At 43.1% G+C, this 119,305-nt stretch overlaps 2 protein-coding genes across 5 annotated transcripts; both read left to right on the top strand.

Moving 5' to 3' along the window:
• The first annotated feature begins 470 nt into the window (after positions 1–470).
• Positions 471–24,127, top strand: ZFX (zinc finger protein X-linked). 3 transcript variants are annotated; one of them, XM_077343015.1, is made up of 8 exons: positions 471–983; positions 5,156–5,244; positions 7,276–7,842; positions 14,914–15,063; positions 15,762–15,905; positions 15,987–16,121; positions 17,420–17,560; positions 20,456–24,127. In XM_077343015.1, exons 2-8 carry the CDS (start codon positions 5,184–5,186, stop codon positions 21,640–21,642), a joined length of 2,385 nt encoding a protein of 794 aa, XP_077199130.1. In that variant the 5' UTR covers positions 471–983; positions 5,156–5,183; the 3' UTR covers positions 21,643–24,127. The 3 variants fall into 3 exon arrangements, with proteins under 3 accessions (XP_077199130.1, XP_077199129.1, XP_077199131.1); XM_077343014.1 differs by having other exon boundaries at positions 7,273–7,842; XM_077343016.1 differs by lacking the exon at positions 471–983 and adding an exon at positions 991–1,289.
• Positions 24,128–51,815: 27,688 nt separating this feature from the next.
• Positions 51,816–85,987, top strand: LOC143840056 (organic solute transporter subunit alpha-like). 2 transcript variants are annotated; one of them, XM_077343012.1, is made up of 8 exons: positions 51,816–51,948; positions 60,949–61,100; positions 62,479–62,552; positions 63,428–63,586; positions 67,307–67,418; positions 69,227–69,373; positions 72,200–72,305; positions 83,687–85,987. In XM_077343012.1, exons 1-8 carry the CDS (start codon positions 51,870–51,872, stop codon positions 83,872–83,874), a joined length of 1,017 nt encoding a protein of 338 aa, XP_077199127.1. In that variant the 5' UTR covers positions 51,816–51,869; the 3' UTR covers positions 83,875–85,987. The 2 variants fall into 2 exon arrangements, with proteins under 2 accessions (XP_077199127.1, XP_077199128.1); XM_077343013.1 differs by lacking the exon at positions 51,816–51,948 and adding an exon at positions 53,751–53,886.
• The last annotated feature ends 33,318 nt before the right edge of the window (positions 85,988–119,305 follow it).

The following is a 119,305-nucleotide window of genomic DNA, read 5'->3' as shown; positions in this document are numbered from 1 at the left end:
GCCGAAGGGGTATCTAAAATCTACAACGAATTATATTTGTTAGCTTGCCTTTACTATTTTTTATAAAATAGTCTCTTACCATTACGTCTTAACATGAAGAGCTCCCGCAAGCAACGACATAAGATTGAGTACCAATTTATTTTACCATGGCCAGAATCCCCCTTTAAAAACTTGCCTCGCTGCCTATATTTAAAACACATTTTAATTTATATCAGTCTTCACGGCTAACTTAAGAATAAACGACTGCTCAGGACCAAGGGAATATGCCGATCCATTAGTTTATGGGCAAAGGGAAGTAAGCTTTTAATCAAATACGATTTTCAAAATCATTATTTTATTGAACATTTTCATTATCAAAACCATTAAAACCGTCTCAATATCTCTAGTTTTCATTTTAAATAAAACTGCACAGATTTAAATTCCGCGTTTTTTGGAGGGGGGGGGATAAAAATTTGGGAGGCGGGAGGTGCCCCGAGAAACCCCTGAGGGGAAGCCACCCCAAAATGCCGGGGATTTTCCAGGCCTAAGCAACTCTCCGCTCACCGGCGCCGAGTTGAACAAGTCTGAGCCCGAAGCGGAATTTTACGGCCGAGCTGGAACGGAGGCGGCGGCGGCGGCGGCAGGAGCGGCAGCCGCGGCGGGAGGGGCTGGCAGGGACCCACCGCCCTTCCTCTCCTTTCTCCCGTCCCCGGCCCGGTTCGCTCTCCGCCCGGCGGCTTGTGGCCCGAGGAGCAGGCGGCTCCAGCAAGAGCAGCGCCGGTATCTTCCTTCCGCATTTCCCTGGGTCTCTCTCGGGCAAGTGACGTGACGTACTGACGGCGGCCCGGCCCGGAGAGCTTGGCCGCTTCCACTCAGCTCGGAGCTCGGCCCCTCCCTCCCTCCCCTCCGCTCCCGCCCGCCCGCCCCGCCGCAGCGACACTACCACCGAGCTCGGCCCAGCTACGCGAAGAGAGGCCGCCCCGAGCCCGTCGCCGCCCCGTCCGGTAAGCAGCGCGGGACAGGCCCGAGCTAGGCCTTCACCCCCACGCAGAACCAGGCCTCGGCGCCCGCCGCGATGCAGGCCCCGAGAAGGCCGCAGCTAGGCCGCGCCAGGGCTGCGTCCTGCAGGAGTGGGCCGTAAGGCCGCGTTGAAAGGCCCGGGCACCTGTAGCTCAACTTCGAGGACGGGGCAAGGTGGAGAGCCAACGTGAGGTGCACGGGCGAGAGAGGCCGGGGCCAGGGTGAGGGGCGAACGGGCTAGGCCTGAGTCCGGACGAAAAAGTCTGCGAGGAGGAGACAAGATGGCGGCGGTAAGAGAGGCTGGGGGAGGTTGCCGGCCGCCATCTTGAATTAATCGCTTCTGGCCCCAGACAGTCCCCATAGCGGGCAGGGCGGGGACGGCGCCAGGAGGGGAGGCTCGCCCCTCCCCTCCTTTCCTGGTCTGTGCCCAGTTGTCCTGCTTGGCTCCTCCTGGGCTCGATACACGATAGTCCACCATGTAGTTTCTGCATTGCTGACGCTGTGGCGTGCTCAGCGGCTGAGAGACGCTTTCTGACCTTACCGCTCATCATGCCTTCCGGTCCCGGGCTGTTGATTATGGCTCGTCTCCGCAGAGCAGGAGCTGTGCACAACCCAACCCAGATACCCGGACGCGCGGTGCCAGGTTGAATCCCTCGTGTGCCAGAGTTTGTCAAGATGACTCTTAATGGCGAAGCATAATAGGACTTCATGACGATAATTGGTTGTGGGGCTGGTGTGTGCCAATATCTTCCAGAAAGATCAGGTGCCGATAGGGCATGGACTCTTCTCCAGGACCGAGTTTGCACATCACTAGAACTTGAGTTCAACATCTCCAAGGAAAGGGTTAGTTCGTTTCCCCAGATTTGGCAAACAATTCTCAAATAACTTTCTCCAGGTAATCCACAGTGGAACTTATTCACAGAGACCAGTCAGTGTGTCCTGAGGCTTGCAGCCAGATACTGACACTATCTCATTTTGCGTTCCTGTCATTAACAGGTTTAAGTATATTTGAAACCCCATATTGAAAATTATTTTTGATTAAACATTAACAACTGAAAAGCCAGTGGTTGGGTCCTGTCAGCTTCCGTGCTAAATCTTTTCCAGTTCTCTTCACAAGCAAGGTATTAAATCTATCCCATGGGGGCTTGTTGACGTGAGTCCCATAATATTTGACATAGACATTTTGGGTGATCCAAAGGGGTCATTTATTTTTCTTATGAAAAAGTTGATAGTATTCAGCCAAATTGGTCAGGGAGGAAGGAGTATAACATCATATCATATATATAAATATGTATATATAATATTTTTCACATTTAAAAGGCAATAAAAAAGAACCACTAATATCCAAAACGTATTTAGGTAATATAGTTTCCTATATAGTCTTCTGATAAACATACACCACGTCCATATTGGTCACAGTCAGGCCCTGGAGTTCAGTCCAGTGATTTTGTAGAATGAAATATTTCAGCATCCTAAGGCAAGAAACATTTCAGTTCATTTCTTATTCTTGCTTAAAAGATATGGGGAAATGCACATCTGTTAATGAGAATATTTTTTTATTGTTAGATTTATATCCCACCACTCTCCTATGACTTGTGGCTTACAATAATGAAACTTCATAATTAATTTTGAAAACTCAAGAAACCTTCCAAGATTGGTGGCTGAAAACCTTCTAACTCCTGAGCAGACTAATCTAGGGAATGGGGTTCAAAGATTTAAATGCCTTGCCCGTGAAGGGGCCACATTGATCTTGACTCTGGCCTCAACCCAAGACTTGGCAGAAGAGCTCCGTTTTACAGGTCCTGAGGAACTGTGATAGCTCTGTCAGGGCCCTCCTGAATATTTTGGTAATAGGTGTTAGCATTTCTGTACTCAACAGCAATACCAGAGGAAAACTAAAGCTTTAACTGTTCACAGTCTTTAATCTACAGTTTGCTTACATGGATCTTGTAAAGCAAAACATTCTTAAAGACTTAGCAGATTAAAGTGTCTTTCATGGACAAGATTGTACTTCATCAGATGCATGAAGCATGATTTCAGTTAGGTACAGGAAAAATGTAAATAGTAGAATAAGCAAGGAAATTGAGAGCAAAAGTTAATTTTGTGTTCCTTTAATTGTTGTTTGACCACTTTGTTCACAATCAAGGACATAATTTTCTGGTCACACAATAACTGTTTGCCCATAAGTGATGCCCTTAATTTTTTTCCCTGCCTCTATAACAAGTGCATCAGCTCCACTTTTAATGCTTTGGGTTCTTGGGCAGCTTAATTTTCTGTTATTCTTTCAGCTAGCATATCTTATTTACCTCAAAACACACACACACCCTTTTCATCATCTTTTCTTGCTTGCCTGACAAATTCAGCTCACAACTTAGCTGTGGAAGATTTAAGCCACAGCAAGGATGTTAAAGGATGGATATGATTTTTTTGAAGGCTTAAGGCAGGTAGGTCCTGCTGACACTTGTAGGGTGTACGACTGTTGGTAGAGCTCCAATTCAGAACCTAGCTCTTCTTGGTGCCAATAGTTTTTTGTTGACAAAAGGGCAGTACAGAAGGTCAACAGGCAGTGTGGATAATGGATAGAAGGCTCATGGGTCCCCAAGCCTCCAGGGTAGGTTGGGAGGTCACTTTGGCTCATTCCCGTCTCTCCTAAATAATGCAGATGTTTCACTGGGAGGAGGTAGAAGGTGCTGAATCATCTTTTATTGCAAAGGCCCAAAGGGATAAGAAGGAGCTTAGACGACAAAAGCATGTTCCACAGTCATTATTTTCAAATGACACAATACACTTCTCAGCAACCCTCAGTCAGATCCATTCGCACTTTGTTTGACTCAAACACAACCAGCCATGACCTCCTTGTGCCCAACAAAGGCAGCATGTGACCACATTGGGCATCTCTTCACTGTCAGACCACCTATGGATCAGAGTTGTAGATGAACAACCTCAATGATTAGGAGATCCCCTCAGACAGAGAGGATGGTAAGTCTTTGGAAGAAGTATTCTGTCTCGGTGAAAAGAGTTCAAGGCTTTTTACCCTCATGCAGTTCCTGCTCCTGGTAATGCTGTGAGACGGTTGAAACATGTTAAATGAGAAACATTGTAAAGGATATCTAGACATTATTCTTTGGCCCCTTTCTTCACAATCTTTGTACTAGAGCAGTGGTCCCCAAACTGCGGGCCGGCCCGCGGCTACCTCTCCCCGCCCCCGACCCCCCGCAGTAAAAAACTTCCCAGGCCGCAAGCTTGCGGCCCTGGAAGCTTCTTACTGCGGGAGGGCGGGGAGAGGGAATCAGGGCCGCGCATGCGCACATGCACCATGCGCGGCCGAAAGATCTGGTACTGAGGCTCCCTGGTCTCCAAGAACTAAAACTGGCCTCAACTGATGAGATCAGGGCCCTCTGGGACCTTCAGCAGTTCCAGAAAGCCTGCAAGATAGAACTGTTCCACCAGGCCAATGCTGGCCTCTCCGCAAAACCAGTAAGGCACCAGCCTTAAACTAACTGCCCAGCAGAAATGAAGGTCCCTTTTACAAAACCCTAATAAGGGGATGATTTAATAATTTAATAATGTAACTTAATTTGAAAATTTTGCTTGTAAACTGTTGTCATTAGTATAACTTAATTACACATACAAGCCTGTTGTTACCTGCCCTAAGTCAAATGGGAATGCTATTAAAAACAGTTATTTTGTACTGATATTACAAACAAATAAAAAGCATGTTATTGTTAACAACACCCTTGAAGAGAAATGTTGGGACAGGAGTGTCCTGCCTTTGCACAGCTTTTTTCTTACTGGCTGTACAAGTATGGAGGGGATTTGAATGCATTGCTTCCCCCTCACTTTTTGAGTTGACAGAGGGGGAGAGATTTGGAGTTTGTGAGTTTTGTTTTGGTTTTAAATTGGAAACGTTTTTAACTATCACTGTGAGCTGCTTGAACCAGAAGAAAAAGTTGGAAATATATGTTTAAATAAATAAATAACTTTGCAGTTGAGAGGAAAATGTAGGCCCTCAAGTTATGTTGTTCTTCAATAGTAGGCTCTTCTTTCCTATCAAAGACTTGAACCTTGACAAACTGCTCAATTAAATATAGAGGATACACTTAGATAAACAATACTGATAATTAATTGATAGCTATCTTTGTTTGAATTTCTTTAGACTTTGTGACTGATGAAAGTTAAAGACCATGGATGAAGATGGGCTTGAACTACAGCCACATGATCCACATGCATTTTTTGATCCAACAGGTAGGTCAAAAAACTGACACCCTATAGTGCAGAAGCTAAATTGTTATTATTTTAAACGATTTTATTTAAGAAAGATTAATACAAACAGCTTTACCACTTTCATTATATCACAGAAATATATATATTGATGGTAAAAATATGTTGTCATCCTCTGTAAAGGATTATTTTGGGGATTATTGGGAATTGTATTATATGATGGTTTTAGGACTAGATATTGTTATTTTATTAGATGTTTTATTGTGAACCACCATGAGCCAGCTTGCTAAGAGCACTGTACAGTATTCTTTCCCCTTAGTGAAGTTATATAGAGTTAACCAGCACACAGCTTTAGATACAAAATTTCCACCTAAGATACATGCTTTTCTGCAGATTGCTGTTTGAAGACAAATTACAAAGTGTTGGGGAAAACCATGACGATGGAAACTCTGGACATGACCTGGATCACAAACCCAAAAATCACAGAACAGCCAAAGTCGTGAACCGGGGGACATGCCAGCAGTTGGCATGGTCCTCCAACAACCCATTACCTGATTTCTAGTTGGGAGGCTTGTGATGGGGCTGGGCATGTCTGCTGTGCTGGAGTTGGCACTCAGCCGAGTAGACACGCTAGAGCAGTGTTACCCAACCACCAGGCCGCGTCCCGGTACCAGGCCGTGGAGGCCTCGGTACCGGGCTGTGGCGGGGGGGGGAGGGAGGCGCTGGCACCGGCGCACCAGCAGGCATGCCTCCCCCCCTGCGGTGTGCTCGCGCTGCTCCAGGAGGTGGCTAATTGCTCCCGGTGCAGTGAGTGCTGCGCCGTGGGGGGGGGGGGAGGCATGCCTTTGCATGGTTTGCTTCCTCTTCCCCCCTGGTCCCCACCGGTCCCCAGCCTGAAAAAGGTTGGGGACCACTGCGCTAGAGTACTCATTAGTGAGGAAGTGGGGTGGGAGTGCACTTCTGCATCCCTGGAAACACCAGTAGTGTCGCTTTCCAGTTCTGATAGCCAGTCCTGTCCACCAATGAGGGAACTTCCGTTCTGCTTTATGGAAGCTCAATGGTAAGCCCCACCCTTTTGGAAGGGGGAGGGGAAGTGACCCAGCACATTGGATTGTGCAGGGCGGGCGGACAAATGATCCCTCAGCCCAATAAACAGCTGATCCCATGGTAAGGTTTTTCTCCCAGATTCAGCTTGCACTGTGAAGGAGCAGAGTTGAAATGCCCCCCCCCCCCACAGTCCACCAAACAGCCCATCCTCACATCCTGGCCTGGCTTCTCTGATTGTCCATGCTGGCATTCTCCAACCCTGCTGGGGCCAGAGAACCCTGAACTTGAACCAGAATGTTCCTTACTGTAGTTTAGCGGTCCCCAACCTTTTTCCGGTTGAGGACCGCCTCCAGGTTTGAGGGAGAGCTGCTGGCCCGGCTGCGTACATGCATGTTTTCGCCAGCAGATGGCGCTAACGTGCATGTGCAGAGCAAGGGGTGCTAACGCGCATGCATGGCAGCTCCGCGCAGGCGGCCGCTTCGCTCAGGGCCTGGCAAGCCTCTTGCAGCGGGGGGGGGGGGAAGTGGCAGGCATGGTCGCTGGCGGCCCGGTACCGAGGCCTTCACGGCCCGGTACCGGGCCACATACCAGGGGTTGGCGACCCCTGCTGTAGTTCACCAGAGTTAGGTATAAATCCAGTGATTCTCAATTTCTCTAAAACAGCTCACTTTCATGTCCCCTCCTCCCTTTGCCCCGTACAAAGCAACCAATTTTTTTTTTGTCAGTTCTAGGATCTCTGAACCCTTTTCCCTGTACAAAATAATTGATTGTGGATTAATAATAATAGCAGCACAAACTACCAAGATGGCAGTAAAGTTTATAACTATTCTGAGTGTACTACATGAGATCTAAATACATTGGTTAGATGGGGGGGGGCAGTGGTATTCATGTTTTAATGTTGTGGCACATGCTAAGTAAATTAAAGCTATAGTGTAATTATCAAGGATTTTTGTGAAATGTGGCCAATGTTGATACAGTACTTTTAGTTACTTTCATTTATTTCAGGAGCTGATGGAACACATCTGAATGGAGATGAAATTGTAGTAGAAATACAGGAAACTGTTTATGTGTCAGATGTGGAGGATTCTGACATAACCGTTCATAACTTTGTACCTGATGATCCAGATTCTGTAGTTATCCAAGATGTCGTTGAGGACGTTGTTATTGAAGATGTTCACTGTCCAGATATCATGGAGGATACAGATGTATCTCAAACTGTTATTATACCTGAACCAGTGCTGGACACTGATGTCACTGAAGAAGTGTCTTTAGCACACTGCACTGTTCCTGATGAAGTTTTATCCTCTGAGATCACAGCAACAGCAATGTCAGTACCAGAGCATGTACTTACAAGTGAGTCTGTGCACATACCTGAAGTTGGACACATGGAACATGTAGTTCATGATCAGAATAATGTTGTAGAAGCAGAAATAGTTGCAGATTCTCTGGAAGAAGATGTAGTTTCAGAAGTATTAGTAGCAGACTGTGCCTCTGAAGCTGTAATTGATGCCAGTGGAATACCTGTGGGACATGATGATGACAAGGGCAACTGTGAAGATTATCTCATGATTTCATGTAAGTCTCTGGGTAAAGTATTTTTAAAATGACAGCTTTATTTACAAATGACTGAACTTCTTTGACTTACTTTGTTTTACAGCTTGATCCTATGCATGTTTGTTTAGAAATACGGCCCTCTGAGTTCAGTAGGGTCTGTTCCCAATAAAGAGTGCATATTGGATTGAAGCCACGCAGCTTATTCCTATGCATATTTATTTGGAGATAGGTTCCACTGTGTTCAGTGGGACTCACTTCCCAGTAAATCTGCTTAAAATTGCATCCTTAAGTTTTGGCATTTTAGTGATGCTCAGTGACCAGTTGTACTTTCTGGCAGAAAAGTGGCATCCTTCACCATTCTTAGGAAATAGCATATTATTATGGTTGAAGGTGTCCATTTCTCAAGAACATGAAAGCATCCAGCACAGGGTGGATTTTTTCTAAATAAAATTGATTTAAATCACTAGTCAGTGAGATTCTATTTAAATTGTGGTTTTATGTAAAGGGGCACATTCTTGCTTGGTTTAACCGTAATATATTTCCAATCCATATGATGGTTTCAGTTTTTGAATAATAACCTTTTGGGTTAGTTTTACAGTTATTTCAGAAAATTAATGGTTGTTTGGTTAGTTACATTTAAAATAGATCATTTATGAAATCATTGGGAGATGAACTATCTCCAGTTTAATAGATTAATCACTCATATTTGGACAACTTTTCTGCTGTCCCTTATCGGAAGGAGGAAAATAATCATTAATAAAATTAGATTTTTTAGTTGCTACTCAGTCAAAGGGTCTTGTGGTGACTTACAACATTAAAACCAATAAGTTAAAAAGCCCATAAACACAAATAACAAATATAAAACATTAGTATTAAAATATTTAAGTACTTAGCTATCACAATAACATTATTAAAACAGCTTAAACATGTGGCTACCCTCCAAAGACCAAACTAAACAATACAGCTTTGCATGCTGTACAGAAACGAAATAAGTCTAGCAGGGCACATGTGTCATCTGAGAGTCCATTCCACAGGGTAGGGGACACAACTGAAGAGGCCCTTGCCATGGTGACACATAATTGGGCTACTTTGTGGCCAGGCACCTGCAAGAGGCCCCTGGAAAATGATTGAAGAGAATGCAGGGATTGTAGAGGGAGAGGTGGTCCCATAGGTATGGAGATCCCAGTGTGGTCTAGTGGTTAAGAGTGACAGATTCTCCACTCTTCCGCATGAAGACTTCTGGGTGACCTTGGGCCAATCATAGCTCCCTCAGAACTCTCTCAGCTACACTGACTTCACAAGGTACCTGTTCTGGAGAGAGAAAGGGAAGGAGATTGTAAATCACTTTGAGACTCCTTAAGGTAGAGAAAAGCAGGTATAAAAATCAACATTATTTAACTACAACAATATTATATAGTATACATATTCTTGTATTTGCTTAAACATTGATGAGACGAAACTCAAAGATCTCAAAGACTTCTGGAGTATTATGCTCAGAAAGTTTCACTTTCATTTGTACTGCTTGCCCATCCATCCCTCCTCACAATTAACATCTTCTCCTTATGCAGATCTATTCCACACCATTGAACTTCTTGAAACTTAGCACTTAGGAGGTAAGGGATTGATCTGTCTACATAAATCTGCATATAGGATTGAAGTCTCTTTATATAATTATTTAAAAACATATTTGCTGTTAAGAAGAGGCATATTATCTCTCAGACACAAATTCACAGTTTTGAGAACTGCAAAACCAAGCATCTGTGATGGTGTCTTTATGATAGAAAAATTACCCAAAATAATCTTACAAATTACAGAATTCATTTATATTATTTTAAACTTTGCATCAGTTTAGTCTCATACATAATTAAAAATTAATCCATATTTCAGTATGAAAACCCTTTGGGATATAATGTGTCTTAATCTTAAATACAATATTATCTTTAGGGAGTTTATGCTTTTATTTTTAAAAATCTGGCTTTTAAATTTAAAAAATATTCTTTTTATTAGTATTATATTTTTATTTCTTGACTGTCCCCTTGACAGAGCCAACTCAGGACGGTTTCCAACAGTTTTGTTAAAAACCATACAATAATTCATAAAAACAAACATCAATGTATCAATTAATTTGATGTAAATCGCCCCAGGGCAGTATGTCCAAGAGGGGCGGTATACAACTATAAATAAATAAATATTGAAACCTATTTAAAAGATTAAAACAACCAGGCTAGTTGCTGGCTAAAAATTGTAGTGCTGTGCTGTTAGTAGCTCTTATAGTCCATAATCCAAATCCAGCTTTCAGAGAGGCCATCCAGAGGGGGGCCCAAGTGATATTACTGCTGAATTCATTGGCCCCAACCAAACAACTGGCAGAAGAGCTCTATCTTGCAGGCCCTGTGGAACTGAGTTAGTTCTGATAGGGCTCTTAGCTCTTTTGGGAGCTTGGGTAGGTTGAGGCCAAATGTACCTCTCTTGGGCCAGGGATCACGAACCTGTTAGAATTGACGGAGTGTAGCACCTTTTGGGGGGTATAGTCAGTCAGGCGGTCCCTCAGATATGCTGGGCCCATACTGCGAATGGCCTTGCGGGTTTAAACCACCTTGAACTGGATATGAAATTAAGTTGGAAGCCAGTGCAGTTGCCTCAGTACTGGCTGGATATGGACCCTTCAAGGTATTTGTGTGAGGCTCTGCAACCACATTCTGGACCAATTGTAATTTCTGGATCAGAGTCAAGGGTAGGCCCAGATACAGTGAGTTACAGCAGTATAATCTGGAGGTGACTGTTGCATGTATCACAGGGAAATCAATAAAAATACAAATTACAATAAATCACATAAAAATCTAGATAAAATTCTAAAGTTTGCCTTAAACTAATCACTTCTGCTATCCCACTTCATTCTGGACAAGACATACCAGCAGGCCACATAACAGGTTGGAATAAATATCAGAGATGCCTGGCCTGATGAGGGGGTGCCCATACAACAATAACCCCCCCCAAGGGGGGGTAGGCAGGGGCCCCAGATGGATAGTTGAGTTGTGCCTGGTAGAAGAGCACCATTTTGCAGATCCTCTGGAATTTTGGAAGCTCTGTAAGGGACCACATTTCTGCTGGCAGTTCATTCCACCAGGCTGGGACTAGGGACGAGAAAACCCTGGCTCTAGTCGAGGCCAGGCGTATGCTGGGAATCATTAGCAAGTTGAAGTTTGCTGACCTCAGATCATATACAGAGAGGTGGTCCCTCACCTGAGCTAGAGGGTACATAAATATACTAAATAGAGTGGGAGAGAGGACCTCACCCTGTGTAACTCCATTGATTTTTATCCACCCTGAGTTAGCCAGAAGATTTATTGGTGGACTCCAGGAAACAAGAGGAGGAGGATTGGGCAGGCTAGAGGAGCAGGGAAACTGCACCTGTTCCCTGAAGGCAGAACTACCACAAAAACAAGTATTTATTATATTAACATTGTACATTTGTGTTAAAAACAAATTTTACTTTGAATAATATGTTCCTAAAGTTATTATTAACTCTGACAAAGATCCTGTAGTTTGTTTCTCATTTTGATGCCCAAGTCTTTGAATGTACATTTAAAGAAGAGGTCCATGAACTGTAGCAGCACATTGTTGTGAACTGACCACTGTGTCACATAATGGCTTGGCAATAATATGCTGGCAGTAGCCAACATTGCTAGAAACCATAGCAGTAGAAATCAAAGCTACCTAAAAGTGTAAAAAGTATATGGATGGAATCATTATGATGTGTCTTGAGAGAACTCTTGCAACCTGCAATGTTCCGCAGGGTATGGTCCTCTCCCCCACCTTATTCAACTTCTTCATCTTCTGTCTGGCCCAGCTATTACGGAGTTTTGTGTTGGGGTGCCATCAGTACACTAATGACACCCGGCTATTTCTCTTGATGGACGGCTGCCCCAACTCCCGGAAACCTTTGCCAGATGTCTGAAAGAGGTGATGGTTTGGATCAAGCAAAGTCAACTGAAACTTAAGTCCAACAAGACGGAGTTCCTGTGGTTTGGTAGGACTGGGCCAGAACAGGAAGTAAATTTGCTCTCCCTCAACAGCATGTGACTTAAGATTGCCGCTAGGAATTTGGGTGTGATCCTGGAGTCCTCCTTGTCCATGAAGGCCCAGGTTGCAAGAGTTGCCCAGCTGGCGTTTTTCTGTCTGCAGGCCTGGCTAATAGCATTCTATCTGTACCAAGATCACCTTGCCACAGTTATCCATGCGATAGTCATCTCCACGCTAGACTTCTGTAACTTGCTCTATGTGGGCCTGCCCTTGTCTCTGCTCTGAAAATTACAGCTGGTGCAAAATGCAGCTTCTAGGGTTCTTACTGGAACACTGTGGAGGGCCCATATCCAGCCTGTGCTGAGATAGCCGCATTGGTTACAGGTGATATACCGGATCAGATCCAAGGTATTGATTTTGTCCTTTAAGACCATATGCAGTCTTGGCCCTGTGTACTTGTGGGACCGTCTAACTCCCTATGCCCCATGTATGTTGTTGCGATCAGCAACAGCGAATAGGCTGGAGATTCCCAGACCACAGGAAGTCCACCTGACCTTGACCAGGGCTTCTTCAGCCCTGGACCCAGCCTGGTGGAATGAGTTTCTGGATGAGCTGAGGGCCCTACAAGAGCATTGTTCCACAGGGCTTGTAAAGTAGAGCTCTTCCACCAGGCCTTTGGTTGAGGTTGGGCAGAACAGGGAAGATCTTGCCCCTCCCCGCACTGCCATTTTTGTATCACCCAGGGCATACCAGGTGATGGGGGTAGGGGGGTAAATGGGGATTGGATAGGTGGCAGGGGGGTTATGTTACTGTATTGTTTTTACTTGTATACCACCATGAGCCAGCAGAGCTTGGAACAGCAGTAAACAAATTAATAATAAAATAAACATTAAGCCATTTATACTGCCATGAATTAACTAGGTCAGTACACCACTATATGCAATATTTAGAACTAATATTTCATAACAGGTTTGCAATTGACAAGTTGCATAAGACAAAAACATTAGTCTCATACAGCCTCAAATTCATTAAGAGAAGAACTTGTACACTGGTAAAATTATGAATCTATACAGTGAAGTGTCATACTAGTTGGTTATTTCCTCTTAGCAATATGTAGATTTTTTCATAGCTGGATTCTCATATAGTAATATTTTCTAAATTCTTACTTCAATCTAATTTTTTTTGTTTTGTAAAAAATGCATATTCTGTATAATTTGATGTGACAGGGCACACCAGAGCTTTATGTTCAGTGAATCTTTCCCCATTCATTTTGATTTAAGGTTCCCAAACTAGTTCTACGAGTATTTGGGCCAAGAGGTTAGTGCTTCATTTGGAGTAGTTTAATCCAGCCAATAACTGCCTTTCAAGGGAATGCAAAACCACCTTTTTAAATTATTCATGTGATTTTTAAAATACTCAAGCATATATTTGTCACTTCAATTAAAATTTGTTTTCAGAAAATGTATAGCAATACACTGACACAATAATACAGGGAATGGGGTTGGAATGGACACTGATCTTGCCAAATATGAATGCTACTTCAGCTGTTGTGGCAGCAACAGAGGCGGGTACGACTGCAGATGCAACTTTAGAACAGTTTGAGCCATCTGTGTTTTGCATTTTCCTTCTCCATTACATAAGGCAACTAAAATGGTTTGACATGATTTGTTGGTAACAAATCTTCATTAGCTATTAACAACAGTATTTTAGAGGCCTACAGGTTAATTGTCATTACTGAAGATTTTTGAAAATTTAGCCTGCAATATGTTTGATTCTGCCTGTTCTTGATGCTGGATTCAGGGTTTTCTCCTACTCTAAGCCCTCCCTATTTGCAGCGCTCATTTGCACAAATGGGTACGGAAGTGAGAGCTCTGGGTGTGAGTCCTTAACACACAGCCCATGGGCCATACACTGCCCAGCTAGGAGTTGTTCTTCTGATATTCTCTTTGGTTCTTCACCTGGAAAACTTCTCTCATTTATGCTGGAACCTGGCAGGAGGCTTCTTGGGTAGGAGAATAAGAACATGAAGTCCCAACAAGGAGTCTTTATTTTGATCTTTCCTTCCCCAGACTCCTTGCAAGCTCTCTGTTGTGCTTGCAAATGCAGGAAATTACTCCACTGGATCCCAGAGCCTTGCAAACACAAGCCTCTGTAATGCAATGACCCATCTGTTTGAGTTGTGCCCCCCTTTTGTACATTTTTGTGGAACACAACATAAGCAACTTGCTATTGAAGCCAATACCGAATTACTCCAATCTCATTGATTTCAAAGTAAACGTACAATTAGGAGAGGTTAAGAATAGGCTGAGAAATTTTGCATGATTTCTTCATACCCATCTATTTAGCATGTGAATTTCCCTTATGCCTTCTTTCTTTCTATCTAGTTTGGCTTCATGAACAGTAGATTAGGAATAATTTCTGTTTAAAAATTTGTGCATGTTGCTCAGAGAATTTTCACTTAATTCACTCTTTGTGCAGTCTGACATACTGAATCTCTTTATTCAGTATGATGATTGATCCAGTGCAAATCACAACAAAACACACATTATTAGTGATGGGGTATTAAATCCAGGTGGTGGGGGGGAGGTGTTTTCAACAGTTCACTGTGTCTGATGTAGAACTTGCCTCCCACAGTAAAGCCAGCACAGTTCCATGGAATCATCTGACCCCCAGGGGTGGATTCCCAGGCATATGGTAGGCTACAAATAGAGCTCTACCTGCTGAAGGATCAGATCTAAGTGTAGCCAAAGTTTTGTCAATTTCTGGATTAGCTGTCATTGTCTGCCTTCTAACCTGGCAATACTCTGACCACCACCAATTAAGATGAATATTTGATTTCAGTGAAGCAATGCAGGAGAGCATTTGCATTTTTAATTTGCATTTTTACTTGATTAAAAAACCCTCATTTGTCATCTCTTGTTAGGATAGTTTCTAATATGAAGTATCTTCAGTGTTTAGATTTACTGTATTGTATTGTAATTTTCTGTATTTCAAAGATTAAAATGTTAAACTTCAACTTTAATGCAATCTATGGTGAGTTTACTAGTTTTGTATTGTTGTTTTCTGTAGTGGATGATGCTGTCAAGACAGAAAATGACAGTTCTGGGGAAATAACTATAAAAGCGGAGTCAGAAAGCGATCCTTGTAAAATGGATGGTATTTGTCCAGAGGTCATCAAAGTATATATTTTCAAAGCTGATCCTGGAGAAGATGATTTGGGTAAGGGAATTATATTTTTAGAAAGCAAAGTAAAAGTCTTAATCTTGGGACTGGCAAAAGGAAATCTTTGGGCTAGTTATGGCTGTCTATTGTCTGACAGTTGTTGCCTTCAGAACCTGTTGGCAAGATGGTTTAGAGCAGTGATCCCCAATGTGTCACCTGCTAACTATTTCTAGAAGTCCACCAAGTGTTTTTAGAAAGTTGGTGGGACCTAGTGGGACTCTTGCTCAGCAAGGCTTCTGATTGCCAAAGTGAGATTTGATTGCATGTGCAAATGTTGCTTCGGTAGTAACTACTGCCCCAGCCCAAAGATCTTCACTATGTAACTGAAGGTAAGCTGTGGTAGTCATTGTATAGCTGGCTCCATCTCCTCCATTTTGTGGTTGCACCCCCACTGCTGTGTCAGAATTCCAAAGATCCCTGCAAGCTCAAAATGTCTGGGAAACCCTGGTGGTTATGATACTGCCTTTCTATCTCTCATGTTCTTTTCAAAGTAGCTGTCCAAGAAATCAAATTGTTCGCCTTTCATACTGTCATTTGTTTTATCTCATATGCTTCCAAATACCATATGAGGAACAAAGTATGGATTCAAAGTGTTAGTCTAGGTTCTGGTACTGTTTCTTAGAATTAAAATATAAATCAGTGGAAATGTAGTCGCCCAAAATATTTTGCCTAATGTTTGTTTTTTCTTTTTTTAGGCGGCACAGTCGACATTATGGAAAGTGAATCCGAAAATGACCATGGGGAGGCACTAATTAATCAAAATAGCAGTGTTCGTATTCCAAGGGAAAAAATGGTTTATATGACAGTAAATGATTCTCAGCATGAAGATGAAGATTTAAGTACGTGGCCTTTATTTGGAGGTAGAGATTCGTTTAGAGAGAGGTGATATTTGAATTACATATAGTTTCTTCTTCTCTTAGATGTTGCAGAAATTGCTGATGAGGTCTATATGGAAGTCATTGTAGGAGAGGAGGATGCTGCAGCTGCTCATGAGCAGCAGATTGATGACAGTGAAATTAAAAGCTTTATGCCAATTGCTTGGGCAGCAGCCTATGGTAGGTCACAAATCCAAATTTATGTTGATTCCAGTTGATAGTAAAATGATTTATACAGAATCAGTGAAGTAATACATCACTGAAGATTGAAGAACACTGGCATCTGTGATCCAGAATATATTTGCTTTTAAAAGAACTATTAAAACAAGTCTGGATTTTTCTTGTGTAATGGTTAATGAAGTGTTTGTAATTGCTTCCATCTGGAAATTGCAACTTGAGGATTTTTGGTACCTGATAATATATTTTGGGAGAAACTAATGGTGTCTTTTCTTGGGTGGAGTGTGCTCAGTATTTTCTGCTGCAATTATTATGGTTATATAATCCTAAAATTATCAACATTCTGAAGTGCACTTGTAGTATTGAAAAATAAAACATGGGATCCATTTCTCAAAGACAGATGATATGGGGCCTATTCCTGCAAGGCTGTTCTTTTTTTAAAAAGCAGGTGAATGAGGATAAGGGTAGTCATTGTGTCACTGTTCTCAAAAAAGAAACGGAATCAGGAATTAACTGCTGTAATTTTTGGCACTTATATTTGACTGAGAAGTTGAAGGAATAACATTAAAAACATATTCCTGTAATTTTGACTTTTTACTACTCAGGATCTCTTAGATCTATTCTTTGTGCCCATTCAGTTTGCACCCAGGTTTTTTTTCTCCCTTCCCATAGGATGGCAAAGACTTATATAATCCGTCCTAGCCACAGTGCTGCCAAAGTTATGCACATTTTCCAGTCGTGTCTGATCACACCAGAGGAAGTGGCTTCCATGCCACTGGAGAGCATGTGACTTTCAGGAATGTAGGTTGATAGTGTGGGTCTTTGACACCTTGTAAGTTGTCCTTCTTCCCAGGGTGTGGCAGTTGGCTGGGAAAGACTCATTTATCAAACCCGTTCATATAATTATGATATTCCCACGCATTCAGCAGTGACACTGGATATGGATACTGGATCACACCATACAGTAGTGGCTTCCCTGTTGATGTATGTATGCAAACAAGTAGCTATAAAGAGACTATTTCATGATGTTCCACTGTGCCACTGTGAACTGTTGATCAGTAATTTATGGTAGCATGATGAACTCCATGGGTCTTGGATATGTGTAACAAACAGCTTGCTACCTCCGTAGGTTTGGTGGTTGCTGTGTGGTTACTTTTCATCTCGAATTAAGCCTCATCAGTGGCAGGCTGACATTTGCACTTTCAGTGCTTGATTCTTGTTTTAAAATTGTAATTATGTCAATTCAGAGTTTTGAATATTCCACAGGATACAGATGTTATATACTTTTTAATTATTATTAGGTAATAACACTGATGCAGTTGAAAACCGGAATGGTACAGCAAGTGCCCTCTTGCACATAGATGAATCTCCTGGTCTTGGGAGATTAGCAAAACAAAAACCAAAGAAAAGGCGGAGACTGGAATCTAGACAATACCAAACAGGTAAATGCTCATTTACCCACCTATGTGTGATAATTGTTTCTCATGATAAAAAGATTGGAAATGCATTTTTCCCCTGTAGATTTTTAAAAAATGAGTAAACATTGTGTTGGTGCATTTATATTGCTGTTTTGCTGTATTTAACCTGTGTTGCTTTCACACATTCTGCTTTCTATTGTGCTTTGAAATAATTCCAATTGAGAAGATCCTGGTTTAAAAGGTCAGCTTAGACAGGAAACAACTGCTTTAAAACATTTTTTAATAGTAGGAGTGAAAGAGAAGGAATCATTTTTGCGTATATGAATATTCTTGATACAGGCTGAACCCGAAGCACTTTAATTATACCATTCTAAATACAGTGTTTCAAAAGATGCTTTTTACAGATTGAGCAGAAGTTTGTAATTTTAGAAGCATTTTTAATTGTTTGGATATTTTGACTTGTCAGCTAATTTGATTTGTCAGCTAATAAATTCCTCAGGATGCAATTCATTCATTTGGAAGCAGTGTTGATTCCCATGGCTTTCTATACAGAAATATAAAAGTAATTGGGCACATCACACCAAGGGAACTAAAGCTGCTCTATCTAGCTTAGGGCACGCAAGTAATTTTAAAAAGTCCTGTTGAAGCACCTTGCAAAACTGTACTTGTGCCACATGCAGGCAAGATTTTAGCGATAGGAACATTAATAGTTCAGGTAAATGGCACATGCTTCCACCGTATTAAAATATCACAACATTACGTAGCAATATTCTCTCCCCCACCCCACTGAAAAATTGAAATGCCCAATAAGAAAAGGAATGTAGTCACATAGCCCCATTACACTCAGGAGACAAACAGAGTAACTGTGTGTGTCTGAGCACGCTTTTCTAACATGCACAACAGCTTATCCTACCCCTCAAAAATTATAAATTATCTTGATAGGACTAAATTATTCCGATTACAGTGTATATATAATGTATATATTGTGCTGAAAAAATAGCACTTGTTTTGCAAAGGCTGTGCCAAGGTGTAATGGAAGGCTTTGGAGACTTGAAAAACACTGGCAAATAACCAAATCTTGCTGACTGCATTGAGCAGAAACACATTCTTTAAAACAGTGACTTTTTTATTGTCCAGAAGCCAAGCTATTAGAGGCATAACTTTTATAAGCATAAAGGTATATAAGATGCACGTAACAGTATGTGGATGCAACTCCAGCCCCACCCACGCTCACACTAACGCATCCTGCTCTAGGCAGATCTACCCTCATTATAAACTAGTGTCATAATCAGTACTATACCATTTCTTCCATCACACTCTGACAAAGGGGCAGCAAAGGAAAAGCAAGCATAGGGGAGGCATCTAATGAACCTTTTTTGTTTCATAACTATTGGCCCTGACTGCACATAGGCCCATTATGCACTGGCGGTGGCAGCACTTCGGGGAAAATCCCTGATAATGCTCGCCTCTGCTGCTGCCAGCATGGGCACGTCCCGGCCCAGGGCTACAGAAGGCCTGGGTTAAGCAAACGCGGGAACTTCCGCAGCTTCCTGGGTACGCTGGGGGCTGTCAGGGGCTGAGGCGGGCTGGCGCTGTGCATAATCGCCAGCGCCGGGTCTTTCAGCCGGCCCAGCCCCAACCTGCGGTGTCTCTTCAGGGACACCGCATGCCTCTGCGGGCTCTGTGGGGCCACAGAGCTGGCAGGGGCGACTCCCTGCCCCCACCAGTGCATGTGGAAGGGGCCTGGCCCCCCCACCCCCAGCCCCTCCCCATCTCCCCCCCTCGCCACTTCACTTACCTCAGCTGGCAGCAATCCGGCCCTCCTGGCCCCGGTGTAAAGTGTGCGCGTGCCATGCTGGGGCATCCCAGCATGCCCCGCCCCAAAGGCGTACACAGGGAACAGCGGGGCATCGTGCCCCGCTGCAACGGCACGGCGGCAGCACGGGGTAGCTGCTGCCGTGCATAAAAGGTCATAGTGAGAAGAGGATACATCTGTACATTGTGCTCATATTGCCAGCACAGGCTTGTTATAGGTGTGGTTTTTACCAGATAAATGAGCACTGCTTCCCTGTCAGCTCCAGGCATTGTGCAATGCATATGATGCTTACTTGGAAGGACGGGGTTGTTGGTATGATACTGCATTTTGTTGATGTAGCTCTTTTAACAAACATTGAGTTTTTATTTGATATGTGTTTTATGCTTCCTATATCAGCTGTTACTATATTGCAAGTTAATATAATTCCCTTCTTAATGTCTTTGCTTGAATTACAAGAATAGCTAATAATACTTTAGATTATCTTTCATTTTTATTTTTTGCTTTTCTGATAGTTTGCTTTCTTATATAAAATTTACACGAAGCAGAACAGTACATCCTTTTGCTATCTTTCCTTTTAAAATTCAAATATTTTTGCTATCTTTCCTTTTAAATTCCTTTTAAAATTCAAATATTAGAATTTTTGCACTGGTGGCCATGTTGCATTATTTGGAATATGCATTTTTAAACTGTTATCTAAAATATATCAAAATTAGTAATTCCTTTAAAAGATTGCTTTGAAAGACCATGGTATAACAACTATGTCATGGTGTTCCTTTCTACGTGCATAATTTTATCTAGCTAGCGCTTGATACTATTGAAGTATTGCAGTGCTGGATGACTGGATAATTTTGATTTTATAGGAATAAAGCTAACATATTAATACAGTGAATATAACACAACTGATCTAGCATTGGAAGGGCACAAATGTTAAGGGTATTTAATTCTTACTGATTTCAGTGTATTTCAGTACACTATTAATTTTCCCATAGAAAGGAATGAGATTTTAATGTGCATAACTTGGCTTGTAGTGTGCAAATCAAAAGACATCTGTTGAATTTCTTGGGAACCATGATCATGATTCTCTGTTTGCTTTTATTCTGCAGCAATAATAATTGGGCCTGATGGTCATCCTTTGACAGTCTACCCCTGTATGATTTGTGGGAAGAAGTTTAAATCCAGAGGCTTCTTGAAAAGGCACATGAAAAATCACCCTGAGCACCTTCTTGCCAAGAAAAAATACCGATGCACTGACTGTGATTACACTACAAATAAAAAGTTAAGTTTGCATAACCATCTGGAAAGCCACAAGCTTACCAACAAAACTGAGAAGTTAATTGAATGTGATGAATGTGGGAAAAGTTTCTCGCATGCAGGAGCTTTGTTTACTCACAAAATAATGCACAGGGACAAGGCAGCAAATAAAATGTACAAGTGCAAATTTTGTGAGTATGAGACAGCAGAACAGGGATTATTGAATCGTCATCTCCTAGCTGTACACAGCAAAAACTTTCCTCATATTTGCGTGGAATGTGGCAAAGGATTTCGGCATCCATCAGAGCTCAAGAAACACATGCGAATCCACACTGGTGAAAAACCCTACCAGTGCCAGTACTGCGAGTACAGGTCTGCTGACTCTTCCAACCTGAAAACTCATGTAAAGACTAGACACAGTAAGGAAATGCCTTTCAAATGTGACATTTGTTTTCAGATATTTTCAGATACCAAAGAGCTGCAACAGCACATCATTATGCATCAAGAAAGCAAAACACACCAATGTCTGCACTGTGACCACAAAAGCTCAAACTCAAGTGACTTGAAACGGCACATAATTTCCGTTCACACAAAAGAGTACCCCCATAAGTGTGACATGTGTGACAAAGGTTTTCATAGGCCATCAGAACTGAAAAAGCACGTTGCTGTGCACAAAGGCAAAAAATTGCACCAGTGCAGACATTGTGACTTTAAGATTGCAGATCCGTTTGTGCTAAGCCGCCATATTCTCTCAGTTCACACAAAAGATCTTCCGTTCAGGTGCAAGAGATGCAAGAAGGGGTTCAAACTACAAATAGAACTCAAAAAACACATGAAAACACACAGTGGTAGAAAAGTTTATCAGTGTGAGTACTGTGAGTATAGCACTACAGATGCCTCAGGTTTCAAACGGCATGTTATATCCATTCATACAAAAGACTACCCGCATCGATGTGACTTCTGTAAGAAAGGTTTCCGAAGACCCTCGGAGAAGAACCAACACATTCTGAGGCACCATAAAGATGTTGGTTTGCCATGAGGACTCCTCCAGATGTTATAAATTTGGGGATGATGTATGTAAAATGTTGCTCTCTAGACAGTCGAATTTTAAAGAGGATCACACAAACTACATACTATTCATTTGATTTTAGTGCTGTATACAGATAGGATTATTGCTTCTAGTTGACTTTTATACATTTTGTTCATTAGTGTGTTCTGAATTCTCTTGTTTGTTTAATAAATGAGGAAGGATGGCAACAATAAAGTTGCATTGAATAAAGTAAACTCTGTCTCATACTGAATTTTTCAACCATATCCTCTGAAATATTTACCTTAATGACATGGTTCATAGTGGCAATACTAATTCAGTTTTGTCATGAGTTAACAGGTTTTTAATTTGCTCTTAATAAAGATGTCATAGATATGCATAAAATAATCTGGGAGAAATTAATGTCAAGAGACAGCATTGTATCATAGGACCCATTTCTCATCTCAAGAACTTGTGACATGTTAATATTCATTTGAGTAGTCATGCACCGTAACAGTACCTACTTTCCATTATTTGAGGTTATTTTACATAGTATTTAATATTTCCATAAGGAATTGGTTGCTGGGAGCATTCTTTTTCAGTAGGTGTGAATTTTAAAGGAAAACTTGAGGCACTACTCTCTAAGTATTAATTGTATGCTTCTCTGCCTTTGGTTCTGTATTAAAATGTTTTTGCATTTTGAAACTTGTTACTGACTCGTAGATGGATATTTGTTTCAGTAGTCGAAAGGCTAGATTGCCCAATTGACTGTTGCCAAGTTTATCCTAAATTAAATGCATTTTTACAAGATTCTAGGAAACCTTTTGAAATATTTGGTAAATTACTTTTTAAGCTACTCACCAACAGCCTTGGACAATTTTTAATTATATGCTATTTAAAAGGAGACGTCAGATGGGCAAGTAAAGAATAGAAGCAGATGTGTTTTTATGAAGGCTTTGTTTTCCTGCAGCTTTTCTTATGTTGCCATTATTACTTTTTAAGGAATACAGAATGTTTCTTAACAGAATAATTTGTAAGGAGTGAGCAGTTCTTCAAACCTGTAATTTATCAAGCATTTACCCAGTTCTTGCTATCAGTTATACACTTCTGGAAGAATGCTTCAGTTACCATCTTGAGCTATTGCCTGAAAGCCATTGGGGCAAAGCTGCAGCAGTCTTGTTTCGTGGCATGCAAACAATCCATTAATGTACAGAGTTCAAAAGTTTGACTTTTAATGCACAATTTAATGGATTTCCTCTTTCATGTGGTGTTTTGTATATTTGCATTTTTCATCTCTGCTTTGGTGCACTGGTCAAGTATAATGAAAGTGAGATGCAAGATAACAAAAGTGCAGTTTTCACACCATTACTTCCTCACTTTTCATGTCATAAGAAATATCATTCCCCCAGTAAATCAGTTGTCATGTCCTGTGCTACAAGGCCAAGTGATACAGTCTGTCCGTTCTTTCTAATATGCCAGTATTTCCTAACTGGCTAATTAGAAAAATAGAAACAGTAGTTCAGATAGCCATATGTAAACCTAACTTTGATGTCTAAATTTGTGCAAAGTGAAAGCTTTCTCTGCTATGCCATATTTATGTGAAACAGTTTCTGAGCTTTCAGCATGTTTGGTGCATGTTCATAAAGCTGGAAAAGTTGGCGAAATCTGAGATACATCATGCTGAAGACCTTTGATCCAGCAGTAGCAGTGTGCATTGGGGCATGGAGCATTGCTTGATATTGTAGTAAGCAGCTCTTGTGGAGTTGTATAGAGCCCTCCAAACATTTGGTATTGTTGACTCTGTGGCTGGATTGAGGCCTTAAAAGCTTGGTCCTTCAAGCACTTGCACTCACTGATGCAGGAGTTGTTAAGATCTAGCCATTAGCTGATGAAGTGTGTGTGCCTCTTGTTTTCAATGAATTATTGCCCAATTTTCCAAATGACTTCTGCTCTCAAAGAATTAAAAAACCTAATAAAATATTTTAATTCTTCTGAAATCCCGATGCCTGCTCAAAAGTATTACCCATTTTGAATTTTTTGAGTAATTATTAAAATTAAGAACACAAAAACTTGATAATTTCCTTTCCCTTCAGTATCGCCTGCAATCATAAACGTCGTTTTGGAGCATAATTTTTGAAACTTAACAAAATAATTAAGAGTTTAGTCCAGTGGATTTTGTACAATGTGTCTGTATAAAGAGCAAATAAAAAGGTGTAGTTATTGTTAATGTACTGACATTTGTTACAGGCTATTTTTAATTAGCCAATGCTATAAAATTGATGTTTCAGTTCCATGTTTTAAATGGTACTTTTAAAAAAGGACAATATAAATAATTGTTCTGTTAAAAATGTCTATTAAATACTATGTCCCACCCTCTGTACACTTTGTAAAAATGAAAAAGAAAACAAATTCCATAAGACTCATATATAGGGATGTGTGACATTGTAATGTGTACTTGATAATGTGAAAAATAAAAATCAGACTATTTTCCTGTTAATGAATATTTATTTGATTCCAGCTACTGTTTTACATATTTTTGATAAAAGGTTACTATTTTCAGCAATAGTTAACTTGTTAATTTAATAGCACTTTATTTTCCTGGATTAAGAGAGATAACAGAAACTGAAAGTAATATATTTTATACAGAACTATGTACTGTATAAAGATGTTGATACTGATCCTACAAACAAACCATCATAGAATCTCACCAGTTCTTTTCCCCCAGTGTGATAAATTGTATTTTACAATATTGCTGTAGTTTACATGAGTCAACAAATGTGCAAAATATAGCCTAGGACTCTCTGGTTTCAAAAAGCAAGCACAGGTTGTCAATAAAAATGTAACTCAGTGGAATCTGAAAAAGCAGGAGCAGGGCAGAGATCTTTGTCAATTATAGGGCAACACTTAATTTCTTTGAATTTTTGCTTCACCACGTAACTTGAGAGGTCTCAGAGCCATGTACTGATGCAAATATAACAAAATATCTACAAATTACATCCCATTTAAAACTACTGAACACCTGCAGTAAAACACAGGAACAAATCCTTTATAATAGTAATACAACTCATGCTCTGGTACCTTATTGGAATGTGAAGGCCTTTACTGAAATGCTAGTTTTATGGTTCTCTGGTAGAGAACTTCAGAGAGGAAGTACTGCTACTGACAAAACCCCATTGTTTCCACACCAGTAGGACTATAGAGATTAACTGGATTATGCAAAAGGTCTCTGTCGTAAAAGCAAGCCTGGAATTAGATGGGTAAGTACAATAATCCCTAGAAAAAAACTTCTGGATAAATACTCTTCCCTGCCATCCCTTTGCTCTCAACCCAAAAGCCAGTAGGTGCTTGGGTTCTGGGAATCCCAAGAGAGCTTATTTAGTCAAGGATATACAATCGCTACCTTTAAGGGGCCAAAGGCCCTTTGCAAACAGGCACTGAATAAACCCTGGTTAAAACTAGCAAGCTCTCCTGCTGGCCGCAAGGTGCCTGGGTAGAGGAAGGTTGAAAATGCACGTGGCTGGCCAAATGCTTTCCAAAATTCTGTCTGCATTCAGGTTTGTGAACCCAAATAGCATCTTCCCCTTTCTGTGATTAGGAAAATGGATTCATGGTGCACATTATTTTTTTAAGCACAAAGCCCATGCTACTTTTATGGTGTAATCCTAAAAGCTCTTCCCTCAGAGTAAATCCCATTTAATAGATCTGGTTAGGATTGCTTTCTATGTCTACTGCTGCTTTGGTGGGCCTTGGAACTGTGAGAGCAGATACTCTTTGACATTAAGGTAAAGGTAAAAGTATCCTCTGTGCAAGCACCGAGTCATGTCTGACCCCTGGGTTGACGCCCTCTAGCGTTTTCTTGGCAGACTCAATACAGGGTGGTTTGCCATTTTCTTCCCCAGTTATTACCGTTTACCCCCCAGCAGCAAGCTGGGTACTCATTTTACCAACCTCAGAAGGATGGAAGGCTGAATCCACCTTGAGCTGGCTGCTGGGATCGAACTCCCAGCCTCATGGTCAGAGCTTCAGACAGCATGTCTGCTGCCTTACCACCCTGCGCCACAAGAGGCTCATTACTGTCCAGCAAATCATTGTGGGTTTAAGAAGGTGGTATCATAGCATCACCCCTGAACTCAAATAACAGAAACTAACATTTCTAAGGAGACAAGTCTTGTACCAAAATAAGGCCAACATAAATATGTTTAATATTTATGATCCTGGTAATATTCCAAACATTTAGCATAGTGCATTATTTTCATAAGGGATGTGCAAAAAAATTATATATTTTTTCAGGTTTGGGTATATTTGACCTTAGTAATACTGGCATTCCTGATATCCCAAAATTCCAAATAGTGGAATGGCATGGGGGGATTCCAAATTTCTTGGATCTATTATTCTTTATGGGGAACATTTCCAGAGCTGGAGGTGTTTTTAAAGATAGAGCCACCAACATTTCAGTGGAGTTGTTGGTGCCTATCATCATCATCATCACTATCACAAAAAATATAAAGCTCCAGTTGACAGCTCATGTCCTACCTAATTGGTACCCCCTGCAGTGTGCCACTAGTAGGGAGAGAGCACTTTGCCAATGAGAGCCAGTCCAAATTGCATGCAGAGAGCTCACTTCCTACCTGATTGCCCACCCCTGGAAATATTCCCCTAATAAGAGATGGCCCTCAGTGAGGAATGGCCCACCCTGCTATTTAAGCCTCAGTCAGGAAGGTGCCCTCAGCCAGGAAGGGGGTCAGCTCTCCTCCAACTTCTTGATGGTGTCTGAAGTTTGCTGGGTGGAAGAGGAGCCTGCTTCAGTAAGTTGTCCCTCTGCTGCCAGTAAGTTGTCCTGGCCTCTTGCAATTTGGAGGACAAGGTGGGGGGAGTGAGCTGCCTCCTGGCACAGCCTCTGCATGCCTTCTGGGCGGGAAGGGGGGGGAAAGCTCTGGAAGACCCAGAAATGAGTATTGAGACCTCCAATACCAATATTGATATTGCCAATATTGATATTAAGACCTATTGGATTGGCTCCTACTCTCATTGAATGTCATTCTCCCCACCATGCTGAATAAGGGGAATGGGATTGGAGTTATTATTGCTGCTTGTAAGATGTTAAGTTGGAATGTTTTATTGGGGGTTTTATTGTGTTTTTAATGTCATGTGATGTAAACCACCGTGAGCCCAATTTGGGGAACGGCGGTCTATAAATTAAAAAATAAAATTAAATAACAATAAATAAATATAGATACAACCTTGGTCTTGCCGTAGTCTTTCCAAGATCATCACAGGAAAACAAATTTGAGACCAATGGCATGGAAGATGGGGAAACTGTAGAGGGGTTACAGAAACACCATGAGGCCATGGGAACATGTGGAGGGGGGAGACACTGTTTCCCAGTAGCAGCTTCCCAGTAGTATCTTCCCAGTAGAAGAAGAGTTGTTTTTTATACCCTGCTTTTCACTGCCCAATGCAGTCTCAGTGTGGCTTATAATTGCCTTCTGTTCATCTCCCCACAACAGACACCCTGTGAGATAGGTGAGGCTGAGAGAGCTCTGAGAGAAACTGCTATTTGAGAACAGCTAACAGGACTGTGACTGGCCCAAGTTCACCCAGCATGTGGAGGACCAGGGAATCAAATCCAGCTTACCACATTAGAAGCTGTTGCTCTTAATCACTACACCAAGCTGTTCAAATTGCCATTGCCTTAAAGAGATGTAGCTGGAGTTCAGGCAGAAGAAGCTGCTGCAGGAGGATGATGTAAGACTTTTTTGACTTGCTCATTGACTGTTAGGGGATTTTTCCTCCTCTAAATTTGGAACTTCTGGCCAATGGCTCCTCAGAGCAACCCAAGGAGGGAGACATTCAGGTATTTCCTATATGGAGAGGCGAATGTGTGGTTAATAAGGTTTACAGTTTCAGTACTGAGGAATGCTTTTGTCCCCCCCCCTCTCTCTGTAGTCTAGAGAGGAGATTACATTCTGGGGTTCTCCAGGTCCCATCTGGAGGCAGGGACGCTAGCCTCCAGCTGGGAAATCCCACTTCTGGGGTTTCTCAAAGCCTGAAGACTTTTTCAGGTGTTTCTCAATGGTAAAACAGTTGAGAAAAACTGATAGAAAGGCAGTAACTGAGAAACCCTCTGTAAGTTTATTTGCCAACCAATGTTGTCATGTTTGATTGTAACTTAAAATTGTTTCTGATTTACTTTGATATTGAACCGAAATGAAGAATGTACAGAATGAAAGTTTTCAGTTCTTCAAGCAAATTTTGCTATCAATTATATATTTTTACTAGTAAGCAAGCCCGCTGCAGCCAAATGCAGCGGGCGCTAGGCACTCACAGTCGCTGAGTCTGCGGGCTTGTTTTGGCGGGGGGGCGGCGGCGGGCTTCTTTTTGCGGCGGCAGCAGTGGCAGCGGGCTTCTTTTTGCAGCGGCAGCAGTGGCGGCGGGCTTCTTTTGGTGGCGGCGGCCTGACAGGGAACCCCCAGCAGCCGCGCTTCGCGCGACTGCCGGGGGCTCCCTGGGGCGGCGGCCTGATACGGCGAGAGGCGCGAAGCGCCTCTCACCGCGTCAGGCCGGGAGCAACTGCGATCCGCGCTGTGCGCGGCTCGCAGTTGCTGGGGCTGGGAATCGGAGGGACCAATTGGCAGGCGCGAAGGCGCGAAGTCCCCCCGATTGTCTGTCGTGAGGAAGGGTCCAATCCGGACCCTTCCTCATCACGGACTAATCCCACCTCCACACCCCTTAACGAATTATTTAGTCCGTGGCGCCCGTGGCGCCACGGGCGGTTTAAAGATTGAAGGAAGAAACTGTGACAAGTTTATGAATTATTGGATGTTTATTTTTATTAGCAATTATTGCTACCCAGCATTTAACTTTGTTTTCCACCTGGAGTCTGGCATCCCTGCACCTCCATGGGATCCAAAGCCAGAGAGTCCCCCCTCCCAAATAGCCTTTTTCTCCAGGACTGTTTCCTGGAAATTACCTGCAATTCCAGCAAATCCCCAGGCCCCAACTGGAGATGGGCATCCTGCAACCTCTCTGGGGCACAGTGCCACAGAGCTCCCCCCTCCCGAGCAAGCTCTTTCATCTCCAGGAGCCTGGAGATGAGTTGTCATTGCAGAATCCCCCCTCCAAAACAGACATTTCCCCCTGGGGAGCTGATCTCTATAGTCTGCCGATGATCTCCAATTCCAGGAGGTTTCCAGGCTGCACCTGGAGGTTGGTAACCCCTGGGTCAGGAATGTTCCATGAGGTTTGGAGCTGGGGCCTCAAGACTCCTGGAATGGACAGGAGCTTTTGCCATGTAGTCAGCCCCCACTAAGTCCACAGTGCAGGTGTGTATCCTAACGCCTGTTGTTTCTCTGGGTGCAGCAGGCTTTGCCTCTAGTCTTCTAAATAACTCCCAAGCTTCAAGTCTATTGGACCAAGGGATCCAATTTTATAAGAGTCTGAACAGGGCTCCGCCATTATTTTTTATGATTAGTAAAGCAGACAAACCCTGTAAGCTACTTCCAGGTCAAAAAGCCATGCCTACAAGTAACAATCACTGAGAACAAACAGCAAGTCCAACAAAACCACTGCAAAACTCAGTAATCCCAGTGTGCCAAGGCAAACAGAACCAAAATTAAACCAGAGAATCTCTGCAGTGGAAACTTAAGGGGTTTTTTGCAAGCCTAGCAGAACCAATTGCAATGTAGAGAATGTCCAGAAGAACCAGTGCCATTGGGACAGTGCAAACTCAACAGAACCAATATCAAAACCAGACAATATCTGCAGTAGAAACTGAAGAAGTGGGGGGAGACTTTTGCAAGCCCAGCAGAACCAGTTGCACTGTACCGAATGCTCAACAGAACAAGTGCCACTATGGCAAGGAATTTCCATCAGGACTGATGCCAAATCACAGAATCACAGCAAATCCAAATGGAGGGGAGGGATTTTGCAAGCTCAGCAAAACCAAATGTAATATTGCTTTGGGCTGATCCTCCATTGAGCATGGGGTTGGACTAGATGGCCTGTATGGCCCCTTCCAACTCTATGATTCTATGATTCAGGATGCAAAGCCAAAAGAACTCATATCAAAGAAGAAGAACAGTTGGTTCTGATATGCCACTTTGTTCTACCCGAAGGAGTCTCAAAGTGGCTTACAGTTGCCTTCCCTTTCCTCTCCCCACAACAGACACCCTGTGAGGTCAATGAGGCTGAGAAAACCCTCATATCACTACTCAGTCAGAACAGCCTTATCAGTGCTATGGTGAGCCCAAGGTCACCCAGCTGGCTGCATGTGGGGGAGTGCAGAATCGAACCCAGCTCACGAGATTAGAAGTCCCCACTCCTAACCACTACACCAAACAAAACCACAATAAATCCAAGCCACGAGGGGTGAGGGAGGATTTTGCAAGTGCTATGTAAAAAAAGGAAGGGGGACAGCAAAGAATAAAAGAACAGCCTCTTGAAATGGACAAGGCACATTTTAAATTGAAAAAGCAGCTTGGGAAGTTGAAACACCTCCCTCAAGTTCCAGAAACAAGGGGGAGGAAAAAAGAAAAAGAGAAACCATCTTGTTCCTGATCTTCCCAGTAATTCCCAAATATTTTTGGGATTTTTCTAAATCATTTTTTCAAATTTCCAAATATTCCCAGATATATTTCGGATGCCATATACTCAAACATATGATAACGTATTTGGGTTATATTTTCACCTCATGTGTATCCAAATGTGTTCCCCAAATTTCCACCACTATCTGACCTGAGAGAGTGAGAGAGAGACCTGAAATGCCAAAAGACCGCAATAGGGGAAAGGTAAAGGCTCAGACTCAGAAACTTGTACTGGCGTACAAAATCACAATCCAAAGAAAACAAATATCAAGGAAAGGTGAAGAAAAAGAGGGAGGCTTAATTGAGACTGGAATCAAAAACCTCTAGTGGTACAGAAAGAAGAAAATGAACTGCAGAGTTTGAATCGGAAGGACAAGTTAATAGAATGTGGACTAAAATGTGATAAAGTTTTCTATAGACAGTTCAAGTACCAGTGAATTAATAAAAATGTAAAAGTAATCCTCAGACCAACTTGAGCTGGTAATTCCTGCTTTAAACCAAAATAGACTCATGGCTCAGATATGACTAGGAAAGGAGGGGATATCATATCTGACAGCTACTCTTTACTTTAAGACCATTGTAAAAATCAAAATCTGGTGCTCATAAACTCATCGAACCTAGTCAAAATGAGTCAAAATTCTACACCGTATACTAAATGCAAAATTATTTGGGAGGGCATCTGTATAAGGAAAATGTGGAAGAAACGTAGGCAGTTTTATTGCACTGTTTATTTTATCCTGTTTTATTGCATTGTTTTCTAACAAATTAGAAAATTTGCCTAACAAATTATTGCATTGCTTATTTTATGTATTATATTATTTTATTGCATTGTTTTCTAATTTTGTAAACCATCTTGGGTCTCAGAAAGAAAGCCAGACTATAATGAAGTAAATACAATATAATACAGAAAACACTGATATCAAGAATTAGCGGGCCAATTGGATGAAAGAGGGACAATGAAAACTTAAGGTACCGAACGTAATATAAGTCACCATGAATACTATAATGGCATACATTCTTCTCCTTCATTGATTTTTAGTTTGTGAACTAAACTTGTTTCCTCTGTATACTTGATTCTGATTATATATTGCTGCAAGTTAATAAAAAAATAATTTAAAAGAATGTTAGAAATGCTGATTTTATGAACTTAGGCAGATTGTGAGTGGGTGGGGAGGAAGAGATGTGCCAGTGTTTGTCTCTTGTGGCCCTTCCTTGCATACCCAGGGAACTGATGATTGTCACCATGAGATGGTAGGTGAATTTTCTCCAGGCCAGGCTGGATTCAGAGTTTTTTGTGCTGTGAACACAGGCATGAAATTGGGGTCACTGTGGATGGGCAAATAGTTGTGAGTTCCTGCATTGTGCAAGGGATTTGGACTAAATGACCCTGGAGGTCCCTTCCAACTCTATGATTCTATGTTAAATTATCTCTTACTCACAGGTTTAACCTTATATTGATGCAGCTGCAGCATTGTATCCAGGCATCCATACAGAGTATTTTGTGTGCTCTTTATGGAAATATTAAATACTTTTGCAAATGACTCCACTGTAACTGTTTGGGGTTTGCTTGCTTTCTTGCTTTTAAAGTATACACTGGCAGTTCAGTTCCTGACCCTTGTGCTTGGCTCATACAAATTCATTGAAATCCTCATGATCTGTTTTTGAACCCATGTATGCATGTTGTATGTTTTCTTCAAATGTTGTATAAGTAACATCAATTTAAAAAGTTATCTGATAAACTAGAATAAACAATATATCCTTAAGTATAGTTACATTAGAGTTCTGTAGTCTGAAGGCCTTGCCAATAGGTGGCAATAATGCATAAGAACTGAAATGGATTTAGCTTACTAGCTGATTTCTTAAACAATAAAAATAGCTGGAAGACGTTTGCTAGCAATCCTAGCCAAAAGCACAAGATACAGAAAATTTAATTTCTCAGTACTGTAGAAATATAATAGGACGAGTACTCAATACCCAGTTTGCTCTAGGGGAGTTCTGCTTTTATGACTTTTTTCTTTGGGAAGGTAGAACCTTACTGCTGCCTAACAAATTATTTCCAAAATAGTCTGCATTCTTTTATACCATTGAGCAGAAATATTCTATCAATATATTTAATTTTCAATGGGGCCAGAACTATGGACACTTAAACCCTGAGACTGGAACCTTAAACAGGCTAGACTAATCTTTCTACAGACCTGAAAAACACAATAGCTTTGCAAAAAAAATCTGAAATCTAAAAACAAAATACAAACATGGGGGGGGGGTAACACCTCCCTCTAAAAATAAAAGCAGCCCCTGTAGCTTTAAGAAATGGATGTCCTTGATAGCACTTGCTAGACCACCACAATGTATTGCCAGCCTTAAAGATTCATAGAATCATAGAGTTGGAAGGGGTCATACAGGCCATCTAGTCCAACCCCCTGCTCAACACAGGATCAGCCCTAAGCATCCTAAAGCATCCAAGAAAAGTGTGTATCCAACCTTTGCTTGAAGACTGCCAGTGAGGGGGAGCTCACCATCTCCTTAGGCAGCCTATTCCAATGCTGAACTACTCTGACTGTGAAAATTCTTTTCCTGATATCTAGCCTATATCGTTGTACTTGTAGTTTAAACCCATTACTGCGTGTCCTCTCCTCTGCAGCCAACGGAAACAGCATCCTGCCCTCCTCCAAGTGACAACCTTTCATATACTTAAAGAGGGCTATCATGTCCCCTCTCAACCTCCTTTTCTCCAGGCTGAACATTCCCAAGTCCCTCAACCTATCTTCATAGGGCTTGGTCCCTTGGGCCCAGATTATCTTCGTCACTCTCCTCTGTACCCTTTCAATTTTATCTACGTCTTTCTTGAAGTGAGGCTTCCAGAACTGCACACAGTACTCCAGTTGTGGTCTGACCAGTGCCGTATACAATGGGACTATGACATCTTGTGATTTTGATGTGATGCCCCTGTTGATACAGCCCAAAATGGCATTCGCCTTTTTTACCGCTGCATCACACTGCCTGCTCATGTTTAGTTTACAATCCACAAGTACTCCAAGGTCTCGTTCACACACAGTGTTACCTAGAAGCGTATCCCCCATCCAGTAAGTATGCTTTTCATTTTTCTGACCCAGATACAGAACTTTACACTTATCTTTATTAAATTGCATCTTGTTCTCATTTGACCATTTTTGGGTTCAGATCTCATTGAACTCTGTCTCTATCTTCTGGAGTATTTGCCAGACCTCCCAATTTGGTGTCATCTGCAAACATGATGAGTAGTCCCTCCACCTCCTCATCTAGATCATTAATAAATATGTTAAAAAGTACCGGACCGAGCACCGAGCTCTGAGGTACACCGCTACTCACCTCCCTCCAGTCTGATGAAACACCATTGACAACAACTCTTTGAGTGCGGTTCTCTAACCAATTCCCTATCCACCTAACTATCTGAAAATCCAGATTGCAGTCCTTCAATTTATCCATCAGAACATCATGGGGAAACTTATCAAAAGTTTTACTAAAATCCAAGTAAACGACATCAACTGAATTTCCACAATCCAGCAAACCTATTACTTGGTCAAAAAAGGAAACCAGTTTGGTCTGACAGGACCTGTTGGAGACAAATCCATGCTGACTTCCTTGGATCACCAAATTGTCCTCCAGATGTTTGCAGATCGCTCCCTTTAATATCTGCTCCATTATCTTCCCCACAACAGAGGTCAGACTCACTGGTCTGTAGTTTCCCGGGTCATCCTTCCTCCCTTTTTTGAAGAGCGGAATAACGTTTGCTCTCTTCCAGTCCTCCGGGACATCTCCAGTCCTTAAAGAGGTTCCGAAGATGATGGACAAGGGCTGTGCAAGTTCTCTGGAAAGTTCTTTGAGCACTCTCAGGTGCATTTCATCCGGCTCAGGGGATTTGAACATCCAGTGCAGCTAAATGCCTCTCGACCACCTCTGTGTCCATGTCAACCTGCCACCCAGACACTATCTCTTGGCTACTGCCATCTCTAGATGTGCCTAAACCCTTTGACCTGTGGGGGAAAAACAGATGCAAAATAGGCGCATCTGCACCCAACAGTGGGCCTATTGCCTCCTTTACTTTACGTTTGCTCCTCACATAACTGAAAAATCTTTTCTTGTCACAGTGGGCTTCCCTGGCCAATCTTAGCTCATTGTTAGCTTTGGCCTTTCTGGTGATTGATCTACAGTTCCTAGTAACCTGTAAGTACTCTTCTTTAGAGCTCTGTTCTTCCCTCCATTTCCTGAACATTTCCCTTTTCTTTCTTAGTTCCTCTTGAAGTTCTCAAAGTCTTTATTTCTGTCAGATACCAAAGACAGACCTGGAAAGGGCCCTGCCCCCTTTCCTGTCAATCCATGACAACAATGCAAAGGATAAATTTTGTGTTGAATTTTTTCAGAAGCACATAGAAGTATTATACACAGAATTTGTTTTGATTGGTGATTTGAATGCTATTCTGGATTTGAATCTTGCTAGGTCATGTACAAAAAGAGCTAAGCTCCCAAAGAAGGTTTTATCATATTTTAATAAATTATCATTATCTGATCCTTGGAGACTCCAAAACCCACAAAAGCAAAAATATACTTTTTGTTTGCAAAGACACAACTTCTATTTGAGGATTGATCAAAGTTGGCTTTCCAAATTATTATTTCCAGTGGTATTTATTGTGGAAATATTACCCAATACTTTTGCTGACCATAATCCACTGGAATTAGTATTGAACTATCAATGAACCAGACAATGGAAAATGAATATATATCTATTTGAAGATAAGCAAAGACTACTAGAATGTGAAAAAGAATTGCAAGAATTTTTCTGGTTTAATCAAACATCACATGTAAAAATTTCTACAATATAGAATGCCAGTAAAGCTTATATGAGAGGAATGTTAATCTGACAAAATGATATGGTAAAAAGGGGAAAGCACTAAGGGGAAAAAACTAAAATTTATTCAGGACCAGCTTCGGCAATTAGAATAATCACATTAGATGAGACAGTCCAAACATCTATGGAAACAAATCCAGGCCTTAAGATTGAAGAGAGATCTTATTGAAATGGAAGAGATGAAAAAAATGACTGGACTTTTTAAAACAAAAATAATTCTGAATATACAGATAAACCTGGAAAATTGTTGGCCTATAAATTGCAAAAAAGGTTCCAGAAGAGCTCCATTTCTTGGCTAAGTTATAAAGATAAAGAATAATTTTTTTGAAAAGGACATCCAGGAACAGTTAGCTAACCTTTTTCAAAGTCTATACCACTCAGAGAGGACAGGAAATACTTTGGAAGAAGAAATGGGGTAACTGAAAGGTATACCTATAAAGAAATTCATAGAACATCATCAAAGACCCTTAAACCAAAAACTATTGATTCAAGAAGTAAATGATGCAATAGTAGCAATGAAATCTCACAAAGCCCCCGGACCAGATGGACTACTGGCTGCAAAGCTGTCTGCATGCAATTTGAGCTGATTGTAACAAACCCTTTGCTACACCAATTGTAGCAACCCCTTTGTAACATTGTAACTACCCCTTTGCTACACCAATTAATGGTTAAAATTATGGATACGTTGGAAAGACTGATTTCAGAATCCTGGGAGCAAGCATCAATAACTCTTATACAGAAGGAGAAAACAGATCCATCTTTGCCACAGTCTTTTAGACTGATTTCATTACTGAATGTTGATTATAAAATTTTGTCAAAATTCTAGGGGAAAGGCTAAAGAGATGTATTGATGAGGTTGTTCCTGAGGATCAAACAGACTTTATGCCAAAAATATTTATGAGAAATAATATTTGTTTACTCTTGAACGCTATGGATTATGTGCAGAGGACACAACAATGCATGGGTTTTGTTTTTCTTGATGCAGAAAAAGTGTTCGATAATGTCCAGTGGAAGTTTTTATCAACAACCTTACAAACTATGGATGTGGAAAGAGGTTTTTGAAATAAATTCAGCAAATATATTTTAAACAGGAAGCCAGAATTTTGGGGAATGGAAGGCTTACATGTAAAAAAACAACAACAACAGATAATGAAGCCAAGGATGTATGCTGTCTCCTTTATTATTTAATTTGGTCCTAGAAACTATAGCGACAAAAATAAGATCTATGACAGACCTGCCAGGACTAAACATTAAAGGCTTGGACTCTAAGACAAGAAGTTATAGGGATGATGTGGTTTTTATTTTGACTAATCTGGAAAGCTCCCACCCATGACTATTGGATACCCAACAAGACTGGGTCTTATTATGCAGGTTATAAAATAAATAGACACAAGACTAAAATATGGGTCTATGGAGCTTCAGAACAATTATTGTCAGACATAAATGAAAGAAACAGGTTGTGAAAATCCAGAAAAAATAAAATATTTGGGAGTAGTCCTAGGTAAGGACTTACAAAGCTTATTTGAAAATAATTATATGAGGTCATTATTTATTAGATATATATGGAAAGAAATACAAGAAGATTTATTAAGGTGGTCCAAATTAAATCTTTCTTGATCTGCATGTATGGCAACTATAAAAATGATAATCTTACCCAAATTAAACTTTTTATTTCAGGTAATTCTGATGGAAATCAAAGACAAAACCCTAGTTAAATGGCAAAGCACTATACATAAATTCACATGGAACAATAAAAGACCAGGAATAGCATTTAAAGTGCTTCAAGGCGACAAGAGCAGAGGTAGCCAAAATGTTCCAAACTTAAAACTATACCTACATGCAGCAGCACTATCATGGATTAGAGACTGGCTCATGGATCCACTTTCAAGAAACTTGGTATTTGAGAAATCTGGGTTTGGAAAAGGTCTACATGATCTTCTGTGGCCCATGGCGAAGACCAAGAAAAAAGTAAACCTACATTTCTGGGCTATTTTAATCAATATCTGGAAAATATATAGACAGAGAATTACTTCTAACACATCTTTGCTGAAATCTCCAAATGAGGCATATTTTGATAAGGCCCAACAAATAAGAATGGGCTGACTTAAGTCTAAAGATTTGCTGATGGTTACAGGGAAACTGAAAAGTTGTGACACTCTTAATAAAGAGGGAATTGAAACTAGGTAGTTTGAATACCACCAAGTTGAGTTCCAAACACAAACAGATTCTGGTTTGGCTTTGACTGAATTAAAAATATATATATTATTCCAAGAGAAGCCTCATTTACATTGACAAATATACAAACTATTGTTGAAATATGAGACTTGAGGCTGAACAAGTTTAAAATTGTATGGTTAGGTGGATGCAGAATTTTAAATGTGCAATTTCATTAGACGAATGGGAACTGCTCTGGAGTAAAACTGTACTAAATGTCAATCATTGAGAGAAAATAGGTATAAAATATTCTGAAGCTCCATCTGCCTATATGTAACTGTCTCAATTTGAATCAGCCCCATATGCGTCTGAGGCACAAAATTTACAACATGTGTCTGATACAAAGTCTTTATAATGTGTCATTTGGCCCTTAAAGAAGTAAGATATGGAAGTTTAGTTTGGTTCTCTCTTGCATACACTTAAGAATGTAGCATCCTTTTCACCTGCCACCTGATCTTCCTTAGAAAGGAGGATATACTTACATGCCAACTAAGTTAGGGGATAGAGATTCTACTTTGGAAAGTGTTCAAAGAGTGTTGTAAAGCATGGTATATGACCACAGCATGAGAAAGATATTAAGAGCACTTGTACATGTCGCCATATTTTTTTAATTCACAACTGCCCTAGGGATCCCTTAGGCACAATGGCTTAGAGCCACATGCCAGCCAGCACAGTTGCTGACGTGTTTATTGCCTCTGCAAGAGAGCAGAATAATGTCTCTTGCCTACTGTACTATTTCTTGTTCCTTGGAATATAAACTACCTAGCAGCTTTTTATTCCATTTCAACCCAATGAGCAATTACAGGAGTGCTAGTGAGCCCTTTAAAAGCAGCTTAGAACAGATCTTAGAGCAAACAAACTCTATAAATTGTCACCTGTTTTGTATATCAGGAGATTGGGAGAAAAGCCATTAGCTATTCCCTGATGGGGACGGGTGGGGACTGGAGTGTTGATCCGTGATCAGGTGCCTTTGTACTGATGGTTAACCAGTACGGAGCTATGACAAAATTAATAGCACTAGCAAGTGAGTTCATCATGGCTAATGTTATTACAGCGAAGAACAAAAGAATGACTAATTACTCTTCACTTAATTTCCTGCTCCCATCTTAAGCTTTAAAAAACTGGTCTGAAGCCAGCTACAGGTGTCAACTCGTAATAGTTTGGAGCACCATGTAGGCCACCGTCATGGGAATTTAAATAGTCACTTTCTATTAAAAGGCCTAACTCCAATGGGCTTGAGCGCTGAAGTGTGCTGCTCTGACAATGCCATTAAACAAAGAAGTGCTCGTCTTGCGATGTCAGTGCGAACACATTTTAAATATGGGTTTAGCTGCACCATGCTAATTTAAAATACAGTATTGCTTTCTGCCAAAGAATAGAATCTTGCTTTGGTCTTTTTTAATCATCTTAAATTCAGTGACAGATTCCATGATCAGTACAACAAATTAAAAACCCCTGGGTGTATGTGTGTGTGCGAGCACACACTCTGTGGCATTTGCAAAAGCCCCTTCTTTTCAATAAGATGCTTTTAAAAAATCATTTACACTCCATTTGGTAGAGATACTTTATTCATCACAGTATTTTTTATTAGTGTGATTTGTTGTCCATTCATTGGAATACTTTCTCTTTTTATACATATATAAAAGTGTACAACTTTTAAACAATACAATCAACCAATCAAGGGGGGGAAAGAGGAAAGATATGGCTACAAAAGAGAACCAGGTAGGATCTCCTATCCAAGTTCAATATAACTTTGATAACTAAACACTTCTTACAGGGAATAGTCCTTCTGTTTGAACATTACTTTCAGTCTCAGTATACTGGTCCAAATCTGAGACAACAAATAAACACTGGAAAACCCCAATATGTACAATGTCCAATTCTTAAATGAGTCATATAAATGAACTTCAGCATTCATTGGCTCATGACTTATGTGACCATTCACTTACTGTTAAAGGAAATGTATGACCATTTCTGCATGAGGAATCAGCCTCTTGACAGCCTCTGGTTGCTGGTGAGTTGTAGAGCCCCCTCCACATGACATCGTCTGCATCCCAAGGCTGTCCAGGGGCTGGCTTGAGTTTTGGGCAGATTTGCTTTGGGATGAGGGAAATTTCCAAAACAACATTGGCCATCTCCTATCACACTTCTCATCAGAGAGCAATCAGGTCAAGCCTGTATGAAGGGAGAAAGGTGCAATAGTCTCTGTAGCATTGTCCCACTCTCGCACCCCCCCTCCCCCCTCCATTTACTGCTGGAAGAATTTTTTTAAAAATATGGTGCAGTCCATGCTGCTGTGGGCCCAGAAAGCTACTTTCAAGGGTTAAATAAAATCTTCTGTAAAGTGTCCACAGTCTTTTGGGGATCAGGCAGGCATAACATAGTCCTGTTTCTGTTTTCTGGTGGTGGGGAATCAACAGGAAAAGAAGGGGGTGTGCTTGATGAATAAGCCCTCTCCTGGTCAGCCAGGCATCTGTGTGCTTTGTTTTTAAGCCCGCTGTTTATGCAAAATCACTCTTCAGGGTCCACTTACCATTTCCAGCCTCTCACAAATCTACCCAGACATAAATAGAGTCCAAGACACCATGAACCCCCCCCCCCAAAAGGGGGGGGGGTCCCGCATCATTCTGATGTTTCTCCAAGCAACGTGGAAGTGTTAATTTTTAAATTTAAAATGTTTCTGTGTTGTGGCATTACCACATAGCAACACAGATGAGCCTTTAAAAATAATTTGGGGGCTTGGGGGGAAGAAAGTTTGAGTCCCCAAGACAACTGCTGTTCTGTGATTGGTGGCTGGCTGTGATTGACAAGCCAAAGAACGAGGGGAGAAGTTCGGTTTGTTTTCCCTTGCAGCCTCATTGGGAGGCAAAAAGCCATGACAAGGCAGAAGAGAAATGTGGGAGGGGTCTCCCATGAGGTGGCATACAAAAATGTGGCTTACAATTGCGTATTTACAAGCAGGAGGCAAAGCAAGGTCTTCCCCTGGTGAAAGCTAACTGAGCCATCCTGGGGCTGGACACCTGCAATAGGCCCCTAGAGGAAGAGAAAGTACTCATAATTCTTTAATCACTTCACATGATAGGATGTGGGAGGCTTCTGTTTTGAACGAGGGAGTGTTATATATGACTATTCTATACAGATAACTAATCCCCAATTCAGATGTTAGATTGTCAGTCTGACATCTCCTTTTCCTGCTACAGCTACAAGACTGATACTGACAAATGTTCTGGCAACTCAGTTCAGTGTGACCATTGAAAAACCACTCCTATGTCTTTCCTTTGCCATTTGAAGCGTTACAGATTGGACACATGCTTGCCACCTCAATTATATCTGTAGCTAAAATGTATCTCCATTAATAATCTGAACTCCAAAAAAGGCTCTGGTCAGTATGCAGTAAATATAGTCAATGCACAAACACTCCAAGGGAAAGTTAAAGTTCCAAGACAGCTAAGGTGACAAAACAAGAAATAATTCAATTTGGATTTATGCAACAAACACTGGGATAACTACATGTGTGTGTCCTCAACAATTTCTATAAAACTCAGCTACAAGTTACCACATCTTCCCTGTTACCATATTTTCTTTCTTTCTTTCTTTCTTTCTTTCTTTCTTTCTTTCTTTCTTTCTTTCTTTCTTTCTTTCTTTCTTTCTTTCTTTCTTTCTTTCTTTCTTTCTTTCTTTCTTTCTTTCTTTCTTTCGCAAGAGGAATGGGAAGGCGACTGTAAGCCGCTTTGAGCCTCCTTCAGGTAGGGAAAAGCGGCATATAAGAACCAACTCTTCTTCTTCTTCTTTCTTTCTTTCTTTCTTTCTTTCTTTCTTTCTTTCTTTCTTTCTTTCTTTCTTTCTTTCTTTCTTTCTTTCTTTCTTTCTTTCTTTCTTTCGCAAATGCAGTTTTTGACATTGCGCAAATGCAGTTTTGACAAGAATAGCAGAAGGAAAGAGGATTAAAGTTTCCTTCTTTCCACAGTGCTCTGCTCTTTGCTAAAGCAATCCTAAGACCCTAAATTAGCGATCCCCAACCTGTGGGCCACGAACCACATGTGGTCCGTCAACTAATTTCAGGTGGGCCACGAAGGACGCCTTCTCCCCCCCCCCCTTAGCCCTTTACTTCATCCTCCCGGCCCTTTACAACACACTTCGGGTGTCCTTGTCTCCCATCACTCCCAGATGGGACTATCTTGTTGCAGAGAAACAAGCTCAGGGTTCCCATTGATTTGTCATTGTCATGAGATAAAATTTCCATGAAAATAAAATGTTCCTTATGTTCATTGTTGTGGCGTGTCTGTATATTATTTTGAAGGGATGTTTAAACATTACCATAGCGATCAGAGAGTGTTAGGGCAGTGGTTGAGAGTAGAGGAGTAAACTGCCCCCCCACCGGGCCTCAGTAAAATTGTCAAGCGTTGAGTGGTCCCCGGTGATAAAAAGGTTGGGGACCACTGCCCTAAATTTCCAAAAGGAAAAAAATATCATTTTAAATATACATGGAAGAACTCATAATATGTACTTGAGCCCTGAGAATTCTTGGACTAACCAAGAGAGAATTCACAGAATTCCTTGAGAGAGGCCATACTAACTAAATCACATTGAACCCACAACATCACCTAATGCCTAGCATACAGGCATAATTAGAATACTGAGACCACAATGGGATACAATGCCATAGAGCCCAGCCTCCAAACCATTTTCTCCTGGTTAGAGCCAAGATGTCCATGTAACTGGGTGGTTATAGTTGAGATTGGATGAAGATGGTCTCAAACCCAAGCAGGGGAAGCAAAATGGATGAGTGAAATAGTTCAAAGCTATTTGGAAGGACACACCAGGCTGTTAGGCTTAAATGGCTGGCAGCCATTTCATGAGTTGATTACGTTTCCCCCTGCTTCACAGCCATTTCATTCTAATAGTAGGACAGGTGCACCTGTCCACTGTTGGAAGTGTGGTGTGTGTGTGTGTGTGAAAAGGATGGATTATATGGCTCAAACAGCCAAACCAAACAAAAGTCCAATAAATGTTCAGGGAAGGCACCTTTTCTAAACATTGGTTTAGACTATTCAAACTGGACCAAGTTCATGCTGAATTTTGGCTCATGAATCGGTTTATGTCCATCCCTAAACACAATTACAATCTTTGATACTGGTAGCTTAATATAAACTCTGAAGAATATTTGAGCAATAGTAATGGCTAGTATTTTGTTTTAATGGCTTTTGAAGCTTTCCTCCCGACATCAGACAGTCCCTTATGTTATGTGCAATTGGCATTCCCCGAAGTGTATTAGCCTTGTTAGGAGTAAATGAGTCATAACATTTCAGCTCTCTGTTATGTTCTCAGTTGTTGCAGTTATTGCTCTGAAGGACACTGAGACAGTCATCTTGAGATAAATATCTCTGTGATGGTTATGGATACAATTTTTATGTCTCCACAATTACATTTCTAACTTCAAAGCACTCCACATTTTACCACTTTACAGCCATGAAAAAAGCAGCGTCAGAAATCGATTCACATCTGACCTGCGCAAGAATAATATGCAAGGGATGGGGATCGAAAGTCATTTTCTTGACAGAATTAGGAACACTTTTGGCTTCCAATTTTTTTTTAAGGGAGAAAAGAAGTTGCCAGCACTTATCAAATAGCATGTGAATTCATTGGTAATTGAGGGAACAAGTAAGCAGGAGGACAGTATTATGACTGAGAGGGTATCGATAAAGCAAAGAAGTTATTTTAGGTATATCTGTAAAGAAAAGGAAATGGGAGTTAGAACGTGGCTTCAAACCCTTTATATTCGGGACACTTGGGAGGGGAAGGGGAGGAGGCGATCAACGAAATAGAATAGTGAGATTAGGGGCGCAACAAAAACAAAAGTGCAAGCAAAACACATTTATTGAAAATGGGAAGAGAGAAAATGATGACAGGAGGTTGCATCCACTGGACTCAGTGCAGAAAACATGTCACAAATTTCAGCCTGGGAAATAAAGGGGAAGAAAGCCCGAATGTGGGAAGGCTAAAGTCAATCATAGCATCCAAAGGAAATCCAAAACTAGGCTAAAACAAGGTATGTCTCCTAATGCAGAAACAGTCACAGAGATAGGGTCCTAACTACATCTCTAGCTGAGAGAGAGGGTGAGAGTAAGTGTGGGACTTTCAAGCAGGATATTGCCCTATGAATACCAGTATGGAGACAGGCAAGGAATGACACTTTAAAAAGAGAGACAGTTGTGACCTTACTATCCTAATTGTTTTCTCATTGCCCCCTTCAGGGTTGTATTCTTTTTTCTTTGTACACCAGGTATTTATCAAAAATATTGTATGTGTAATTATCTCCCTACCACAATCTTTTTGCAGAGTGCTGGCAACCTCTGGCCAAGATACTGAAGACACGCCAGGCTCTACCATATCTCCGACTGATTCCACACAAGGAATCTGCCCCTGGACAGCTTCTCATTGCTGGCGGGGTTTAGTGCTATTTCTACATGATGTAATCTGCAGCCCAAGGCTGTCCCGGGGCTGACTTGAGTTTTTGTCAGATTTACCATGAAATTAGGAAAATTGCCAAAACTGGATTTACCACCTGTTATCTCACTTAACATCAGGGAGCAACCATGGGCAAGCCTGTGTGGAGGGGAAAATGTGCGAAAGTCCTTGCAGCATTTTGCCTGCCCTTACAACTCCCCTCTCTATTTCCTGCTCTGAGAATTTTTGTTTAAAAAAATTGTGCAACCCACGTTGCTGCAGAACTGCAAAGCTACTTTGTGTAAGTTAAAATAAATCCCCCCCCCCTAAAGTGTCCATGGTCTTTTTGGGATCAGGCAGGCAAAATACAGTCCCATTTATGTTTTCTGGTAGAAATGAATGAAAAGGGATATAATGGAAGGATGGGGGCACCCTCTTCAGGAGTCCCTAGACATGGACTCTTGGACCAATCATTTTGAAATTTTGAGGGGAGTCAAGGAAAAGCGTCCTTGAGCTACCCTGAAAGTTTGGAGGCTGTATCTCAACCCTCCACCACCCCAGGCCCCAGGAACACTGGGGAACACTGAAGGCAGGAACACTGACATTCCGATTATAATCTATGGTGCCATTGACTGCCATGGGCACTGAAGCTGAAGTGGCCGAGTCCTTTGATAAATAAGTAAATTATTATCATTCCTGATTTTTTGGTGGAGGGAAGAAAACTTTCAAGAGGCATGCTTTGTTGAATGAAATATTCTTTTATTTCTGGCATTGCCTATATGGGTGTCCACCTATTCGTTTCTCCAGGAAGTTCACCATTTTTTAAAAAGCAATTCTTGTCCCTGGGAACAAGGGAGAGGGAGGTGAGAGGGAGGGCAGGATGCTGCAGATGGATTTAGCAGGTTTGAGCCTCCATACCTTCCTTCTGCTGGTTGCCTGCTGATTATTCTTCGATCACTAGCACTTTTTAGGGTGGTGAATCCACTTTTTGCGATTCCCAGAAAAGCGCTTTAAAACTGAGGATGTAGCAAGCAGTCAGTGGGCCAGATGCTGGATGTGAGTGACGTCATGTGAAGGGGCCGGAATATTTAGCTTGCATTTGATTGGCATGACGCTACATTTAAAGGGTGCGGAAATCTCCTCAAATACAAAACTTTTCCATTGTAGCCTGAAGTGATTTGGCTGAAAAGAAGTACGTGTTCTTATTAAGGTTATATCTGGTGAGACACACTGTACTTTATTATTGTAAAAATGAAGACTGCATACCTGAAAAGGTCAATCTCTGTACAACCAGGATAGCTTATCTGCTGAAATTTATATTTCAGGAAATTACAAGAAAAAATCCCATTAATTCTGGGAGCATATTCTTCATGTTTTTATGGAAATAAATGGTACTTCCCTGCTTAACTTAGGCTCATTTGTGTCCTATCTAAATCAGGCTAGACTGATCTTGTCAGTATTTCTAGGGAGTAAATATAGGAGGATGTGCTGGGAGGAATGCTTATATATATGCGGAGATGGCAATGTTGAATCTGTGGATCACGTAATTTTTTTAAGTCACCTGTATAAACAGATATGTGGATCCTTCATAGATCCTATCCACCTAGAAACACACGGGAAAGATAGAATATTTTAAGATCCCAGAGACTACCTTTAAAGTGGCTAAGTTTGGTTGCCAGGCAATGAGACTTCAGAAACAATGGTTAAAATACTGCTATACACCCCATATCTCGGTAATATATTTTACTGATTGTTTTATTGATTTATATATAACACTTTATGCTACATTTTATATTCTGTATGCAATGCTTTTTATGACTGGTGTTGGACCGCGAGAGGGAGGGAATAAATGAATTAATCACATAACGGATACCAAGTCTTCATGCAGTCTCCAAGGAGAGATGTATAGCTGTAATAAAACTCAAAGGGATACTTTTTCAGTATGCCATTCCTTGTACTCTTTCAAGTCATAGTCAATATTTTTAAACCCATGTTTCTCCAAAGCTAGATTGCTCCAGGGCTCTGTATGTGGGGCTACCCTTTAAAACCATTCAAAAGGTTCAGTTGATACAGAATACTGCAAACAGTGTGCATACACATCAGTCAAGACTTTGCTTATAATCAGCACCTGGGAAGGCAATGCTATAAACATTGTCTGATTGGTCAAGTAGCAAAGCTACATACATGTGTTCAGGTCTGAAGAAAACATTCTTCCAAAGTGACAGAACAGGAGTTGTCTGGCTTCTCAGGTGAGGGGCACTGAATTCAGATCCTGCATTTCCTTTGTCTGTCATCTGTACACCGCCCTTGGCGCCGCGGGCACCGCGGACTAAATAAAACAGTAAGGTGTTCTGGGGCGGGATGTGTCCGGGATGAGGAAGGGTCCGGATTGGACCCTTCCTCATGACAGACAGTCGGAGGGACCAATCGGCAGGCGCTTTGATCCCTCTGGTTCCCAGCCCCAGCAACTGCGAGCCAGTTCCCTGCCCGGCGGGCTGACGCTTCGCGCCTCTCGCCGCATCAGGCCACCGCTGCCGAAAAACCAGGACTCGAACAAGGACTGCAGCCGCTCGCCAGCCTCCCGCAACATCCACGCAGAGCCCTGCAGCCCGCCGCCGAGCCGCTGGTCGCACTCGCCTCCCGCCATCTTCTCTGACATCGCCGCGGAGCCGCGGAGCCCTGCAGCCCACCGCCGAAACTTGGGATTTACAGCTGGGTCCTCTTTGTGCTCCCTCTTCCGGGAGTGAGAGTGCACACATGCGCACAAGCAACCCACCGTCCAACATGGCCGCGCCGAACAACAACGCCCCAATGAGCCGCCGCCCGCTCACAGTTCGCCGCCGACATCACGAGCGCCGTTGACCAGCTGCGCCAACTTCGTCGCCGGAATAATTAGGCCCAACGACCAGCCGCCACGGGAGCCCACATCCTGCTCGTCAACGCGACCAGAATGGCGCCGCGGAGCCACACACCGGCCTCAAAAATGGCCCCTCTGCATGGTAAGCTCCCTTGCCTCTCACTTTCTGCCTAATTGCGCCCCACGCTGCTAACTCAACCTGCATGTCCGCTTCCACGGGCCCCTGCCCGCAACCCCCGACAACCACGAGAGCCTATATTGGATTAGAACGGTAGTTTTCAAACTATGTTCTCTGGGGGTCCCAGCAGTTCTTGAGATGTATTAAGGACAATTAACAACCAAGCTTCTGCCATATGGGTTTGGGAAGTCTAGATTTCCTCTCCACCTAGCAGCTGTTTTCTCTGCTCATTGTGGCAACCTCCCCATCCCACCCGCACACATCATGATTGTTGATGTGGTTTTTAAGGCAACAAAGGGTATATTGATGTCTATTCCCAGTTTTTAAAAACCCTTGGAAAGCACCCCCCAAGTGTGTGTAAAGGGGCACAGAATGGCCATTGTGAGGAATGGAGTAGGGGAAATATGAGGAAGTTTACCATAAATGCTGGTGCGCTGTATTGCTGCATAGCAAAGTGCTGCCATGGGAAAAGGTTTGCAGTATGAACATTTGGGCGGGAGATAGGAATTTGGCATGCATTCTAGGGAAGTTGTTTCAACTTATGGACTAGGACCCGCAAGTAGGTCACAGAGCGCCACTGGCAAGACTATATGCTCTTATGCAGTTGTCATTTTGGCTGCATTTTGGGAGGATGTGCTACTCATGTGCATGCACATGCATCAAAAACAAGGGTGCTATGCCTCCAGCCTTTCTGTGCAAAGCAGCAGGATAGTGAGGCAAGATCAGTGGTAGGTTCTTCTAGGAAGAACACAAAAGGTCTCCTGTGCGTTCTTTGTCTTTCTTTGGCAAAGCCATCCTCCACTTCAGTGCACTATGTGTGCCAGCTTGGTGTAGTGGTTAGGAGTGTGGACTTCTAATCTGGCAAGCCAGGTTTGACTCCACGCTCCCCACATGCAACCAGCTGGGTGACCTTGGGCTCACCACAGCACTGATAAAACTATTCTGACCTAGCAGTAATATCAGGGCTCTCTCAGCCTCACCTACCTCACAGGGTGTCTGTTGTGGGGAGAGGAAAGGGAAGGCAACTGTAAGCTGCTTTGAGACTCCTTTGGGGAGAGAAAAGCAGCATATAAGAACCAATTCATCGTCTTTCAGTGGGGACTCCAATTCCCACAAAGAGGTATAACTCTGGCTTCTCCACTTCCTGTCACCTGGCTTCAGCTCTGTGGGTCATGTGCTGCTATCCGGACATTAAAAGAGGGCCTCTGGTCTGGAAAAGTTGAAGATCACTGCTCTAGGAGATACTACAAATTAATCCAGAGTAATGCCTAACCAGTAGTGTTATCCTAACATTGGTTAAGGCACAATAAAGTCAGAGTCCAACAAAGATTCATTCAGGGTGTGAACTTTTGAGTGCAAGCACTTTTCGTCAGACTTTCTTGATGACCCTGGAAGAGTTTCCCAAATGAGTGGGAGTTAATTAATTATCAAGATACTAGTTTCAAAGCCCATTTCTAAAAATGGGCCTTGAAAGGGGATAAGGGGGAAGGGGAAAGGAGAGAGGAGGGCCGCTAGACCAGGGAGCCCCTGGGGGCTCCCTTTGTCGGGGGCCTGATGCGGCGAGAGGCGCTTCGTGCGTCTCGCCGCCTTCATGACAGCCCAGATACATGCAAGACACATTTTCTTTCATTCCCCTCCCCACCCCTCCTCCTTCTGATTTTAATCAGCTGCTTGAATTCAAGTGGGTCATCAGAGCTTTGTAAAAATAGAGTCCTGAATCAGGGGTTAATGTGTACTGGGTCTCAGCTGACGAATATGCAGGAAAAAAGCACTCAATGTGTACACCGACTGCACGTTTAAGAGTGGAAATAGGTTTTGCAGGAAAATGGCATTTCTCCAAAGCAGAAGACTGAGCAATACAATCTGGTTTAAAAAAAAAATTGGGGGGAGGGGTTGCTCTCTGAAGACTGTCTTCAATCAGAAATACTCCCTTGGAACCTCACAAATTATTTACAAACACCGAAAGAGTAACTGTAAGTGTTTGTAAGGAAGCCATGAAAGGGAGGGGCGACACAGATTGCGCAAAACGGCCAACTGAGACCACCAAGAGCTTTTGCGTGCACATGTATCAACATCTCCCATGCTCTCCTGCTTGGGCAAACTGCGAACCGACCGTCCTTCTCTCCTGACTGCCCCAACCACTCCTCCAAAGCCAGAGAGAAGCGAAAGGTGCCTTCATTATCAAGAAGGCCTTCCATTTAGATTTCCTTTCCCCTCCCCCCCCCCAAGGAAAAAAGTTAAGAAAAGCGAAGAGGGAAAGGAAGGTAAAGAGAAGCTGCAACGTGGCTGTCGGGAGGAAAGAGAAGAGGCAAGGCCGATGTAAGAAGCATATTGAAAGGAAGCAGAGAAACGGGGCGGGAGGCAAAGCTTGTGGAGTGGAAAGAGCGAGCGATTCGGATCCTGAAGCCAGAGGCAGTCCAAGGAGAAATGCAAAAGCAAGCCCTGCAGCCCCCCCCTCGCCCCGCTCCCTCGTAAGAATGGACGTAGCTTACCCGCGCAGGCCCCCCCCCATAATCTTATCTTACATTTTCTGGATGGGTTTCCGCCGCTTGCGGGTGGCATAGGTGACATTGGGGTTCATCTTACAGGCCATGATGCCGCTCCAGCTCCCCTTTGCGCCAGCAGCCCCGGAGGCAGAGATTGGTCTTCCTCCTTCCGAGAGGGAAAGAGTGGGGGGGGGAGGCCCCCACAAGTTAACTCACAGGGGCAGCTTAGGAAGGTCCCTCCGGGTGGCTGCCTCGGCGAAGCCGGTCGCGGCTCGACCCGCAGGTTCCCGGCCCTGCCGCCGCCTCTTCTTCTTCTCCGGGTCGCCCTGCTGCCTCGGGCCGGACTGCCCAGAGAGGCTGCCGAGGGAGGAAGGGCGGGAAGGGAAGGCGGGGAGCGAGGCAGGTGCTTGGCGGCGGCGGCGACACCCACTCTGCCTCGTCTCTTGGGCCACCGGCTCGGAGACAGGTGTGGAGGCGGCGGCATTTAAGGCTGTCACAGCCTCAGGCCGTCAGGCAGGGAGCCCCGGGCTCCCTCAGGCGGCGGCCTGACGCGGCAAGAGGCGCTCCGTGCCTCTCGCCGCATCAGGCCGCCGGGCAGGGAGCCCCCGGCAGCTGCGCTCCGCGCGGCTGCCAGGGGCTCCCTTGTGGCTGGCCTGATGCGTCGGAGGCGCGAAGTGGCAAAGGGAGCAACTGCGAGGCGCGCTGCGCGTGGCTCGCAGTTGCTGGGGCTGGGAATCGGAGGGACCACGCGCCTGCCGATTGGTCCCTCCGATTGTCTGTCCGGAGTAAGGGTCCATTCCGCACCCTTCCTCATCACGGACACATCCCGCCCTAGAACCCCTTAGCCTTTTATTTAGTCCGTGGTGCCCGCGGCGCCCCGGGCGGTTTAAAGATTTTAACAAGTTTGTTAAACATTTATCGGATGATTTGACCATATGATCATGTTGACCTGTTCCCCCCACCCAAAATGGCTAGTGATGGGCCTGGAGGGGGTGGGAAGGGAAGGGGCACCAAGTAGGCATGTACACAGCTATGCTTCCCAACTTTATTCTGCACAATCATACCACTTCTAGGATTTCTCAAAGCCTGAAGAATGTTTCAGGGGCTTCTCAATGGTAAAAAAGTTGAGAAGGATTGGGCTACAGGTTAGCGTCTTCTGCAATTCACAGGGATTCTGTGGCAGATAGAAAGAGGTCTTTTGGTGGACCCACTGATGAGGAAAGGGCTCCCAAAAGGAAGAAAGTCAAAAAATGATTCTCTCAGTTTGTGTACTTGATTTCCAGTTGGCTCTTGACTATTTTCTACCATCAGCTGACACACTTTCAAATGAAAAGTGTTTTAAGGGTTAAACCAGATGAAATGCAGATGGTTTTGACCAGATCATCCCAATGTTTTAAAAGATAAATTGCAGTGCTGAGGGGAGGGAAGAGTGTGGGGTGCAGGAGGTTTAACCCCTCTGCCATCACTCAGTCATGCTGATCAGCATCATTTCTTCTCCTGTGCTCCTATTAACCCTTAAAAGATTTATTCATTATATTTATATACCGCCCTCCCCGAAGGCTCAGGGCAGTTTACAGGAAACAGGAAAAAGATACAGATAACATATTGTAACAACAGGTGATAACAACAATAACATAACAACGATAACAATTAACATAATAACAATAACATGAGAGAATAACGGAACTGCAAAGGAGTCTCAACTCAACTCTTACTGAGACCCAGTGGGTTGTGTAGATTCACAGCAGTCATAGTAGTAGTAGTAGGGGCTTGGGGGCCATTTGGAAGCGATGGCTTGGGTCAACCTCAACCAAATGCCTGGCGGAGGAGCTCCCTTTTTCAGGCCCTGTGGAACCTTTTAGGTGGGAAAAGATGGGAAAAGACAGGCCAAGGGAGAGTTTGTACTAATTGCACAAAGTGAGGTGTCTGAAATCATGGCAGTGATTAAACCCCTTCTCCCTTGTTCCATACCCAATCCAAATTGGGACCCTGAGTATTGATTGTTGCCCTTTATCACAAACCTCCCCTCTGGCTTGACCCTTTGTATGGCTTGTGAAAACCACCTTCCATGTAAGCTCTATTGTTGTATGTTTTGTTTACAATGTGTGAGGCTTTCTTTAAAAAAAAAAACAATGAGGATTTGTTAGACAGGACGTCCTATGCGTTTAAGATAAGAAATGTGCTGTTTTCAACGTTGCACCCTGCTGTGGGCACTGAGATTGCTAACCGTTTGTGGAAAAGGTGTGTCACTCAGAACTAACACTGCAGCCAGGCAGCCTCCTCCGTCCCTCCCTCTCCCTCCTGGGGCACCAGTGCTTTGCCACCAATCCCTGTGTTTCACTTCGCTAATGTTTTACTGCCTCACTTGCAGGAGGTAGTGCCCCTGCAAAGTGTCTCTAAGGAGAGCAGCAGAAGCATCAAAATTTCACTCTGAATGCGGAAGGCAGGAGAACTTTGCCACTAGAATCTGTCTGGAAGAACAACGACAAAGCAGAAACAGACTGTTCAGTTGTCTTGAGTGTTGTTGTTGCAGGGAAAGGAAAAAATCTGCACAGGAAGGACACAAGAAATCCTGGGAGAAAGTTCTGAAATGGAAGAAGAGGGAAATGAGACTTTAGATTTCATCTGTTCTGCAAGTGAACATCCATTCTCCCAGACAATTTTGGAAAGTAAGTTTGCATACTCTTGATTCGGAACAAAACTATGTGGGCAGCAGTTCTTCTTTGGGTGTTTTCCAAATGGAAAGCTTGAGATTTAAAAGAGCCTTTTCTTTCTCATTGCCACAGTAGACTGACCTACTTAATGTCTCTTGCATTGAAAATGTGGGGTCGCTATAAGTCAGCTGTGATTTTAAAAAATGGTATTTGGAGTGACTCGTAGAAGGAATAAAGGCAAACTGAGTCCTGTGTTTGAATGCACAGTCAGTTTTCACTGGAGACAGAGGGCAAGTCACCGTCTTCAAAATGAAAAGGGCTGGCAAAATGGACACAAACAGGCTTCAGGTTATTTCAGGAAGGCTTGTGCAGGGAGACTTTGAGGTGAATTGTTCCCATTGTTCAGGATAGGGAATTTTGGAGCATGGATCCAAACAGGGACTGTCCACAATTCTTCTACAGTTGCACGGTACACTAGCTGCAAGACAAAGTCATGGCTAGAGCATTCTGAGAGTATGTGCTATTCCTGTGTAGGGGATTTCTCAGTATTCGTAGTGTGGACAAGCAAAAACCACAAAGTACAAGGAAGACCAAACAAAAAAGTGAGAGGACCACAAGTACAGAAGTGCTTGGGGAGTGGTTACTCTTTCTTGGGGCCTGGAGTCCCAGCCGAGGCTATAAACCCTTGATCATGAGATCATTTCAGCTGATGAGACACAAGATTGCATGTGTGGGATAGGAGCAAGGGCAGGGCATGCTATAAATCTGTAGTAGACCCAGAGAAATTACACGCTGTATGGTTTTGTATGGATAATTAAGGGTCCATTCATGTGGAGGTGGCATTGGAAAACCAGAGAGTTCTCCCCCCACCTTTTTTAAGTAACAAAAAACAACTGAAGGTAGCTCCAGGCAGTGAGCCCAGCTCTGTGGCTGCGTAGACAACAGTTATAGGTGTCAGTTGAATAATCCTGTGGCATCACTGGTGATGTGTAACTTACACCCCTCCTCCTTTATGTCAAGATAAGTTTTTAACCTTTTCTTTAGTAGAATAGTGGAGGATACGAAAGTATCTACTATGCATGATTATTTGTCCAGACATTCAAACTTTAAAAGCAGACATTGCAAGCAGACATGCTACAAGGGGAGCCAACCCCTTTAGTTGTGATTGTCCGAGGGTCAACTTTATTTAAGGATAAGCATGTGTTGCAGCCCAGGGTATAAAACACAGGCCATACCTGATCACAGTGATGACACTTGATAGGATGTGCAAGAGTCAGGCCTCTACACATTCCTGGTTGCTGGGCAAGGCCACCCTGGCTCTGAGCCTTAGGCTATCAGGCTATATATATACCCGGCTCCTCCTTGTCAGACATTTGTTGCTGCTCAAGGGATGTGTGCCATGTACCCTAGCCTCATGGTCTTCAGATCAGGGATAATGGCACCCCTCAAGGGGTTCCCATCCCTGCTCCATGAAAGCAGCAAAACAGGTTTCTGACCTTGGCCTTTTCACCCTCTTTACTGTTGCTTCATGGTGCTCACCTAAACTTTAACATATACCAGTCAGCCACCTTTACAGAAAGTTAACACAGAGATGTTAGTCAACTACATTATAACTCAGCATGTTTTAGAAAGAAATCTCAGTGTTCATGAAATTCTTCTGGTGGTCTTCTGTTCATCCAATGAGTAAGTTTCACCATTGCAGCATATTCTCCTAATTTCGCAAGCCATGACTCCACATCAGGTAGTCCTTGCTGCTTCCACCTTGAGGCGATTAGAATTCCGACTGCTGTTGTCACAAAGAAGAATAATTCCCTAGCAAACACATGCAGATTTTCAGGAAAGATGCCTAGCAGCCTACATTTCAGATCTGAGGGAAAGAGAAACTTTTAAAAGGTTCTGTTCATATGACCAAGCTTGCCATGATGGAACATACTAGGACAGGTGGTCCTACAGGTATGTGGGTCCTAGGCATGAAGGGCATTTGAGGAGATAACCAGTACTTTGAACTGAGCCCATTAACTGAACTGTAGCCAATGGAGAGACCCTCACAACAGACACCCTGTGAGGTGAGTGAGGCTGAGAGAGCCCTAATATTACTGCTCGGTCAGAACAGCTTTATCAGTGCTGTGACGAGCCCAAGGTCACCCAGCTGGCTGCATGTGAAGGAGGAGTGGGGAATCAAACCCAATTTGCCGGATTAGAAGTCAGTGTTCCTAACTACTACACCAAGCTGGCCACATTATTATTCTCTTGTGACTTTTTTTTACAATAGGGAATGAATAAATGCCTGTTTTAATAACCTGGGGAATAATCCCTGGGTCAGTGATTAATTTATATCGTTTAAGGCTTCACTGATATGGTCTTTACATGCTTTAAACAGCCAAGAAGGCCTCCGATCCAATGTATGACTGGTGCTCTTCACAGATCCTAAAATCTTGTTGACATACATTCTGGTTAATAGTTCAAAACGTTGCTCAAATAGATCAGATGATATACTTGATGGCTTTTTGAAGCATCACTGTTATATTGCAACCTGTATCCAAATCAGAACATATTTGAAAGATTTTGTCAGCAAGAAACTTTGCAAAGTCATGACGACTAATCATTAGGTCCTGTCAATGCAAAAGGTCATATTTTGGGGTCAGCAGGTGTTGAACTACTTTGAGCAACTGAACTGGGCATGAATAAGTGGGTTCAATTATAGCAGCAAAACAGAATTTATTTGCCGTTTTCACTGCTGCCTCATAGACCTTCAAATCAGCTCTAGAGCAGGCTCTATGATTCAGTTTCCGTTTCCTACTGTTGTTGTTCTAGGTATCTTCCAGCGTTCTTCAAGCCACTCAGCTTAGCAGTAAACCAAGGTGCTGGGAGTGGGGAGTGGACAATGAGGGGTAACTGTGTCAATAGTTTCCAGGAGCTTTTCATTCCACCACAGCCTCAGAAGCTAGGAAAAGTATAGTAAGAAGTTAGGTCAATAAATAAATAACAACAACAACAAAGACAAAGACAAAGACAAAGAAAAAGATAGATGTAGATCTGAGTCCAGTAGTACCTTAGAGACCAACAAGATTTTGGGATATAAGCTCCCTTCATCAGACTCTCAAAAACTTATACCCCCGAAGTCTTGTTAAATTCTGTTCTACTGGATTTGACTCACTGACCGATTATGCACAGGGTGGGTAGTCTGGGATGGCAGCAGCAGGGCAGTGGGGCTAATCTCCAATTATGGATGAGATGCTGCCGCCATCCTGGCCCTGGCCCAGCACAGTGCACCAGATGGCCCATGGTAAGCGAACGTGGAAACTCCCGCATTTTATTTGTTGCTGCAGGCACCATCCACGGCCCTGCCAGGCCATCCCTGTGTATAATGGACACCAAATGCCCCTGTCAGCTTCATGAAGCTGTGGAACTGGATGGGGCATTCTCTCACCCCCATGCTGGCAGGAAATTGCTTGAGCTTGCTTGTGGGGAAACATATCCTTCTTGTAGGCTTCCATCAATTAGTCCCCTGTGGGCCCTTCTCAAGCCTTATAATAATGTGATTAAATGAACACGGAGTTTCCATGCATGCGTGTCTATGGAATAAGTATTCTCTCACTTCCAAGCCCTAGCTAATCTATCTTATCTAGATGTCTGGTACCTCTGAATGGATGAATAGTCAGATGATTGAATGAACAGTCTGAAAGGTTTAGCAGCAGTATGAGACAACAGAAAAGATGTTTATTACTAATGAACTCTATACACAGGTTAATTACACTTTTGTGTATGTATGTGTGTGAAGAAATTTTATTTATTTATTTATTCTTTGATTTATATACCGCTGCACTCAAAGACTCACAGTGGTTCACAATAAAATAGTAAAAACACAGAATCTTTAAAATCCCCAAAACATTAAAAGATGGCTAATCAATGGCTATTTGGAAGTTGAAATGAGCAAAACCTTCACTTTCCATTTTTTAAAGTTTTGCAGTGAACAGGAAAGAAGGAGAAAGTCAGTCAATGGATTTCCAGGCTTACCTCAGCTACCTCTTAAGAAATGCTGATAGGTCTAATTAGAGACAATAGGGGGGTTCATTTCCCTCCTCCAATCAGATAACAGAGATTTCAAGGAATTAGATACCAGAGAGACTTCAGGAAGGAATTCCAGGAAGATTCTCCAGGATAAGCTTCTCTAACCTGGCCTTACCTGGTTAGTGCATGAGATAGATGAGACAAAACTCAGGGGAACAAGGAACAAGGGCTCTTGTGTGCTAACTCCATTAGAGCAGACAGAACTCTTAGCTGAGGTCTGGAAGAGACAGCTATTAATTATGGGCTGGTCTGAAGAGCTGGAAAAAACTTTAAAGCAATGGAAACTCTGTAGAGATCTATAACGTTCTAAGTTAAAGACACTGCCCTATAGAGAGAGAGGGCAGAGGAATTGTATTTTAACCATTTTTCCTTGCTCAATCTGGTGCTGTGTTAAAAGTATACTTGTGAACATTTTCTCTTTAATAAATATTTGGTTTTGGGGGGAGGGGGACTCTAGGCCAGGGTATTAATAATATATTTTGCCTCTCCCTGCAAGTGTGGCAAATGACCATCTGCTGTTCTCTTCATCAGTCACCATTCATGGGGGTAGTTTCAAAGATATGCCATGCTGGTTGCAGTAGAACAGCTAGATTCAAGTTCAGTATCACCTTTGAGACTAACAATATTTTCAGGGTATAAGCTTTTGCAAGCCATTGCTCCCTTTGTCAGTTATCCAATCAAGCTTTAATTCTTAAAAGCTCATAAATGGAGATGCTTCTTTTCCTAAGGTAACATCTGAATTTTGTTGTCTGGTTTTCATATGATGGCCTCTCTGTAAAACTTGTTTGTGTGTTCTTCATCCCCATTCCACATTCATCAATGATGCCACCTTCCCAGCTTTCAAATCCTGGGTTTATGATGGCAAAACAATTGTGATAACACATGTCAGAAAGAAAATCAGAAGAATCAATTTAATTTTCTTGGATCAAAACTCTGAAACTGAACATATCTTGAGGTTCTGATTAAAAGGCACCATTAAACTCACATCCATGATGTCATCGTGTCAGTGAATTTAAGCCCTTGAGAGAACTAGTATTCTAATTCATTTTTAACTAGAGTGGCTGATTTCACATAAAACACGTCCTACTCACATTTAGATTTCATGTGAAGTTATGAAAAGAATTTTATGACACTCTTCAGAGTTCTTGAAGTGTAGTATTATTTATTTATTATATTTATATATCACCTTCCTCAAAGGCTCAGGGTGGTTAACATCAAACAGGAACAATACAAATAACTCAGTTTATAATAATACAATAATGACAATAACAACATTATGAACAACAGAACAAAAGAACATTGGGGATAACATAAGTCAACTTTTACTGATTGCCTAGTGGGGTGGGTGAGTCTGCAGTGATGGTTGTAGGAGGGAGAACCAGGAAATCTTCAGTTTCAGGGAAATCTTTCACAGCGGTGGTCCCCAACCACCGGGCTGAGGCCTGGTGCCGGGCCGTGAAGGCCCCGGCACTGGGCTACGGCTCCCTCTCCCCACCTTTCCATCAGATGGCTATCAAACCTCTGTTTAAAAATTTCCAAAGATGGAGAACCCACCACCTCTCAAGGAAGCCTGTTCCACTAAGAAACCGCTCTATCAGGAACTTCTGACATAAAGAGAAATTGAGTAGATTTAGAAGGTAAAGTGAAAATTGGTGGAATGAACATTAACAATTTGAGATATGCAGATGGCACCACATTAACAGCAGAAAATAGTGAAAACGAAACAACTCATGACGAAGATTAAAGCAGAACATTACAAAGTAGAATTACAGCTGCTTTGTAATGACTATTGAGGAATTACAGAAGTTTAAGGTTGATGATGAATAAACTGAAATTGTTAAAGAATTTATATTCCTTGGCTCCATCACCAACCAAATGGGAGACTATAACCCAGAAATCAGAAGGAAATTGAGACTGGGAAGGGCAGCCATCAGGAAGCTAGACAATATGCTTAAAAGTAAGGATGTTAATTCACACCATAGTATTCTACATTATTATGTATGGGTGTGAAAGCTGATCAATAAAGAAAGCTGACAAGAAGTAGGTTAATTTGAAATGTGGTATTGGGGGAGAGTTTACTGATCCCGGGTTCTAGATCAGATTCTGAACTCTCCCTAGAACCTAAAACAACTAAAATGAAGCTATCATACTTTGATCACATTATGAAAAGACAAGGGTCACTGGAAAATACAATAATAGTAGTAAAAGTTTAAGGCAGCAAGTAAAGAGGAAGTTGCCACATGAGATGAAACTTATATGAAGTTTTGTGTACTTTCTCCTTCTGTAGTGACTCTGCCTAAAATCCTTTTGTAACTTAAGAAAATAAGAGCCCTACAGGGGTCTGTAGGGTTGGCCTGTTTGTTTCCAACAGTGGCCTGTGAAAGCATTAGTATAAAAACAGTAGGATTCCCCTGTCATCTTCCCAACATGGAGGCTTGTTGGCAATGGCCACAATCCTGTGTACACTTACCTGAAAGTAAATCTATGGATCACAATAGAATTTTAGACTTGCCCAGGATTGCTGTGTTTGTGCAGTGGGACATCTTACTGTTGCAGCTGTGGAATCCAGTTTATGCTCTGCATTTCCTGACCTTTACCAAAGAATCTTAACAGATAGATTCAATAAAGTGGCAAGCTGATTGTGAATAAAGTCAAAATGCCAGGCTGTTGATCTGTTGAACCAATGTTTTGAGATGAAGAAATAGTTTGTTGGCTGTTTAAATTGTCATCAAACATATGAAAACCCGTTGATTAATTTAGGCTCGTACTTGACCTTTCTGCCACAAGCCTCCAGGCCTTGGGACCTATTTGCAGTATCTTGCACATGTGATACAATAATGAAGGAGAAGAGGACCTCTGAGCACAGCGCATTTTCCTCTCTGCTGAATAAACCAGCCTACTCATCACTAGGATTATATTATAAGACATCATATTATGTTTGTGCTTCTTGGACAGGATTTGTAATATTTTCTGTTTTATAGTATGAATTGAGATCATATAATGAAAGGCTACAGTTATACATTATCTGAATTCAGCAGCACTGTGTGCATAGCCAGTGGGACTATTGAGAGCTTTATATTAAATATATGTGTACATGAATTATTGCATAAGTGTAGAGTTTGTTGCAATGTCTATCCATTGTGGCTGGGGCTGTGTGCATATTATCATATATTCTATTCTCCCCCATGGAGAGAAGTCCTGGAACAGCACTACAGTTTTGAGAGGGGAGGTATTGAGAAAGAGTAAAAAATGGGAAGGGGGGACAGGATTTTTTCCAGGGGTGTTCTGGATTTTGAGGGAGAATTCCTTGGGGCCAGACCTGGGGGATTGCCAGCTCCAGGTTGAGAAACCTCTGGAGATTTTGGAATAGGTTCTGGGGAGGGAAGGCATTAACAAGATGTAAACAAGATATAATGCAACATATTCAACCCGCGAAAGCAGCCATTTCTCTGAGTGACTTGATACACTTGGCTTGTGCAACTCAACTAGGCCTGGTTGTTAATTACTCTTTTTTATTACAGATTTTTATTATTATATTAATATATAACAAAATGTTAATATACAGAAACTACATTAGTTGGATTATATAAACTGTACTCTACAAACGTTCTAGTTATAGAACCCCATTCTATCCCCGTGTCCCTTATTTTCTTAAATAGTTCAAATAAGGACCCGATTGTTCTTGAAAGACATTTTCAGTTTTTCCGTTAACCATCAATGTCAGTTTGGCCATCTTGGCCAAACCCGCCAGTTTGGTCAGCCTCTATTGAAGGTAAATCTTGTAACTTCCATTTTCTGGACTCAGATCTACATCTATCTTTTTCTTTTCTTGTTATCTACTCTTCAACAGCAGCCACTCTATAAAAGCTAGTGTGGTGTACAAGCTCCAGAGTAGCGTCTAGGAGTGCTTAGGACCAGTCACATACTTTCGGCCTAACCTACTTAACTGGGTGGTTGTGAGGATAAAAAGAAGAGGAGAATAATGCAAGCTGCTTTGGTCCCCACTGTGGAAAAAGGTTGGGGTACAAAGGAAGCACCCAACCCTAGTAGAGAATGAGGCAGGGAAAGGGGAGAGGATATGGGGATTTCTAGGGAAGGGAAAGAGTAGTGTAGAGAGAGGGAAAGTAAGGTGCTCCACCTACCAGATCCTTGTGGTTTCCCTACCAAGCGTCTGGCAGTGTCTGGTACCACACAACTGGGCCATAGGTAAAGGTAAAGGAGCACCGAGTCATGTCTGACCCTTGGGGTGACGCCCTCTAGCGTTTTCTTGGCAGACTCAATACGGGGTGGTTTGCCAGTGCCTTCCCCAGTCATTACCGTTTACCCCCCAGCAAGCTGGGTCCTCATTTTACCGACCTCGGAAGGATGGAAGGCTGAGTCAACCTTGAGCCGGCTGCTGGGATTGAACTCCCAGCCTCATGGGCAAAGCTGTCAGACAGCTGCCTTACCACTCTGCGCCACAAGAGGCTCCTGCTCACAACTGGGCCATAGTTTTTCTAAATAGAGGTGTGTGGGGGAGCTGAAGATAGAGGGGCAGATAGATATATGTTGTCAATTGGGTGGGAGGGAGAAAAGAAAGCAGGAAAAGGGGAGAGGATATGGAAAGAGAAAGTGGAAATAGTGAGGGACTGGGAAATAAGATATCTCCTGCAAGTTCTTGCAGGTTTCCCCTTGTATCTCCTGTTTGCTCCTATAGACTGAATGTCAAACCCCTTCCCCCTTGACTATTAGCCAAAAATCTGCCTAATAAAAGATGGTTGGCCAGAAGCCATAACAATGTGGTAAACAAAATTCTATGGTCCTGAACCATGAAATAATTTAATGCTCAGTTATTCATTTTGTGGAGAGAAGGTAATGATACTTTTTTCACTTTTGCTGGATTAAATTCATCCTTTAAAATATGCTACCACTGTTTACATTTGCCACATCTTTTTATCCTCCCAGGCCTTGATGTAACAGGAATATTTCTCTTTGCCATCATGACTTTAATGACACTGATGGCCAACCTGGTATTTGTGGAAGAGGTCTTTTATATCTATCGGAAAATCCCTCCCTCCAAAAGGTCAATTTTTATTTGGATAAATGCAGCAGCTCCGGTAAGCTTAAGAAATAAAGTTAAATTTGGCATAGAAAAAGTTTCTTTTATCTTCTAGACAGGGGATTTCAAGGATACCACAGTCCAGAGTAAAGACATCCTGAGAATGGGTTGTCTCTGTCATGTGGCTTTAATGGTTGCTTTCTAATTAAGGATGTTTCTTGTTTCCTAATGTGGACGATGTTACAAGATTCATAATTGTTTAGGGCAGATCCAGCACATCCATATCTGAATATCAATGGTTATATTTCAGTAATCTAGGGCAGAGTCTGCACTTACTTTTTTATTCCATTGTCAATCCTGTTGAATTCAGATCGCTTTGAATTCGGGTCTTCCTCTTCCCCCCCTCCCCATTGAAACAGGAAAGTCTTCTGCACGTGGTTAGGGAGGCTCAGAAGAGGGGAGGGGGAGGCAAATGGAGACTCTTTCTTTCTTTTCTTGAAGGGGGGGGGGAACGAAGAAGGCACAAAAAAAACCCCAAGGCCGACAGAAGTTGAGAGAAATTAGGGGCTTCTCCTTTGATGCAGGCTTGTCATATGACCACCTGTAGCCAATCACGGGTCCTCTACCACGGAGGAGAGCCCAGATTCAAAACAATGTGATTTTCTGTTCAGGATTAGCATCAGTCTGAGATATCCCACAATAAAGGTAGTGTCACTCCAGATCAATCCTTCTTGCTGCAGAAGGAAAATTTAAATTGCCCAAAATCCAAACGGAAATTGCATTCTGTGTAGATGGCAGGGACTGAATCGATCTGGGGTTGGAATAAAAGCTCCGTGCAGTTTACACCTAGGTTGGTTTGCTGGAACATTTCTTCTTCAGGAATAACTCCCTAGCCTGATTAATTCTTACTGAACATAAGGATTGATATCCAGAGCACTAAATCAGCATAAAGTATGACTTTACTACTATTCATATACACAGATACTTGAATTGAAATGTGGGATGAGTCAGTTAGAAAACCGAAGCCTCTGAGCCCATGCAAAGGGCCTTTCATAAACAACAAATAGCATCCTACGGTATGGTACAGGACAGGAAGGCTTTTAGGATCATTGTTCATGGGGTCGCGATGAGTCGGTCATGACTTTCCAACTAACAACATTCTTATATAAAAGTATTTTTAATGGATTGGGCCGTGACAGAGCTGAGTCAGAGACCTGTGAAAATGCATTGGGATATGTTTCCACACTCTAGTTTTGGGAAGGTACATTTCGATACATCTTAAATTATTATCAGGCATCTCTAAAAATGATGAAAGTCAAGAAAAAAATTACTCCATTCAGTACAGGCTGGATTTTACCCACTATTTTTTTTTCATTTCAGAAATGATTTTTATCCCTAATCCTTGCCAATCTTGCTGTATCTCTCTCTCTCTTTAGGTAATAGCCACTACATCGTGCATTGGAATGTGGATTCCTCGCTCAACAATGTTTACAGATTTTACTGCTGCAGTGTATGTGTTCCTTCACATTGGCACTTCTGAGCCTTTAACAATCACTAGCATTAAGCAAACATAGTTATTTGGTATATATGTAAGAATTGCTTTTTGCTCCATAGAAATAAAATACCTTATTTTGTTATGTAAGGAGAATATAGTTAACTCAGTTTCTGATGCTAGTGTGTAGAGACAGCCAGCTAGATAAAAGAACTGAGTGGGATTTTTAAAATTATTATTATTGTTTAGTTTGTACATGAAAGGCATGCAAGGTCTTTGACTGACAGTTAAGTTGAAGCAGTATTGCCTCAATTACCTCTCAAGGATGTCATACAAAAAGCATACGTCTGTCCTGTGATATTTCACTGGTTATTTTTAACACTATATGGCACCAATCTGATTTTTATCTAAATGGTGGCAAGGAATAAAATCTAGTAGGAGAGCTTTATGGAGGAGGCCGTTAACTGTTCCGTTTATAAGAGAAAATTAAGAACCCCTTTGGCATCTTGAGAGACAATTAAATAATAGCTATGTCCAAGGAAGAATAGGAAATCAGACTGTCAGGGGTTATGGCTATCTCATCTAAAATCAAGGAGGATCTCTTGAATGAAGTAGACACATTGCAGTTCTAGTGAAGATGCTATGCTATAGACATGCAATGGCTTTTCCAGCCAAAGATCTTCTTGAACACTGCACTGACTGCTGTACTTTCTACCACCTATGGTGTATTGCTACATATTACCAAGGTGAGCTCTCAGGGTAGCTTTATATGTTACATTTTTCCATTACAGAAACCAAGGATTATATCTTCATGCCTGAAAGGTGCCATAGGCATACAGCCCCATCGGCTGACCATGACGTGTCACCATATGAGGTTTTTGTTTCTCCCCTAGGTTCTTTGCCATCGTTATCCACAAGTTCCTCCTCATGATGATTAAAGAGTGTGGTGGTCAAAATCTATTCCTCAGACGCTTTGAAAATGACCAATTCAAGATAAGCACTGGGCCCTGCTGCTGCTATTGTCTTTGTCTCCCTTATATACGCATCAGTCGGTAAATTTCCCTTTAAAACCTGCTCATTCAGAATGTTAGAAATCAGTGTTTTCCTAATAACATACAATCACAACTCCTCCTTTCAACTAAAAAACAAAATCCTGTTGTATCATTAATGTTACATTGAGTCGGAGATCACGCTGTAACATCTGTTAGCTTCCTGAACCATTTATTGCTCATCTTGAAACCTTTGTTGTGACCTGAAAAGCCATATACACTGCAGAGACAGCCTCATTTCCTAGGGCTGATATATGCAAGATAGTCTCTGCAGCTTGGATCTGGTTTTCCTTTTCTTTCTTTCAGACAGATCTAAGTACCAGTTTCCCCTCAATTCCCTCATGTATGGTACCTGAATCCAAGTGGGACCACAGCATGTGGGTAAAAGGGGCTTCGGCTTTCCCTCACATGCCACTTTCCTGATATGAACTAGCCTCAGGGACCACTACTTTCCCATTGGAGAAACCCACTTGGGATATGAGTCAGACACCTCATGCACAGGAACTGAGGGGAACCCACAACTTATGGCCAACTGAAAGATGGAGTGGGGGATCCCAGCACAAGCTGTGTAATCATAATGTGTGCAGCAGCTTAGTATGAATATTCCCATTTTTAACCATCTACTAAGGATGGACTTTTGAAGGTGCCTTCCAAATACCAAGTATGAATAGGAATTATGCAGAGAGGAGGGCATGGGATGGATCATTTGAATGGATGTCTTGGCACTGTGGTGATAATCTGGTGATAATGGCAGCTATTCCAAAGTATTTCTTTGCACATTAAATCTTAGGATCTGAAGCAGTCTATTCAAATGAATTGCCTGAATTGTGTACAATAAGGCTGATAGAGGAAAGACATGACCTAATATCAGATATTTGTCAACAACTGATATGTGTTGAAACAGTTTTCTTGAGAAGTCAAGGACAGCTGATCCGCCAGCTCATTTGCACACTTGCTTGTACTGTTTATAGTTCTGTAATTATTTGCAGGCATAAAATTGCCGCTATGATTTCATCATTATTATGCAATTATGGCTGTATTAATTGAGCAATTATATTAAGCCAAAGTTCATTAATATAGCTCATGAAATAGCAGCTTGCCATCATTAATGAGAATGCCTGAGGGGCAAAGTGAATAAGGTTGGAGAGCTAAATAAAGAGAGGGGGAATGATGTAATTGTAGATTGATACTGAGTAGAGTTCTCATGTTCTGAAGAATGAAGGCAAGATTTCTGAACCTTTCTGGGCTTATTGTTAGGAAAAGGGGAGGGCAGCAGAGCATACACTCACTCCCACTGATCATATGGACTTGCTGCCACATCAAAAACAGTAGTAACCTAACCAAAGATCATCTCCAAAATTGGGTTATTCTCCAAATTGCTTGGAAGATGCAGTCTCTGACTCCTAGATGTATGAGTACCAGATGTAGTTTCACAAATTATATCTGCTTGGAGGCTTTGTAACATCATTTCACGTGTTCCAAGACTGAGCCTAGACATTCAAAACATGTTGTAAGTTTGGGACCTGTCTTAAATGAAATTTGCACCGAGGGGAAAGTACCATGATTGTAGTCCCTTCATGTCTTTCCCATGAAGGCAACCCAGGAATGGACCCTGAAGATGAAAACTGATGCTAGATATTCTGCCCATATGCATTTTAGCAAATGGATCAATGCTAAAGCTTCATGTGATAATTTTAAGAAACAAATGGTTCTTTGTACATCTAAAATGGCTGCATATCTTAGAAATGGGTGATCATAGCTGCAGGATGAGCTGCTTCAAGAGTGATTAAATCTTCCAAAGAAATCTAATTTTTGTGTCCAGTTATGTCCAGTAATTCCAAGATTGAGGAAGGGCATATTTTACTCTCCACAATAACTTAAAGTTTGGAGTTAATAATGTACAGTGGCTGTTTAGAACAGTCCCAGCCTCTACTATCATGTCTTATACCCACATACATTTGTGCAAGTAACAGATAGCACTGCTACGCATATTGCTATTTTGGATGAATCACTTATGGGGTATTGTATGCAGGTTCATTGTGGCCACTACGTGAACATACCTAAAGAGGACAGTGTTTATTACAAGAGCAGCTGGCATCAGTTGTTCTTTACTTATGTGGAGCACTTTTAGTCTTTTTTCCACATGGGACTTAAAGACGATTACAGTGATATTAAAACAGCTCATAATATTTATAGTAATACAACAAACTATCAACCATAATACACAAATCTGCAACATTTTAGAATTGATCATAACATCAGTTTCAGCCATCGGCCAGGAAAACTCTTGGTTGTCTTCAAGAACCATCTCATGTAGAATATGTTGGAGTAGATTAACTGTAAGACTATCGTAGCATGGATCAACATACTCTGGGCACCAGGGGCCAGTTTTCGCATTAGGTTAATTTAAATGCACACACTTTTTGCCACAGTTTGCCAACCCTTAAAACTTCCATCTTGTCAGGATTCACATGTTGCCCTATTCAACTGTACAAAATGATTGGAGAAGCAGCATACAAATTCTACAAATAAATAACTTAATAGTGACCCTGGGCTAGTCACAGTTCGCAGTGCTCTCTCAACCTCAGGGTTTCTGTTGTGGGGAGAGGAAGGAAAGGAAATTGTAAGCTGCTTTGAGACTCCTTTGGGTAGTGAAAAGCAGGTACAAAAACAACACTACTACTACTACTTCTAAATAATGTAAAAAGAACCTTGTGCGATCAGACCAAAGGCCCTTCACATGGTCAACTAACTACCTTAGGAAGCCCACAAACAGGAGGATTGCAACAGCATTTTCCTGCCTGTGCTCCCCATGAACTTATTTAAAGAGGTATGCAAACTTTGGTATGGAGGGAGTAGATACCCATCAGGATCAGTATGGATAATGCAGTCATCCATAAATTTGTCCACTCCCCTTATAAAACCTCCTAAATTGGAGGCCATGACCACATCCTGTAGCAGTAAGTTCCACAAATTAACTGTAGATTGTGTGAAGAAATACTTTCATTTGTCAAATCAAATGCCTCCTCACCTCCAGTAGGTGACCTTGGGTTCTAGTATCAGGAGAGGGAGAAGAGTTTCTCACTGCACACTACCTCCATGCCATGCATAATTTTATAAACTTCTATATTATCTCCCCTTACTCGCCTTTTTCTATGCTCAACATTTTCTACGCTAAACAGATCTAATTGTTTTAAACAATCCTCATAGGGCAGTTGCTTTAGTTCCCTGGTCATGTTGGTTGCTCTTTTGTGCTCCTTTTCAAACTCTACAATATCCTTTTTTCAAGTGTGGTGACCAGAACTGCACACTATATTCCAAGAGTTATCTCACCACAAATTTGTATAATGGCACTATGACAGTCGTAATTTTATTCTCTGTTACTGTTCTAATTATGATTAGTGAGGAATTTGCCTTTTTCACAGCAGCTGCACACTGGGTTTTCTTGGTCTTTTGCTGCTGTCAGTGTATATAAGAAGCTGAGATTATTTGCCCCAATATGCATCTCTTTCTATTTGCTCTCATTGATTTATCATTTGCCCATCTCCCCAGTTTCAAGAGATCCTTTTAGAGGTCTTTGCAATCTATTTTTGTCTTAGTCACTCTAAATAATTTCGTGTCAATTGCAAACTTGGCCATCTCACTGCTTATCCCTAAGTCCAGGTCATTTATGAATAACATAATTATGAATGTGTTTACTCCCATTTTTCCTTTGTTTTGCAGGAGAACACTGTTTTTACTGAAACTTGGGACATTCCAACTGGCTTTCCTCCGCCCAGTTTTAATGTTTCTATCAATAGTGCTTTGGACCAATGGAAACTACAGCCTTTCTGATGTAAGCAAGTATTTAAGAAGAAGAAGAAGAAGAGTTGGTTCTTATATGCCGCTTTTCCCTACCCGAAGGAGGCTCAAAGCGGCTTACAGTCGCCTTCCCATTCCTCTCCCCACAACAGACACCCTGTGGGGTGGGTGAGGCTGAGAGAGCACTGATATCACTGCCCGGTCAGAACAGTTTTATCAGTGCCGTGGCGAGCCCAAGGTCACCCAGCTGGCAGCATGTGGGGGAGCGCAGAATCGAACCTGGCATGCCAGATTACAAGTCCGCACTCCTAACCACTACACCAAACTGGCTCTTAACCATATCAAAAGCTGACAATGCTTGTTAATGAGTATCTGAACTCTAAACATTTCTGGAGCCAACAGTATAATCCTAACCAGAGTCACAACCTCCTAGTGAGCCAGCTTGGTGTAGTGGTTAGGAGTGTGGACTTCTAATCTGGCGAGCCCTGTTTGATTCTGCACTCCCCCACATGCAGCCAGCTGGGTGGCCTTGGGCTCGCCCTGATAAAGCTGTTCTGAGTGAGCAGTGATATCAGGGCTCTCTCAACCTCACCCTCCTCACAGGGTGTCTGTTGTGGGGAGAGGAAAGGGAAGGCGACTGTAAACCGCTTTGAGACTCCTTCGGGTAGAGAAAAGTGGCATATAAGAACCAACCCTTCTTTTTCTAAGTCACTTTGAAGTCAATGAGCTTAGAAAGACATAACACTTCTTGGGATTGCACTGCAAGAAATGCCATTCAGCATAAGCAACTATTTCCCATGCATGTGATTGTGAAATAAAAACAACCGATGACCCATTCAGAATTGCTGTTCTGTATGGTTAAAAGGCAGCTAGTGTACAGTAAAGATGGAAGGTAAAATAGAGGCGTATTATATTTAAATTGCATGCTAAACAGTGCTGCTAATGATTCTGGGAAAGATATCTGCCTAGGACTAGAAGCTCTTAAGTATGTTGCTGCTGCTCTAATGGAGGTTCACCAACTCATAATAAAGCAGTGGAATGAACCACTTGCATGGAAGTGGTGATTGATGTACTAATGATAGAGAAGTCTTTGCGCTGGCTGGTGGTGAAGTGTATTAAACTGTGAGCCAAGGTCTTTCTTTATGCCTGCTGTCAAAAATATGTCACCTCCTTTGCAGACCAAAATGCCCTTTTCAGGATATTGGGGTTATATCCTACCATCCTTCTCAGTCATGTTCAAAGGGCGCTCGCTACGTGCCACCCACAAAGCCTCCAGGCTGCCCATGTAGGACCTGGCTTAAGCGGTGCTGGAACGGGAGAGAAGGAGTCCTGGATGCTGGATGGCATGCAGGTAGCCTCCCTCACCATGCCCTCCGCTGGCTGGCCGTGTTTTGTTTTTTTGGGGGGGGCTTAACTAATGTGGCAATGCATTTACATAGGAATGAATACGCACAGCTACATGTAAGTTTCAAGTTTTTTTTTTAAGGGCTAGACCAACAAACCACCGATTGGTTGGCCCCATTGGTAGAGGAGTGGTGAGTTGAAAGAGCACGTCACTCTCTCATTTGCTTTTTGCTCAGCATGTGAGAAGGGGAAACCGCAAGAAGATGTGGCAGGAAGGCTTTAAAAAGTGTGCAAGGGAGAAATAGCATGATTTAATATCACGCTATTGCAGGTAGGAGGCATCTTGCCATTTTGACCACTGTGTGGAAATCCCCCCAGTGTTATTAATTTTGATTAAGAAGGGAATGTGTGTATTCTTATTTGAATCACCCCTGCCTCAGAGCAGGAAATGTTATGCCACAGAATACAACCTGTACAGCTATTTAATTTACTTTTCAGCTTTCTCCTAATGGAGCTGCCATATGGATTAACTGCTTTGTAGGCGTTCTTACGATCATTGCCCTGTGGCCAATTGGAATTATGTTTCAAAATGTTAGAGTTCTTCTCAGTTGCAAGAAGATTATTCCTAAATTTGCACTTTATCAGGTAAGAAAGTTTATAAGGCTTCATTATAAGCCTTAATTTGAAGTGTCTCTTTCATGGAGAACAACTGAGGGCTGCAAAGTGAAAAGAGAGATCAACAATCAATGTTCCACCCCCACCCTTCTGAATCCCAGTTTGAAATGTTACCTGCACAGGAATTTTTCATTCTGTGCTAGTTTCTTTCTGAGTTTTTTGGAGGCAACAATGGAGAACTGAGAAAGATTTACACTCCATTGTCTTTATGAGACTGTAAATGGTAAAAGGATGTTATTTTCACTCTGTATGGATAAAGCTTTGAGGGTTAAAAAAGGTATCTTGCAATATTCAGATTCAGATTTTTTATTATTATTATTATTATTATTATTATTATTATTATTATTATTATTATTATTATTATTATTATTATTATTATTATTATTAGGGTCATGGACCAATCTATCCTGCAATACAGTGCTAAAACTCATTTGTGAACTTCGGTAACAGTTACATATAATTGTGTAAACTGGTGCAGTGCCCTAACATTTTGTCCCCCCTCCCCCCCATCTCTGGGCTTCTTTACCATACACATGTGGTATTTTTAAAAGCCCAATCCTGAAAAAGTTTATCCCATTGAATTCAGTTAGACAAGTTAGTCCTGAATAATTTAAGACCTGTAATAGAAATGCAAGTCAATCACAACCAACTGTGGGGAGGGGGAGGTTGTCTTTCATGTTGTTAGCTTATATTTCTCCATGATAAGATACAATGCTACACCTTTGACTGGTTTGTTTTTGAAACTGCATGAAGAAAAGCTTGTGAACTGACATGCACGTAACATGTGTGCATGGCATGCCTAGTTTATTTGTTGCCTGGGACAAGCAGGTGGATGAGGCTTGGTGACACAGGAGCAGGTGAGGCAGGACTTGGTGGTGCAGAGGTGATGGGTTCATCAGATGGTGGAGCATGCCCAACCACCTCTTCCCATCGCCAGGTCCCTGCAATCTTTGTGCAACCTCCCTCCTGCCTCTCTGACTCACCTGAGCCTCATCTCACATTCACTGCTCCTCTCCATTAGCCCCCACCTCCAGGATTCCCCCTCCCTACATCAGGGGCTGAATCTGCACTTACATTGTTTATTCCATTGTGGGTCGTGGTGAATCCAGATCAATTTGAACTCGGGTCTTCCTCTCCCCCCCTCCCCATTGAAACAGAAAAGTGTTCTGCACATACTTAGGGAGGCTCAGAAGGAGAGTGGGGAGCCAAGCGCAACAGGAGCTTCTTTCTTTCTTTCTTTCTTTCTTTCTTTCTTTCTTTCTTTCTTTCTTTCTTTCTTTCTTTCTTTCTTTCTTTCTTTCTTTCTTTCTTTCTTTCTTTCTTTCTTTCTTCCTTCCTTTCTTCCTTTCTTCCTTCCCTTCCCTTCATGGAAGGGGGTGGTGGAGAGGATCAGAGCAGGGGGGGGGAACCACAAGGCAAACCTCTACCGACAAAAGTTAGGGCTTCTGCTGAGAGAAGATTAGGGCTTCCACTTTAAGAAAAGCTTGACAACCTTGGCTAATCAGGGCTTCTCTACCATGGAGTCCGCATCAAATGCGAAGCAGCTGGAGATCCTCATGGTTTCTCAATCTGATTCTTAAAATATTGAGCTTTAAAAGATATTGCAGGATAAAGGTAGGGTCACTCCGGATCAATCATGCTCGTTGCAAAGGGAAAATTTAAATCCGACAAAATAAAAACGGAAATCGCATTCAGTGGAGATGGTAGGGATTGAATCGACCTGGGATTGGAATAAAAGCTCCGTGCAGACTTCACCCAGTTCTCCTGACACCATCCCTACTTGCCTCATTTTGCCCCCTGCCCTCTGCTGGAAGTGCCTGGCCCAATCCAATGACCTCCTCCTCCTGCCACTCCGCTCTCCTGCACCATACACAGGGCCTTCTGGACTTTGCTTTGGGCTGCTATTCCTTGACTCATCAAGCAGTTCTCTCCCTGGCATAGGGGGGGGGCTCTTTCTGTATTCTGCCCCCTGGAATTGCTGGGGTCTGTTCCAGGCCCTCTGCTGGAATCACTCTAAATACTCTTTCTGGATGGCCTTACCCATGCCTACCACCCTCATGCCTTCTATAGGGAGAAATTACTTCCAGCACTGCCCCTTGGTCCTTCCCAGAACTTGGCCTTCCATCCCGCCATGAATCTCTCTTTTGCCCACCCGATGTTTCTGCTTCTATGGCTCCCTGATGATTCAGACTCACCAGGTCTCTAATTTCTCATGCAGAGGTCTGGTCTTCAGGCCCAGGAGGCAAATGTGTCTCCTGCCCAGCTCCCTGGGTCCCTCTGCCATGGCTCCCCGCCATACCTTCCTCTATGACCAGGAGAAAAAGCAAGTCCTTGGTTGGCAGGCCATGCCCTGGTCTTACTCCAGCATCCTGGCAGGCAGAGAGCCACAGTGAGTTGGTAGGGGAGCCTCATGAGCAGTAGCACCTCCCAGCAAGAGGCGTTCAGGGCATGGACCCTGGTTGCCATACCTTAGCTATGCTGTTGCATGTTTGTCCTCATGTTAATGTTCTCTTTACAGAAATCTTACCACTAAGTGCAAGATTCCTGTTTTTTGGCTACTAGACCCTATATGATAAAGCAGACTCATTACCCTGACTTTTTCTCTTGTAAGAATAGCATTGACTTTTCTATGGCTGTAGTATTCTTCAGCTCTAGGAAGGAATGTTGATACTGCCATTAAGGGCTATAAGAAGGCCTCCTCTCTTGAGTTTAGGTGGGAAATGTACTTGTTAATGCAAGCAAGATTGTGAACCAAATAGCATGGTATTCATCCATCCATCTATGCCTTTTATGCAGTTTATCCTCATTCTGAGCCAGCTGCAGGCATCCATCATCAACATACTGGCAATGCAAGGGGTAATTGCTTGTGCACCCCCACTGTCATCGTCTGCACGAGGAGCATGTAAGTTGCTCATATTTCAGTTGTTTTGACAGACTGAAGTGGTTTCTATCTTAAATTGTTATAATGATCAACCTTTTCCATGTTAAGTAGTCTATGGGACAAAGTCATTCCTGGAGGGCTTACACCTGTAATCCAAAACTCATTTCCCAGAGAATATCCCACTGAATCCTGTGCAGGTTACTTATACATAAACATACTGAGAATCATGTTTTCAGGGTGCTTCCATATGTGAGTCATCGATCAGTTTTTGCTTCAGGGTTTTTTTTAATGCAAATGTCAGATTTACACTGGCCTAAATGCTCATTCAAATGACCAACATTTCTCTTTCATTTATTTGCCATATTAGCAATGATCATATGTTCACAGAAGTAGCTCAGAAGAGCTATGTTGATGAAAATTCTACATACCTGACTTTGAAGTAATTCCCATGAACCATGGGCAACTCGAGCCTAAGGCCCAGGCATGGCTGTGTCAGCAATATTGACATGGTGCCATGGTCACTACTTAGTAGTCCAAGAGGGCTGGGAGCTTCTTAAAAGGGAAATACTGAAGGCTCAATCACAAACAATTCCCTTGAGAAGAAAATATGGAGGGACCCTAAGAAAGCCAAGGTGGCTCCATAAACAGCTGTCAAATTATTTGAGGAATAAAAAAAGAGTCATTTAGGAAATGGAAGGAAGGCCTTATTACCAAGGATGAGTATAAACAAATAACCAATCACTGTAGGAAGAGTGTTAAAAAAGCTAAAGCTCAGTATGAGTTAGGTTAGCAAGAAGTGCTAACATAGCAAAAAAGGCTTCTTTAGTTATATTTCAAGTAAGAAAAAGAGTATGGACTCTGTAGGACTACTGCAAGGAAAAGAAAGTGAAGTTATAACAGATGATGAAGAGAGGGCTGAACTGCTTAACTCCTATTTATCCTCAGTCTTCTTTTGTGAGGGAAATAGTGCAATGTGGCAAAAACTTATCACAACAAAGAGGATGGGAATGGTGGCCTAGGATCACTGTGGGGGCAGTCCATAAACACCTAGTTTCTTTAAATGAAACAGTCTTCTGGGCCAGATGAATTACATCCAAGGGCACTAAAAGAACTTGCAGATGTCATCTCTGAACCTATGTCCATTATTTTTGAGACTTCTTGGAGAATAGGTGAGGTGCCAGATGATTGGAGGTGGGTGAATGTTGTCCCCATCTTCAAGAAAGTGACTATCTTGCTGGATCAGGGGAATACTGTGGACATAAACCGACCCGCATATAAGCTGAGGCGCTTATTTTTACCACGAAATCTGGACAAACCTATTGACTCGCATATAAGCCGAGGGTGGGAAATGCTCCATCACAGGCTTTCCCATTCAGCTTTCCCTCCCCACAACAAATACAAAAAAGTCAAGAAGATGAATAGCTGCTGGTTTTTGTACCCCACTTTTTACTTACCAAAGGATTCTCAAAGCAGCTTACTATTGCCTTCCCTTCCTCTCTTGATGCCAGACACCCGGAGAGAGCTCTGACAGAACTGCTCTGTGAGAACAGCTCTGGCAAGAGAACCAAATAGTGCCCCCCAGGCCAGCAAACCAGAGCAGGTCAACAGTACCCGGAACTAGCAATCTATTACAACAAGTACAACAGCTACCAAACTGGAAGAATGGACAACTCTAACTACAGCTGCAGTGCCCCTCCCAGAACAAAACACTGAAATAAAGAACAGTAAAACTGAACATTGAAGGAAAGAATTGTAAAAATCAACTTTTAAAAGAAACACAACCCCAAGAAGAAAAGGTAAACAATGCTGCCCTTCAGATAAAAGTAGAAACACTCGGAGAAAGAAAAGTAAATTCCAAAACACCCGCAAAACCTACCCCACCGTCAGAATCCAAAAGAATAGTTTGGAAGAAGCGATTAAAAAGAGGAAAAAGTGAAGGCAAAAGAAAAAAAAAGATCAGAGCCCCTCAGTCAAACCATTGATGTCCTACGAGCTGTCAGAGGAAGCTCAGCTTGCAGTACACATTTGCAAAAGGCAATGCAACGATTGGCTGTCTGAAGCAGGCTTTTATTTCAGTTACCATATATACCCGCCTATAAGCCATGGAGGGCTTTTTCAGTGTGAAAAAAGGTGCTGAAAAACTAGGCTTATGTGCAAGTATATAGGGTAGTTTATCTGGATTTCAGTAAAGCTTTTAATAAGGTTATCATAAGGTTATCAAATTTGTTTCTCCTGGCCTTTTAGTGATCTGTTGTTTTTCTGATGGTGGTGGTGGGTGCAGGCTGTTTTGTTGTCTTGTTCATCTGCTTTAGAATTTTATCTGTTGGTTTATGTCTTGCTATTGTGCCTGGTAGAGGACAGGAAGGCCTGGAGGATCATTGTCCATGGGGTCGCGATGGGTCAGACATGACTTCGCACCTAACAACAACATCTCAGACAGGTGTACATAGTATATATTCTACTTATATCTCAGACTTCAAATCCAAGGAACACCAAGGGCTAAGAAACAAGGATCAAGAACACTTTGGCTTCCAGTCCATGCCAACGGTTTGTGCTGCTGGCTACTCACAGGTTATATACCTGCAACAGAAGAGGAAGAGAAACAGATTTTTGTCCAGAGAAGTTTCCAACTTTCCCCCTGTGTTCTTGAACATTTGCACAGCCCTCCTGAAATCTGAGTTTCACAACAAGAGCCAGTGGTTGGTAGGATTTACAAGCCCACAAGCCAGTGCCCCGTCACTACATTTTGTGGGGAAAGTGCACAATTACCATTGAAAGTCACAATAAATATATGTAAATAAATAAAATGGGACTAAATGAGTCAGGCATCTAGTTACCACAGAACATAGATGACCTTACATTAAATCCCAGTGAAGGAGAAGAATCAATAAAGTCCCTCAGACAATCAATTAGAATTGCCAACTCCTTTTGGAAATGTTTTGGAGATTTGGTGGTGGAGCCAAGGGCTTCCAAGCCCCTCATGGGAGTGGGGGATCCATGATTCCCAGCTTTGAGCAGCAGAGGGAGAAAAATAACCACCAAAATAGCTGTTGATTGACATTACTTCTGGGGAAAAACCTGAAAGTGTCACTCTCCTCTAGGTTTTACCAATGAGTTTCTGGTGATGGTGATGAGTTTCTGGACTGGTAATGTCAAGCTGTTGGTTTCCCCCATAAGTGATGACATAACATAAAACTCAATAGACAATACTGAAGATGAAAATGAATCAAAGAATCATAGAGTTGGAAGGGGCCATACAGGCCATCTAGTCCAACCCCCTGCTCAACGCAGGATCAGCCCAAAGCACCCTAAAGCATCCAAGAAAAGTGTGTATCCAACCTTTGCTTGAAGACTGCCAGTGAGGGGGAGCTCACCACCTCCTTAGGCAGCCTATTCCACTGCTGAACTACTCTGTGAATTTTTCCCCCCTGATATCTAGCCTATATCGTTGTACTTGTAGTTTAAACCCATTACTGCGTGTCCTTTCCTCTGCAGCCAACGGGAACAGCATCCTGCCCTCCTCCAAATGACAACCTTTCAAATACTTAAAGAGGGCTATCATGTCCCCTCTCAACCTCCTTTTCTCCAGGCTGAACATTCCCAAGTCCCTCAACCTATCTTCATAGGGCTTGGTCCCTTGTCCCCAGATCATCCTCGTCGCTCTCCTCTGTCCCCTCTCAATTTTATCTACGTCCTTCTTGATGCCCCTGTTGATACAGCCCAAAATGGCATTTGCCTTTTTTACTGCTGCATCACACTGCCTGTTCATGTTTATTATTATTATTATTATTATTATTATTATTATTATTATTATTATTATTATTATTCGATTTATTCCCCGCCACTCCCTTGTGGCTCGTGGCGGGTTACAACATCTTAAAACCCCATTAAAAGTCCATTAAAACCATAATTACAGTTTTGACATTATTAGCTAACTAACTAACTAACTAACTAACTAACTAAGATGGCAAGATCGGCTAATCAACTTCCCCCCTCCGACTACTGGCAGGTGGAGAGGGGATACTGATGGTTCCTAGTTCTAAATCCCCATCCCAAGTCCCGAATCCCGGGGGGGCACAGGTGTCAGCCTTGGCCTCAACCATAAACCTGGTGGAAGAGCTCCATTTTGCAGGCCCTGCGGAACGATGGAAGATCCCGCAGGGCCCGCAGCTCTCCCAGGAGCTCATTCCACCAGGCAGGGGCCAGGACCGAAAAGGCCAAAGGCGTGCTTCCCTAGGGCCGGGAACGACCAACAGATTTTCACCCGCAGAGCGCAAGGCCCTGCGGGGGGCATAGGGCGATAGGCGGTCCCTCAGGTATGTGGGGGTCCCAACTCGCGTAAAGCCTTGATGGTTAGAACCAAAACCTTGAACCGGATCCGGGCAGCAATTGGCAACCAGTGCAGCTGCCTCAGCACTGGCTGAATGTGGGCCCTCCAAGGTGTATCAGTGAGGACCCTAGCAGCTGCGTTTTGCACTAGCTGAAGTTTCCAGATCAAGGACAAGGGAAGGCCCACGTAGAGTGAGTTACAGAAATCTATTCTGGAGGTGACCGTTGCATAGATCACTGTGGCTAAGTGTTCGGGGGACAGGTAGGGCAGTAGTAGTCGGGCCTGGCGCAGGTGGAAAAATGCCTGGCCCGCTACTTTTTTGACCTGCGCCTCCAAGGTCAGGGAGGCGTCGATGATCACACCCAGATTCCTGGCTGGGACGCGATGGTAAGGTGCGTCCCTCCCAGGGTGGGTAAGCGCGGTTCCTGGGCCCACCCCCTACGTCCCAGCCACAGGACCTCCGTCTTTGAGGGGTTGAGTTTCAGGCGACTATGCCTGAACCATTCTGTCACTGCTTCCAAACATCTGGCAAATGGTTTCAGGGGAGAGTCCGGGCGGCCGTCCATGAGGAGATAGAGCTGGGTGTCATCAGTGTACTGGTGGCAACCCAGCCCAAAACTCCACACCAGCTGGGCCAGAGGGCGCATAAAGACTTTGAACAGTGTGGGGGAGAATACTCCGCCCTGAGGGACTCCACAAGGAAGTCTGTAGGAGCGCGAGAGCTCATCCCCCACTGCTACCCTCTGGGTCCGGTCCTGGAGAAAGGAGCGTATCCAGCGTAAAGCTGTGCCCCGTATCCCCGTGCTGGCGAGGCGGTGGACCAACAGTTCGTGGTCCACGGTGTCAAAAGCGGCCGACAGGTCTAGAAGAACCAGCACTGCCGACCCGCCCCTATCCAGCTGGCGACGGAGGTTGTCCAACAGGGCGACCAGCACCGTCTCTACCCCGTGACCAGGTCGAAAGCCAGACTGATATGGATCGAGTGCCGAAATTTCTTCCAAGAATGCCAGGAGCTGGTCTGCCATGGCCCTTTCAACCACCTTGCCCAGGAACGCCAAATGCGACACTGGGCGGTAGCTGGCTGGGTCCCGCGGGTCCAGCATAGATCTTTTCAGGAGAGGGTGAACCACTGCCCCCTTCAGCTGCTCAGGGAACTCCCCGGAATCCAGGGAGAGGTTGATAATGTCCCTGAGCTGGCCTCCTATCCTCTGGCCACCTCCCTTGAGGAGCCATGACGGACAGGGATCAAGGGGGCAAGTGGTCACCCTAACCGAACCTAGAAACTTGTCCACATCAGAGAGCCGTCTGAAGCCATCGAACATCACCCACAAAGGCGGCCAACAGGTCTCCAGTTCGTTTACTGTATTAACTGTGGCGGGAAGATCATGGCGGAGTGACGAGACTTTGTATGCAAAATGGCTCGCTAAAGCCTCACAGTTTAGTTTAGTTTACAATCCACAAGTACCCCAAGGTCTCGTTCACACACAGTGTTACCTAGAAGCGTATCCCCCATCCAGTAGGCATGCTTTTCATTTTTCTGGGTCAGATATTAAAGGGAGCGACCTGCAAACAACTGGAGGACAATTTGGTGATCCAAGGAAGTCAGCATGGATTTGTCTCCAACAGGTCCTGTCAGACCAACTGTCATGACCCCCCTGGTTCATGCCATCCTGTTCCCCGCTGCTCCTGCATATTCCCACATTCTCAGGCTTCCTCCGGCCGAGGCAGCCCAAGGCCATAAAGCAATAAACCTGTCCTCTGAGAAGTTTCCTCCCTTCCTTTCCCAGCGGGCGAGGAGCCCCCAACAACTGTATCAATCTCACTGTAAGTGTCCTTGCGGAGACAGCTAAGTCTCAACAATGTGCCATCTTCCCGATAAGCACCTGGCCATCTGGTAGCCTGGGAACAGGACCCCTTTTGTCATTCCTACCCGCTCTCCCGCCAAACCCTTTGAGCACCCCTCCTTTATTTGGTGGACCCTATATCTGCCCCTCCTGTTCTGCTTGTACTTTGTTATTATCAAGATCTTTGCTTAGGAAGATCTTGGCATGCTTAGCTAACTGTGGACTTTGCCTAATAAAGCTCTGCTTTAGAATTTGCAACCGACTGTTGGATTCTTGATGCGCTTTCACTTGGGACTCCACCGGCTGGGCTCAGCCTGATTCCTGACACCAACCTGGTTTCCTTTTTTGACCAAGTAAAAGGTTTGCTGGAAATTCGGTTGATGTCATTTACTTGGATTTTAGTAAAGCTTTTGATAAGGTTCCCCATGATGTTCTGATGGATAAATTGAAGGACTGCAATCTGGATTTTCAGATAGTTAGGTGGATAGGTAATTGGTTAGAGAACCACACTCAAAGAGTTGTTGTCAATGGTGTTTCATCAGACTGGAGGGAGGTGAGTAGCAGGGTACCTCAGGGCTCGGTGCTCGGTCTGGTACTTTTTAACATATTTATTAATGCTGTAGATGAGGGGCTGGAAGGACTACTCATCAAGTTTGCAGATGACACCAAATTGGGAGGACTGGCAAATACTCCGGAAGATAGAGACAGAGTTCAATGAGATCTGAACACAATGGAAAAATGAGCAAATGAGAACAAGATGCAATTTAATAAAGATAAGTGTAAAGTTCTGCATCTGGGTCAGAAAAATGAAAAGCATGCCTACTGGATGGGGGATACACTTCTAGGTAACACTGTGTGTTAACGAGACCTTGGGGTACTTATGGATTGTAAACTAAACATGAGCAGGCAGTATCAACAGGGGCATCACATCAAAATCACAAGATGTCATAGTCCCATTGGTCAGACCACACCTGGAGTACTGTGTGCAGTTCTGGAGCCCTCACTTCAAGAAGGACGTATATAAATTGGAAGGGTACAGAGGAGAGCTACGAAGATGATCTGGGGCCAAGGGACCAAGCCCTATGAAGACAGGTTGAGGGACTTGGGAATGTTCAGCCTGGAGAAGGTTCCACATTATATTCCACATTATATTCTTGTTGACAAGTTGGTAAAATGTGGCATGGATCCTAATTCTGTCAGGTGGATCGATAATTGGTTGGCAAATCATACCCAAAGGGTATTTGTAAATGGTTCAGCATCCTCTTGGAGAAGAGTGACAGATGGGGATCTGTCCTGGAGCCTGTGTTGTTCAACATATTTATAAACTAGATGTAAAGCCCATTGTACTGAAAATACAATGGGTGCTAGCAGGGACGCGGCCCTGTAGCCTGCGGGTGCAGGGCTCCCCACGAGTGGGTAGAAAGGGAGAGGGGTGACAGATGTGCCGCATCGGCAGCGGCGCGCAGTATGGCAGGGGTCCCTGGGCGTTTGGAGGGGTGGGTGCCGGGTGGATGGCGGGGAGTAAGTAGTGAGCATGGGACAGAGCAAGGAAGAGGCGAGGGCAGCGTGAGGCAGGGAAGCATAGCTGTTAGAGCTGCAGGACCGTAGAAGGCAGGCCCTGGCATGTCGGTGTGGTTCGGCGTCGGGCTCATCATGGCGGCGGCAAGCAGGGCCTTGGATCTTGCTGCGGCTGGGCGGCAGTGTCTATATGTCGGCAGCCAATTTCGCGTGCGGGCTGTGGCTCAGCGGCAGGCTCGTTGTGTCAGCGGGCAGCAGGAGGACCTCTGAAGGCAGGGGTTCGGCTCTTGTAGCGGCTCGTCGTCGTCGTCCTCGTGGCGGCAGCCATTTTGGAGGGCAGCGGCTCAGCTGCAGGCTGCTCGTCTCGGCGGCCATTGTGGAGCATGGGCTGCAGGAGCAGCGGCAAATGTCAGGGAGAGGACGGGAAGCGGGGAAGCAGCCTGAGGAGCATTCACGCGCAGGGACAGGCAGGCAAGCAGGTTTGCATAAGTGGGGGGTGGGGGTGGGAAGGACGCGGGCGGTGGCGGGCATGGCTGGACGCTGGGGATCGGGGGTGGCGGGCTGGGACGGACGTCTGGGGTGCGGGTGGGAAGGACATGAGCGGCGGCGGGCAGCCAGGTGGAGTAGGAGTGAGTGGCGTAGGCGGGGAAGGGCAGTCGCTGGGAGGCGGGGAAGCAGTGTTCCCCGTGTCCAGCGGTGTCGGGCGAACGTCCTCCCTGGCAGCCATCCGGCTAGGATGGCGGCTTGGGAGGACTGGAGAGTCGGCGGGGCGCTGTTCGGGAGACGGGCCAAGTGGCCAATAGGGAGGGGCACGAAGCGCGCTTCCCAATTGGCCACTTGGCCCTGCAGTGCCACTCGGAGGAGTGAATCAGGAGCCGCTTCGCAGCTCCTGATTCGCTCCTCCGAGTTTTTATCCCGGACAGAGCCCGCCATAACTCCTCCCCAACAGTCCTTACTGCTTTATTTAATCTGCTCTGCAAGAGCGGATTAAAGATGATTTGGATGAGGGATTAGAGGGGGCACTTATTAAATTTGCAGACGATACTAAACTGGGAGGGGTAGCAAAGACAACAGAAGACCGAATCATAATACAGGATGATTCTGATAGCTCGAGAAGTGGGCTAAACTAAATAAAATTAAATTCAATAGGGACAAATGTAAAGTTCTGCATTTAGGTAGGAAAAACCAAATCCACCAATATAGGATGGGGGAGACTTGTGTTGGCAGTAGTATGTACGAAAGCGTCCAGGAGTCTTAGTAGATCATACATTGAACATGAGTCAGCAGTGTGACTCGGTGGCTAAAAAGGGCAAATGGGACTTTGGGCTGTATCAAATGGAGTATCGTGTCCAGATCACGGCAGGGAATGGTACTGCTTTACTCTGCTCTGGTTCGACCTCACCTGGAGTACTCTGTTCAGTTTTGGGCATCACAGTTGAAGAGGGATGTAGACAAACTGGAGCATGTCCAGAGGATGGCAACAGAGATGGTGAGTGTTTTAGAGACTAAGACGTATGAAGAAAGGTTGAGGGAGCTTGAGGGAGAGGAGATGACTGAGAGGGGATCTGATAACCATCTTTAAGTATTTAAAAGGCTGCCATATAGAGGATGGAGCAGAGTTGTTATCTCTTGCCCCAGAGGGACAGACCAGAACCCATTGATATTAATGTAAAAGAAATTCTGTCTAAACATCCAAAAGTTCCTGACAGTTAGAGCGGTTTCTCAGTGGAACAAGCTTCCTCAAGAGGTGGTGGGTTCTCCATATTTGGAAATTTTTAAACAGAGGCTGGATAACAAAGAGGCTGATTCTGTGGGGCTTTTCGCACGCCTTCAAAATCGCACAATGGTTGTCAATTGAAAACGCTACTGATTTGCCGTTATGCACAACGTCGTTGACAATCTGCCACTCACCTGAAACCGATCTGCAAAAAGCCCTTCCTTGTAGCGCTTTCAGGGAAATCCCCAAAAGTGGATTCACCCTCCGGAAAGCGATACACTCCTGCAACCAATCTGCAACACTAGCGAAAAAGACCTGTGCGTTAACATTGTTGCGGTTTCTACAAAGTCCCTCCCCCTGGCTCTCTCCTCTGATCTTCCGGCGAAGTGATCACCATTTTTTTTTCCTCCGAGCGAGCGGGGATAAACGCACCAGTGAGCCTCTTTCTGTTTAGAGGCTTCCCCGGCTTCAGTCCCTCCCCTTCAGTCACTAAGCACAAAGAACAGAAAAGCCCGTTTGCTGATGTATTTTCCCTTTATTTTTTACACATTCATTCAGCCGAAAATCGGGCCCGTGAGAGGGGGGAGGATTTTTTTTTTTCACTCGGAGGGAGCGTGGCAACGATGAAATGACAGCTCAAACACACCAGGCAGCTGGATGGGTCTCTCCGTTGCAACGAATCAACACAGATTCGTAGCAATGGGTCTGGTTTTTTTTTAAAAAAACTTTCTTAAAGGGAAAGGGGCTGTTTGGGAGCATGCTAACGGCTGCCCATTGGATTTTCAGCCGAAAATCGGGCCCGTGAGAGGGGGGGGATTTTTTTTTTCACTCGGAGGGAGCGTGGCAACGATGAAATGACAGCTCAAACACAGTAGGCAGCTGGATGGGTCTCTCCGTTGCAACGAATCAACACAGATTCGTTGCAATGGGTCTGTTTTTTTTTTTTTTAACTTTCTTAAAGGGAAAGGGGCTGTTTGGGAGCATGCTAACGGCTGCCCATTGGCTGCTTGACGGCCAGGGGCGGGACGAGCTTGGCAATAGCACTTCCTTTCTAGCGATTTTTGCCAAGACCGGAAGCCTGTGGGAAACGCTACAAAACGCAACTGGATTCCACTACAAAGGCAGGTATGCATAACGACGAATTCCACTATTTTAAATGGCGATTTTTCATTCAGCAACCAATTTGCTACAAAGATCCCGGTGCGGAAAGCCCCTGTGAAAGTTCAAGGGGGTGGCAGGTTACAGTGGATGAACAATAGGGTTGTAAGTGTCCTTCATAGTGCAGGGGGTTGGACTGGATGACCCAGGATGTACCTTCCAACTCTATTATTCTATGATTCTAGGGCATCTTATTCTCAACCACAAAGGAGAAATGTGTGCAAAAATGACTCAGCTCTGCCAGTAGCATTCTAAGCAGTTATACTTCTAAGCTCATTTAGTTCAGTGTACTTAGAAAGATGTAATTCTGTTTAGATTGCACTGTCTGATGGAGAGAGCACAGCAATTGCACTGAAGTCCCCAGAAATCCTGTAACAACCCACCAATCATGGTGCGAAATGCTGATGAGGCAGTCAGCCGGTGCATGCCAATGCCCATATCTTCTCCTCACACACACACACACACACACACACACACACACACGCTATAGCATGTAACGTGGCACAACAGGCTGCACACTGGAACAAACACACCAGTGAAATCTTCTAGTTTAGTCCCCTCATGCAGCCATATTTCATTTTGGCAGGTGGACACACAGGGAAGCTGCTGAAGACCCTCTGACCAAATGCTTCCACAAGTTGACTTATCAGCCCTGAGGGAATGCTCAAGATCTCTCTAGCACAAGAGTCCAGATTTTGGGATGGGCAGGTGGGGGTATTAAGGAGCACTAGCATTTTTCCAGGAAAGAGAGATCAAGACATGAAGGAAACACACCAATGAACATTCATAAATCACATTCCTGTCCTTGAACTTATTTTCTTTTTCCATTTGCCAGATATGAACCAACAACTGCTTATTATGGAAATGTTTCTCATAACGTTGATCTCACGGGTGGTCTACCGGAAAAGATACGATGACTTAGAGCTTCCAGAGTGTTCTGGGCAGGAAACCAAGGGCAACAACCAGGAAAACAAGATTAGGCTAGGAGCCGATATTATAGGGAAGGAAATGTCAGCCATTTAAATTCTCAGTCGTGGGACAGAGCATCTCTAAATACAGTTTATTGAACCAAGACTCTGACCAGTACATTTGTTGTATGTACATTAAATATGCCTCTGAGCCTTTATACTGTGGTAATGAAAAGGACAGTCATGATATAGAGACTGGAATAAATACATATAAATTGGGCAATCAAGTATCAAAAGTGGATGTCGGGGCTAAATTGATACAATACAAACCAGCACAAGAAACCAAGATGGTGAAATATTCTGCTTTGACAAGACCTCTGCTGGGTAAGTGATCTTTCTTCCCCCCCTGCAAGCACAGTGGTTAATGAAACCTTCCTTGGACTGCTCTCACATCTGCCGTACTCTAAGAGATGTTCTTGATATATGACTATCATCCTGCTTCAATACAAACTTGCCTTTAATCAGAGTACACTGTTATGCCAGACTGGAGTGCTCCCCTGCATTCCGTGTGAGGCTTGAGGTAGACTCAACTCTTCCCTGATCGCTGAATGAACCTGTTGGTGGAGCTTAAATACACAGAGGAGTAAAGCACTGGCTGCTTAAAGAATAATTCATTTTATTAAGAAGAGAAACAACTTTGTAAAGAAGAGAAGTGAGAGAATCCTAGCATTCTTTGTCTGGAGGCAATCAGGGAGAAAGTGTCCTCAAAGGACTAGGAAGCCTCCAGTTGAGCCAATCAAGAGGAGATTAAGTTCCTGATCAAAATATGCTAACTACACATCTCATCCTATGCCCCCTGTAGACTGTTCTTCATATATGCTGTTGACTCATGCATACTACAGATCTTGCATATTCTAACATCCCTTCTCAAGATCTAATATGCACTGACTAGTGGATATTTATTTTTGTATGGAGAAGGTGCAGTCAGCTGGACCAGTAAAAAGCAAGAGTCTGTAGCCACATCTCCACATAATGTGATAAAAGGCAAAAATACAAAATGGGATGCAGTGTAATGCAGTTGTACAAAAGAAGAAAACCCACAGTGTAGTAAGAACACAACCAAGTAAGAGTTTATCCAGTACGGAAAAAGGTTATCCAGTGTCTCTGTGTGGCTTCCATTACTATTGCAAATGCAGAGGCATGTGCATTGGCAGTGGTGCTTTCACATGTGAGAGTTTTCAGCATATTTTTGCTGTCTTTTTTCCTAATCTTTTTTCATCCACAGCAACTCTGCATTGGCTCTCAGGGGCATGGTGTCTGTTGCCCTCCCCTTCCTCTTTTCTTCATGTAAATGCTAAATTAGAAATAGAAAAGTAGCATTGGGCCACTATAGTGATCTACCACCACCTGTCTATTTTAAAGTTTGACCGACTTCTTATGCAATTATTGTAACAGATCATTATAGTGCCATCACAATTACGGATGATGCAGCAGGAAACCAAAAACGGGGGCCTGCAACTAGGGGCTGTTAGCGGGAAGATGGTACTAATATGAAGAAGAAGAGTTGGTTCTTATATGCCGCTTTTCCCTACCCGAAGGAGGCTCAAAGCGGCTTACAATCACTTTCCCATTCCTCTCCCCATAACAGACAACCTGTGGGGTGGGGTGAGGCTGAGAGAGCCCTGATCTCACTGCTCGGTCAGAACAGTTTTATCAGTGCCATGGCGAGCCCAAGGTCACCCAGCTGGTTGCATGTGGGGGAGCGCAGAATCAAACCTGCCATGCCAGATTAGAAGTCCACACTCCTAACCACTACACCAAACTGGCTCTCTATATGGATAGTGCAGCTACATTATTTTCAAAAACATTTAAGTAAAGCAGGTTTGGGAAAGAGTTATTGAGGATGGGAACAATCTGGAAACAGGGCAATTACATCAAAATGTTGGGGGGATGCTAAAAAGGAAAAAATCCTCAGAAAAATCTATTTCTGAAAACAGCCCAAACTTGGTTATATGAGGATTTCGGTTGGTTGCTGTTTTGTCAGTTGTTTTTCAGTGCTCGTTCTGTCTTACAGTTGGTTAAATTTAGTAGCTTTAGTGGGTATGATCTTTTTTTTAGGTTTTAGCATCATATGCATTGTTTGATCATTTAAAAAGATTATGAAGCTGCATGACCACTTTTGTTGAAGGGGCAACACAAAAATGTAAATAAATGAAAACATGAACTACGTCAACCAACAGGAATGCATTGATTTATAGGACTGAATATTTATTTATTTATTTTTCTACTGGGATTTCTATAACCACCCCTCCCGCTATTGCCTGCTCAGGGTGGTTCACAATATATTATTGACAATGCCATAAAAACATCACAAACCAATAAAATCACAGTTTTAAACAGAACATTAGCCAATAATAATAACCCACAGTTGTGGTCAGCCACCATTAGCTTTCCTATTACAGTCCCTGCTCCTGTTCAGGGGGTGAATTTTCAGAGGAGGGCCTGTTGACAATGTTTAAATAGTCTGCAGGCCATGGTAGATGGTAGATCGACAGATTGCATCTACTATAGTTGACTTGTGCTACCTTGGTAAAGCTGGTGTTAGGCATTTGATGCCATGCCAACTTAACACCCTCATAGTTCTGTCTGCTTAATTCAGCTGGCTAAGTGGTTTACTTCTTTTAGATTTGGATGCTCTCCAATGTTGTCATTAAGCTACATTTTACAGTACTGAAATGCATAATGCTGACACAGAAGATGTGAGGCTATTAAGCTCTAGAGTCTAGGGTACCTGCATTTTAGATATTCTTCACCTGTGGTATTGGTTCAATAAATTTACTAAACTGATATAGGAATACATGAAGCTACTTTAAACTGAATCAAACTTTTGGTTCATCTAGCTCCATATTTACTCTGACTGGCAGTAGCAATCTAGCTCTTATGCAGAAAATCCATCATGTGTTGATTCACCGCACAGGGAGAGAGCATGAGCATGCCAGCCTATACCCGGCCTCTACACAGTCACTGAGTTTTATGCACAATGTTCACACACAGAGGGAGTGTGAAAGAAACCCTTCCCATGATCAGAAAGCAGAGTTGCTGATCACAGTGCATATGCAGACCATTTCTTCTGTGCATTCAGACCATGCAGGTGACTCGATGATCATACTATGGGATGGGGCCAGCATGCTCATGCTTGCTCTCCATGCAGATTTCAAGTAGTGAGTCAACACATGGCTTCTGCACAGGATTCTGATCCACAGGGGTCCAAAACAATATTTCTAGCAACCTCATTCAAAACTGTTTACATCCTTTCATCATTATATAATATTTAGCCACTCATGGCTGCAACCTCTGGATATCTAAATCTGCAGATCAAGGCCACTGTGGAGACAGGTGGGGGATAATGAAGCAACTGAATAGTAAATATAGCTGAAGTTAGGAGGCAGATTAAAGGTAGTGTTAACTCCCAGGTAGGCCCTTCAATGTGCCAGGAGGAATCATAGAGCTGGAAGGGGTCATATAGGCCATCTAGTCTAACTCTCTGCTCAATACAGGATCAGCCTAAAGTGGCTTATTTTCCATGTGAAATCAATATCCTCAGCAAGAGGCCTCTTAGCAGACATAGGAGTGATGCAATCATTTGCACACAAGGTACTCATCCCCACCCGAGCATCATCAAGATGAAGAATGAGACTGTGACTGGACCAGTGGCAGATCTAGTTATTCTGTATTGTTTCTTCTTGGTAAAAATCAAATGTTCTAGCAGCTTCTTTCTGTCTTTAGTAACTGGCACACCAAATCCCCATTAACAGAGAGTCCTCACACCTGGAGTCCCCCTCCCAACCTGAAGTCCATTCCCAAGGACTCATTCAAAGCTTTTTACCAGTTCCAGAGGTACCATTACAGTTTCATTATCAAAACTATGCTGCCCATTAATGAACCTCCTCTCCTTTGACATTGCCTTCCTGATCACTTCAAGGCTTTATATTAGGACTCCCTGCCCCTATCCTCAAGGTACAAATTTACTATAAAAAGGGAGTTGCTTCTTCTAGATCCCCCCTCCTTCTGCTTCTGAACAGGTAAATATTTTGAATTCTCCCCATCTTTCCTTTTCTTAGGAACCTGTATATTTTTGCTTGTGTGTGAGTTTTGAATTAACCTCAATATTCCCCAACTAAATCTCCTTGAGTGCAATCTTAATTGTCACCAATATTTAAGAAGGGTGTCTCCCAGGGAAAGGACCGAAAACTGCCCAAAAGATCTTGTGTTACCTAGCCTCTTGCAATATTCAGGGCCATTCCGCATCTGATAAATAAAGTGAAATGCTTACCTTATGAAGACATCATATTTTTGGCATTTTGCATGACGTCACCAACCTCCCGTGTCCATCCAGCAAACCTCAAGCAACATCCTCTATTTTAAAGTGCTAGCTGGGGAATCGCATAAAGTGGATCCCCCAACCTAAAAAGCACCATCTGCAGCAGAGCAACCAGCAGGCCATACGCTAAAGAAATGTGTGGAGGCCAAGAAGCGCTATCTCTGCCTCCAATGTCCCACCCTCACACCTGCCTCCCTATCCCTTCTCCCGGGGATGGTTTTTGAGGTTTTTTAGAACAAACTGCCAGGAGCAATGAATAGGCGTTCAGTCATGCAGGCAAAGCCAAAAAGAATTTTTCCTCTAAGTTGTCACAAAAAGCATGCCTCTGTGAAGTCTCTCCCCCCCCCAAAAAAAATCAGGAATGAGATTAATTTTTTTAAGATTCCAGATTTGTGATTCCATAAGAGGTGGCATTATAAAAAGCACTATACATCTATGATTAGATGTTTTACTTTTTAAAAAAGCAGGCATCTCAGGCACTTCAAAACATTGCAAAAGAGGATTGGCTGCCTGACTTCATTGACAGACGGAAAAGAGTTGCCATTTCAAGTAGGTATGTAGAGTGTAAGCAGCACGAGAAGGCGGCAGATGAAAGCAAGAGAGTCAGAAGGTGAGGAATGGCCGGAGGCACGATAATTTTTAGCGCTACACCATTTTGCTGGCGTAACAGTATTTTTTTTCAATGAGCGGAAATGCCCTCATAATTCCCCACACTTCCCTTTGAGGGATCCATTGCAGGTAACAATAGATTAGAGAATGGCTGAGAAGAGAATGAGGCAGGGAAAGGGAAGAGGATATGGGATTTGCCAGGGGCAGGAAAGGAAAAATAATGTGGAGAGAAGGACACGGAGGAAAGTGATATGCCTCCCACAAGCCCTTGGGGGTTCCCTACCATGCAACTGCACCTGGCCCAGCGGCCAGCACCAGATAACTGGCCAAGGAGAGGTGAAGACTGAGGGGCAGATAGACATAGGATGTTTAATGGGTGGAAAGAAGAGAAGAAGCCAGGGTTAAAGTTGGCACCCCTAGGACTTTTGTGACTTACAGAAAATCACAGAGTATCATAGGAAAGACACTGTAGTCACAGAATGGTGTGGAAATGATCCAGAGTTTTCATGCAGCCTCATTCCGCACTGATGTGCCCAGAAGCAAGTCTCACTAAGCTGAATAGAACTTACTCTCAGGTAAGTGTGCATAGCACAGCAGCCTCAGTTTATCCTTCTTTTGGCTGAAAATACTTTGAATATTTTATTTCCTCTGCATAACCCTGCTATATTCAGCCAGCAAAGGGAGTTAGCTAATTGTTAAATTCAGTTCAACAAGTTCCTCATTAAGAACAAATTACCCGAGTTTGGAATCTGCTAATTTTCCAATCAGGGTGAGTGTTTGCACTTGTGATTTGGAAATAATTACCACAATGTATAACATCTGAACCTATGTGGAGGCTAATGAGAGAGGGAGTCATTGCTTTGGGATGAGAAAAGAGCTGAAATAATCCATGGTGCTCTATACCATTTTATTAGATGCACATGCAGGCCTCTCATGGACTCGATCAACTGTAGAGCGACAGACTATTGCTTCAACCTGACAAGTATCTTAAAACCTATGTTCAGGGTCCAAAAATGAATTATCTCCAACAAGTAGTCTTTAAAAAAAATTCTAGATATTTTGGTCTATTGACATGTTTTTATAACCGTGATTCCAAATCTAGAGAAAATAAATTGTATTTCTACCGCACATTTATTTGAATATGTATATATGACTTCCCCAAAATAGTCTGTGATCTTATTAAATATAGATATGAATGCATTTCCTTTGCAAGATAGCGAACATTAATTTTGTTCTTTTGGTTCTGCTTATTTATAACTTATCTCAGTTACAGTTTGGAGTGTAAAACTGCACAGAACTTTGGGTATCACTTCAGTGGTTGAAAACAAAATAAATACATTTTAAATCTGTCTGTCACATACAGGTTACAGACAGCAAATTTATATGTGCAAAAGCTATCCCCACTTTTAACTTAATTGTACACCAAACACAATTCTAAAACACTAGAGAAATGTATTTAGTATTCTTTCATCCCTCCCGTTGTAAGGAGCCACTGAATACTATGGTCACTTATGAAGATTGATGCCAGCAAAATCTCTCAGTAAAGACAGTAAAAAGGGCTGTGAAGGCACCTGAGAGTAACTGAAAGGGACAACTCCATTTCTTCTGACAGCTCACTGTGATCGGGCACAGGAAAGAATGAGTCTGAAACTTGGTCAGCTGAATCAATGGACTCCTTCTGGAATACTAAGGAAATGATATGTATAACAACACTCGTCAAATTTGGGAGGAATATTTTATTTAAAGAATAAATTAGTCTTGTGGCACCTTTAAGACCAACAATGTTTAATTCTGGGTACAAGCTTTCATGCATGTACTTTGTACACAAAAGCTCATACCCAGAATTTAACTTTGTTGGTCTTAAAGGTGCCTCTAGACTCATTTATGCTTTAACTTTGTTTGATTGCTTCAGGCCTACATGGCTACTCACCTGAATTTAATTTCATCTAAAGGTTATATTTTACTTATTACATTTTAAAATCCAAGTTGGTCAGGGTGGTGTACTTGTTTCTCCCCTCCTTCATTTGTACTCAGAACATGCCTCTGATAGATTAGGCTGTGAGAGAATGGCTGACCGAAGATCATGTTCTGAGAGTCCTTGTTAAATGGGAATCTGAACCCAGATTTCCAGAGTCCCATTCCAACACCCTAGCCACTATATCATGTTTACTGAAGAATAATCACAGTATTAGCACATACTGGACACATAAATTCTGGATACGAGTTAAGGCACTGGTCAGACCACACCTGGAGTACTGTGTGCAGTTCTGGAGGCCTCACTTCAAGAAGGACGTAGATAAAATTGAAAGGGTACAGAGGAGAGCGACGAAGATGATCTGGGGACAAGGGACCAAGCCCTATGAAGATAGGTTGAGGGACTTGGGAATGTTCAGCCTGGAGAAAAGGAGGTTGAGAGGGGACATGATAGCCCTCTTTAAGTATTTGAAGGGTTGTCACTTGGAGGAGGGCAGGATGCTGTTTCTGTTGGCTGCAGAGGAGAGGACACGCAGTAATGGGTTTAAACTACAAGTACAACGATATGGGCCAGACTTCTCCTGGGAATACCGGGAGTCTTCATCCCATGACCCTATGGCGAGGGGGGGGGATAACGGTTGGTTTACTCAGGAGCTGGCAAAGTCTTCAACACCAGAACTGAGCGGCAGGCAGCTGGAAACAGCCACCTGAAGATGCAGCTGCCCCAAAGCAAAAGCAAGCTCTGCTGCCAGGGCCGAGCTGCGGTAGGCAAGACCCACCCCAGCCAGAGTAGCAAACGCTGAGGGCAGGCTCCCCCAGGGGGCAAGCCAGGAAGTCAGTGCAGTGGCCTTACCTGTCTGCACGGAACTACATAGACTCAGGGCTGCAAGAGTATCTGGAACTGTCACCGCAGCCCCAGCAACATTTGAATCAAACCAGCCATAGCTGGCCTGCCTGACCCGCCACCCATGCTGCCCAGGCAGGGAAAGCCTGGCCTCACCAACAAGCAGGCCAAGCAGAGAGAGGCAAGTGAGTGTCGAGAGAAAGGACAGGGTAGGTGGAAGCCTCCTAGAACCTTTGGGGGGAGGGTTCTGGGAGGATGGAACTAAGATTGACAGGGGTATAAATAGAGCTCAGATGCATGGGAAAGAAGACGGAGGATGGATGACCAGGAGGAAGATGAGTGGAAGAAAAACCAAAGAGTGATGGGGAGTGGAGGAGGGAAGGAGACCAAAGGAGGCAGGAGGAAATCAAGCAGATGGAGGGACAGAAGAGCAAAGCTCTATCCCAGTGGCGGTTAGGCTGAGAGAATACACCCCAGCTGCCACCACCACAGGGGGCACTAATGAGACCCTGGAGGCAAGACAGGCAGCATAATCCGCAGAGGTAGAGACTCAGGCCACAGGCTCCATCCCCAGCCCCGACTGAGAAGAAAGCAGGAAAGGGAGACAAGCTATGGGGGCTGCCAGGGAAGGGGAACAGATAGTGAGGGTGGGGAATACAGGGGGAAACAAGTCCTTCTGTATGCATATGATCTCATATTATATTGGTGCTTTATATAACATTCTATATACATGCTAAAATACTTCTCACTGGTATGACATTATAGGAATAACGTTACCTATTGCATACACAGTGGTAATTTACCACAAAGTAGGGTTTAGAATTATATTCTGGTGCTGGGTGACATTTTAGTATACATTTTAGTATACAGAAGTATTCCAAGATAAATATTTTTCAGTGTAGTTTTCAAGAAGATAGTTTTAGTAGTGGAATATAGCTGGCAGTTCTTTTCCAGCAGGTGCCAGCTTTATGTTAGGACATGTAGATGAGCCAAGTAGTATCACTAAGAGCTTTAAAAAAATCATTTATCATGGGTTATGATGAAGGGTTTTTTTTAAAGTGTGGCTGCTGATTACAGTAAACTGCTTCTTGCTGCTTCTGCCTGCATTTTCTTATCAAATGTAGCCATCTAACAGAAATTGGGGGAAATCTTCTGAATATTGTGGCATATTCAGTGGCCTGATGGAATGGGTCAATGGCAATCAATCAATCTATTACTCCGCTAAACTGGTCTAGCCCTTCTGGATGCCCCAGAAATCAGGCTGTAAAATAATATTCCATCATCTGCAATCTCTCATGTATTTCAGACTTCAACAATTCTCCATTCTTTCCTGTCTTGTCAGGTTTCACCCTTTCTCTTTTGCTTTACATAGCTGCGCCCAGTCTTCCTTCTTGATTTTCTTCCTTCCAATTCCTCTCATTTGTACTTAGAACCTTTCTCTGGGCTTAGTATAATTTGTAACATGGGCCGACCTCCACACCATCCATGATCCATCCATGATCCCATTCCATGGATAGGATCATGCCCCCCCCCCAGCAATGACAGTTCCTCAGATGAAGCAGAGGACCTGGTTTCCCAGAGAACTGGAAGCTCAGAAGATGAAGGAATGTCAGCTCAGCCAGCTGTAGCTGATGAGGTACAGCCCCACACAGGTGCCCTGAGTGACACGCCTGTAAAAAGCTACAGCCTCTGAAGTCAGCAGTTCTTCAGGCTCACCACCAAGCAGCTAGATGATGTTGGTGTAGGCTTAGGGTTGTCTTACATTAAATAAGATGCTCCATATGCTTACTAAGCCACTCAAGTATAAAAGAGCCTGACAGTGATTGATTGCAGGATGATTTCCAGCTGGGCTGTCGAACCTAATTTAGGCCATAAAGAGGGCTGTGTGGATGCAACATGCTCAGTTCCTCATGCAACCTGACCCCAAGCTCACACTGACTAGAAAGATTGCAAGTTTCAATGACGCCAACCACACGCACACTAGATCTCCCCCCCCCTCCCCCGTGGCTTCTTAAACCAAGCTATTATAGACTAGAAGGCCCTCTCCTTTCAACAGGGAATTTCTGGAGAGGCCGAAGAGGCCACTTGTTGTTGAAGAAAACATCTTTGTACCTGCAGGATCCTGCCAACTATTGCCCTGTGTCGAACCTAGTGTTCTTGCGAAAGGTAGTTGAGAGGGCCACTGCAGACCAACGTCTGACACACCTAGATGAAGCTTCAGTCTTTGAACTTGGGTCTTGGTTCCCAGAGCACATCCGGGCCCTGATGGAACTAGCACAGTTCCTCAGGACCTTTAAGCTATTCCACCAGGCTTTTAGTTGCGGCCAGGGAACCACATAGCATCTACTGGCCCTCCATCAAAGTCACCTATTAAAGCTACCTCCGGACTGGAGTTTAGTTCTAAGAGAGCTGATACATTTGTCTGTTGAGGTTGACATTGTTTATGTTAAACAATTTAAAATTGTTAAAAACTAATTTTAACTCTATGCTTTTAATTGGTATTGTTAATATGTTTACATGTTGTACACTGCAAATAAATAATGATAATAATTGTTCCTGAACTCTTTAATGACCCTTGGCCAGTAGCAACAACTCTGACTCTGGACACTCCCTGTTAGCATCTGGATTTCTTGGCTTGGACTCTTCAGTTAGCTTTTGGGACTCTCTTTGCCTCCTGTCTTATTACAACTGTGACCTTGGGCATTCTTCTCCGTGCAGCCTCCATGGCTACAAGAGGCCCCGGCTTCAGTGAAGACTACGCCCAGCAGTGTTTTTTGCTCCTGGCTTCCTTCCTGAACCAGCTCTGTGGCATGATGGTAGCACACATAGAATCTCATTAATTGTTTATATTTTTCACATTACAAAAACAGTTCTACCAATAGCATTGACTGCATTAACATTTAATTATCACCTTTATATCCGGCCTCTGCAGACGTCAGCTCACTAGTCCACGTATTTTGTAAAGTCAGGAATTTAAAGTTAATTGGGACGGGAGGAAATACACACACACAAAATCTAGTACTGTTCTTTTTATAACCTTTCATAAATGGATAAACTTTCATCTAGTGGAACTGAGGGTAAAGGTGATATCACTTCCAACTGTCTTTTTAATCATTAGATAAAGGTCACAGTATTCATCTGGCTGGTCCCCTCCCCCATATTGTAATTTGCCACTGACACAGTCTTTACATTGAAATCATGTCTAGAGATAGCTACAATTCAGGGAAATCTGGACTACAGTGAGTCTGACCTCTGTTGTGGGGAAGATAATGGAGCAGATATTAAAGGGAGCGATCTGCAAACATCTGGAGGACAATTTGGTGATCCAAGGAACTCAGCATGGATTTGTCTCCAACAGGTACTGTCAGACCAACCTGGTTTCCTTTTTTGACCAAGTAACAGGTTTGCTGGATCATGGAAATTCGGTTGATGTCATTTACTTGGATTTTAGTAAAGCTTTTGACAAGGTTCCCCATGATGTTCTGATGGATAAATTGAAGGACTGTAATCTGGATTTTCAGATAGTTAGGTGGATAGGGAATTGGTTAGAGAACCACACTCAAAGAGTTGTTGTCAATGGTGTTTCATCAGACTGGAGGGAGGTGAGTAGCAGGGTACCTCAGGGCTCGGTGCTCGGTCTGGTACTTTTTAACATATTTATTAATACTGTAGATGAGGGGGTGGAAGGACTACTCATCAAGTTTGCAGATGACACCAAATTGGGAGGACTGGCAAATACTCCGGAAGATAGAGACAGAGTTCAATGAGATCTGAACACAATGGAAAAATGAGCAAATGAGAACAAGATGCAATTTAATAAAGATAAGTGTAAAGTTCTGCATCTGGGTCAGAAAAATGAAAAGCATGCCTACTGGATGGGGGATACACTTCTAGGTAACACTGTGTGTGAACGAGACCTTGGGGTACTTATGGATTGTAAACTAAACATGAGCAGGCAGTGTGATGCAGCGGTAAAAAAGGCCAATGCCATTTTGGGCTGTATCAACAAGGGGCATCACATCAAAATCACAAGATGTCATAGTCCCATTGTATACGGCACTGGTCAGACCACACCTGGAGTACTGTGTGCAGTTCTGGAGGCCTCACTTCAAGAAGGATGTAGATAAAATTGAAAGGGTACAGAGGAGAGTGACCAAGATGATCTGGGGACAAGGGACCAAGCCCTATGAAGATAGGTTGAGGGACTTGGGAATGTTCAGCCTGGAGAAAAGGAGGTTGAGAAGGGACATGATAGCCCTCTTTAAGTATTTGAAAGGTTGTCATTTGGAGGAGGGCAGGATGCTGTTCCCGTTGGCTGCAGAGGAAAGGACACGCAATAATGGGTTTAAACTACAACGATATAGGCTAGATATCAGGGGGAAAAATTTCACAGAGTAGTTCAGCAGTGGAATAGGCTGCCTAAGGAGGTGGTGAGCTCCCCTTCACTGGCAGTCTTCAAGCAAAGGTTGGATACACACTTTTCTTGGATGCTTTAGGATGCTTTGGGCTGATCCTGCGTTGAGCAGGGGGTTGGACTAGATGGCCTGTATGGCCCCTTCCAACTCTATGATTCTTTGATTCATTTTCATCTTCAGTATTGTCTATTGAGTTTTATGTTCCATGTATTTTTTGATGTTGAAAAGCCTTGTGTTTTAAACATCTGATGAACTGACTGGAGTATTTGGGTTTCTTATCATTCCCTTTAAGTCTTTTTGCTACCATGATTTGGATTTATAGCCAAACATGACAGTATGGCACATATGTCAAATTATAGGGTTGCCAGGCTCTAGATTGGGGCTGGAGATTTCCCTGAATTGTAGCTATCTCTAGACTATAAATAAGAGTTTCTAGGGTTGCTAGCCTCCAAGAAAGACCTGGAGATCTCCCACTATTACAACTGATCTCCCAAGAACAGAGATCAATTCCCCTTGGAAAAAATGGCTGCTTTCGATTGTGGACTCTATGGCGTTATACCCTGCAGAGATCCCTCCCAAATTCTACCCCCCCCCACACACACACCATTAGGTTGCTTAGAATGGCCTGGTAACTAGCTTGAGTTAGGGAGCAGGGCCATGGGGGCGGCACAATCAGTGACATTATGTCATCACTTATGGGGGAAACCAACAGCTTGACATTACCAGTCCAGAAACTCATCACCATCACCAGAAACTCATTGGTAAAACCTAGAGGAGAGTGACACTTTCAGGTTTTTCCCCAGAAGTAATGTCAATCAACAGCTATTTTGGTGGTTATTTTTCTCCCTCTGCTGCTCAAAGCTGGGAATCATGGATCCCCCACTCCCATGAGGGGCTTGGAAGCCCTTGGCTCCACCACCAAATCTCCAAAACATTTCCAAAAGGAGTTGGCAATTCTAATTGATTGTCTGAGGGACTTTATTGATTCTTCTCCTTTGCTGGGATTTAATGTAAGGTCATCTATGTTCTGTGGTAACTAGATGCCTGACTCATTTAGTCCCATTTTATTTACATATATTTATTGTGACTTTCAATGGTAATTGTGCACTTTCCCCACAAAATGTAGTGACGGGGCACTGGCTTGTGGGCTTGTAAATCCTACCAACCACTGGCTCTTGTTGTGACACTCAGATTTCAGGAGGGCTGTGCAAATGTTCAAGAACACAGGGGGAAAGTTGGAAACTTCTCTGGACAAAAATCTGTTTCTCTTCCTCTTCTGTTGCAGGTATATAACCTGTGAGTAGCCAGCAGCACAAACCGTTGGCATGGACTGGAAGCCAAAGTGTTCTTGATCCTTGTTTCTTAGCCCTTGGTGTTCCTTGGATTTGAAGTCTGAGATATAAGTAGAATATATACTATGTACACCTGTCTGAGATGTTGTTGTTAGGTGCGAAGTCATGTCTGACCCATCGCGACCCCATGGACAATGATCCTCCAGGCCTTCCTGTCCTCTACCAGGCACAATAGCAAGACATAAACCAACAGATAAAATTCTAAAGCAGATGAACAAGACAACAAAACAGCCTGCGCCCCCCCCCCACCAGAAAAACAACAGATCACTAAAAGGCCAGGAGAAACAAATTTTTCCATGTGTTAGGTAAAATGCAACTAGTGCAGTGCTCCAACACACACTATAAGTCATGTGAATGACATTTGCCTGTCATTTATGAATATGACAATGCTGTGAGTGAGACTGACTGTACAGGGCCTTCTCAACTGATTGACACCTTACTTCTACTGGGAAATTCATGGCACAGTAATATAAACTGGCATGAAAACATGTTATGGACATTAATTCTAGGGCTGCTGCAAACTTCATATTAAACATGTTGAAGAGGTAAACACAATGTTTGACAACCATGGTCCCACATGATTTGAACCACTGATTTGTCTGCCATTGGCCTTGAACAGTGGTTAAACAGCTGTGCAGTGGCTGTGGTAGTGGAGATGCTTTCCTTATGGGCTCAAGTTCCTTTTCCTGACTTTATAGGGGATTTTGCATCTGGGCAGCAGGTAAGATGGTTCTAGCCAGGGGCATGGGTGGAATGGGTCAGATAAGCAAATGATGTGAGGTAAAAATGATGACCCCCTCAAAAAAGAGTTAATGAAAATGTACAGGTGCAAAACAACATCAATAGTTCAACCCTTCAAAGACGGAGGTCCTGTGGATGGGCAGGAAGGAACCAAGTGAGGAAGTGCACCTACCCAACCTGGACAGAGTGCACCTATCAGTACCTCATTCCACCAGGAACCTGGGTGTGATCCTTGATGCCTCCCTCTCCATGGAGGGACAGGGAATGAGAGTAGTGTGGCTGGCATTCTACTACCTGTGCCAAGGCAAACTGCTAGCACCCTCCTTGGCCCTGGATCCATGCAAAAGTCACCTCTAGACTAGACTTCTGCAACTCATTCTATGCAGGTCTTCCATTAGCTTTGATCTAGAAACTGCAACTGGTCCAGAATGCCACAGCCAGGATCCTCACAAGCACACTGTGGAGATCCCTCATCTGGCCTGCACTCCAACACCTCCAGCTCCCAGCCAAATTTTGGATCAGGCTTAAGGTTCTGGTAATCACCTTCAAGGCCATATGCAGTCTGAGCTCAGTGTACCTGAGAGACCACATCTCTGCCCATATCCCACAAAGAGCCCTACCCTCTAACACCACCAACTGGCTAGTGATCCCTGGCTCCAAAGAAGCATGCTGAACCTCAACCAGAGCCTTCTCTGTCTTGGCCCTCACCTGGTGGAATGAGCTCCCTGAAGAGAAGGCCCTCACCTTTCCTGAACTCCCACAATTCCACAGGGCCTGCAAAATGGATCTCATCTACCAGGGATTTGGTTGAGGCTGGCCAACTTGACAACATCAACTGGTCCCCCAGATACCACCTCCATGACCTGAACCCCAAATGACCTCCCTATGGGTTCATGTTAGAAACTGCTGTTATAATATGAGCTGTTACAATACCTTGTTCAGTTTTAGACCCCACTGTTATGGTTGTTGTTATTATGATTATGATTATAATATATAGTCCTATGTTTTGTGTAAACCGCCCTGAGCCTTATGGGAGGGTGGTATAGAACTCTAAATAAATAAATAAATTTAAATAAGCACCAAGAAAACAAGGTTGTGTTTTACATTGAGTTACATAATTGTGGTCTCGCTGATTGATTTGCTCACCACTGATTTCTGTGACTGGCAGCTGAGTATGCAGTAACAAGAGTACTGTGTGCAGTTCTGGAGGCCTCACTTCAAGAAGGACGTACATAAAATTGAAAGGGTACAGAGGAGAGCGACGAAGATGATCTGGGGCCAAGGGACCAAGCCCTATGAAGATAGGTTGAGGGACTTGGAAATGTTCAGCCTGGAGAAAAGGAGGTTGAGAGGGGACATGATAGCCCTCTTTAAGTATTTGAAAGGTTGTCACTTGGAGGAGGGCAGGATGCTGTTTCTGTTGGCTGCAGAGGAGAGGACACGCAGTAATGGGTTTAAACTACAAGTACAACGATATAGGCTAGATATCACGGAAAAAAATTTCACAGTGAGAGTAATTCAGCAGTGGAATAGGCTGCCTAAGGAGGTGGTGAACTCCCCCTCACTGGCAGTCTTCAAGCAAAGGTTGGATACACACTTTTCTTGGATGCTTTAGGATGCTTAGAGCTGATCCTACGTTGAGCAGGGGGTTGGACTAGATGGCCTGTATGGCCCCTTCCAACTCTATGATTCTATGATTCTAAGAGGTCTGTGAGGAGTGGGAATGAGGGAAACGGGAGTCCCATCAGGCTGAGTAAGAAAGCACATGTGTGAAACACTGCCCACTGAAGTGCACTGTATTGTTAGAATGTGTGAAAAGTTATCTAATAAACCAGCTCAAACTGTTTGCAAGCAACTAAACTGATGGACAAAACCTCTCCCTGTTTGCAGACAGAACACGAGTTGAACTGGATGGTGCTGAAACATCTGTCATAATTCCTGTCCTTTAATATGTGTGCCTCTGAAGAGATGAAACCTCTGTGAAACTGGAGCTTGGTGTTGCTGTCATGCTCAGCACAAATGGAATATCAATACCCTTGGGAACACAATAACCAATCATATGTATGCATGTCGGTCAAGCGGCAATAGTGCTGTGCAAATGGCCACATTAGCTAGTCTCTATAACCACAGACATTCTATTACAATGTCTTGTGACTGCCAGCATCGCGGACTCATTATCTCTAGATTGTTTGTTGGTGCTTGGATTCAGCATCCCGGTTCCATTATCTTTTGTCTGTCACATTGTCACCATGTGCCTACCTGCTGTTGTCAATGGCAGGAGCAGCTACTACCTGTGTACTGTGTACAATAGAAATCTTTCGTATGTGATTTGGTTGCTCTGGATACAGGCAGTTTGCTATGCGTTGGATCCCTTAGAGCAGTAAATTAAAGTGATTTTTTTGTGGTCCTGTTATTTTTTTAAAGGGTAAATATTCTCTCTGGCTTTATGCGGAGCATCCAGCTTCAGTGAACCTTCTGTACTAGCTACAGCTCAGATTACAAATACACGTCAGCTTTATGGATGAAAGCACTGCAATGTAATTTTATTTTGATAAGGGTTTTCTTATTCTTTTGGTCCCAGCAGGGGAGAAGAACCGATGACAAATGATTTCAAAAGGTAATTCACTATTCTACGATTAGCTGATGAACTCTGTCTATACGATACTGCATAAGTCTTCGTGATATCATTTTATTCATAAATTTATTTTCTGTTTCTTTGAAACACTCTGTAGTGACTTACAATAGATAAAAATTAAAATTAGAAAATAATTTCTAAAATCATGTTAAAACTAACCCTCGTGACACTGTCTAATCTCAAATCAACATTTTACAGTCAAGTTTGAAACAGAACACCTTTACACATTTTCCAGAATGACAGAAGAGAAGGCATTCTGATTAATATGAGGAATTAACTTGTGTGTTTATAAAGGGAGTGAAAACCAGGATCTTTTACCTAAAGAAGTGGCTGAAAGTAGCATGTTTCAGCAGGAAGAAATGAAAGACAACTATTTTAAAGATTTTAAAAGGAATATAGGGAGTTTGTGGAGGGATCTTATCCTAACCTAATATTAGAAAATACTAAATCAAAGCACAAACAAATAGCAGGTTCCTTATCTAATCTAAGCTAGCAATAAAACCACACTGGGCTCCCAGGTCCTCCTTGATCACTAGCTGAGGATAAGGTGGTGGGGTAGAATTGCCAGATCCAGGTTGGGAAACTCCTGGAGATTTGGTGATGAAGCAGGCTTAAGGTTGCTGAACCAGGCTTAAGGAGAGGACAGGGACCTCACTGGGTATGATGTCACAGAGTCCACCCTCCAAAGCATCCATTTTCTCCAGGGGAACTGTAGTCTGGATATGAGCTGTAATTCCAGGAAATTCCCAGCTTCCACTTGGAGGCTGGCATCCCTACAACAACTGCAACCAAAAATCAACCAAAGCTACTTCAGTCTGGAACAGCAGTTACCTTTAAGTTAGATATGTAAAAGTGGGAACAACAGGGAAATACAATAGAGAAGTGGGTTTGTTGGAGTATAGGTGAACAGTTTTCCAGATGTGAAGACTAAATAGCACAAAAAACAAAGTGCCAACTCTTTATGTGGTGCAGTATGGTTTGGAAAAATAAAGGGAGATAAATAAAGATGGTCTACATAGAAATCAGATGAAATAAGGACGATTTCCCTTGATTTTTGCGGAAATCAAGGGAACACAACTTTTTAACGGTTCCAGATTTATCTCACTGTTGGATGTAACACATCAGAAAAGGGGAGTATTTATTTCTCTATTCTTTCCTCTCCCCCACAGGGGAGACCCAACTGACAGTTGAACCATGAGGGCAGGGGGTGATTGATCTAACTCCACCTGGTTCCAGCAACGGCAGCAGCAGTGAGGTGGCTTCTGCCTTCAAAGTCAACCTTCTCAACTTTTGTTATTTTCTCTTGTTTCTTATTTACCAATCTGTAAAAAAATGCATGTATGGCTCTTTTTAAAAATTTTACCAGACTGCAGGAGATAAGCAGACTGCCAGCAGTGCCTGTTTGCAGCAGTAAGAGGAGACATCTTGAAAATGTATGGCTTTGGGATGTAATATGTCAGGAAAAGGGAGAATTTATTTAGCTATATATGGCTTTTAAATTACAGATATTTATCAAAAGATTGATGCTAACTAATGGCTCTGTCTGGGATAAAAACTCGGAGGGCCCAATCAGGAGCCGCAAAGTGTCACTCGAGGGCCAAGCAGCCAAAGTGCGGCTCACCATTGGCTGGTTGGCCCAGCCTCGCCTGGGCCGGCCGGGGAGTCACCGCTCCAAGGAAGAAGCCTTCCCCAGCAGTAAGTCCTCCGGTCGGCTTCCCCTCACCCAGGGAGCCTTCTGCCGGGCCCTGGGGCAGGCTCGCCTGCCCCTGGGCCCAGCAGAAGGCCACAAAGCCTGCCCCCGCCGTCCCGAGCCTTCCGCCGGGCCCTGGGGCAGCCGAGCCTGTCCCTGGGCCCGGCAGTAGGCCGCAAAGCCCGCCGCCGCCTTCCCGAGCCTCCTGCCGGGACCTGGGGCAGCCGAGCCTGTCCCTGGGCCTGGTAGTAGGCCGCAAAGCCCGCCGCCGGCTTCCCGAGCCTCCTGCCGGGACCTGGGACAGCCTCAACTGTCCCTGGGCCCGGCAGTAGGCCGCAAAGCCTGCCGCCGGCTTCCCGAGCCTCCTGCAGGGCCCTGGGGCAGCCTCGCCTGCCCCTGGGCCTGGCACTAGGCCACAGAGCCCGCTGCCCCCCGTCCGGAGCCTTCTGCTGGGCCCCGGGGCAGCCGAGCCTGCCCCTGGCCCCGCCAGAAGGCTGCAAAGTCCCCTTTCAGGCCACCTACCTTACTCTGTTCCTCCCTTCCTCCCACCATTCCCTTTATCCTTCCCTTCCTCCCAGCATTCCCTTTGTTTTTTCCTTTCTTCCTTCCTCCCTCTCTCCCATTTGCCTCTTTCTGGCTACCTGTTTCTCTCCCTCTTCTTCTGTCTCTATCTTCCTCCCTTTCTTTCTGTCTTTCTCTCTGTCTCTCTTTCTCCTTTTCCTCCTTCCTTCGCCCCATCCCTTCACCCACCCACCATGCTAGGGCCCGCTGTATTTTGGCCACAGCGGGCTTAATATCTAATATTGAGAATAAAAAGCACTCTAAGATATTGCACAATAAAGGTAGGGTTACTCCGGATCGATCCTTCTTGCTCCAGAAGGAAAATTTAAATTGGCCCAAATCAAAACTGAAATCGCCTTCTGTGTAGACAGCAGGGACTGAATCGACCTGGGATTGGAATAAAAGCTCCGTCCAGTTTATACCCTGGGAGTTCATAAAATATGTTCTGCAATACTTAAATAGCTTTATCAATGTATTCCTTGGCCATTGCAAATAATCTAAGTTTGGAGGTGATCTTCAGAGAAATGGGGGCCTTTTCAACAAACCAAGTGAACAGTCATGTTCTTTATAACTTAGTTATTGGTAAAATAACACACAAATCCACACTATAACCCATCTAACAAATAGTTAGAGATGATTTGCACCTCACGAGGGTGGGAACATATGTCTTTGTGAAGAGTCTTGCAGATTTGGTGAGAAGGGCTTTGAACTAAGTCCAATGGGGGAATAAGATGTACATTCAAAGCCTAGTTTACAGAAACCTGGTGGGATAACTTTCACAACTGGAATAACAGGATTATAGGACACAACTTATTTAAAAGGGACAGACAAATAAAGGAGGAGTAGCACTATATGTTAAGAATATATATACTTGTGAGGAAATATATGTGTCTGAGCATGAGAGTTCAGCTGAGAATCTTTGGGTAAAAATAAAAGGAGTAGAAAATAATAGTGGTATTTTGCTGGGGGTCTGCTATAGACTGCCAGGCCAGGCAGAAGACTTGGATGAGATACTCTTAGACCAGATTACAAAGTTCTCAGAGAGACAGGACCTAGTGGTCATGGGAGAGTTCAATTACCCAGATACTTGTTGGAAGACCAGCTGTGATAAAAATGAAAAGTCCAATAAATTCTTAACTTGTCTTACTGACAGCTTCATTTCCCAGAAAGTGGAAGGGGCAACCAGGGTGTTTGCTATTTTAGACTTAATTCTTACCAATAGGGTAGAACTAGTTGACGAGGTAAAAGTTGTGAGTGCGCTTGGTAGTAGTGACCATGTGATTTTTGACTTTATGATATTTGGGAAGAGAAAAGCTGTACATAGTCATATATGCAGGCTGGACTTCAGGAGAGCAAATTGTAACAAACAAAGTTATGTTGATTGGAATCCTGTGGTTAGAAAAACTTAGGGAGTTGGAAGCCCAAGAAGGTTGGGAGTTTCTCAAAAGTGAAATACTAAAGGCACAATCACAGATAATTCCCTTGAGAAGGAAAACTGAGAGGAACCAAAAGAAATAGGATGGCTCCATAAACAGTTTTCAAAATAATTGAATTATAAAAAAGACTCATTTAGGAAATGGAAGGAAGACTTACAACCAAGGATATAAACAAACTAGCAAGAAAGCCCATTGCAACCAGGAATGCAATGGGCGCTAGGACCCAGGGGATTCCAGGAGGTGCATCTCTCTCTCTCTCTCTTTCTTTCCCTCTCCCTCTCATTGTGTGTCTCTTGGTGTGCCTCAAAGCAGGAGGCAAAGCAGGTAATCAGGGCTGGTTTGTAGGAGGGAAGCAGGGCTGGTATGCAGTTTGGGGCAGCTCTCTGTCTTTGACTCTCTCCCTCCATCGCAGCAGGGGTGGCTCTCTCTGTGTCTCTCTCTCCATGGCAGCAGGAGCCATAGCGGGTAATTAGGGCTCATTCTTAGAAGGGAAGCAGGGCTGGTCAGCAGCTTGGGGCAGCTCTCTCTGTGTCTCTCTCTGCCTCCTTCGCAGTAGGAGCGATAGGAGGGAATGAGGGCTCATGTTGGGCCTGGCAGGCCTCTGTGTGTCTCTTTCTGTCTCTGGTGCATCTAAGACAGTGGTCTCCAACCTGCGGGCCACGGCCCGGTGCCGGGCCGCGAAGGCCATGGCGCCGGGCTGCGGCTCCCTCTCCCCGCCCCCCCGCAGTAAAAAACTTCCCAGGCCGCAAGCTTGCGGCCTGGGAAGCTTCTTACTTCGGGAGGGCGGGGAGAGGGAATCAGGGCTGGGCCAGGCTGCGCATCGCGCATGCACGGCCCGATGCGTGGGCACGGTCCGTGGGCGTGGCCCGCGCGGGCGTGGCCCGACGCCCTGCCAGTCCCCAGCCTCAGAAAGGTTGGGGACCACTGATCTAAGAGATACGTGGCTAGCGTCCAGGGAGGGCAGGAGCTGTAGTGTTGCTGGCTGAACCCTGATTGGCCCTATTCCAACCCCCAAGCTGGTTCTCAAATATATAGAGGAACCATGGATAAGGATAACCAATGTTTGTAGGGAGAGTGTTAGAAAACCTAAAGCTCAGTATGAGCTTAGGCTAGCAAAAAAAAAAACACCCTAAAAACAACAACAAAAAGGGTTCTTTAGTTATATTCAAAGTAAATTAAAAAAAATAGGATCGTGGTAGGATCATAGTGGGGACCAGAAAGTGACAGTGTAACAGGTGATGAAGAGAGGGCTGAACTGCTCAATTTCTACTTCTCCTTTTCTCTTACAAGGGAAATCATGCTCAATGTGGCAAAATCATTTAATGTGGGAGTTGTGGCCTGGGATCACTGTAAGGGTAGTCCATAAATACCTAGTTTCTTTTAATGAAAATAAATACTCTGGGGCAAATGAATTGTACTAAAAGAACTTGCAGATGTAATTTCTGAGCCTCTGTCCATTATTCTTGACAATTCTTGGAGAATAGGTGAAATGCCAAAAGTCTTGAGGCAGGCAAATGTTGTCCCCTTCTTCGAGAAGGGGAAAAAGGAGGATCCTGGTAACTACTAACCCATCAGCTTGACATCTATAGCTGGCAAAATTTTAGAACAAATAATCAAACAGTTGGTCCTTCAGCAGCTAGAGCGGATGGCTGTCATTACTAAGAGTCAGCATGCCTTTCTCAAGAACAAGTCATGGCAGACTAACCCTCTCTCTCTCTCTCTCTCTCTCTCTCTCTCTCTCTCTCTCTCTCTCTCTCTCTCTCTCTCTCTCAAGTTACTACTTTGCTAGATCATGGGAATGCTGTGGACATTGTTTACTTTGATTTCAGTAAGGTTTTTGATAAGGTTCCGCATGATATTCTTATTGACAAGTTGGTAAAATGCGATATGGCTTCTATTACTGTTAAGTGGATTGAGAATTGGTTAACAGATTGCACCCAAAGGGTGCTTGTAAATGGTTCGTCATCTTCTTGGAGAGGAGTGATGAGTGCTCAGGGATATAGCCTCAGTCCTGTGTATTTCATCATATTCATAAATGATTTAGATGAAGGAATAGAGGGGGTGCTTACTAAATTTGCAGATGATACTAAATTGGGAGGGATAGCAAACACATCAAAAGACAGAATCAGAATATAGGATGATCCTGACATGCTGGAAAACTGGACTAAAATGAATAAAATGAATTTCAAAAGTGAAAAATGTAAAGTTGTACATTTAGGTAGGAAAAATTGAATGCATCACTATAGGATGGGTGAAACTTGTCTTGGCAGTTGTACGTATGAAAAGGATCTGTAGGTTGTAATAGACCATACACTGAACATGAGTCAGCAATGTGACCCAGTGGCCAAAAAGGCAGATTTTGAGCTGTATTAAAAGAAGTATAGCGTCCAGATCATATGAGGTGATGTTACCATTTTACTCTGCTCTGGTTAGACTTCAATTGGAGTACTGTGTTCCGTTTTGGGCATCACAACTGAAAAAAGATATAAGAAACTGGAGCATGTCCAGAGGAGCGTTACGAAGATGGTGAAGGGTTTGGAGAATTAGTATGTTTAGCCTGAAGAGAAGACAACTAAGAGGGGATATCATAACCATCTTCAAATACCTGACGGGCTGTCCTGAGTCGAGTTGTTTTCTGTTGCCTCAGAAGGTCGGGTAGAAGGGGTAGAAATTAATTCAAAAGAATTTTCGGCTAAACATCTGGAAGAAGTTTCTGACAATTAGAACAGTTCCTCAGTGGAACAGGCTTCCTCAGGAGGTAGTGAGTTCTCCTTCTTTGGAAGTTTTTAAGCAGTCATCTGACAGAAATGCTGATTGTATGAACTTAAGCAGATTGTGAGTGGGAAGGGATGTGCCAGTGTTTGGCTCTTGTGGCCCTTCATTGCATACCAGAGAACTGCTAATTGCCACTGTGGGGTGTAGGTGAATTTCCTCCAGGCTAGGCTGGAATCCGGAGATTTTTGGTAGAGGGATCACTTGGGCATGAAATTGGAGTCACTGTGGGTGGGCAGGGAGTTGTGAGTTCCTGCATTGTACAGTGGGTTGGACTAGATGACCCTGGAGATCCCTTCCAACTCTGTGATTCTCTGATTCTATGGAATAGTTCTCAATGTGCCTATGTGGAGATAAAGCCTGCTGACTTATGGGAAATTTTCCTTCAAAGAAAAAATAAAGTAAGACTGTACACATGGTGCACAATCCTATGTATGTCTACTTATTATTGTTATTGTTAGGTGCGAAGTCGTATCCAACCCATCGCGACCCCATAGACAATGATCCTCCAGGCTTTCCTGTCCTCTACCATTCCCTGGAGTCCATTTAAGTTTGCACCTACTGCTTCCTACTGACTCCATCCAGCCACCTCATTCTCTGTCGTCCCCTTCTTCTTTTGTCCTCAATTGCGCCCAGCATTAAGCTCTTCTCCAGGGAGTCCTTCCTTCTCATGAGGTGGCCAAAGTATTTGAGTTTCATCTTCAGGATCTGGCCTTCTAAGGAGCAGACAGGGCTGATCTCCTCTGTTTGACCGGTTTGTTCGCCTTGCAGTCCAAAGAACTCGCAAGAGTCTTCTCCAGCACCAGAGTTCAAAAGCCTCAGTTATTTGACGCTTGGCCTTCCTTATGGTCCAATTTTCACAACCATACATTGCAACTGGGCAGACCATAGCCTTGACTAGACACACTTTTGTTGGCAGGGTGATGTCTCTGCTTTTTAGGATGCTGTCTAGATTTGCCATAACTTTCCTCCCCAGGAGCAAGGGTCTTTTAATTTCTTTGCTGCAGTCCCCATCTCCTTATCTCTAAGTAAACCCCATGTATTCAATTGGGCTAGCTTACAGTTATATAGAATTATGATTAAGATTGCATCTTTTTTCCCTGGAAAGAAAAGTCCTGTTCTTTTTCTTTTTGATAGAATAGAAATAGTTATGGCAAGTAAACATTATTTTCACCAGCAAGTGATGGTTTTGAAGAACAACATTCTCACTTGACTTTCATATACAGTGTATAGGCAGGTTGTGAAACAACACTGTCCTTCAATAGGAAAACATGTGTGATCCCTACTGCTTACAACTCAGGAATTTTTCTACAAGATCAACATGTGTTATTCTATCATTATATTTCTCTCCGGAAAAAGATGGTCTACTGGAATTGTCTCCTGGTATACCTCCATCTTTTGCTTATTCATGAGACATCTTGAAAATTAAAGCTGTAGTTCATTCAGTTATAATGCAACCCTAACTAGAATAATAATAATCATCATCAATATATATAATTCTCAATGTGTCTCCATCTTTGGATACTTAAATCTAGAGATTTGAGGACATGGATAGACAGATTTTTCTATACCCCCCCCCAAAGGTCCAGGCTTGCAGAAAAATCTGAATTGTTAACAAAATTAAAAGTTGGGGTTAGCCTCCTCAGAAATAGAAGTAGTAATTGTCATAAGAAATGGATGCTATCATTGACTATTTCCAGACAACCTTTCCAGTTGTTGTCCATTGAGCAACTTATAAATTCTGTATAATATCAGTTATTTAAAAGTGTTATTGTGTTTACCTTCTAAGAAAAGGAAGACAACACTGCATGTAAGACAATCCCCCTTTAAAACAGTAATGCACCATATTGTACATACCTGGAACTTTTATGTGAATTTAAAACAGACTCTTCCTTTTTGTTTTGATGTTCCATGATTCTTTCAAATTAATACGTTAAAAAATTGCAAGGGAAATGTGCATGGGCTCCCTTGTGATATCAATGGTCACTAGATGGCACACTAAATTCACTGTTGTAGATTTCTAGACTGCTTTCACCATAGAAACCCTCTTAACAAACCAAAGGGGGGGAGATTAAATTGGTAGGGGGACCTTCACGGACTTAATTGTGTTTAGTTAATTCTTTAACTAATTACCTAATGGTTTTGTATTAATACATGACGTTTACTTTTACAGGGACATTTCCCAAAACTTCTGAAGGATGCCATGATTCAATTTTTTAAATGGGAAAAGTACTCTTTGATTCCAAAAATTTCAGCCAATTATAGGCCTGCATGAAATTTAGCCTTTTGGGAGGGGCAAAATGATTGAGAGGCTGAGGGCTGAGGATGGGGGAATAGGAATTGTGTTCTGTCTCTGACCTATGAATTCACAGTGGATGTGAGCACAGAGCCTGAGTACATAGAGATCTATGTGCATTTGGTGGTCTCTGCATGTTTGAGAATCCTCTTTTAGCATGTGATGAGAGTTCTATTCATGCAGTGGTTCTATGCACATATGTTCTAATGAATGCATGTCAACTGGAGGTAGATTTTGCTGCCACAATCCTACTCTCCTCTCACGTGCATGTTAGTTATATACACTTCCAGCATTTGGAAAGGGCTATCATGTTCAAACTACCGCACAATTGCACTCATTTCTCATGCTAGCAAAGTTATGCTCAAAATCCTACAAGCTAGGCTCCAGCAATATGTGGACCGAGAACTTCCAGAAGTACAGGCAGGATTTCGAAGAGGCAGAGGAACTAGAGATCAAATTGCCAACATACGCTGGATCATGGAGAAAGCTAGGGAGTTCCAGAAGAACATCTACATCTGCTTCATTGACTATGCTAAAGCCTTTGATTGTGTGGAGCACAACAAATTGTGGCAAGTTCTTAAAGAGATGGGAATAGCAGAGCATCTTATTTGTCTCTTGAGAAACTTATATGCAGGTCAAGAAGCAACAGTGAGAACTGAACATGGAATCACTGATTGGTTCAAAATTGAGAAAGGAGTTCGGCAAGGCTGTATACTGTCGCCTTGCCTATTTAACTTGTATGCGGAACACATCATGAGAAAGGCGGGATTAGAGGAGTCACAAATTGGGATCAAGATTGCAGGGAGAAATATCAACAACCTCAGATATGCAGATGATACCACTCTAATGGCAGAAAGTGAAGAGGAACTAAAGAGCCTGTTGATGCGGGTGGAGGAGGAGAGTGCAAAAGTTGGCTTGAAACTCAACATCAAGAAAACAAAGATCATGGCATCCGGCCCTCTCAATTCCTGGCAAATAGATGGGGAAGAAATTGAGATAGTGACAGATTTTATTTTCCTGGGCTCCAAGATCACTGCAGATGGGGATTGCAGCAAAGAAATTAAAAGATGCTTGCTCCTGGGGAGGAAAGCTATGGCAAATCTAGACAGCATCCTAAAAAGCAGAGACATCACCCTGCCAACAAAAGTGCGTTTAGTCAAGGCTATGGTATTCCCAGTTGCCATGTATGGCTGCGAAAGTTGGACCATAAGGAAGGCTGAGCGTCAAAGAATTGAGGCTTTTGAACTCTGGTGCTGGAGAAGACTCTTGCGAGTCCCTTGGACTGCAAGGCGAACAAACCGGTCAGTCCTAGAGGAGATCAGCCCTGACTGTTTCTTAGAAGGCTAGATCCTGAAGATGAAACTCAAATACTTTGGCCACCTCATGAGAAGGAAGGACTCCCTGGAGAAGAGCCTAATGCTGGGAGTGATTGAGGGCAAAAGAAGAAGGGGACGACAGAGAATGAGGTGGCTGGATGGAGTCACTGAAGCAGTCGGTGCGAGCTTAAATGGACTCCGGGGAATGGTAGAGGATAGGAAGGCCTGGAGGATCATTGTCCATGGGGTCGCGATGGGTCGGACACGACTTCGCATCTAACAACAATCATGTTCTCATTATCCAGATAATTATTTCTTCTTCTCAAAGGCCAGATTTCCATCCATCCAACTAATAATATTAGCACTTTATGAACTGAGACATGTACAGGACACACAATGTAAGTGGGATGGATGGGCCCTGGGCTACCTGGAGCAGGCTAAGGATTGGTCAATGGTACATTTCATCTGTCCAACAAACTTCTCTCCGGTTTTAGAAAATAGTTTTATCAATCTTTCTGAGTTGGCATACAAAGGCATTCTATTGCCTTACATGCCCATTAGCTTCACTCCCTCTCTGGACAGGGTCATACTGAACCAGACCCAGTTCCCTCTTCCCACCTCAGGCTTTTCCAGACTACCTTCTTTAAAGCCTGTCCTAGCATTTGGATCTGCCCCAGGGTTTGGATCCCCCACCCTGATAGTCACATGCTCAGTATAAACCCAAGTTGAAAGGCATCAGCCCCAATAGTGGTGGCAACAGCCAACCATCTTTGCACTATGGTGCTAGTCCTGGGCCACTCCCAGCCCACAAGTTGCTCCCAGAGTTTTGGTTCATCGGCCAAGGCTGACAAGCCCCTTTCCAGACTATCTTGTCTTCACTATCTGTGCTACCATCCCTTTTTCCCCAGCTGTCATTTCTTCCTGCCTAGCCTGCTTGCCTCCCAGGGTCTTCTAGCTATGCAGAGCCTAAATGTAAAATCAGTTAGAAGAAGAAGAAAAAGAAGAAGAGTTGGTTCTTATATGCCACTTTTCTCTACCCGAAGGAAGCTCAAAGCGGCTTACAGTTGCCTTTCCTTTCCTCACAACAGACACCCTATCAGGTGGGTGAGGCTGAGAGAGCCCTGATATCACTGCTCGGTCAGAACAGTTTTATCAGCGCCGTGGCAAACCCAAGGTCACCCAGCTGGCTGCATGTGGGGGAGTGCAGAATAAAACAGGGCTTGCCAGATTAGAAGTCCACACTCCTAACCACTACACCAAACTGGCTCGGGGTGCAAATAATTTGGGTGCAATGTATTGGGTGCAAGCAATTTGATAGTTTCTTTTAACTAGAGATAAGATCATTGACTTCAGTGGACTCAGAAATGTGTAACTGCTTAGAATTGCACACATTATTTGTGTCATTGTGTTCCTTGCTACTTGTCATAAGTAGCAGATGTAGAAGAAACATGTACAAGGTAAACAGATGTCCATACATTTGTTTTGTTGAGTTTGTAATCGTTATACCATTTCTAGAATCCAACTAGAGCTAAACCAGAACACAGTTCTGTTTTAAAAGACCAACATACCATATAGACATTCACAGCTCTTCTTTTGCACAATAGCAGAAGAAACCATTGCTGGAGAGCACTTGATTATATTCACTGTTGTAAATAAAGGCTAATGCTGAGGCTATGGTGAAGAAGATCCATCTCATCTGTACAAATGGCTCTTCATGGTACTCAGGATATAATGGTGGAAGTTCATTTTAAATTATACTATTTATTAATACTTTTAACCATCCTCTCTCTACAAGTATTGGATAAGTGGCAAGATTTTATACTGCTGAATGTAAACAGTAACTTCTTGTACATGTACTTGTATAATACACCACTACACCAGAAATAGAAAAAGTTGGAAGAGGAATTGAGGAAGATCACTGGAAGATCACGCCCCTCCCTCTCAAGGCTGGTGCTAGCACCTGAGCATTGCCAGCTAGGCCCCCTCTCCTCCCCAATAGTGGGTATTAGTCTTGGGTACGGGGATTGTTTTATTTCACCAGTTCGATGTGTATGTTTATATTGTATCAGTATGTCCTTTTAATGGGGTTTTAATGGGATTTTTAATAAGGACCTTGTGACCCGCCATGAGCCATTGTATGGGAGTGGTGGGAAATAGATATATAGATAGATGATGGATGGATGGACGGATGGATGGATAGATATTGCTTGAAGAATTGCTTACTTGAACTCAGCCTTCCTTAATAGGCCTCCTAGACCTTTTCTGCACCTGGAATCAGGTGTTCCCTTGCTGTGGGGCAAATGAGGGTCTGCATCACACCAAGCCTGGGACCACCCCAAAATGGTGCTGACATAATCCGGAAGTGGAAATTAGCCCCGCATCCAGACGAGCGCTGCACTGGGCCAGATTCCTGGTTCAGAAAAGGTCTCTGTCTGTTCTGTCTGCCATTTGAACTAGGAGTGATTATCACAAGGATCAGCCCAGCCTCTGTGTGGCTTGTGGATAGTGGGTGTACTCAGTCTTTACACTGAAGGCCCAAAACATCCTTGGTCTGGAATTCTTGGAAGGACAATGCCATGCCTCTTTGCACTAAACTCACCAGAAGGGCAGCAGAGGTAGTAAGGTGAACTAGTCACATCCTTCTGTATCTCTCCCCCTCTCTCTGTTCTTTCTCTCTAACCTGTGATCTCTGAATCTCTCGCTATCCTTTAGTTAGATAGCTGGGAATTGCTGCGCTGTTTTCTCTATCACAGTATGTATTTCTTTGTAAAGAATATTCATTTCTTTCTTAAACTAATAAACCTTATGGAGACTTTATCCTAAACTAGTTTTCCCCCTTCTGCTAGCACACAGATAGTACATGCTAACAGGAAACACTCTAAGTTAAAACCAGCACTTTGAATTATAAAAAAGCTAGGGCACATTCAGAGGCATTAGTGTCTGATGCTAGCTGTGATCAAGCTCTGCTTTTCACTATCCAATGGAGTTTCAAAGTGGCTTACACACACCTTTGCCTTCCTCTCCCCACCACAGACACTCTGTGAGGTAGGTGGGGCTGAGAGAGCTCTAAAAAAACCTGTTCTGTGAGAACTGCTGAGAAAACTGTGACTAGCCCAAGATGATCTAGCTGTCTGCCTATGGAGGAATGGGGAATCAAACCTGCTTCTCTAGATTAAAGTTTGTCAGTCTTAACCACTACACATGATACTGGTGTTCTGTAACTGAAACACCAAACATCTTAATTAACCCTTAAAACTAGCTGTTATAGATTGGCATGGCAAGTTGGAAAAGGAAGTTTGGCTATTTCTCCATGGCTGTTATCTGCAGTTAGAAATTGCCCCTGGGTTTATTTTAATTAATTAATTTCTTTGTTTGTTTATTACATTTGAATACCACCCTCCCCTCAGGCTCAGGGTGGTAAATCATGGTAGAGGAGACATAAACTGAACATTATATGAGTTATTATCCTATATCTAATTCTGAACAAGGACCTCAGTGCGGATTGTTATATCCACACACTGGGGTTGAGTAGAATATGAGGATCTTTGTCCAAACTGGTCAGATCTAATGGGAATTTTTTTTTTAAGGAGGGATAGTTTGCATTACAGGTGGACAAACCGAGATCTTGTAGTGCTATAGGGGTAGCCTCTTTCCAGTAGTGAGTAGATAAGAATAATATGCGGGGGGGGGGGCTATCTGCTTAATCTTTTTAACAGGGATTCTATCTCCAGGGTTGATGAGAGAATGTGTACAGGCCACACTTTTTTTTGGAAAAGAAAATGGTTGGTGATTGCTGTGGGGGAGGAACCTGATAGAAAAGAGGAAATTCAAGATTTTAATTGAAAAGTTTAATGTAGCAGAATTAAAACCTTTGAGTACCCCCAGGTGTTTTGATTAGAAACCTGCTTAAGGGGCAATAGAGTCTGATGACCTTTCGTTGAGGGTTCTCCTCCTTCCTATTTCCATTTTTTGTCCAGCTCTCCCTCTCACCTGCCCCAGGGCAGCTCCTGGAGGAAGGAGTCCTCCAGGTGTTTGCCAATTTTTCTTATAAATGTAGAAATCTACATAAGTGTTTCCACTACCATGGAAATGGTAAAATAAAAATAAAAACTTAAAAAGCCAACAAATAGCAAGAAAAGAAAATGAGCTGGACATTACAATAGATGTCATAAGCTTTAGGAACAGGATGCCTGTCCTAGTCACACAGTCCTAGTAAATATAGCGCCTCAAATGGCAAAACACATGCTAACTATGGGGGAAATTACCTTTAGCCAGTGAAAAAATATTGATGTTTAAGTGCTAGGAAAATCTGAGAGATGTGTTGGCTGGGGGGGAAGTCATTAAGATCCCATAAATACTAACAACTGCATATTTATCGCACAATAAAGCAATTACCTGGGGGGAAAAAACACCTATGACTCTCTTACAGACTATTTACTGTAGAGCCTCTCTGTGACTTTGCACCTTTCCAGACACTTATCTTTTCCTGCTGGGAGATAATGTTTCTCTTTGTTAGCACCAAACTAGCATCGGCCACAGCTGGTGACATTCCTATCCCTTTGGAATATGCCATTTAAAAAAATTGCAGAAGGGTTGTGTTTGGGTGCAGGAAAAACTGTATATACCATTTCAGAAGAAAAAAGGCATAAAAGCCATTACAAATTACTCCTTTTGTAATCAGCACTATCTAATTACTCCCTATGATGCAAATGCAACAACCATCCTCATGAAAAAGTAATATCCAAGTAAAAAATGTGTGTGACAGCATTTTTTTAAACAAGAGCTGTTTACATTAGGATAAGAAGTCAAATTTCTGGTGAATTTCTTTTCAGAAGTTGCCCTATATTATCTGAAGGGGAAAAGTAAGATTACAAGAACAGATTTACAGGCTTATGTACAATTACTAGGGCTGCCAATTCCAGAGTAAGAAATTTCTGCAGATTTTTGGGGGGGAGGCCCTGGCAGGGTATAATGCCATATAGTCCACCCACCCCCCTAGCAGCCATTTTCTCCAAGGGAACTAATCTCTGTGTACTGGAGATCAGTCGCAATTCAAAAAGATCTTCAGTCTTCACCTGGAGGCTCTGTACCTTACACTGGGAGTAAATCCCATTGAATTTAGTGTGGTTTACTTCTCTGTAAACATGCATAGGACTGGGATGCATGCTAAGTTTGTAGATGTCATTTGCCAACTAAAAATGAAGCAGATATTGCACAGTTTTGCAGGAAACGATCAAACAAACTTGAGATTTACATTCCAAAATGTGAAATCTCTTATAGAAAGCTTCAGATCTGAATGGTTTAGACCTGATTGTTTTGTTTTTGGTAGACTATGAAATCTTGTAGACTGTTTCTGCAGCTGTGAAAAATTCAGGATCATACTTAAGGTTCTGGTTATCACCTTTAAAGCCATACGTGGTCTGGGCCCAGTGTACCTGAGGGATCGCCTCTCTGCTTACACCCCTCATAGAGCCTTACGCTCCAGCACTTCCAATTTCTGGTGATCCCTGGCTATAGGGAAGCTTGCTTGACCACAAAAAGGGCCAGAGCTTTCTCCATCCTGGGCCCTACCTGGTGGAAGGAGCTCCCAGAGCAGATCAGGGCCCTCACGGAACTTGAATGGTTCTGCAGGGCCTGCCAAAGGAAGCTCCTCCACCAGGCATTTGGTTGAAGTCAACCTTGAACCATCACTTCCCATGGGCCCTCCTCCTGAGCCTCCCTCCTATGGCACCCACTACAATTCTGGCTATCAATATGTGTTAATTTAATGTTTTCTATATTTTTCTGCTGTTCTATGTTGCTTGTTGTTATCACTTTGTAATTGTTAAACTAAGTTATCTGTATTGTTTCTGTTTTATGTGAACCACTCTGAGCCTTCAGGGAGTATGATAAACAAACAAACAAACAAACAAATAAAAACCAAAGATGCAGAATGCCAGGCGCAAATTCAGAGTCTACATTATAATCCGATGTGGTGAAAATGCACCACCAAATCATAACTGAGGAATTAGTCATAGATTATCTATTGCTATTGCTTCATCGTGTATACATTCAGTGAGAGATGGGGCTACAATTCTCCCAGTCAATAGACTGGGGAAAAGTTGCTTTCTCAGACAGACACTGTTAACTTGTGAATACCCCTGAAGGACAAGTGGGGAAAGAGGGATAAGTGGTCATCCATCTCACAGAAAGAGCAGCAGTGCCTTTGCAGTGTTTTCTCTATTTTTCACATACAGCTGGATAACTCTTAAGTCTGTGCAGAGATTAGTCAGTACAGTTGAAGGCATCTTTTGAAAAATCTGCAGATCTCTAGTAAATTTGACAGTTCTGTACCTTTGGAAAGCCTATAAATAAAAAGGCTCTATTGACCATTTAAACTATTTTAGACTTCTTATTTTTATTTTCAAAGGAAACATTACATTCTCCTCCTTTAATCTTCAGTTTTGTTTGGAATAAAAAATGAAGTTTTCTTTCATCTCTGAGGGAAAACTGTGTCAACTTGCATGTCAGCTGGATGTTTAAATGGTAAATCTGAAGAACGGTGATTAAAAAACACTCCCATGTTGTGTTACCATTGAAAAGATGGCAGGAGGTGTATTTAAATTATACTGCTTAAAGGCTGGACATCTCTTCTGCCTCTCAGTAATGCTAATATTTATATTCCATCCTGATTATTTTTTTTCGTTTCTAGCAATTCAGTTCTTAGATAAGAAAGAACGTAAATTACCCAGCAAAATTATGCTCTTTTAAAGTTAAGAAACTGAAATTGAAAACAAAGGTAGTGGACAGAGTATGTCATAAACATGGTAGGTTAAATAGTAAAGTTGTTTTCGCTTGCTGAGAATCTACAGGTACACAGAGCAAGTATATGTGCCTCTACCAGGGCAGAATCTTATCCCACAGACATTACACATTAAGTTCTATATGCCAGTTATGAGGTGTATGAAATTGCAAGTCTTGCTCTTGGTCCTATTGTATATATAATGTACATCAGTGATACTCAGTGACTCAGAAGGCACAAACAGTACTTTGACACACCACCTGTGGATTGGAACAAATACAGATGAATACAGATGGGTGAGTAGAGACATGTATTCTATTCTGAACTCCTTAAAAGAGGTGGGATTTTAAAAAAAACACCCTAAATGAGGAACAACACTATTCATATTTCACAGTTACAGAAGAAAATATGAGGTGGTTCAATCTTGTTAAATTTTCCTCAGAACAAGATGAGAACATACCTTTGGCACACTTTAGTTCTTCTTTGTCCAAGGTAAATATGGCAATATCTGTATTGTTCCTGTCAGGAAACAAACAAAAGCAAAGGGAAATCATTTACATATAATAAACATTTGTCTTAAGAGTTACTCTCACTATATTTGAACACAATTCCAAGAACAGCTGTGTACTCTTGACCTTCCAAATTTAGTAGAAAGATCCATATTTATGTCAGCATATCATCAAATGGTACAAGTGTAGGTCAGGATATCTGTTGCTTTGAGAGTCTTCATGTCTTACATTGATGCTATTGGAAGGGGAGGGGATGCTCAGAGGCGGTTCTGAAAAGCCATCTGGCAGCTATGAAACTGTCATGATCAAGTGTTGGTACAAGTTTTTCATTAATCTATTAATCTTGGGATTGTAGAAATGAATTCCTTGGTCCAGCAAAGACAACAAGTAGGTAGGCTTGTCTTTGATATAGCACAACATCACTACAGCACAATCTCACAAAAAAAGGGGTGGGGATGCCACAAACTAAAAAGTCTGTAAAAGAAAGCAGTATACACACGTAGGGAAAAGCTGCTTACAAGCTCGCAGTGTGGAACTACTGTCCCTGTGTTGGGGGCACACCAGAAGTGAGGAAGACACCAAGTAACACTGCTTTCTAGAAGATACCACAAACAGATTGAGGGGAGGGGAGAAGTGCATCTGAAAAAGGTTGCTGTGCAATAAAAACAAATCCTAATCCCCGCTTCTAGAAATGGAGCACTACACCCTGAAGCTAAGGTATATATGGCTTTCTGTACAACAGTCCTGTTCTAGGGAATCTGTGAATGAGTCAATGAGCCTTCTTCAGCATTCAGTGTTCTGTAATGCAGGGCAAAAATAGATCCATGTATGTTTGTTTACCATCATGGACAGGTGGGACATCAGTAAAAGTATGATCTTTTAGACTTCCAGCCAAGCATAGGTCACATCTACAGTGAGAATCCAGACTCTGTACTATGTATTTATTATGGTTTTATCTGAAGTTTCTTCACAGCAGCATCCTGCCAGCTTTTCAAGCATCATAGACAAAGCAAGGAGTGACTCAAAACAGAGATGGGTTTTAAAGCTGGGGGAGCATGAATAATGACATTGTCTCCTGCCTTCAAAAAACACAGAAGAAGTGATCTCCTGGTGGCTCTTATACCTTTTGACCATCTATTGCTATAATCCATCTGAAAAGAACTATACTTTTCCTAGCAGCTTGTCATAGAATATTGTTGAGGGAAAAAAATGAACACTGTGAAGATATAATTTG

The sequence above is a fragment of the Paroedura picta genome, chromosome 6 (assembly GCF_049243985.1).
Source record: "Paroedura picta isolate Pp20150507F chromosome 6, Ppicta_v3.0, whole genome shotgun sequence".
Lineage (NCBI taxonomy): Eukaryota > Metazoa > Chordata > Lepidosauria > Squamata > Gekkonidae > Paroedura > Paroedura picta.
The sequence above is the reverse complement of the archived record's forward strand: the minus strand, read 5'-3'. Positions and strand labels throughout refer to the sequence as shown.

What these genes read in the sequence shown, in the direction of transcription:
- ZFX (XM_077343014.1), top strand. Translation starts at nt 5,184, where the DNA reads ATGGATGAAGATGGGCTTGAACTACAGCCACATGATCCACATGCATTT. An exon ending in TGCATTTTTTGATCCAACAG is followed by an intron (nt 5,245 to 7,272) that starts GTAGGTCAAAAA and finishes CATTTATTTCAG; the next exon opens with GAGCTGATGGAACACATCTG. An exon ending in ATCTAGACAATACCAAACAG is followed by an intron (nt 17,561 to 20,455) that starts GTAAATGCTCAT and finishes TTTATTCTGCAG; the next exon opens with CAATAATAATTGGGCCTGAT.
- LOC143840056 (XM_077343012.1), top strand. Translation starts at nt 51,870, where the DNA reads ATGGAAGAAGAGGGAAATGAGACTTTAGATTTCATCTGTTCTGCAAGT. An exon ending in CTCCCAGACAATTTTGGAAA is followed by an intron (nt 51,949 to 60,948) that starts GTAAGTTTGCAT and finishes TTATCCTCCCAG; the next exon opens with GCCTTGATGTAACAGGAATA. An exon ending in GGATAAATGCAGCAGCTCCG is followed by an intron (nt 61,101 to 62,478) that starts GTAAGCTTAAGA and finishes CTCTCTCTTTAG; the next exon opens with GTAATAGCCACTACATCGTG.